The sequence below is a fragment of the Pinus tabuliformis genome, chromosome 9 (genome assembly GCF_031772625.1).
Source record: "Pinus tabuliformis cultivar Carrire ecotype Pingquan chromosome 9, CPIR1, whole genome shotgun sequence".
Lineage (NCBI taxonomy): Eukaryota > Viridiplantae > Streptophyta > Pinopsida > Pinales > Pinaceae > Pinus > Pinus tabuliformis.
This window is the reverse complement of record NC_142307.1, coordinates 1,397,960,999-1,398,105,177: the sequence shown is the minus strand read 5'-3', so window position 1 is coordinate 1,398,105,177 and position 144,179 is coordinate 1,397,960,999. Positions and strand designations below refer to the sequence as shown.

The following is a 144,179-nucleotide window of genomic DNA, read 5'->3' as shown; positions in this document are numbered from 1 at the left end:
AAGTATGTCGTATATAGATATCAACTCATCCTCTTGATCTCATCAAGATCAACTTGCTCTATTTCATTAGAAGAAAGATCCTTATCATAACCTTCCATGTCCAAACGTAACACAAAATCATTCACATCATATGTATGTGAAAACACCATAGTCATCATCTATGATCATAACATCATCATCAAGAACTGCATGATATTTCCACAAGAACCCTCAATATATTAACCATGTATCATCACTAGGGAACATCCCACATCTGATAAGCATCAACCATGATAATCAACATATGTGAGTATCAAACCTATCATCATAAAGTAAGAAGTCATCATCATTATGTGACTAAGTAAGCCATGTCTCTGAATATCCATGTCTTCAAATAGCTATGCCTGCAATAACACCATTTTCTTGGCCAACCAACAATATTTATCAATATGCAACTTAAGTAATCATCCATGTATCCAGCATATTGTATATTCATCAAAGAGATAGCAATATGTATCTGGAAAACCATGAGCTCATAGTCATTTGTCAATCTTTCTTGATACCATCAACAACAACAATCCTCAACCATGTGAGAGCCAAGAACTATAGGAATCCTGCATCATAACTGCACCATATGAACTTTATGCATCTTTGAAGGCGTGATGACAACAACATAAAAGAAATGAGTGGCTCATCATCAAATAATGAAGTTGTGTACTCAAGCTTTGTACTTCTCCTTGTCCTTATGAAGATCACCATGTAAGAAACATATATGTACTGTATGCATCATCAAAAATTCATCCACAATCATCCATAAATCTGATCTGAATAACAACTATGTAACCCCAAGTAATACAAGTATCATCTAAGACTTCATCATAGGCAACTCATAACCGCAACATAGCATGATGTATCATTTAAATACTTTAGTCACATAAGCATCATCACTATTGACAAGAATCATTAGGTACCAAAGACTTCTAAACATAATGCCAACAATGCATTATTATAAGTATAACATATTCTCCCCCTGAACCTGTGTCACCTGTTCACTGTCAGATCTGATCATTGCATATATCGGTAAGAAATATCAAGGCATCATCATCAATCAGATATACATCAAGTCATCAACAACTTATGAGGATCAAAAGCACTTCTAAATAACATCCACAGACTGTAGTCATCAATCATCAAGACAAAAAAGATAATTGATAATTGTCTAAACCATATCAGATCATTTTTCTGAGTCTGTCCCACTGCTTCTTCATCAAACCAACATATACGCGACTGTGCAGCTTCTAACTCGCGTATATACGTGACTTGTCTTCAAGATAACTGCGTATGAGAATTAGAACACTGAAATTTCATACTTTTAGTTCCTCCTGAGTCTGTTCTATCTGCATACTGAGCTATGCCACATATTTCTGGTTGTACTTCCTTCTTCTTCCATACCTTGGAGTGTGATGATGTTTGCTTCTTCCTGCATTCTTTTGCTATATGCCCAAACTCGTTACAAGCATAACATGTTATATGTTTCATATTCCCTCTATAGCAGTTAATGGCTTTGTGACCAAACATATTGCAAGAAAAAAAATATCCCTTGAAGTACCTGGAAGCTGATGATCTTTCTGTGTGACGGTTATTAGCTTGAACCATTCTACTTCTACATCTAGCTGCAACATGTCCAAAATTATGACATATAAAACATTCAACATTATTCATCAGAGGAAAGAACCGATTATCACTTCCATAGTTAGGAGTAAATTATTTTCTTTGAAGACTTTCTTTCCTTAGTTGTTGATGGGGTTGACCTCTTAGCTCCTTGTTGAGCATTTCAGATTTTGCATTAGAGTTCCTTGCTTCAGTTTGTGAGCTAGATTCACCTTTAACAGTTTCATGAAAACCAAGACCAGATTTGATGGTAGGAGACCTTTAACTACTAAGAATATCATCCAAAATCTTAGTACAATCTTGGAATCATAAAATTTTATCCTTTTCTTCTAATTTACCTTTTAGGATATTTACTTCAACCTAATATTTCTCTTCCTTTTCAAGATATTGCTTCTTCATGATTTCTTCAGCTTTTCTTCCTTCTTCCACTTCTTGTCTTAATTCTAGAACTTCATTTTCTTGTTCTTCAAATGCTTGGAGTAGTTCTTCATTCTGCTTATTTGAATTTTTGAGATCTTCTTTTAGAGAAACGACCACACCTTCAAGACCTTCATAGTAGTTGGTTCTTTCTATATGTTCCTTGGTTGTTGTGTCCTTTCCATTCACTTCATTTCTCAATGATGTCACTTCATCCTGCGGCCTTTGAGTTTGATCTTCCTTTTCCTCGTACTGTTTCCTTACTTTGTTTCCTTCCTCTAACTGAGCTTTTAACCTTGTAATCTCTTCTTTGTAGGTACACTCCCTTTTGTCCAATAGATCTTGTTGATCTCTAATTATGTCTGTGAGCTTTTTAAATTTTGCCTCTATTTGATTTCTTTCTCTTTCACCCATAAGAGAAAATTCAGTTGTTTCATTGTCACTTTCATTATCTTCAAATGAATAGAGAAATGTATCACTAGAGGACAACAAATTCGTACCTGATAGTTCTTTTGCTTGTTCATCTTCATTCTGAGGTGTATCTGAATCTGAAGAGTTGCTTCCACATAAAGGCCAATCGTCTCTCCCATTGTCACAATTCCTTTGAGATGTCTTCTTCTTTTGAGGTGCTTTCTTCTTTAGCTTCTTTCCCATTGTTACTACGGATCTCCTTTAAGCGATCAAGCTTTTGCCAAAGGACCTACTCTGATACCAATTGTTGGAAATAATACTGAGAGGGGGGTGAATCAGTGTTTACAAATCAATAACTTTTCATTTCCATAATTAGATTTATATACGCTACTTTAGATAAGGGAACTCGCGTGTGCACGCCACTGTTCTTAAGGCAACCAGTGTATATCCAGTGAACTTATGATTCAGTTAATTCATCATATGTTGATCTTTAATCAGTGCATCAATACTTTATTAAACATTAAACATTAACCATGTGTAGTAATAACATAATAAACCATCACACATAAGAAACACACATGAACACCAAAATTTAAGGTGGAAACCCAATGTGGGTGAAAACCACCTGCTGTTGTCGTCTCTGTCTTCTTTTAATAATAAGAAAATATGTTTACAATCTTGTACTAGTGAAAACTCATACCAGTACGCAGGCACCCACCTACAGAAGGCTACAACCTTCTCTCGTTCTCCAGCTTCTTCTGGAATGGAGCTACAACCCCCTAATTCATGTACTAGCTGATATATTTACTAGTACGTAGGCTCCGACCTACAGAAGGTTACTACCTTCACTCGTTCTCCCGCTGCTACTGGAAGGGAGCTCCAACCCCCTTATCAAATCACCAGCCACTACTAGCAGGGAGCTTCGACTTCCTCACTGAAGGCTCCAACCCTCAGTAACCTCCAAGGACCATGTTTCATAAATTTTCAGACTAGATGCCCCTAGTACACAACAATATTGCACATGAAGGCCTCGATTCATCAAATTTTCATACTGGACCCATTAGTAACATTGAAGCTCACAATCAATACAACCATCAAATACATCTGCATCAACCAATCATTGAAACCCAATCAATCTCTGATATAACTTAAACCCAATCATCAATCTCTCGTATAACTGAAACAATCAATCGTTGAAACCTCTGAACCTCTAACACAACTAAATCAAACAATCACTAAACCTCTGACACAACTGGATCAACCATTCATTCAAACTTAATCAAATTCAACCAATCAACTGGAACAGATAGATCACTGTAACCAGTACACAGATTTGAACCCAGAACACTGCATCAACAACTAGAACTAACTGTAACCTCAAAAGATGTGTGTCAGAGTGTATACGCTCCTTTAATTAGGCAAACCTGCGTCTATACGCTACTTCCTTTTACCCAAACTGCGTATACTTCTAAAGATACTGAATCACAAAACCTCTGAACCAAAAATTGTACCAATCAGTGACATTCTGAAAATCTATTGTCATATTACATAGTTCTAAATAGATAGCAATGAGGATCACCCTTCTTTCTCAAACAATTCTTCAATGAGACACAAACTCTTTATGCATTCAGTTTTACATACAGATCAAAGAATACTCCACTGATAGACAATAGTAAAACAGCAGCACTAATCTGATAGATCAGTCATCCTTGAACATCAAGCTTTTCTTTTGCATACGCTACTTGGAAGAGTCGAACCAGCGTGTATACGCACCTTTACCAAAGAGAACCAGCGTATAGATCTGCAAATACTTACTTATAACTTCATTGCAATTCCCAACTTCAGACATACCCAAATCATCACATATAAAGGATAAAACATGTGTTAGCAATCAGATCTAGCCCATCCATTATCATATCACATAATGATAAGTCATTATGATCCTGATCCATCATTAGATCTCATCCATCATCAAACGCTCAGGTGCATATTTAGTCTAAATCAAGCAAAGCATCAGAAACCCATAACATGCATATTTTCCTTTGATCTAACACTTCATAAGATATTCATTACTTGTGCACTTAGCCCTTTGATCTTCTCCTCCTTATATACTTAGATCCTTTGTCAATACCTCGGACCAAAACCACTTAGGACCAATACCTTGGACCAAATACCTAGGGTCAATACCTCGGACCAAATACCTTGGACCAAAACCTTGGTTTTCCAACATGTACGCGATTTTCCTCCTGTGGGAGTGCGTGTATACGTATACGCTCTTTTTGTTCTGTGGACCAGCGTGTATACACTGTTTTGACTAAGTGGACTTGCATATACTTCTTAAACTGCTTTACATCAACCTTTTCCTTTACCTTCTTTATTCTAATCAGTAGACCTTAGTTCCATCTTCCTGTTCTTCTGTACCAGTGCCCTGTTACCTCTGAATAGACCTGTTACACTGTAATTTTCCATATTACTTCTGAAATGATTCCTTTGAACTGCCCTGCATTTTGTCACATATGTAAACACAACTGTCATGCATTCTGTCACATCTGATATCTCTCCTGTAGATTCATCTAGTTACGTAGATTCATCTAGTTACCATATACAAGTGAGTTATTCTGCTACAAGTGGGTTGCCATCAAGTACAACACGTGCATCATAATGCAAACATAAATGAAGGAGAATTCATAAACTGGAAAGAAAATCAAAAAAAATACAGCCTCTCCTTTGATGGGGCATCTAAAAACAACCCTGGGAAAGCAGGAGCGGGAGGTATTATAACCAACCCAAGGGGAAAGTGATAGTCTCCTATGAATGGGGACTGGGAGAAACAACAAACAATAAAGCAGAAGCGTACAGCTTGTTATTGGGATCAAGGATAATTAAAAAGAGAGCCATCCAAGATCCAATAATAATGGGAGACTCAGCAATCATCATAGAGGCAATGGCCAGGAACAAAAACCCCACCAATTCAGCCATGAATAGAATATACAAATGGATAAGAGCCAATCTGGACAATGTAGGAAATGTTACTTTCAAGCACATTCTGAGAGAACACAATAAAATAGCAAACAATTATGCAAACAAGGCAACAGAAAGAAGTGAAGGAAACATCAGGGAAAACGAGGATATATATTATAATTCAATTCCTTAGAACAATCTACTCTCAATGAGGAAAAATACTCTCATTAAAAAAAAGAATGAAAACTACCAAAATATCAGCAAAAGGACATCAGCAAATCATTTGAGAGATATCTCAGCAGTAAATCTCATAAGGAAATCACGGGCTTCTCAATAAAAAATCTGGAGAGTATCGGCATATGATTCTAGTTCGAAGACCAAGGCAGATCATGATCTTATGCATAGGATCGGTGATGTGAACTGTCTTATCCTCGACAACCATCGCTGCAGATCTCCCTCATTAAAACGTGAGCACTCCCACATTCCTCTTCACTGTATCATTGCCAAAGGAAATACAAAAATCTCTCTGTTTCATTTTACACTCAGTTCTCTCGAAATCCCTTCTGCGCCCTCTCCTCACCTGATCCACTCTCTGAGTCCTTCATCCAGCACTCCCTACCCTTGTAGTCTTCACTTTGAGCCTCCCCTCAACAGCACATTCGCTCGACTCATCCCTCTGCGTGCAAAGGACATCAACAAGCGCCCATCCTCTACCCACCTCCATCGCACTCCCTCACTTAATCCTGACCTCTCCCCTCCATTTTCCGTCTGCATCAAGAAGCTCCCTGTTGTCTCTTGTTCCAAGTTGTCCCACCGCTTCTCTTGTTCCCCTTCTCGTGCATCCTCGAGTTTTTCTCACCTCAGCTACTCTCCTGAATCCCACCACAAATGCTATGTTACTATTTATAAGAAAGATTCAAAGGAAGAGCAACTCACTTCAAAACAAACAGTCCATCTAAATCCTGAAATCAATAGATCAGACCATTACAAAGCTAGCAGAGTGAACAATACAGGCAGAAGGAATCACAGGAACAACATCCGCAAGAGACACAGCAAGCACTTCAAAAGCACAGAGAAGGCGTTGACAAAGATGGACTTCAATCCAATTGAGAAAGCAGCAAGAAATGATGGTTGTGCCACATGTAAGGCTAACAAGTTTATGATCAGCAGGTTTCAAGAAGCACTTCAAGATCTCAAATCAGAAATGAAAATGGAATTCAGTTACCAAAAGAAGACTATGGAAAGCCAGAAAGCAGAGTTAATCGCACTAAAAAATAAATGTGTGCATTTGGAAGAAGCGGTGGCATACATCAAATCCTCCACTCTGAGCCAGGAGGGAGAAAATTCAGTACACCAAGGCAAGAAGCAGCACTCCTATCAGGAACATTCAGTAAATCAATATTGAACATCTTCAAACAATACAATAGACACCAAGCTTTATGTTTTGTAAATTTATCTTTCTATTAGGCCAATATGTAAGGCAATATGCCAGAATAGATATAGGAATCAGTAGAATTTTGGAATTCAAGCACAGAATCAGGGACTACGTTCCCATTTTCCCTCTACAGCTTGATACCAATCTCCATCGAATGTAACAGGAGATTACTCCTCTTCACTTTTTGGTAATACAATCAATACCCAATCTTGTCAAAAAAAAAATCAGCAACCAAATTAACCCAAGAAAGAGAAGAAAAATGAAGAACCTCACATTAAAATTTCCTTCAACTTCTTCTTGCCAAATTATCTTCAACTAAGCTTGGAGGTCACCTCCCACAATTCCATGTAAGCTTCGAAAAAGAAATCTTTCTTCATTTTATAGAGCTCCTCCTTGACCATTTTACAATGAAATAATATTAAGAAAATACTACAAGCCTCACTAGTATAAGAAAAACTTTAGATTCTTCTAGGAAGAGTGCTCCTCTAGAAGCTCCCAATGAAATATTATTTAGAAACCAGATTCCTCCATTGTATTTTCTTTTAAGAATTGTATTTATTTGACCTGCTTGAAGCCTTTGTTAGAATATCCTTAGAAACACCTAGAACTCTTTATAAAATATAAGTTAAAACTGATAAAATCCTTCTATTGGTGGAGCATTTCTCAAAATCTACAATGATTCATTCCTTGAAACATGTGTAGATGTTATTTGTCACCTTCCAAGTCAGAGCACTCCTCCTAGGAGCATCTTTGTAATAATGTAAGATATCCTTTTAGAACCTACCCCGTTTTTTTATTAAATGTGCCAAAGGTCCATACATGAATCATGCCTCCAAATATGTAATTTTTCCTCAAACTCCTCAACCATTTTATGGTAAAATATTATTGAGAAATTTATCACTAGTCTTAATAATATAAGAAAAAAATTGTAGGCTTCTAGGGAAGAGTGCTCCCTAGAAACTCCCAATAAGATATTATTTAGAAAAATAATTATTCCTTATTTCATTTTAAAGAAATTGTTTTAATGAATCTCCTTGAAGCACCTGTTAAAATATCAATATAAATATCTAGAGCTCTTCATAAAATATAACTTAAAATTCATAAAAATGCTCTCTTAGTGGAGCATTCCTCAAAATCTACAATGATTAAATCTTTGAAACATGCATAGATGTTATTTTTCACCTCCCAAGTCAATGCACTCCTAGTTTCTTTCTAATAACGCAAGTCAATGGACTCTTATCTTCCTTGTAATAATGCAAGATTACAAATGCAATGTGACATGAACTGTGAAATGTCTCAAATATTAGAAAATGATCTAGATCATTAAATAAGGAAACTCTACACAAGCTTGAGTTACATAACTAAGTTGAAAGGTGTATGCTTACAATAAAACATAATATGATAATAACTAGTGCATCTAGTATAATGAAATTCACCTCTTTGTATATAATTGTTCACTAAGAAATTCATTTCAACTTATAAATGTGGGATAAATCATTCTACAAGAAGTGAACTGAGCATAAACTATCACCAAAAATTTATAAAGTGACTTCATTTAAAATGTAACTCTTATATTCTAAAAACCCCTATTAAGGGCTTTAGTACTAAAAGAAAAACATACTAACTAGAGCTAAAACATGTTGACCAAAAACTAAAACATCAAGAACAAATATTCTTCAGAAGTTCCTTTCTATGGAAATAGTGCTTAGACTAGATAAAAATTCATCGAGATGTCTCCAAACCTTTGTAAAAAAGTAGCTTCCAAGTTGAATTTTGTAGTTCCTATTGAATTTTCCACAACATATGAGAATCTAGGTTTGGGTCTTACAATTTTTTACACAACCAACTCAAATGCCACAACATTACTACTTTGCACAGCGGAATCTACACATATCAATGAATCAACTAGTTCACATGAAAAAATTTAACATTTTTAAACCCTTCTTTGTTATATTAACAAACTATAATAAAACATTCTAAGGCTCTCATACCAGAGATCATGGCCCTTTATGATCACACTGATACAAGAACAAAACTAGGGCTTGGTGTCAGTCCCTTTGACAACCAATCTATGTTAAACAAGACAACACTTGACCTACTTGTTGAAGTGGTGCCTCGCAAGCCTTTTAGTCCACGTGTCTTGAACACATCTAACAGGTCCTCTTGCCTTCCCATCTGCAACTCCTCAACCTGCCTCTATCATTCAATGTTTCCCCTTTAGGACACTGAACTCGGCCCCAACAACTCTACCCTTTAGTTGGTCTTTAGTCCATCAAAGAACCCAACACTTGTGGACTTCAATCAGTTGTTCACAACTATGTTTGTGAACAACTCTTTGGTCTGCCCACTTTTGCCTTTCTCTGTTGTCGAGGGCTTGGAGGCTGCCCACTCTCACTGTAGAAGTCCATCTCTACACAGTGAACTAGGGTTAATACTAATCTCTCTTGGTTGCTTCGTTTGTCACTCCAAAGACCAACCCTGAGCTTCAACAATTATGCCACTCCTAGCAAACTTATGCTCCTTTATAAGTACAGCACTTAGGTCTTAATGTGACAACTGTTGCAGTCCTCCAATCTACTCTTAAGCTCCCACCAATACCACTTCTCCAACTCCTTTAGCAACAAACATATACCACTGCCCAAATACAATTTATTTTGATTGATTTAGGTCCACAAAATCACTACCACCTTTCCTGCAATTTGTCCTCCAAATTGCCTAGATCTAGGGCTTCAGATCTGCCCTCACCTAGGGCTTATTCATTTCCCTCATACTAGTATTTTGATTCTGAAACCATAGATCTAGGGCTTAACTTCAGATTTGTTGTTCAAAGCCATGAACAATCCTCGTCTTCCTTTAATATGCAACCCTTCTTCACTATCTTTTCTTCTCAGCATTCTGCCTCTTTTTTCTAGGGTCTCGGCCCTCTTCAATCATCACTGATCTAGGCCACATTTCTCAAAAATATGGATTGTTCATAAGGGTTTTGTCCTACATACGAAGCAGCCCTACTAGGGCTTATAAAAATTATTCTAAATACTTTAGGAACAGATCCATTATATTTCTCCTTGAATACGTCCTACTAGGGCCTCCAATCTACTTCTAATTTTAGCATCTAACTTATGAGGTTCATGACCCTATCTAGGGCACCCTGTAATCGCCTCAAACCACAAAGAAAACATCCCCCAAAGACCCTAATTCCCTGTGTTGTTCCTTTGGATGAATGTAGCCTAGTTCTGGAAGACCTACTATGCTACTCGACGTCCAAAATAGGGCTTTTGTCTACCTAAAATAACCCAGAAAATTCTTGACCCTTACTACATAGAGACTCCCCCTATCTCTGCTCAGAATCTGCCCTCATAAATTCATCCAAATCTCCTCCTTGAACCTGTAGCAAACCATGAGACACAAAGATAAAAACATTACCTTCTTCCTACTCATGTTCAACTCGACTACCTGAGGTATTTGGCCTCTCTAGCTCTATCTTTTCTTGAGAAAATACACTCGCAGCCTTTCCTTTAGTAGCCCTACTTGGCCCTCCAACTAGGGCACCTTTAGGACTACATCTGTAGTCTCCTTGATCAAGCGATCTCCCTCTCACTTGATGTCTTCTAGCCTAGCCTTAGGCCTCTTTAAATAGCATTCCATAAGCCTCTTAGGAACCCTCCAGAACTTAGGGATTTTGATCCTCTTAGACTTTGGAATTAATTTTTCTTTTAAAAAAAAAATATTTCTTCTTTAGAATTTTAGATCCCATCTGGGTCTAAACCCCTTCACTTGGATCTTTGCCCACAAACTCCTTTTGTGACCAAACTTCTCAAACCTCGATCTAGGCTTGTGGAGTACCTCCCAAGCTACACAATTCAACAATTTCCTTATTCTACATCCCCAAAGTCTCAAATTGTGATCTCTTAAGTTAAATTACCACACTACAATCCACACGCATGTACCATAAACTCTTGAACTATCTTAGCAACCATCCATACTAAACACTAGATCTCTTCATGTCTTCAAAGAGAGGTCTTAAAATTCATAACATACCCTTATATCATAATCTCATTATTTCATAGCAATCCACATGTATGTATTTAAACCATAACGAGGAATCATTCTTGAGATCCACAAACTCTTGAACTATCTTAGCAACCATCCATGCTAAGTTATATCTACCATAGATCTCTTCATGTCTTCAAAGTGTAGGCCTCTTAAAAATCATAACATAACCTTTCTTTAACAAGGTCATAACTACTATCAACATCTAATGGATCTTTAACATTGGCTACATTCATTACATGTAGTTTGTTTATCAATTTTCCCTTGAGAATATCATTAGTTCAAAATCCACAATTCATGTTGTGTGTGATCCATCATTTTATGATAATGAAACTTGCTCTCTTCTTTGTCTATAGCTTATCTACTACCATTGTACCTTAGGTATATTGCACTCTAAGGTTGAGTATCACCTTCTCTCACTTAGCAATCCTTCAATCTATCTTTATAAACAATGGTCCTTAGGTATTCACACACACAAACTTTATGGCTTTTGGAGTGTTGAAGACACAAGAGTAGAAACTTTTTTTTTTCAAAAGCCTAAACTCTTAGACTCTACCATACTCTAATATCATGTTACAAAATGGGTTAGATCACTAGATGAGGAAAGCCTAGATAGGGCTTACTCACATAATTATGCTCAAAAAAAGATACCACAATAACACAATATGATATTATCAATGAATAAAAAGTACATCTATTACAATGAAATTCACCTCCTTATATATGATCACTTACTCAAAAAGTCATTCCTAATGTGGGGACATCACTTTATACAAAGTGAACATGTTAATCAAGGTTGTCATTAATGTCAATATGGCATTGGCCGAGATGGCAGTATTCTTGAGATGCCTAGTTCCAGATGATCATGAGGTACATGTTGAACTAACTCTTGTATAATAAAGATGTCATCAATGAAGATGTCAAGCTATTAATATGTCAATCCACCAATGAAGAAATATTAAGAAGTCCTAGAACTATGATATTGCCAAGTGTCAATCATGTGCCTTGATTGATGATCTAGACCGTAAGTGTCAATGAAGTATCTAATATACAAGCCCTTGATGACATATGGAGGACTACACTTGATGATTTCATACACTTAATGAATGACCACAATTGATTATGGCAATTGACGAAGGTCGGAGACTATATATGATAATGATTGGAGACATGTCATGGAGGACTTGGAAATTTCCTAATGACAAATTAATAATTGTTGCACTATGACATATCACTGCACTAGTATATAATGATATTGTTGGATATGATGACATGGATGTCGTACATGATGACACTATGATCCTATGATTGATGACTATAATCCAATGATGAAACAATGGAGAAGTCATGCTGTCCCAAACATCTTATGCACAAAAATTAAGGACAATCACAAAGAAAAATATTTTTTACCACCTTAGAGGCATCCTTCCAAAATGATTCCTATACCATCTTATAGAATATATTTTTTCCTTTCCAATGAGCCCTTACTTGCCCCGAAACTCCCAGTAGTTGAAGAGAAAATCAATTTTTAAGTCGAGAAATATATATTTTATTGCAAGTCGACCTGCACTTACACATTCATGTCGGCCTCCCTCCAGAAAAATGTGTCCCTTCAGTTTTAAAACGAAATCACTATATATACATGATTCGGACTTCATTTATGTGCATCATTTTTTGTCAAGCAATTCAGAGATACATAAAAGAGGCTGAGGAATATAGAAGATCATGTTTTGGGCTATTTCTATTTTCGTTGATTGGGCATACTTCTGTGATTATCCCTTTCAAGCTCGGACTATGGAAATTGCATAACTATAACATATCTCAAAACAATGGACAGAATTGTCATTTGGAAACTCGGTATAACCTCATAATAGTTTTATTAAATACTTCAAACTTGTCTATAGTATCACGGACCTGTGTACATTGTGGAGGAAGGCATGTTTACTATAAATAGGCTTATTGCAAGTGTTGTAGTAGGTGTTTTGGAGTTGTTGTAGGGTGGTGCATCTATAGGAAGAGGGCCAAGATGCTATATCCAGTTGGGAAATGGTTGAAAGGCTTTGAAAAAAGGTTGTAGGGTCTTTTAAGAGAAATGAGTAGAAACAACATCATCTTTGAGCAAGGTTGCAATTGTGGAAGGACTGGTTTGGCATGTTTAAGAGGGTTGTAGCAGTGGGTTACTATCCCTAACCAGCAACATCAATTACAACAATAAAACAGGCCTACAAGCCTACCTTATGAGAAGATCTATTCAAATTTGGAGCAGAATTAATTGACCTCTTGTGAAGCAGATATGTTGACACTTTTGAGCAAATATTGATAGCACTCATTGAAAAAGACATTGGGAGCCGTGAAATATAACCAAATACATCTTGACAAAGTAAAGTGAGGGTTGGAGCCCAAGAGGTTGGAGCCTCGAAAAGACAAGGTTGGTGTCTTGGAGGATAGGGTTGGAGTCCTCAAGAAACTAGGTTGGAGCCTGAACCAGATATAGGGTTTGAGCCCTTGAGGTTGGTGCCTCAAAATTGACAAGGTTGGAGCCTTGGAAGTCCAAGTTAGTGCTTGGAAAAATACAAGTTGGAACCTGGGAGATTGAATATTTGAGTCTTCATCTAGGGTTGGAGCCCTATACTATTATTCTACTTGATTTATTGAGATTAATAAAATTATCTATTCTTATTGTTCATTTTGTGTTCTAATTATAAGTGATCTAACTAGTAAAAATAACAATTGAAAAGAAATACTAATTCACCCCCCCACCCTATCAGTGTTTCCAACAATTGGAATCAGAGCCAGTACCTTCACTCAAAGCCTAACAGTTTGAAGGTTGACCCTTAGAACACAAATGGAAAAGCCAAGGAAGAAAGCCTCCAATCCTTCTAAAGATGTCTCTTGCTCAACTGTGAAAATTGAAGACAATCAAATTGGGAAATTTCCATTGTTCAATGGAAACTTTGATATATGGAAGGTGAGAATGAGGAATTTCCTAATGGCTCAAGGCATTGAAGTATGGGAATCAATGATTATTAAAATCATGATGGAAGGAGAATCCAAGGAGTACAATGCAAGAGAGATGAAGGCAATCTTGAATGGGCTACCAGATACTATAAAGGCCAAATTGGAGAAATGTTCATCAGCAAAAGATATATGGGACAAACTTCATGACCTTCACTCAAAAGGAGCGATGACCATGACCACTAGTCAAGAAGATAATGGAAAGCAAGAAGAAAATCCAGAACCCATCAAGGAGGCTGAAAATAAGAGTGATGACATCAAGGTCGAAGAAGCCCTAGAAGATGAAGAAAATAAAGAAGACTTCGAAGAAGATCTCCTTGCAAAACTTATAGCTGCCATAGAAGAGATTAACATTTGAAAAAGGAAAATGAAGAGCTCAAGAAGAAAGCGCAAGATGGTGACCATGACAAGACAATGAAGGAAGTTGACCTTTTCAAACTTCAAGTACAAGAATGAGATGAGGAGCTCACCAAGCTTAAGGAGGAATTTCATCAAAACAATAGAAAGCATCATGAAGAAGTCATATCCATGACAAATCAATTGGATAAGGCAAAGAAAAAGAAAGAAACTTTGTCAAGCCACCTTGAACAAAGACTCGAGAGTTTAAACAAACTTGAAGCGGAGATTGGTCAATATAAAGAAGAAGTCTCCTACCTTAGATCTCAACTAGAAGAAGCAAGGAAACAAGCACAAGGAGATGAGAAGGTGATGGAAGCTTTGGCATTCATAGAAGGACAAGTTGATGAAGCAAAAAAGGAGAGAAACACCATGACATGCCAACTAGAAGAAAAGGATGATGACATCATCAAGTTAAGAGCAGAAATCACCTCACTTAAGGCACAATCATATGAAGCAACCAAGATGAAGGAAGAAATGGAGATAAGTTTATCAAAGAAGGATGAAGAATGCAAGAAAATGAAAGAAGAAATTGTCTCTCCTAAAAAGGAAGTTGACTTACTTGAAGAGTTCTCAAACCCTAGATGACATCTTAAGTCGTCAAATATCTCCTCTTGATAAATCAGGTATCGGCTATGCAAGTGAATCCTCAAGAAAGAATTATGCAAACCTTAATGCTTCAAACAACAAGGATATTGAGAATCTTGGAAGAAATCTTGATGCCCCCAGTTCCAGTAAAGGCAAGGAGAAGAGTCAAGATGACATTGGAAGAAATCATACTCCAAGAAGACTTGTAGCTAGTGTCAAGAATGCAAGAGGCAATGGATACCATCAAAGGATCCCAAGGCAAAACAATTTTGGAAATACATCAAGACAATCTCCATCCTCCAAGTACCACAGTGTAGTTTTTGGTTATTGTTATTCTTGTACAAACTTTGGGCACATGGCAAAAGATTGTAGGGCATACCACAAGGACAAATATAATCGTCCTCGTCAATCTTCTAGAAGCAACTTTGCAAGAAGTTCTAATGCTCCCTCATTCATGAACAAGATGGAATGCTTCAATTGTCATAGAATTTGACATATGGCTCGTGATTATAACTTGATTTGGGTCCCTAAACAAACTAGAACCATGACGACCAAGCCAGAGAAGAAAGTTACACAAGTATGGAGAAGGAAGAAAATTGGATTTGAAAGTCTTTTGGACACTCCAGCCAACAACACATGTTGTTGATTTGATGAATACATCCTTGGCAGATGTGATATCCCAAGTGTTTGATGATAAAAAGAGACCATGCATAAAGTTAAGGGGAGTTCTTGATCATTCTTGTCTAAAGAAGCTAGAAGTGTTTATGCAGGCAGGGGGAGTTGGTTCATCACATGAATAAATGCAAACACATCTATCATGGACCACATTGCCAGATAAAAGAGCAACATGCCTATGAAGAACTACTATTGATGAAGAAAAGAAGCAGCTTGATAAGGGGAGTACTTGGGCACCCCGTTTTCCATTGATGTCAAAGGGGGAGAGAATGTTGGAAGGGCAAGAATATTGCCATCAATGACAAAGGGAGAGATTGTTAATCAAGGTTGTCATTGATGTCAATATGGCATTGGTCGATATGGCAAGTATTCTTGAGATGTCTAGTTCCAGATGATGATGAGGTACATGTTGAACAAATTCTTGTTTGATATGCCATCAATGAAGATGTCAAGCTATTAATATGTCAAGCCACCAATGAAGAAATCTTAAGAAGTACTAGAAATGATATTGCCAAGTGTCAATCATGTGCCTTGATTGATGATCTAGACCGTAAGTGCCAATGAAGTATCTAATATACAAGCCCTTGATGACATATGGAGGACTACACTTGATGATGTCATACACTTAATGAATGACCACAATTGATGATGGCACTTGATGAAGGTCAGAGACTATATATGACAATGATTGGAGACATGTCATGAAGGACTTGGAAATCTCCTAATGACAAATTAATAATTGTTGCACTATGACATATCACTGCACTAGTATATAATGATATTGTTGGATATGATGACATGGATGTCCTACATGATGACACTATGATCCTATGATTGATGACTATAATCCAATGATGAAACAATGGAGAAGCCATTTTGTCCCAAACATCTTATGCACAAAAATTAAGGACAGTCACAAAGAGGCATCCTTCCAAAATTATTCCTATAGCATATTATAGAATATATTTTTTCATTTCCAATGAGCCCTTACTTGCCCCCAACCCAGTAATTAAAGAGAAAATGACTTTTTAAGTTGAAAAATATATATTTTATTGCAAGACAACCTGCACTTACACATTCATGTCGGCCTCCCTCCAGAAAGACATGTCCCTTCAGTTTTAAAATGAAATCACTATATATACATGATTCGGACTTCATTTATGTGCATCATTTTCGGTCAAGCAATTCAGAGATAAGGCAGAGAGATAGAAAGGAAGCCAAGGAATATAGGAGATCATGTTTTGGGCTATTTCTATTTTCGTTGATTGGGCATACTTCTGTGATTATCCCTTTCAAACTCGGACTGTGGAAATTGCAGAATTTTAACATATCTCATAACAGTGGATAGAACTGTCATTTGGAAGCTCGGTATAACCTCAGAACAATCCTATTAAATACTTAAGACATGTCTATAGTATCACGGACATGTGTACATTGTGGAGGAAGGCATGTTTACTACAAATAGGCTTATTTCAAGTGTTGTAGTAGGTAGGTGTTTTGGCGCTGTTGTAGGGTGGTGCAGTTGTAGGAATAAGGCCAAGCTACTAGAGCCAGTTGGGAAATGGTTGAAAGGCCTTGAAACAAGGTTGTAGGGTCTTCTAAGAGCAGTGAGTAGAAAAAACATCATCATGGAGCAAGGCTGCAAATGTGGAAGGACTGGTTGGGCGGGTTTAAGAGGGTTGTAGCGGTGGGTTACTAGCCCTAACCAGCAACATTAATTACAGCAATAAAACAGACGTACAAGCCTACCTTATGAGCAGATCTATTTAGATTTGGAGCAGACTTAATTGACCTCTTGTGAAGCAAATATGTTGACACTTTTGAGCATATTATTGAGGAGATTTTTAGAACGGCTTATTGAAGAATTGATGTACAGACTTGAGAGCATCCTTTGAGCATTGGACCAGTTATTAAACTTGTTGTAGTGCTCTTGAGGAAGCCTTTGAAGAATTGATTAAACGCCTTGTTGAGTCACATTGAAGATCTAAGATTGTGGACAGTTCTTGGGGCAGCTTGTGGAAAACCTTCTTGAAGCATAGCTTGAAGATTTGTAAAAGCAATTTGACTATTTGAGAATATTTTGAAGCAGTGAAGACACCTTGTAGTAGTTGATCTTGAAAGCATTCTTGGAGACATTGTTGACCTAGTGATGTATGACTGAAGTCATCATGAGGTAACCTTGGAGATCTAGTTTGAGTATGATGAAGAGCAGTGGTGACACCTTCAAGGAAATCAAGGTTGTCATTGATGATGTAACGTGGAAACCAAAGTGAAGACTAAGCAAAGATTGACAGGGCTCGTTGAAGAAGACATTGGGAGTCGTGAAATATAACCAAATACATCTTGATAAAGTAAAGCGAGGGTTGGAGCCCAAGAGGTTGGAACCTCGAAAAGATTGGTGCCTTGGAGGATAGGGTTGGAGCCCTAGAGGATCGGAATCCTCAAGAAACCAAGTCGGAGCCTGAACTAGATATAGGGTTGGAGCCATTGAGGTTGTTGTCTCAAAATTGACAAGGTTGGAGCCTTGGAAGTCCAAGTCAGTGCTTGGCAAATACAGGTTGGAGCTTGGGAGATTGAAGATTGGAGTCTTCATCTAGGGTTGGAGCCCTATACGACTATTGTACTTGATTTATTGAGATTAATAAAAGTATTTATTCTTATTATTCATTTTGTGTTCTAATTATAAGTGATCTAACTAGTAAAAATAACAATTGAAAAAAAATATTGATTCACTCCCCCTCCCCTCTCAGTGTTTCCAATAGAACAAACACATAAACTATAACATGACTTTATTATAAACGTAAACCTTGTACTCTAACAAAAAGGTACTCCTCAATGGAAGAAGAATATGGACATCATGTTCATGAGATTATAACCTTCTTAACCTCCTTTGGTGAAAATTCCCTTACATTTCACAAAAGGAAAATAAAGCTCCCCTGTAATAACTAATTCCAATGTACAAAAGTTGGAGACTTCAACCCCCAAAGTTCATTTTTTGTGCTTTTGACTTTCCTTCTACCATTATAACCACAATAGTTGTACTTGTTAAATTTTATCTATAAAAACCAGAATTCTTATTTTGTTAAAAGATAGTAGACTATATGGGTGGCTGAAATGTGATCTGCCTGAATTTCTTCAGTGAGGCATCTCATGGCTTTTGATTCCACCTGCTATGCCTTAATACCTAGGGAGAAAAGAAACTAAGTGTAATGAATTGAAAGTTTTGATTTCCGGTAGAATCAGATGTGCTCTAAGTTTCAAATTTTGCAGGGAAACTTGGGCACGTGTATTCCAAAGAACGCGGAAAGTGTTTTGGAAAATTCCCCCGAAGATAGTTTTATTAAAATAATTAATTATTTTTAATGGGTCCCTACATCTAAACTTAGGAAATTAAAATAATTAATGGGTATTAATCTAGCTATGGGTGTAACTTCTAGAAGAAAACGAGGATCAAGCAGAAATGATCTTAGTTATTGATTAGCTTCTAATCTGGGCCGTTGAATGTCAATGACGAGATTATTTAAGGAAGCTTGAGGGTCATTTGGAAGACACACAGAGAGTTGATTAGTCAGATGAAATCGCTGAAGCTAGAGGCAACGCAGTGATTTGTAGTGATCACGCAGAGAGGGACAGTGAGAGTTTTGGTTGGGGGATCTTCTCCGAAGCCAAGAATACTTAGCAAAGATGCAGAGAAACACATAGAGGAGGCAGTGCAGAGGCCAGAGAGAGTGATGCAGAGCCAGGAAGGGCTCACGCGAAGCAGCACAGAGCCTCCTACGTGAAAGTCTGAAGCTCGCTGGAGGGTTGGACATTCTGACCCAGAAGGGTTGGAATCAGCTCTAGAGGGAAAATCGATTCCCAACAGAGGTGACGCAATGCCTTAGACGCTGACACAGGCCCATGCAGGGGCAACACAAAAGTAGCCGGGGAACTCGTTGGTTCCACTGCCAGATCAGCCGGGACTTACAGTGTAGAGTGAGGTAATTTCACTAATTTTTTCGGTCGAGTGATATTGTCTGTACTGGATTGCCAGCAAGGCATCCAAACACTGTATTCAAAAATAACTCTGCTTAATAATAAAAACCCTCAAATCTGTTGCACCAGTGTTTCTGCATTTCGTTTTTCCAGGGACATTTGTCCAAAAATAATTATGTCATTTGTGTAGTATCTTTCTCTATTGTTCCATTTCTTATTTCGGCATATTATTTAAATGGTGTAGGCTTCAATGTATGTATTTCAATGTTTTGTCGTAGGAAACTGCAAATAACTTGTTCATGTAAATCTAACAAGTAGGAGAAATATCATCAATTGCTGCAGTAGGGATTCTAATTTAAGGAATCTTCACATGGAATCAAAACAGTGCAGGTGAAGCAAGAAAAACAGTGTCAAAGAACCTAGCGCTGAGCAAAAAGGAGATCAAAATAGTTGCAGTAAGCAGCAATTCGAATCCCTAGAGGGATTTGCGCATTCCAAGCCAGGAGCGTTGAAGATTCGAGGAAAGTCTTGCTCTTAGTGAGTCGACAGAGAGGAAGGGCTTCCAGATCGAAATCTTGTCGTGGCGGAGGGAGTAGTTTTGAGCCTGAGCGTGAGGAAGAGTTGGTGGGACGCAGTTTTTCGACAAGCAAATTGTTGGGCTGAAAGACGTCAAAAGAGAGAGGCGAAGCACAGTGAGGGAATTTTTCCTCAGTAGACTTCCCGCCAAGAACTCTATTTTTTTATTGGGTAAGCAGCAGCAATAAGAGCAGAGAGGAGCAGTTCAACATTTTCGTGGCAGAGATAACAACTAGTGGGCACAGGGATCAGGACAGGTTGGATGGAGCATCCAACTATGTCATTTGGAAGCAAGGATGCCATTCCTTCTAGATGAGCATTCTCTCAAGACCTATGTCAACAGCGTGGTGGTTGTGCCTGCAAATCCAGATCCGCTAAAGAAGTACCAAACAGAAATGATGAAGGCCAAGAGGATGATCCTTGATGGAGTAAAGGATCACGTGGTTTGTCACGTCACTAGCAAAGGGATTGTTAAGGAGATGTGTGATGCCTTGGCAACCCGATATCAAGGATCTTCCGAGCAGCAGAAACTAAGATCTACACAGATGCAAAGGGGGAGCGCATAGATATGTTTCTCACAAAGCTTCACGAGACCCGAGACGAGTTCGCAACTGTGGGGTCTACACCTCAACGGTCCGAGTTTGTTAGGCTGGCCCTCAATTTAGTCTCAGAGGAGTGGCAAGACTTTATCCAAAGTACCCTGGGCAGGGCGACTTTGCCAAATTGAGATGAGATGTGGGTAGCTCTTAAGGAAGAGGCGCTGAGGAGAGACTTGGTCAATCTGTTGCTTGTGGAAGCCTGCTTCTTCCCTTTGCCTTTCTTGCCTCCTGCTAACAGTGCTACATCCTCATCCTGCTCAACTGGCTTGGCTGCCCCAAGCTGACCTTTCCTGATCTCTATCTGAATGCAATCATCCCAAAACCTCTCCCATGTGAAAAGGGTCTCACGTGCACAAACCCCATCAGCAAAGTTCATCCACGAACAGGGAGGCCATTCACTGCAATCCGTACCAACTCAGTGGGTGGAATGACCTCTCCAACTGCTGCCAACTCATCTCTCACATTAGTAATCTTTGTGAGATATCCAACTGCACTATCATTACCCATCTTAATGGTCTTCAGCTTCTCCTTCAAGACCATTTTTCGGTTCTCATTGGTACTCTAGTAGAGATTGGACAATGTTGTCCACATCTCATGGGCATTTCTCTTTCCTCTCACATGAGGAATGCAATGGTCTTTGACTCCGTCTAGAATCAGTCTCTTACCCTTGTTGTTCTTTCTATTATAAGCAGCCAACTGAGTAGCATCAGTAGGCACAACAACAGGGTTCTGTGTGGTATGCACCATAATGTCCCAGACTTCTGCCTCCTCAAAGATACTCTGCATTCTCTCCTTCCAAACGTTGTAATTGGTATGCCCATCCAACCTATCCTCCACCCTCAATCCCAATGACATCTTGTTGTCCTAAAACTGAAAAATAGCATTGTTGTAGTAAGGATAAAACTGTTGTTTGTGAAAAATCAGCTCGCTGGAATTTTCTGAGTGAAAAATCAACAGGCTGTAATTTTCCTCCTTGTTGTCCCAAGCTACACTTCAGCACTCAAGCTCTGATACCATGTAGAAATTTCTCATTTCCCACCCCAGTTTTCAATTTCACCTTATTTCTCCAAAATAGTTAAATGCCCTTTCCCATATCCATACATTCAACAACAGGAAAATAAATTTTGCTGAAAACACAAATTCTGGAAATATAACAAAATGCTGGAAAATGCATAAATAAATATCAGCACATACAAACAGTGATTTAACACATTTAAACACAGTGATTTTTGGTCAAGGTGACCCTGAAAAAACCCCCTACAACTCTTGGGGAAAACCAGTGCGAAAACTCCTCCTTATTTCTGAAAAATGCTTTTACAGTAAGGGAAATATTCAGCAAAAATCAGCAAGCAAACTTTTACAACTTATCTCGTTTTCTGTGCCTCACAGCCAACTGAAAAAACTTGCAAACAGCAAAACAGAACAGCAATAAATGTTGTACGACCTCCTCGATTTTTGTGCCCAAATTTCAGCCTTAAATGCTGCTATACAGACTGCCTAAAAAAGTGTGCATGCTACCATAAATGTTGTTGTACAATTTTCCTCGATTTCTGTGCAGAGAACAGCAGTACAGTCGTACGGATTTCTACCTAGAAAAGCGTGCCAAGGTACAGCCACTTACTGTACGACCTCCCTTGAAAAATGTGCCAGCAAACTTCAAATTTTATGCTCCTCGATTTCTATGCTAACTTGTTGTACGGTCTCCTTGGAATCTGAACCAAAACTGTTGTACGGCCTTTCTAGAAAATCGTGCCCAAACCCTGCCTTTCACTGTGTGCTAACTCAGCTGTACGGACTTGCTGAAACACTGCTTTGGAATGTGTGACAAGTTGCTACTTCCTTCTCTTCACTGTCTAGAAATCTCCCTTGCTCTCTTGCTCTCCTTCTCTGAATCTTCTCATGAAAGAATGAATGATCTTTTCCTCATTTCCCTCCTTTAATCTAACCCTAAGTGACTTTTGGGGAATCCCTAAATCCAATGGCTAAAATAAATTGAGATCTAGGGCTGAGATTAAATGCTCATTTAAATCTCACTTTCTATTTTTTAATTCACCCCACTTTAATAAAGACCCACTTAGTCATTTATTTCCAAAGTCACTTTTCATTTCTAATTTTACATTGACTTTATTAAAGTCACTTTAAAATTAGACTTTAGTAACTTTATCACTTAAAGTTACTTTTAAATTAGATTTGACTTTATAAAAATTATAAAGTCACTTTAGGAAAAAAAATAAATTCTTTTGGACACTTTTCCCTAGGCCAAAGATCGAAGCCTTAGAAAACCACCTGTCCTTCGGTACCAAATTTCAACACAAAACCCCCTAGGAACCCAAAATCCTGAAGCTTGACAGCCGCAACCCAGCTTTCCGAAAAAATTTGGCAAAAATCATGGCGGAATTTCCACCATTTTCCCACTATTTTCCGGGCAAATTTGTGACATCGTTAGACTACTCTTATCTATTAATATCATGATTGATTTTGAGCATCAGTGTTTTATTTATTTTTAGTACAAATATATATTACTTATATGCATTGACTATTTTGTTAGGGGAATTTGTTTATATGGATCCATGCCGGTGTGTACGTACATGCCCGTTAACCAACCAGCAGATTCCATCAATCACTAGAGCCAAGCGTTATCAAAGGCCAACCAATGTTCACTAGGGCCCATGGTCTTCTGAATGAAATGCAAACGCACACCATGTAACATGGCATTTTGGCATATATTGATTGTGTAGACCATTGATATCATAAGGACGCTGCGCTTAACAAAACTGTTGTTGAAAATAGGATCATTGCAGTACAGACTAGTAAAGACACTAATAATTTCGCAGATTAAGTCAGAGATCTCTTCAAGTATCTAGGGCTGATAAAATGCATGTTTTATCATGTGAAACTGTTTGTTGGAAAACTACTTTGCATTTTTCGTGTATAAGCTCATCTAACAGCAGTCTCGAATTGTTTCCTTATTGACGATGAGCAGCCGTGACTTCTCAGAAATTTAAGCCCACTGTCTGAATTCCCTGATCTCTGGTGTTGACCATTTGGCTTCACTTGGCTCCCGTCTCTTATCAGTAATGCTAAGAGAACATGAATAGATATTTTCAACCTGTTAATCTAAGAAATCATCTACCACCATCATCAACCTCTAGCATCATGGTTATGAACAATGCGGTAGTGCTAGTCATTAACATCATTCACTGGCCACCGGCATATAGAGATATAAGAATATATTCTCCAAAGTACTTGTGAAGTACAATATTTATGCTCTAAACTTGAAATAGAGCAACCATTGAGAAGTTGCAGATAAAAAATGATTCTCCAACATCTTCAAAGTGTATATCTGAAATAGAAAATTTATTTACTAATCCTTCAAATGGGACACAAATTAGGTAACAGGGGTTCCAGCCTTCTTAACAGTGAAGTTCACAACATTCTTCTCTTATGACTTACATGTGGTCCAGACCCCTGTCAATGAAAGCATAAAGCATTCATCTGTTGTTGATACTTATGCAACTATTGCCATCTTATTTGTATGACCAAGCCACATGCCTTGATACCTCTCATTTCAAAGATGAATATGTAACTGTCAATTCATTAACGAATATATATAAAGAGAAGAGAAAATAAGTCTCCAACAACTTTGAGGAGACTATTTGGTATCTCATTCTTGCTGTGCCGTCATTGCCTACCCACGGGTATGAGACAACTTCACTATTTAATAATTCAACAAATTTCACTCTTCTAATAGCAATGACACGAAATATTGCATCTAAAGTCAGCTACCAAGATGATCAGGCAACGCATTAATATGTCTAAAAATAATTGAAGATAGTTGAACTACAAAGCTATACGATTAAAAGTTAAAACATAAAAACATATAAAAATGAAGAAAATAAGTTCAAGTTGAACTACACAGCTATACAATTAAGACAATGAGTTCAAAGTTCAGACACACATTCAATCACCAACTGTTGAAGCAAAAGCTCAAAAAAGTCTAATTTAGGTGCTTAGATTTAGGTGAAGCACTACAAGAAACAGCTAAAAAACCCCATTATATGTCTGTGTCTGTGTCCCCGAGAATCAACAAAGCAAAAAGGGAAACCAACAAGAAATGGGCTTCTGGAGATGGGAATGGCTGAGAATCAGGATCAAAGGTTGTTAGAAACTTGGAGTGGACATCTATAGGAAACAAGGAAACTAAAAAAGCACAGTATGATAGGAAATGGTGAAAAATCAAGAAATGGAAGCGTCTAATAATAAGACAACTGTCATTCAGTCAGATTAGCTAAACTTTAGGTATTTTAGTGATGGTAGTGTGGTGTTGAAATTGTAACTAGGTTCAGCCTTCATAATTCTCATTTGTACTTGTGTCAGAATGTATTTTATATAAAAACAAAAAGAAGAAAATTATTATTATTATTTTGTATTATCAAACATGTTCTTCATGCTTTATTTTTGTCAAAAGAAAAAGTCAAAAGGGCATGTTCTTCGTGACCCTATGAAAAGAAGTAAAATTTGAAATTTTGCAAGTCTGTCCAAGTTGCCAAGTCAGCCCTCCTGTTGGACAAGTCAGCCAGCCCATAAGATGTGTCTCTTCATATGGTCAAACCACCATAAATTGGCACCTTTCCTCCATCATTTGTGATAAAACTCGGCAATGATCTGTGCTGAGAAATTCAGATGTCTGAGGCAGAATACGAAGGTTCCTGACTAAGACAAATTCAGGTCTGTGGCATACAATCCTGAGGCACATATAACCGAGCTTCTGTGGTAAATCCTGAGGCATATATGTGAGCTACTTGTGGCAGTTTTCTGAGGCATTTTTTCTATAACAGTGTAAGTATTTCTGAGGCTTTTACCATCTGTAATACACAGATTCAAGGTTCTATGTGATGCAAAGTTTCTATTCTGTGATGATGCATTCCTGATGCAAGTTCTGTGATGGTTCCTGTGGACATATGATGTGAGTTTCTCTCTATGAGAATTGGACAGACATGTGGCATTTGGTGATCAAAATTATTGACAGAATTATGACAGAAAAGGAGGGCTGACTTGGCACTTGGAAATCTGGTAAGTTTGACTTGGATTTCTCGTGTTGATGAATGATCTATAAGGAAAGCATTGACGGGTTTTCCCCTTGCGGGTTTTGCCCTGGCCTCTGGCCTAATTTTTGGTGTCTCTTGTCTTTTATGTATAATGTATTGCATTTGTATAATTGCTTGATGACCTAATGCTCTTGAATTTCAACATGTAGGCCCTAGGGAACAGCTCAAAACTTCAACAAAAATTTCTCGTGTTCCAAGACTGCAGCAGTTTTCTCAGTTCTGTTCCTAATAGAAATGCCTTTGAGAAAAGTTTTCTCATCATTGGTGGCTTCTGGTAGATGAGACCCGTTCCTGGGCTGCTGGAACTGGTACCCAGGATTCAAATTTCATAGTGTTACATAGTCCTGAAAAAAATAAAATCATTCACCACATACAAGATCTAATCATGCGTGTAAGAGTGTAAGGATTTCGGAAGATCCCATTTTCAGAACCCCTCTAAAATCTAACCCAGAGTCACTTGCCCTCGGATTATGGTGTAAAGAAATCAACCTTTTAGTGCTGCCTGATATCTCTTCGTGGTTAGCATCTGACCCTTTTGGAAAAACTGGAACTGTCTTTAACTACCTTTAGAATTCTATCCCCTTTGGACCCTGCTTACACAAGCTCTGAGACATTAGTCACAATGATTTGGGGTTCTTGATCATGGAAGCACTGTTAAAGAAGGCTACCAATGTTTGCTTGGTACCAGGTAAGGATAAAAACCACCTCTTCCTGAAAATTGAATGGAGCAAGATCACGCTAAATTTCTACATCCCAAAAGTTGATACCTTCTGGACCTTCACTCAAGAGAAACTATTAACGGGGAAAACTTGGCGGAAAAAGGAATTGTAGGTACTGGTGTAATCACTTAGCTGCTACGGTCTTATCCTAATCAAATACTCGTATTAAGTTGTTAAGGACAAAGCTAATACTAGCAGCTTAGATCAAACATGATGTAAGTATGACTGTTTTATAAGCAAACCTCATGCATAGAATGGTATAGGTGATCATTGGGTCATAGAAGTCTCATTTTGATCTAATTCTATAAGAAGGAGATTGTTTTGGGTTTTCCCCAAATAGTGGGGTTTTGTCCTGGCATGGAGCCTACATTTGGTGTTTTGTCTCTGGTATCTACATTGCTAATAATCGCTGGAACATCGATGGGAAATCCAGAACCTTTGGGCTCTCTAGGGGCATGATTTTGTACCCAGAAGGGTAAGTGACCAAAAAATATGCATGGAACATTCAAACTGCAACTAACAATACATGAGGTTCCCCGGATCTAATCCCTGTGAACTTTAAGCCTCAGGGCATATCTGAAATATTAAATTACAGCAATATATCAATTCTCTTCAACTCAATTTTATCTGGCACCCCAATACCATATAATTATACATCAATTATCAATACTGCAATGCTACAGCCCCTAGAGCACGCTTTTCAAGACAGATAATGTTAGGATATTCCGACACATAGGAAGTAGTTAAGTTCAACTTGGTCTAGTATAGAGTTAGGTATAGAGTTAGGTAAAGTGTGTTTCTTTACCATTGTACATTTTGTAACTTACAATCCGACGGTCACGATATGTAGTGATCCGACGGTTCACTCTCTCCTCGGTATTACCGACACTTGATCCGTGGCTTGACACCCGATTGGTCCATGAGTTCTATTTAAAGCGCATGGAGGGTCATTGTTCGGGTAATCCGTGCATGAGAGAAGCTTATGTAAATTTTCATTCTTTGATTAATAAATTGCCTGTAGTAGCCACGTTGGCGCAGGCCGTGGACTGTTTCCCTCTTTGAGGGTTTTAACCACGTCAAAAATACTGGTGTATTGATCTGTGATCTGGTTGTGAGCGATGTCCTTTTGGTGTTCTTTCTGAGGAACTTACCCTGTAAATTCCTACATGGTATCAGAGCTATTTGAGGGCCGCGTCCGTTGGTGATCCAAATCTGAAGCCGGTAGAACTGCATCCGACTGCCGTTTCCTAGATCTGCTGCTTCTGACTGCTTTCGGGCCGAGAGGACTGCTCTGTTGTGTTCGGAGCATCTGTTCCAGTGAGGAACCCCTTTCGTTTCACGCGAAAAGGTTTCCGGTAGCCCTAGCTGCGTCATTTTTAAGATCTGGAGGTATACAGTCTTTATTTGCAGTTTACTGTTATTTTCTCTCTGCTTATTTCGGTTTCGGTTTATTTAGCTTTTTTTTAACCGGATCTATACCTTTCATTTCTGCGTATGCTCTTTGCCCTGCGACTCTGTGCGATCTGGGCAAATCAGAAACAGAAAGGAAGGATTTTTCTCATGCGTATGCTCTTTTCCCTGCACCTTAGTGTGATCTCGGAAAATCAGAAACATTGAGAAAAATATTTAGTTTTTCGACTAAAGCTAACTTTGAGCCGCAAGGTTCATTTTTGAAAATATCTAGTTTTTTGGCTAAAGCTAACTTCAAGCCATAAGGTTCGTTTTCTTTGCATGTCCGTGTTGGGTTTTGTGTTTTGTGTTTTGTAGGGAAAAAGAGCTTTCTCAAGGCAAGCACGCAAACCAAGCCCCCCCCCCCCCCCTCTCTCTCTCTCTCTCAAATTTTTTGTATAGATCAATTGGTTCAAAGCTATTTTAAGAGAGTAGATGTCTTGGGTTCAAGTCTCCATTTTGTGGGGGCGGATTTTTTCATTCCCGCACATTCGCGCACTTTGCCGGCAACTTCAACAATTTTTTTTTCAAAAAGCCATAACTTCTTCATCCGGAAGCCTTTTTCAGAGCCGTTTTTTTTAAAACAGCCTAATTTTTCGAGATCTATCCATTGGAACACTTACTTTCAGCATCTTCAGCTTCAGTTTTTTTTTTTTAAATGGAAAGTCCATGCCAAGTCATTCTTGACAGCACTAACTACTTCCAATGGATATCCTACATGGAAGATTTACTTAGAAGTAAAGGTCTCTACAGAATAGCCATAGGCCAAGAGAAGAAACCAAAAGATGAAGACAAGGCTGCAAAATGGGAAAATAGACAAGATCAAGCACGTGGTTTGATAGGGATGTCTATTTCTCCTGATCTTAGATTCCATATTGCAGAACTTGAAACTCCTCATGAAGCATTGGAACAAATCACTAAAGTTTTTGGGATTAAAAATGAAATTAGAGCCCATCAACTTGAAAATGAGTTGCTTACATTGGATCCTAATAATTTTTCTTGCATTGAAGATTTCTTGTCCAAATTCAAGACCCTTAGATATCTCTTGGAAGGTGTTAAGGTTAAGAAAGAAGATAGTAACCTTATTTATTCCATCCTTACTAAGTTGGGACCAGCCTACTCTGTATTTGTTTCCACCTTCCATTCTACAAGGGAAGCTTTCATTTGTCAAAGAAAAGACTACAAGGCCCCTTCCTTTGACTCTTTTTGTGATTCTTTAATAAGAGAACAAGAAAAACTCTTACACCTTGGTCTTCTTAATCTTGGAAACTCTTCCAAGAAAGCGTTAGCCGCCCAGCAGCAACCAAATTCAAAGAATCTTAAGAAGTCATATCCTAAAAAGAATGGTCCTAAACTAAACAAGGGTCCTAAGCAAACTCAGCCTCAAAATGAAAGATCATTTCAGCAAAATGATAAGACCAATAAAAACAAATGGAAGAAGATTGATAGACATTGTAACTTTTGTAATCGAGATGGCCACTTAGAATCAAAATGCTTTAAGAAGATGGAAGCCTTGGAAGCCGCAATGAAGAAACATAACATCCATGTGGAGCATTCTTCAACTTCAACTTCAACTTCATCTTCAGGAATGGCACTTTCTACATGTCGCTGTCAATCATCTCAGTCTGGTTATGCATTAAATGTATCTTCTTCTTCTCATTCTCATGAGTGGCTCATTGATTCTGGAGCCTCTTATCACATGGCCAAAAACCAAGCCATGTTTTCTTCTTTAAATGATTGTAACACCAAAAATATATATGTTGGTGATGATAGATCTCTTAATGTTGTAGGGACTGGAACTGTTCATCTAGACAATGGTCAGTTTAATGATGTATTATGTGTTCCAACCTTATCCTGCAACCTTCTATCTGTATATCAGATAACTCATTCAGGTGAAGGTAAAATTGTTGAATTTTCACCTCATGATGTTGTAATCAAGGATCTGAGAGATCCTAAACAGATTCTAGCTACTGGTATTGCTGATGATTCCACAAGGTTGTATAAGTTTCACAACTTTGGGTCATCAAATCTTCCCTCAGTATTTGTTGCTCATAATGATGAAGTGAGCAAACTTTGGCATGAGCGATTTGGTCACTTAAACTATCGCTCCCTTCAGCATCTATGTAAAGAAAATATGGTGACAGGTCTTCCTATGGTATCTTGCAGAGATGGTGTTTGTTCCGGATGTGTACTCGGAAAACATCATCGGGACAGTTTTGAAAAACGTGCCTCTTGGCACGCCTCAGCCCCTTTACAGCTTGTGCACAGTGATTTATGTGGTCCACTTCCTGTTGCTTCATTCTCTGGCTGCAAGTATTTCTTAACTTTCATTGATGATTTCTCCAGACGCACTTGGGTATACTTCTTAAAACTCAAGAGCGAAGTATTTAACACTTTTTTGGCCTTCAAAGCCTTTGTTGAAAAACAATCTGGACATCAAATTCTTAAGCTAAGAACTGATAATGGTGGAGAATATGTTAAAAACACATTCATCAACTTTTGCACCGAAAATGGAATTCAAACGCAACATACTGTTCCATACACTCCACAACAAAATGGTGTAGCTGAAAGGAAAAATCGCACCTTAAAGGAAATGGCTAATTGTATGCTGCAATCTAAAGGACTCAGTCTTAGTTTTTGGGCTGAAGCAATTAATTGTGCAAATTATATAATCAATCGCACTCCTACTAAGGTTCTAAAGAATATCACTCCAGAAGAAGCTTGGAGTTCCATTAAACCAGATGTAAGTCACTTTCGTGTTTTTGGAAGTGAAGCATGGGCCCATATTCCAGATGAAAAGCATAAAGCTTTAGAACCTAAGAGTGAGAAATGTACTTTTGTTGGATATTCTGAAGATGTAAAAGGTTATAGACTTATTCCATTTAAGTCCAAAAATGTTATCATTAGAAGAGATGTAAAATTTGATGAAAATAAATCGGCCTGCGAGCCTAGTCCGGCAGATGTGCCACCTCTTCCTATCTCTTCTACTTTTGAAAACATTTCTTCTTCAGATGATGAAAGTGAGGATGACAATCCTCCCCCACCTTCTCAGGATCCTCAACTTCCAAGATGGGTCCGTGCTACTCGGGATGCAGCAGGTGATCTTGCCGGTGATCCTACAGATCAGCGACGTACACGTTCTCAGTTTGAAAGAGCCTCTTCTTTACTGGCTCAAGCTCCAGTAAATCATGATCCTGACACTTTTGCAGAAGCTTCAGGCCATCCACATTGGGAAGCAGCTATGAATGAAGAATATCATTCATTGTTGGCAAATGATACATGGGATCTTGTTCCTCTACCAAAGGGACGCAAACTTGTTAGATGTAAATGGGTTTACAGAACCAAGTATGGACCAGATGGGAAAGTTGATAAACATAAAGCTCGTCTTGTTGCTAAGGGCTTTTCACAGGTTGAAGGCATTGACTACACTGAAACCTTCTCCCCTGTTGCCAAAATGAACTCTATCCGCCTTGTTCTTTCCCTTGCTGCCTCTTTAAAATGGGAAGTCCATCAGATGGATGTTAAATCTGCCTTCTTGCATGGGGACTTGCATGAAGAAATCTATATGGAACAACCCATTGGCTTCATCCAAACAGACTCCAGCCTTGTATGTCGACTTAAGAAATCTCTCTATGGTCTCAAGCAAGCTCCTCGGGCTTGGTATGCCAAAATGGATAGCTTTCTTTTAGAATCTGGCTTTTCTAAGTGTTATTCTGACAATACTGTCTACACCAAGAAAGTGGGCAACTCTCTTATCATCCTTGTTCTTTATGATGATGATCTTATTCTTACTAGTAGTGATCCCAACCTTATCAACCATGTGAAGTCCAGCCTTGAAAAGAAATTTGAAATGACAGACTTAGGACACTTACACTATTTTCTCGGTCTTCAAGTCTTGCAATCCAAGGAGGGTATTTCCCTTTCCCAGTCCAAGTATGCTTGTGATATTCTTCGTCATTTTCACATGGAAGACTGTAAGCCAGCCCCTTCTCCCTTTCAGTCTGGAGTCAAACTTTCAGCCTCTTGTACTTCTCCTGAAGTTGATGCTACCTTATACCGTCAACTTGTAGGAAAACTCTTGTACTTAACCCATACTCGTCCTGACCTTTCCTTTGTTGTTGGCCTTGTTGCTCGTTTTATGCAAAACCCCCGTGAAAGTCATTGGAAAGCAGCCAAAAGAATACTTCGTTATGTTCGAGGTACAGTACAGTTTGGGATTCATTACAGTGCCAAAGCAGCTCCTCTATTAGTTGGTTTCACTGATTCTGATTGGGCTGGTGACCCTGATGATCGGAAGTCTACTGCCGGTTATGTCTTCACTCTTGGTTCAGGACCTATTACATGGGCTTGTAAGAAACAGGCTGCCATTTCTCTTTCGTCAGCAGAAGCAGAGTATCGTGGTGTCGTGGAAGCTAGTAAGGAAGCCTTGTGGCTTCGTCAGATCCTATCAGAGTTTGGCTTTGAGCAGCAGCATCCAACCACACTTTGGTGTGATAATCAAAGTGCCATTCAGCTATGCAAAGATCCAGTCCAGCATCAGCGCAGCAAACACATTGAAGTACACATGCACTTCATCAGAAAGCTCATTTATGACCATGTTCTTGAAGTGCAATATTGTTCAACAGATGATCAGGTTGCAGACATCTTCACAAAGGCTCTCACAGAGGCGAAGTTCACTAAACTTCGATATATGCTTGGAGTTCAGGAAGTTGTCACTAAGGGGGGATAGGCTCTAGTGCCTCCTTCCTTCTCCTATTGTGTCATATTTGTAAATCCTTCAATCCTATCCCAAGTTGTTCTTAAGGGGGGATGTTAGGATATTCCGACACATAGGAAGTAGTTAAGTCAACTTGGTCTAGTATAGAGTTAGGTATAGAGTTAGGTAAAGTGTGTTTCTTTACCGTTGTACATTTTGTAACTTACAATCCGACGGTCACGATATGTAGTGATCTGACGGTTCACTCTCTCCTCGGTATTACCGACACTTGATCAGTGGCTTGACACCCGATTGGTCCATGAGTTCTATTTAAAGCGCATGGAGGGTCATTGTTCGGGTAATCCGTGCATGAGAGAAGCTTATGTAAATTTTCATTCTTTGATTAATAAATTGCCTATAGTAGCCACGTTGGCGCAGGCCGTGGACTGTTTCCCTCTTTGAGGGTTTTAACCACGTCAAAAATACTGGTGTATTGATCTGTGATCTGGTTGTGAGCGGTGTCCTTTTGGTGTTCTTTCTGAGGAACTTACCCTGTAAATTCCTACAGATAACAGATCTGATTTCTCTTATTAGAGCAGAATATAATGTTGAAAAAGTAACTAGATTCAGTCTTCATAATTGTCCTAGTCCTCATGATGAATTTGATGTAAAGTATATATAAGAAAGTTATTTATAAAGCATGAGTTTCATGCTGGTTTTATTCCTCATATAGGTCATGGCATCCAGTGCATGCCTCTAGGAATTGTCATGAAAATTCAATGTAATATTGTCATATTGTAAGTCAGACCTATAGTTACAAGCCCACTACAAGACAGTCCATAAAAAGCACTACAATTCGGCCTCAACACCAGCAAGCATGTCGACCCAGATCTCTATCATGTTGGCCTCATAATCATGTATTTTCAACTCACAGGAACAAGTATATATTGGATCATTTTGGAGATATACCGCAGAGCATATAAGTACAGTCAAGGCCGAACTCAAGAAGGACAGAAGAACAAAAAACATAGAAGAAATCTCTATCTAAAAGAAAGCTGCAGAAGACAACAGGTCCGAAGATTACAGGAGCAGTTAAGGCTACAGATCTGAAGATTGCAGAAACGCTACAGGTCCAAAAGTACAAGGTTGCAGGTCTGAAGGTGAAGTAAAGACTACAGGTCCAAAGGAACAGTTGATTTGCAAGGTCCGAGACTACAGGAGAGGTTGCAGAGAGATCACAGCGGTCTGAGACTACAGGAGAGGTTGGAGAGAGATCACAGCGGTCTGAGAGCTTCAGTAAGGTTACAGAGGAATCACAGTAGCAATCAATGCTTTACCTAAAGAGTGGGATGGTTTTGCAGGTAGCATCTGTGCAAGGAAAGATCCTCCATCATTTGAAAAACTATGGTCTCTGCTCAACAGAAGAATCCAGAATAAAGGCTAGAAGTAATGTTCATCCTGATAATGAAACTTCTCAAGCCTTTGCAGCTAAGTCAAGAAAGAATTTTGATAAGAAAAAGAACAAAAATAGAGACATGTCCAAAGTCCAGTGCTTTGGCTGTCATGAATACGGACATTACAAATCAGATTGCCCTAGGAACCCAAAGAACAATAAAAGAAATGAAAGGTCGGAAGCTTTAACAGCTATAGATGAAGAACCCTCTAAGAAACAGAAGGAAGAAGTCAAGGATCTCTTTTATTAAAATAATGATTGGTTTACAACATAAGGGTTTAGAAAACAGTCTAGCATGAAGACATGCTTAGAAGAATTATTTTGAAGAATAGAAGTGGCAGTATTGCACTGAAACTTTGTAGCAAACTTCCAGTAATCATGAAGGACTGAGGCATGCAGTCCTTGAGGTACGTATAATTGTTTTTATGCATATAGGTTGTTGGCATCTAGGTTTCTGTAAACCCTAGTTGGTATTTGAAAATCCTAGTCAAAAGAGAAACCCTAACCCTAATCTATTTGTTCCCTCAAAGAAACCCTAGCTTTTGGTCTCTAGGGTTTGTAGGAAGTCTAGGTAAGTATGGTAAACCCTTGTGAGCGTAGAATTGGATTTGAGATTGAAACCCTAGGGTTGATGCTTCAAAAGAAAATATCAAGACTTAGGGTTTGAATCCGAAAACCTTACGAGTTCTCCCTCTCTAAGATTCCATAGCAACCCTAGGTTGTCTAAAACTATCACCATGCTCTTGTACTTGCATATTTTGCTTTGTGGTACTTGTCAGTGAATGTTGCAAGTATATAATAAAGAAATAAAAATGATAAAGATATGTTGATCTTGTCCCATGAAGAGCATGATGAATGAAGAGAATGATAACTTGGTAATCAAGTTGGATCCATGGGAACTCTGATAAAGGTAAACTCATATAATGGACCATGAATGTTGATGAAACTATCAGGGTAAGGTAAGTCAGATGCTAATATCTAGTGTTGGTTATCTTGTTAACTTGCCACTTTTGCTATCTGGAAAGATGTTGTAGGTATAAATGATAAATGTTGAGGAAAAGCTCAACATCTAGTAATCAAGATGTGCTCATCTTGGGATTGAAAGGTAGCAGTGTGAAGGTAACCTAAAGGTCTAAAAGGGAAGTCACTTTGGAAAAGAAGCTATGTATCAGTTTGAAATAGAATGCCATCATTGATGTGTAGGATGGATGACTTGGAACCTGTCATGAGAAAAAGAAAGCAGGAAGCATGCTCTGTATAGTGAGATGCGAAGGAAAGAGGGAGCCATGCAAGAACTGATAGTTGGTGCTTTTATGAAAGATAAGGAAGAAGACTTGTGGCTTGAGAGGGAATAAAAGGAGTCTCCTTGAATAGGAGAAGGATCTATTCTATGATTACAAGGAGAATAGGGATGTCCTCCTTGATTGAGAGGGAGTATGGTTGGACACTCGTTCTCCCTGTGTCATGTACTAGACCAGGACTAACGGTCATAAATCTAGTGCATGCATCACAGATAGCAAGAATAATAACTTGTTCGGTTCTCCTTGTGTCAGGTACTTTGATGGATTAGGACTGATGTCTTAACTCAAGTATATAGACATGGATAAGAAGAATTTTGGATTGGATAAGCATCTTGGACAGACATTCTTAGAGTCATCTAATGTGATGGATTAGTATAGAGATCCTAAGTCACATGGACCTGGATAAGAATGGTCCGATGGTAGGATTACTCCGGGTATCCTAGGCGGACTATGTACCATGATGAGGTGGTATGGTGTCCTAACGAATGCTTCCCAGCATTAAGCTCCAATCTTGTGAGAGATAGAGTGTACCTATCAAGGCCTTGGGTAATATGACAATGTTGGTTATGATAAGTGATGCTTATCAATCTGGATCCCTTCTTATGAGAATATTTCAACTTGAGATAGACCTATTGAGTCATTATGAATGCCTCCCTACTTAAGAGGGAGTGTTGAAAAAGTAACTAGGTTCAGTCTTCATAATTGTCCTAGTCCTCATGATGAATTTGATGTAAAGTATATATAAGAAAGTTATTTATAAAGCATGAGTTTCATGCTTGTTTTATTGGTCATATAGGTCATGGCATCCATTGCATGCCTCATGGAATTGTCATGAAAAGTCAATGTAATATTGTCATATTGTAAGTCAGACATATAGCTACAAGTCAACACTACAAAACAATCCATAAAAAGCACTACAATTCCGCCTCAACACCAGTGATCATGTTGGGTCAGATCTCTATCATGTTGGCCTCATAATCATGTTTTTTCGACTCACAAGAACAAGTATACATTGGAGCATATTCGGATCATCTTGGAGATATACCGCAGAGCATATAAGTACAGTCAAGACCAAACTCAAGAAGGACAGAAGAACGAAAAACATAGAAGAAATCTCTCTCTAAAACAAAGTTGTAGAAGACAACACTTTCAAAGATTACAGGAGCAGTCAAGGGTACAGATCCGAAGATTGCAGGAAGGCTACAAGTCTGAAAGTACAAGGTTGCAGGTCCGAAGGTGAAGTAAAGGCTACAGGTCTGAAGGAACAGTTGAGTTGTAGGGTCCAAGACTACAGGAGAGGTTGCAGAGAGATGGAGAGGTTGCAGAGAGATCACAGGGGTCTGAGAACTTCAGTAAGGTTGTAAAGGAATTACAAGAAGTCTGAAGGCATAAGGAGGAGCCTTGCAGTAAGATTACAATTGAGGAAGGATTACTTTGTTGCAAGGAAGAGGAAGCTTCTTGTGTTGACTTGTAGCTAGTTGGTTGACTTGGTCATTGGGTCATAAAAGTCTCATTTTGATCTAATTCTATAAGAAGGAGATTGTTTTGGGTTTTCCCCAAGTACTGGGGTTTTGACCTGGCAGGGAGCCTACATTTGGTGTTTTGTCTCTAGTATCTACATTGTTAATAATCGCTTGATGAAAGAAAACTAAAAATAATTAATAAGAAGACAATATACTTCACAAGTAATTGTTAAGCTAAGGAAAATCAAACTTGACCTACAACTACTTTGATTTTCCAACATATAAAAGCAGTAATTCTTCTCCTTTATCTGCAAGATATGTGTTAAATCACTTGGACAATTCAGCTATATGTTGTGTCAAAAGAATGAACAAGGGTTCAATTCTACTCAATTATAAGATATCATAGGCTGAAAATCAAATTTACTAGTACACAAAATTTAAACAGCCAGAAACTTCATATATATAAGATAAGTACAAGTACATAACACAGTGTTATCACAAAACTGGTACAAGTCAAGCTCTCCAAACCCTAGTTAAGGAATCACTTAATACCAAAATTGGTCACTCCACCAAAGATCCTTAGTGTGATAGCATCAACACCATCAAGTCCCCCTTAACACTTACAACAAGCCTATATCACACAAGCTCTCCACACTAGCATCACAACAAGCTTAAGACTTATCAAGCTAATCTTGACTCTCTCCATGATCTTTCACTTGCCTTGCATCCCACAAGAATATGGCTCCAAAATCATGAAAGGTGATAGATCCACTCTCAATGTCTTCTACTAGGGTAGAAAAACTAGCATTATAACAAGAGCCATGGTAACCATCATCATCTCCAACATCATGTTCTTCTCTATGCATAACACAAACTCTAGCATCACAAGAGCAACCTCACAAAGAACATCCAAGACATCGCTCTCCCCTTGTCTTCTCCTAGGGTTTCCTCATGAACCCTAAATGCTCCTAGGGTCTCCTCATGAACCCTAACATATCTCTCCATAACTTCTCCAAGACAATTCAGAGATAAAGTACAATGATGATAACGATTACAAGAGCTCTCTCACCCCTTTATTTATACAATAGGCGAGGGACGCTAACAAAAATAAGGACTTATGTTCATACAAGCAACCAATAAGGCAACCCCAGATGGAGCATTCTACAGTACATGAATACAAGTGTCACACAAAGCTTTATCCAAGCCCCCAAGATGGTTTTTGGGGTCAACACCCCTCCTCCAAGATGGTATGCTCTCCAACATGTTTTTATCCCAGCACGCCTTCCACAATGGTTTGCTATACAAGTGTCCTCATGCAAGGTTCTCCTACTCTAGTTGTGTGCCACATGTCCCCTATGCCCAAGTCCCCTATGCCCAATGCTGCTCGACATATGCACCAAAGTGGTCACCAAGCTCTAATGTTCCTCCTCAATGTATGTGTTCCAGTCCATCACAAAAACCACCATGAAGTATGCTCAAGTCAAGTGTCTAACCTCCAAGGTGTATATCGCATGGTCCTGAGCTCCAAGGGCTAAGTGCCATCCTCCAAGCGCTGAACACTTATCCTCTGTCTTAGTAGATACCTCTCCTAATCGAGCAAATGGTAACAACCTCCTAAGTAAGAGTGCTACGCTAGCCTTCTGACCAATGTCAAGACACCCAAATCGAGCCATCCGAATGTCCATCAAGCATCACAAAGGGGCTAAGAGACATAGTGCCCTCTTAGCAAGGTGAAAACACTTTTGGAGTAACCCCAAAAGCTGGCACGAAGAAAACAATAGGTGATATGGAACAGGATCTTGTTTCTTATCTCAATAGACCAGAATCTGTGTTTAAACTTTAAATTGCAGAGGCAACATCTCCCTTCAAAGGCCTAGTGGCAAACACTTCAGATTCTGCCCCTGAAGACACTCCCTTGAAGGATGATTTGATGAAAGGCCATGGTAATGAGCAAGAAGTACAGATGGATGAGAAGATGGCCAACTTGGTCTCAGGCGATAAAGAATCATTCAACTAAAGATACAATCGTCTGTTTTAGGAACAATATGTCTGATATAGTATGTTGTATCTATGCATCTGTCTAGAGATCTATATCTCGTCAGTTATATAGGTCCATCTTAGCTCTCATGTGTACTGTTGACTACATTTGTGTCTTGGTCTATAGAACTCAAGTTACCTAATAATTTTTGAGTAAAGATGCCTGCTCTGAAGACAGGGCATTTTTTCTATAAGAGGACAAACAAGGTGAAAGTTGGGTGAAACCCATGAGATGTAATGCAGATTTGTCTGTAAATCCAAACAGCAAATTATATATGCCAATTACTCTAATATAATTGAAATTGTTCTTGTTTAAAAATTAGAAATGATATAAATAATATTGTTGTAGCAATAATAATAATAATAAAATCATGCCTTAAGAGGTAGGGAGGTACCAGAATAGATCTAGGGGAATTTGAATCACAAAGCACCATCAGCCTCTGGTGACCATGACAAAACACAATCAGAACACTTGAACTGTTGTAATAAAAAAACAGAGCTTCTCTCAAAACTTCAGACCTGAATTGTAAGTTAATAACTCAATTCTGACACTAAAGTACTGGTTCTTGTCATACACATTGGTGCATAAGTTATATTACAGTAATACTGTTCTTCATTACCAAAAACTTGAAAGCAAATCCTTGGGAGCACCTCAAGATACTGTTTCAATTAACAGAATAATAGCACACCTGTGCATTGATACAATTTCTATCTAATGTTTCTTCTGCAAAACCAATAAATATACACAGTGATCCCTTGCCTCAGTTACAAAACATATATCAGAATGTAGAATTCATAGAGTCAAACTAGTCATGTTAAAGGGAAGTTTGATTAATTTTCCTGAACCCAAATCCTTAGAGTTTTGTCATTTTCCAATGCACCAGAAGCAATTTTGTTCTCTGTCGGATGGCAAGAGACAGAAATCACAGTATCAGTATGACCTTCCAACTTTTGAACAATATTTCTAGCTTGAAGATCCCACAAATATACACAATTGTCCTCAGAGCCGCTGACAATGTATTTTCCATTGGTCACAGAAAATGTAGAGGATATACAATATTTGCTGTTAACATGACCAGTGTATGTTTTCAAAAACTTGCCCGTTCCAAAGTTCCAAAGCCTCTGGAGAAATGAAATACAACCGAGATGTAAATAACAGACCATATATTGAAAATATATACAATTAGAGACAACAGCAAATATTTTCAAAGATAATAATCTAATGCAACATATCTAATCAAAGAAAACGAATTAGGAACATGTCACTAATAGATGAAAAGAAAAACCATATATTCTGGAATTAAGTAGCCACTCTCTTTTATGTGAGCATATTAAAGAAATCAAATAAAATTACAGTGAAGTGATGAGAAATGACACAAGATGCTCTTAGTTATCAGAGTAAAATTCACTGTGTAAGTGGGTCTAACAGAGCATATTTTGTGATTGTACTCATAAGTAATGAATATCGCCTTTCCTAGTAATGAATCCTCTGTTTTCTACACTTCCAACCTTGCTTAAAATGCACCAGCATCCATTCATGAGAAACGTCAGCATGCAAGAATCTCATTTCAAATGACACAAAAACCGGTTAGCATACTAAAACTCATTCTCTATTGTTACATTCAAACCCCAGTATGCTGTAACCATAAATGCCAAAGAAACATCAATAGCATTAAACATGCACATGCTGTGAGAACAGCAAGTTGAAGACTCTTGGTGAGTTCACACAACTACTACGATAATTCTCTATTTCAACAGATTCTACATGCTCAACCTTATAAAGTAAGCTGTAAATTACAATTTACTCCGAATTGCCTATCATCATAAGAAGTTAGAAATCTAAAATAGATATGCATGAGGTGCCACCACAAAGTACAAAGCAGTGGAGACCTTATTCTCTGTTTATTTTTTCCTAGACAATTGCGGTCTAAAGAATATGTTGGGTTTCTTCATGTGAGGTACACACCAAGATAACTTATACGCTATATCGGGGTTATCATCATCCAATGAAGTGGTTGCAGAAAGAAATCCTCCTTTGCTGGACACGCCCACCTAATACTGAAGTAATCTGACTATCCACAATTATGTCTATCCATCTATGTTTCACACACAATACAATGTGAAAGTGTTTACAAAGAAATCCTCCTATCTAGGACATAGCCACCTAATACTAGAATATATTGACTATCCATACTCATGTCTATCCATCTTTTTTGCGTGCACAATCCCTTTGCTAACAGCGCACTTACAAATGACAAATACATAAATCCTTCATACAATCTAAATAAATGGCATGACATAATATAATATTGAGTACTACATCTGTTGCAATATACTTGCTGTGTTCTTTGAACAGATATACAATATATTAGAACAATGAGAATTCATGACCTCTTACTTCTATAGATCGAATACAAGATGTTGCCAATTGTTTGCCACAGATTCACTGTGTGCCTACTACCTTTATTTTCCCATATAACTAAGCACCCGATATTCTCCAGCGAGACTGTTCAACAAGAAGACTTGAAGCCATTACAACAATATGCTCGATATGAGCTTAACATTTCACTTGCAGGAATTAAACTTGGGTGGGGAGGATAACAATCGTTGCTCCCAACCACCCAAGATAAACCCACCTGACTATCCGTCTACTACCTCGATATACTCTTCTATATATAAAAAACGCAAAAAAAATGGATGTTCAAGCTTGCTTTCATGCATCCTTCATTTCTTCAAAATGTGTTTTCTTGCATACATTGTTTATTTTCACTGCCTTGCATCAGTGTGTGCTCATATCCATGTTTGATTTTACTACTGACTGTGAACATAGTAACTGTGAATGGTTATCACAACCCAGTATGATCAGATCGTGCAGGAGATTATTGCCTGCAAGTAGGTTCAGTTTAATGGCAATCAAGGACTAAAATAGGATTTCATCTCTAGTAAAAATGCCTCTATCAAAAACAGTGCCAATATGAGAAGACCCCAATATGACCAGATGGTGAGGAATTTAGACCAATATGTATTTTTAAAACCTAGAATACTATAAATAGGTGTAATATTTGAATCCTTAAAAAATACCCTTCCTTGCTATTGGACTAAGATTGAACCAACTGTTAGAATTCCTGCAAACCCAGCCAGCACATAAATCCTTGCACATTAACAATCTACTGATCAAAAACATGGTTCATTAATAGAAAACTTCAGCGGAAGCAAAATAGACCAATCTCAATCACGAAAAGATGACAACAGATTCTACCATTCACAATTCTTCATTAAAATCGTCAGAATTTACTCGGGCTTCTTTCCTGGAAAAAAGGCCCAACTGAGGAAATGTTGGAAAATCAAGAGACTTGAAGATTATAGATGATTTTCCTTAACTTGATAATTACCTGTGATATTATGAGGCCTTTTATTACTAATTATTTTTTATTTATTATTACAATGAAGATCACAACGAAGAAGAGAACACAAGATATAGGCTCCAAGCCAGGGCAAAACTCCTTCAAGGAGAAAAACCAGAAAGAAAGTTTCTCTTCTTATAGAATCTGTTCACAAACAAACTTCCAAGACCCAAAGACCAGAGCCCAGAACCCTCCCAAGCACCAAGTCAGCCCACCAGCAAGATCTTCTTCAAGGCAGCTTCAAAACTTCGATCCTCCAACTTCGCTTCTAGAATTTTGGCCCTGCAGCTTCACTTCAGAACTTTGGCCCTGCAATTTCGGCCTCCTGCAACTTTGCAACTTCACAGAAACCCTAGCAGCTTCACATGTGTGGATAGAAAGAGATGATCTCCAAGAGACTTCGACTTCTTCTTCTTTTCTTTGTCCTCTAGCTCTTCTTTTCTTCCTCGCTATTGCAGATCAAACTTGAGATGAGATGGTGCTACAAATGAGTCGAGCTCCTTCTATTTATAGCCTTCTTGAGGGGTCGAATAGCCCTCCTTTAGGCCGACTTTATCTTGACTGGGCCGACTTGGTCTTGGAGGAATAAATGGCTTTTCTTGACTCAAAATAAATATTTTTCTTTGTTACAATGAGTCCAAATGGGATTATAATACATGACATAAATTCTTCTTTGTTCTAAAAAGACTTAGAAAGACCTAGAAGCACAAAGAACATGCTTTTGACCTAAACTTGAGCATGAAACCCATGCTTTAAATGAAATAGATTTTATTTTCTTTCTTTTTCTTTCTTTATACAAAATATACAATGTCATGTTTACAAAAGGTCATTATGAAGACCAAACCTAGTTACAATTTCTAACACTCCCTCTTAACTAGGGAGGTATTCATAATCCCATCATGAAGTACAATGAATCTCAACCGTGAAGCATTCTCATAAGAAGAGACGGATTGATAAACCATCTGTCAAGCATCTAGACAAGCTCAACTTCATTCGAGAGCATTATGTTGGGAGGCTTTATGTGAGCTGCCACACTAACTCTAAGGCACATACCCCATTCGGATGTTCACCAGGTATATCTTTTTAGGACTATTCTTATCTTGGATTTCCAATCCTAAATCCTCAAAGAATATTGGTCCTCTTCAACCACTATTTATTGGATGCCCTACCTCATCCTCAAAGAGCATTGATATATAACTTCTTTCCTAAATTCCTTAATCTATAAGAAGTTTCAATCCCAGATGCTTATCCAATCCTCTGGACTCCATTCTTTCCTTAAGGCCTTCACTAAGATTTACGGTTGTTAGTCTTGGTCTAGTGCATAACACACAAAGTGAAGAACTATCCAACATCACTCCCTCTCAATTAGGGAAGAGATGTCTACCAAACCAAGCTTGTCTCTAAGGTACTCAAGCTTCTTGTTTGGTAAAGCTTTACTCAGAATATCTGCTACCTATTCATTTGTAGGTAAATAATGCAGCTCTACGACCCCATCTCGTACCAAGCTTTTGATGTAGTGGTACTTATTATTTATATGCTTCGTCCTACCATGAAACACCAGGTCTTCTGTCAATCTTATGCGGTTTTCATTATCACTATGTATTCATGTAGGGCTAAGCGGTCCTTCAAATAGATCTAATAATAACTTCCTGAGCCAAATAGCTTCCCTGCAGACTTCACTTGTAGCAACATACTCAGCTTCAGCACTACTCAAAGCAATTGTATCTTGCTTTCTGCTCATCCATGAGACCATGGAAGATCCTAAATTGAAGCATCCACTTGTTGTGCTTCTACCATCTGTCTCACTGCTACCCCAATCAGAATTTGTATATCCCATGAGCTGGATCTCATTACCATTATACCGAAGGCAATGATGTATGGTTCCATGCAAATATCTTAGGATGTGTTTGGCTGCTATCCAATGGTCATGCTTTGGTTCCATCTGAAATTGACTGAGGACATTTACTACAAAACAAATGTTAGGTCTAGTGTTTACCAGATACATCAAGGACCCAATCAACTATCTGTAGCAAGTAGGATCCACCGGACTAGAATCTGAACTCCTCAACTTCTTTAGATTGGTAATCATAGGATTCGTCATAGGCTTGTTGTCCATCATGCCAAATTTTTGTAGAATCTTGATCACATATTTACCTTAACCAAGATATATTTCACCTAGCTTCTGCCAAACTTCTAGTCCCAAGTAATAATGCATAATCCCAAGATCCTTCATATCAAACTCGGCTGCTAACTGCTTCTTGCATTCCTGAATTTGATGCTTTACACCTGTAACAAGTAGATCATCCACATACAATAGTATGATGACTGGTTCATCCTAGACTACTCTAATGTAGAGGTTCAGATCTACAGAACTCTTCGCAAAACCAAGTCTTAGTAGATATGCATCCATCCTTGCATACCAAACTCTAGGTGCTTGCTCTAAGCCATACAGAGCTTTCTTCAATTTGTAGACATGAGTCTCCCTTTTATTTATTTCAAATATTTGGGTTTGCTCAATGTAAACCTCTTCATCAATAGTCCCATTCAGAAAAGTTGTCTTAATATCCATTTGATGGATGTTCCATCCCATAGTAGCAGCGAAAGAGATAAGAGATTTGATTGTTGTATATCTAGTTGTAGGAGCAAAAGTTTCTTCGTAATCAATACCTTCTTTTTGTGAGAAGCCTCTTGCTACAAACTTTGCTTTGTATTTATCAATGCTCCCATCCGCAGCATGCTTTAATTTACATATCCATTTTGAATTGACTATTGATTTGTCACTTGGCCTAGGAACAATTTCCCAGACATCATTTTTTATAATTGACTAGTATTCTTCCTGCATCGCATTCCTCCATTCTTGATGTTTAATTGCATCTTCATAGGAGGAAGGTTCAGCTTCAATGAGCTTCGTCATATATGTTGCATATTTAGAATACCTTTTTGGGCTTTTACTTTCTCTAAAGGTCCCCTTAGTTGTGTGTCCTTCTGCTTCTTGTAGAGTAGTTCTCAACCAAGCAGGCCTCTTTCGTTTTTCAGGAACAATTACTTGCTGCACAAGCTTAGTAGGACCTTCAACATTTTCTTGAGTTGATGTCGGATCTTGACCAAAATTGTCCCTCAAGATATCCTCAAAGATGGGTATCTCTTCTTCACCAGAATCGACTGGAACATCTTTTGATTCCTTGTAAACTATACTTTCATCAAAGATGACATCCCTGCTTACTTCAATCTGACGATCTTCTTTAATATAGATTATGTATGCCTTTGATGAAGCACTATACCCAACAAAGATGTCCTTCATATTGGTAGGATACAACTTCTTCCTTTTGTCCTTTGGAATATGCATATAAACAAGACACCCAAATATTCGAAGATGATCCACACTCTCTAGTTTCTTGTAAATGCTTCTTCCGGAATCATGTCGTTGAGAATCTTGTGAGGATTTCGGTTCTGCAAGTATACAATTGTTACACAGGCTTCTCCCCACAGGAATTGAGGGAGATCTTGATCATGAAGCATGGCTCTAACACATTCTTCAATTGTTTTGTTTTTCCTTTCATCCACGCCATTTTGTTCAAGATTATAAGGAACAATTAGCTCCCTCTTAATCCCTGCTTCCTTGCAAAACGCTATTAGTTCTTTGGAGGTATATTCTCCACCATTGTCGAACCTCAGAGTCTTGATCTTTCTTTCAGTCAGATTCTCCACTTCATTCTTGAATTCTTGAAACTTCTCGAATACCTCATCTTTGTTCTTGAGGAGGTATAGCCAAGTTTTCCTTAAGAAATCATCAATGAAGGTTACATAATATTGATGTCCACCAAGAGATTTTACTGTCATAGGACCACATACACCAGAGTGTATGAGATCTAAAACTTCCTTAGATCTGGTATCACTTTTTGCAAATGGCTTCTTCACATTCTTGCCTAGAGCACAACCCTTAGAAATCCCTTCATGTTCTTCCTTCAATTCGGGGATGACAATGACCATTTGATTTAGATATGGCAAAATCTTGTAATGAAGGTGTCCATACCTTATATTCCATAGTTCAAAAGGGCTCACATTTAAGTGAACCAGGGCTTGAGAGAGAGGTGTGAAAAGTATATAATGTTCCCTCACGAATCCCAATTACCCTAGCATGATCAATACTAGAGTCCTTACCCCAAACCAAAACCTTTCCATCAACAAAAGCAATTCTATCACCCTCATCCTCTAGACAAGAAATAGACAGTTTTTCTTCAAACCTGGACTCAAGCTCCAATGAAGTAGATTTGATTCCTTTCACTAGATAGCTCTTCTTGTCTCCAAGTTCGATTGAATGAGAGGAGGTTCCTTTTGACAAACTTTGGAGTTGACTGCATTCACCTGTCATATGTCTAGAAGCACCATTGTCAATAACCCATACATTATCGTCCTTGAAAGTGTCGGATAAAGTGGAGAATAGACTTCCATCCATCACTTCTTTTGCTAGCTTGGAGATCATCTTTAGGATGCAACCCTTGATGGATGTAGCGAGATTCCCAAGAAACTTGAAGCCCTTCTTCATAACCCTTGCCATAGTGCCAACTCGGATATGATCATCAGTCTCCTTCTTGCACCTTAGCTTTGAAACCATGTTGGAAAATCAAGAGACTTGAAGATTATAAATGATTTTTCTTAACTTGATAATTACTTGTGATATTAGTTAGCCTTTTATTACTTATTATTCCTTGTTCATCAAGCAATTACCAAAACAATGAAGATTACAACGAGACAAAGTACACAAGATATAGGCTCCAAGCCAGGGGAAAACCCAAAAAGAAAGCTTCTCTTCTTATAGAATCTGTTCACAAAGAGACTTCCAAGATCCAAAGACCAAAACCAGGAATCCTCCCAAGCACCAAGCCAACCCACAAGCAAGATCTTCTTCAAGGCATCTTCAAAACTTCGCTTCTAGAATTTTGGCCCTGCAACTTCACTTCACTTTGACCCTGCAATTTCAGCATCTAAAACTTCGCAACTTCACAGAAACCCTGGCAGCTTCACACGTGTGGACAGAAAGAGATGAACTCCCAGAGACTTTGACTTCTTCTTTTCCTCATCCTCTAGCTCCTCTTTACTTCCTCGATATTGCAAATAAAACTTGAGATGAGATGGTGCTACAAATGAGTCGAGCTCCTTCTATTTATAGCCTTCTTAAAGGATCGAGTAGCCCTTCTTTAGGCCGACTTGGTCTTGGAGGAATAAATGTTTTTTCTTGACTCAAAATAAATATTTTTCTTTGTTACAATGAGTCCAAATGGGACTATATTACATGATATAAATTCTTCTTTGTCCTAGAAAGACCTAGAAGCACGAAGAACATGCTTTTGACCTAAACTTGGGCATGAAACCCATGCTTTAAATGAAATAGAATTTCTTTTCTTTCTTTTTCTTTCTTTTTCTTTCTTTATACAAAATATACAATGTCATGTTTACAGAAGGTCATTATGAAGACCGAACCTAGTTACAATTTCCAACAAGAAATACATACAACACTGAATTTGATCCAAATGATCAAGCCCACTCATTTGGATCTCCTTGTTTCTCTCGTCCTTGAACCCAACATACTCAATGAAATGCCTCACACAATCTTGTGTTGTTGTATGGTGTGCCTTCTCATTCTCCTTAACCTTGCTTTTATAAATTTACATTGAGCTAAATCCCTAACCCTAATCTCTAAAGTGATTGACGGCCAAGATTAGATCTCGCCTCACTTGAGATCAAGAGCTGAGATTAAAACATAATAAGTAATTAATTTACTTTTCCTAAGTTTACTTTAGCTCAATAAACCAACAAAATAGTTATGTGTTTATCCTAAGTCAAATTTAGGCCTAGTTACAAATGCAACTTACTCACAAGAGCAAGTGTCTAAGAAGACTTTGGGCGACATCTACATGCCTAGACACTTAAGTTTGTGCAGAAGTACCTACACAAGCTACAAACATCAACACTCCTTAGCAAGGGAGGTACTTCTACAACCTAGAATTGACTTCAATCCTACTTTCACTGCCATGGCTACTCCCTCTGAACTAGAAGTCTTCCTTGCCATCTAACCTGGAAACATCCTTGAAGCCCTCCTTTCCTTGGTCCAGTTCCTAGAAACCCCCTCCTGTTGAACATCCTCTAAGGTCATCTTGTACTAAGAAACCTTCTTAACAGATTTGGAGGAATCAATTGATTGCTCCCCCCCCCGAACCTAAAGGCTAACTCCCTTTGAGCTACTCAATCTTCAAAGCTACCTACTCCTTGCTCTCTGTCACTGCTCTGCTTCCTCCTTGTGGCCCCTATGCTAAGTCCTCGCAGCCACAAGAAAATTGTTGATTTATAGATCTGCAAAGATATGCCTTGTGGGTTTGTCTAGGTCCTTTCAGACATCCACTAAAAAATAAGATGTCAAACCCCCCATGAAAATTCTATTGTGGTTAATCTAGTAATTATTCACCTATATTTTATATTATTTGTCCCATAAAATTAATTTACTGCAAATACTGAATAAAAACACAGCTGCAAATTTCACCAATTAATAAATCACTGAGAAAACATTACACATAAAATGGACACCAATATTTTTGGACAAATTGTCACTAGAAAAACCACAAGGTGGGGAAAGCCAGTTCTACAGATGAGGGTTTTATTATTCTTCAGCAAATCTATAATTGAAAATTATTGCAATTGCTTGCCTTAAACGAGCAAAGCTCTAGCAAATTATTTCCTTCACTTATGCAAGCTAATCGATCTCCTGGAAGCTATTTGACCCCTCAAAATCAATTCAACCCTCATGTACAGCCCTGAATCGACCCACACATACGGCCCTGGAAGATAACTCGACCTCCATTGGGAAATCGATCTCTACTAGCAAACTCAACTTTTCTCTTGCAAATCGACTTCTATGGCAAATCCGTCCTTCCTCCAACAAATCAACCTCTCTATTGCAAATTGGCCTCTCTCTATCAATTCGCACCACCTAGAGAAATTTGGCCTCTACAGAATAATTTGATCTACCTCTGTCACTAAGAAACTGGAAATCACTGTGAAGAAATTCTCTCTAGCAAATCGATCTCAATTACTATTGAACCCTCTGTTGGTGTCAACCCACGCTATCACTGCACCCTTACTCACTCATATTGTGTCTCCAAGATGCCCACCGATTTCCTTTTATAATCCTTCATTGAGCAATCAACTGCCATGATTTAATCACAATCGATGGCTAAGATCATCCTGACCCCATCAAAGCACTTTTCTAGAAGTCACAAGAGAGAAATCAACTTGTCTCAATTAATATTGATTAATTAACCCATTTCCCTAAGTTAGAAAAATAATTAAAACTAGTTAATAAATCTAATTAAAACATTTTCACTTTATATAATAATCTAGGCTTTGAGATAATTGATCCATTTGTGTTCCTAGCCCTCATTGACACCTCCTAAGACTAGTATTATTAAAACTAGACCCGAAACTGGTGGAACCGAACGGTCTAACCAGTTTGGGGGTGAAATTGGTCTGGTTCAAGTTCTGCAACTAGAAATGGACAGTCCCTCTAAAACCGGATTCGCTCTTAGGGGGCCATGTGTCTGAATTCGTCGAATCTGATACGATTCAGCCTCATTCGTGTCCAAATTTCGTGACACGTCATGTCTGATTGGGACACGATCGAATCCAGATCGTGTCCCGATCGAACACATCGTGTCACGAAATTGGGACACGAATCTGGCAAACTGGGACCTGCACGACCATAAAAGGGCAGAAATGCCTCTCATTTGCATCATTTTCTGTCATTTCTTTTGCAATAGGTGAGCTGTGGGTTTGCTGTGAGGAGTTTGGAGCAAGGAGCCAAGGGTTTGGAGCGTTTTCAAGGAGATTCAAGCAACAAGTAAGTGCATTTCCTCTCTATTTTTTTGCATTTGTATTACAGCAGTTTGTATATGCATTTCTTTTACAAATTTGTGCATGTTTTGTTTATTTTTTTATAGTATTCATGGCTCAATCAAGGGCAGCAGGTAGGGGGCAAAGGAAGGGAAAGAATGTCTCCATTGGAGATATCCCTCCTCCCCCAATTTTATCAGAGTCTGCTGCAAGTATTCCCTCTATTGCAAGTAATGTTGAGGGAATACTTCCTCCTAAAGGTAACATTGAGAAATATCCCTTGTAGAAATATGTCACAAGAGAGGATGGGCCAAGCAACAAGGCGAACAGAGGAGGCAATGTGAATTGGAGATGCAACTTTTGCCACAGTATTTTCACAAGCACATATTACCGTGTGAAAGGCCATTTGTTGGCTTTACTAGGTTGTGGAGTTGGAGCTTGTACACAAGTTCCTTTACAAAAGAGGAAAGAAATGGAAAAAGAGTTCACTATTGGTATGGAAAATGTGGCTGCAAAATCAAAAAAAACCAAGAATGATGACCCCCTTCCATTTTTTAGGAAAGGCAGCAACAAATTCCCATTTGAGAGTTCTAGTGGGGGACAAGCAGCAAAAAGAAAGGCAATTTCACTTGGTCCAATGGACAAGATTTTTCAAAAGGAGAAACGGGAAGAGCTTGATCTCACCATTGCCTTTTTTTCTATCAAAACTTCATATCCTTTAATGTTGCACGCTCACCTCTATTTATTGAGATGTGTCGAGCTCTAACTCACAGGGCTCCATCATGGTATGTGCCTCCTGGTTCAGAGAAGCTTAGAACCACATTGTTGACGAAGGCAAAAAAAGAGGTGCAAAAAATGCTTGAGCCTATTAAAGCATCATGGCCAACATCTGGGGTTAGCATTATTTCTGATGGATGGACAGATCCAGCACGACACCCACTCATCAACTTCATGGTGTCTTCCTTGAATGGTCCAGTTTTCTTGAAAGCAGTGGATACACTTGGAGAATACAAGGATGCACAATATATGGGTGAGTTGTTTATTAAAGTTATTGAAGATGTAGGTGTTGATTCTTGTGTGCAAATCATTACAGATAATGCACCTGTTTGCAAGGCTGCTGGCATGGTTGTGGAAGCTAAATATCCACAAGTGTTTTGGACACCTTGCATTGTCCATTCATTGAACTTAGCACTGAAATCGATTGCTTCTGATGTGCTTTGGATTGGTAACATTATTGAGGATGCACGGCATATCCGTAACTTTGTACAAAACCATACAAATGCCCTCACTATCTACAAAGAGTATAGCAATCTATCATTGTTGAATATTTTGGATACACAGTTTGCCTCTTCATTCATCATGTTGAAGAGGTTGAGGGAGATCAAGACCACTCTTGGGGCCATGGTTATTTCAGAGTTTTGGTCTTTTTGGACAAAGACAGATCAAGTAGCCTCTAGAAGAGTGAAGGACACAATGCTAGATGATGCTTGGTGGGAGAGGGTAGATCTAATTATTCAGATCATGGACCCTATCATTTCTTTGCTTCGATTTGCAGATACAGACAAAACCATCCTAGGAGAGGTTTATGAGGGATGGGATTCCATGATTGAGTCTGTGAGGAGCATTACTCTACAGAGTAAATGCCCCGAGTATGAGACATCACTAGAGGCCTTCTATGGTACTATACAAGATATTCTTGTCAGCAGATGGGGCAAGAATTGCACACCTTTACACTACTTGGCTCACTCATTGAACCCAAAATACTACAGCCATGAGTGGTTGAATGGTGGACCTTCCGACAGATTCCCTCATCACATGGATGGTGAAGTCTCACAAGGCAGGAAAGATGCATTCACGCGGGTTTTTTAGATAGAGCATTGCTTGATGAGGTGGAGAATGCCTTTGTAGAGTTTTCCACTGGCATTGGTCGATTTGCAGGATATGATGTGATTAGAGACAGGGGGCTAAGAAGCCCTATTCTTGGTGGGCAAATCATGGGGCAACAAGCCCTCCTCTACAGCAGTTAGCCATGAGGCTCCTCTCTCAGGTGACTTCATCCTCTTGTTGCGAGAGGAATTGGAGCACATATGGGAATTTGTATAGTGTTAAGAAGAGCAGGCTTGAGCAGTCCAGGGCAAAGACAATGGTGTATGTGCACACCAACCTTCGTCTTATTTACAGGCAGAGGGAAGAGTGGTTGAAGGGAAAGACAAAGATGTGGGATGTCTTTCCTGATGATATGGGTCTGGACAGCAGTGTTGAGTTGGCATTGGCCAACATGGATCTCAATGATCCAGTGCTAGAGCCTGTTAGATTTGATGATGGTGATACTGTAGAGGGGTCATCCTCCACACCAGCAGATGCAGAGACGACTTTGGATAAAAGGGAGGAGGAGGATGAAGAGGAGAGCAGTGGTGACCATGATGATGAGGACAGTGATGCTAATTTTGATGATGACTATGAGGATTGATGACTCATGAGTCATGGGCTACCTACTACCTTGAGGCTTGTATACTTGTAGTTGTTTTGTATTTTCTATTTCTATTTGCCATCAACATTGCACTACCTATGTAACACATTTAGATTTTGATGACATAATGAGAAAACTACACTTGTCAGTGTCTTTATCTTACTATCTTTTCTTTCTCCTATTGGATTATTGATGAATTGAATATGTATTATGATTTATCATTTATGAATTTAGAATTTATGATTCATTGATTTATCATTTATGTGACATGTATTTGAATTTTGTATGTACTATGCATGCTATAATGTTACTAACTTACTTTGTAAACAGTGAAACTTACATCTAGATGAAGATCTATGTTTGAAATCAATGAATTTGTATCATTAATGAGAATTTATGTAAGAAATATCTAATTTTTAATATATATATAATAAAATAATATATAACGTATCCGAACATGTCCTATTCCGGGGGTCAATGTGTCTGAATCTAACACTCGAATCCCCATATCCGATGAAGCCCGAATCCACGTGTCAGGTTACTTAGGTCGGTTCAATTCTAAACTGGCCTATTTTGTCATGGAACCGGCCGATTTGGTACCAAACTAGCCATTTTTCACTGAACCATCTGGTTTCTTACAATTTGCCCAAAGACATTCAAATTGCAATTTTTTTAAGACAATTTTTTAGTGGGGTAGCCTAATATTAAAGCCTATGACCCTAGTATTGCTATGCAATTCATGGTAATGTTAAATTCTTAAAGTAGAAGTGACATTCTCCTTTATCTTTCATTTTCATCCTTTTACTTAAATTTTTAACATTACCATGAAATGGCTCTGGATGTTTGAGAGTGGTTCCGACCTCATTAGATTTCATATGGAGAAAGTAGAATTTTAGATCTCACTCAATAGACTTCACAATTTTTCAGGATGTCAAGATTGGTGGGATAGCAACGTTTCCATCGGATTTTGTCATGAATGAGAGTATGGAACTAGTATTTAATCAAGATTCAAGAGCATCAAGCCCTCTATGTACCTTGATGTTAGCGGTATTGGTTGTCGAACTCCTCTATCATGACCCTACTAAAAATGTACCCATCACTCAAACAAAATTTTGACTTGACATGCTACGTTTTTTTCTATATTTTTTTTAATGCTTAGAGGGTGATATTGATGATGAAGATCCCAATATAGGCAATGCTTTTGATGATGTGTACGTATTTGTTGTAGCATGATTTTTTTTTATGTTAGAGGCCATATAGAGCTTGTTTGTTGATGTATTTTTGGTTTAGAGATGGATTGCACTAGATGTTATTTTGGTTATGTGCACCCTTACATGCTATATAAATGAAAACCTTTGCTTATTTGTGTATAAATGGTTTGGATTCCTATGGATGCACATGAATATATATGTTTTTCTTTAAATTTAAATATTTTATGTGCTTTTGGTTGATTGGTTTTCCGGTCTGATTTTTTTGAGTGATTCTGGTTCGGTTCCAACTAGTTCCCAGTTCAGATGGTTTTCCGGTTCAACCACCGATTCAGTTATGATAATATTTCCCAAGACTAGAACACCTGTCTGAGCTACATAAACTAAACCCCCTGACAGGTACAGTCTCCATCTCTCCCTTTCAGGGTTGGTATTGTCCTTCGTGCCATGTTGTGCCATCCACTACCAACTCGTGCCTTACCATGACAAATCCCCTGCCTAGCAACTTTGGCTAGCCACTTTGTCCTGCAACTACATGATCATTCCCAACATGTCACTTTGCCCACAGCACAATCCTTTGCAACCTATCTACTGCAACCACGAACTTGGGTGGTTGTTTGAGCTTCATGACTCTGTAGCCTGGATCTTTGGTAGCTAATACCATGACCCCATGGCTATCCCCTATTGTCAGCGCACTTGCTTGAACACTTTTCCTATGCCCTAGTTCTCGAAATCCCACATACTTTTCCCAAGTGGCCCTAACAACCTAGCACTCCAAAAAGAACAACTACAAATTGTTATATGCGCTGACCTCGACAATTACTACGACCCGGCTGCTCAACCTGTTGCTCCCTATAGTATGTCCCTTTCTACAGCAATTGATTCGCAACTTCGCTGGGTGGCTAACCAGCCTGTCAGCCACCTACCCAACTTGTGACTCTCACCTCACTCATCTCACAGCCCAAACTAATGCCTAGCCCCACGCGTGACTTCCAGTGTTGGTCAGCCAATTGCACTATTCCTTGGCCTAGTGGTTGACTGGCCACAAGGTCTCTCAGTTAGGGGCTCAACCAACCACATTACCTTTTTTTATTTTTTAAACCCTTCAAAAATTGAGTTTGGTTGCCTTACTCTTCATCCAACTATACAACATGTAATCTCGGCCCCCTTTAAAAAATTCACCTCATACAATCACAGCCAAACCTAGCCCCAATGATCTCGAGATTGGTTTTCTCAGAGTTTATTGCTTTGGTACCATGGTCGAATTTCTACAAACCTAGCACTTGACCTAGCCCCAATGATCTCGATATTGGTTTTCTCAGAGTTTATTGCTTTGGTACCATGTTAGAATTTCTGCAAACCTAGCACCTGGCACTTAATTCCTAGCAGATTAACAATCTATTGATCAAATGCACAATTAGGTTCATAACACAAAAATTCAGCAGAAGCAAAATAGACCAATCTCAATCAAGAAAAGATGACGCAACAAATTCTATCTAGTCACAATTCTTCATTAAATTCTTCAGAATTCACTTGAACTCCCTTCCTAGGAAAATGGCCCAACAAAAGAAAAACATACAACATTGGATCTGATCCAGCAAATCAAGTCCTCTTTGGCTGATTTGGATCTCCTTGTTACTCCCTTCCTCAAACCCAAAACACTCACTAAGATGCCTCTCTCAATCTTGTGCTATTGCATGGTGTGTCTTCTCCTTCTCCTTAGTCTTGCTTTTATAACTTTACATTGAGCTAAATCCCTAACCCTAATCTTCAAAGTGATTGACGACCAAGATAACATCTTACCTCCCTTGAGATCAAGGGTTGTCATTAAAACATAATCACTGAAGTAATTAATTTATTTTTCCTATGTTTACTTTAGCTCAATAAGCCAACATAATAATTATGTGTTTTTCATAAGTCTAACTTAGGCTAAGTTACAAATGCAACTTGCTCCCACTAAAGCATGTGTCTAAGAAGACTTCGGACGACTTTTGCAAGCCTAGACACTAGGCTTGTGCAGCAGTACCTACCCGAGCTACAAACATCAAAACCTATAGCTAGGCATAGAGCCATGGAGTGGAGTAACAAAATCGTATAAGTTAAAAATGGAGAAACAGAGCAAATTGGAAATCACATGAAACAAAGAATTAAAGAAGTATGTAGATCAGTTGAGCAATGATGATGCGTGCCAATTAGTTAATTATAAGACCAAATCAGATAGGCATGTAGTAAATATGAGTGAGAACTGAAGAAAAAGGGCCTTCATTTTCCAAAAACACTTTAGCGTGGGTAGAATGGTAATTGATAATTATTACTTAGTCACTTTGCCCAATGTTATATTTGAACTAAGATTACTTAGAGGTCCAAAGCCATTCTAATATCCGCCTGTCATTGAGATAGATGACTGCCATGTATTGATAGTGACAACAATATTTCAAATGTGTATATTCTTTTAAAAATATAGAAACTAAAACAAATATAAAATGTTTTGAAACTCAAACTCAAACTCAGCCATGAATTGGACCAGTTGGAATTTAATGACAGTTTACTAAAACAGAAAAAATATATTTTAAAGATTCCAAACCATCAAAGACAAAATATATGAATTTTGCTCATGTATATATCATGTAAGGGCGGATATATCAGATTCGCACTGAGTGCAATACATACTGCAAAGAAGATACATAATCAAAAAGACTCTAAATGGCCTCTAGAGTCCAAAATGTTGAGAAATCCTTAGGGCAGCATTAGGTCTTTTATTATCTTTGATTTCTCTGTACATGACAATTATTTGTGATTATGTATTTGCTTCTTTATCAATATTTATGTTCTTATCATCAAACAATTGCCAAAAACCATGAAGATCACAAAGCAAAGAACACAAGATATAGGCACTCAGCCAGGGCAAACCCCCTTTTCTAGGGGAAATCCCAACCAAAATTATCTTCTTCCTTAAGAACCAATTCAAAATGAGACAACCAAGAACTCTAGACCAACTACAAGTTCTCTTCCATCCACCAAGTCATCCTTCCAACTATTCTTCCTCAATCAAAACAACGATGCCCAAGTCAAAAAACTTTATAGCATCCAAAATTAACAAAAGGCAAATCAAATCTCTGCTCCAATTCAGAGTCTCGACATTCCTTCTTGTCTGAAACTTTGACCTGTAATTTCATCCCTACAACTTGCTTGTGTACCTCAGATTTTTCGCACGTGTGGACTGTTATGAGGAGAATTTCGGTCCTCTTCGTCTTTGCTAGCATTTTCATTCACTTGCAATGGATAGCTCTTCCTTTCTATGCCCCTCTTTGCACTTCTTTCTTCAATAGAAATTTCAGATCAAATTCTTGCTTGGATGTATCACAAGGTCGAAAGCACTGTCTATATATATAGTCTCTTGTGTGAGGTCAAATCCCTTCAATGAGACCGACTTGATGGAAGGGTAGGCCAACTTGGTGGAGGAGAGATACATGACTATTTTACATAAAAATATTTTTTCTTTTTTTGATACAAAAAGCACAATAAGGGTCTAGAACATGATGACAAGTACAATGACTCATGACTCAACCCTAGAAGCACTCAATTGGTGCTTTGAGCTATCAAAATAATCAAATGGGCATGAAACCCATGCTTACAAAATAACTTTGCCTTTGATCTTTTACAATGATTTTTCATTTCTTTTCTTTACAAATACATAAGAATTACATCATGCCAATTATGAAGACCGATACTAGTTACATTTTCAACACTCCCTCTTAACTAGGGAGGTATTCATAATTGTTCAACCGGTACAAAGATGACCTCAAGTTGAAATGTTCCAAGAAGAGTACAACAACATATACAATGCTAGATACCATCTACGGTACCAACTCAACATATCAAAGATCCAAGTGTCAAGACACTAATTCAAGGATCCAAGTGTCATCACCAAGACACTAATTCAAGGATCCAAGTGTCATCTCCAAGACACTAATTCAAGGATCTAAGTGTCCTACCAAGACACTAATTCAAGGATCCAAGTGTCATCTAGGCTACCTGCCAAGACACTAATTCAAGGATCCAAGTGTCAGGACACTAACTCATCATCAGGGATCCAAGTGTCAATTACCAAGACACTAACTCATCAGGGGCCCCAGTGTCATCCAAGACACCTACTTATCACGGATCCCTTGGTGTCATCTAGGCCAATATATCAATTCCAATAGAGCTTTGTACATCATCCAAGCCAAGACACCAACACAACAAGGGATCTGGACATCATCAACCACCCTAGAAAGGGATTTCAATATCATCTAGATGTCCTCCCCAGTACCATCATACGAGCTCGCAGCCTAAGGTACTCATCTCTCCCTCAAATCAGAGATCTCTATCAATTCAAGCATGCTTATCAAATATTCAAACTTCTCAGGGAGAGATCAACACATCAACTACTTGTTCATCCAATAGAACATATTGTAGCTCCACGACCCCACCTTACCTTATCAATGACGAATTCATATAATGCGGAAGTGCCATCATTCAACTGAGATTTATGACTGTGATGCAGAGATAATCATGAGGCCATACATGAAGGTAAGATCATGTGCCACTGTCATGCGAAGATAAGCCCCTATGCCAAGCCATGCAAACACAGTCTTTGTGCTAACCAAGCGAAGATGCCAAAGAGAGAAATTTGCCTCAAAACAATACCATATGAGCCTCGGAAAATTCATCATCTAAAATTATATGACTAATCTGAACGAGGAAGGAGACCGCACAGAATTATCAACAAATCTTTTAGCGATTGATCTAACTCTTGCTTGGGCATGACCTCTGCTGGCTCTGATACCATGTTAAATTTTCGGCTTGACATGTTCTTTTCTTTAGCCCATTATTAATTCCATTATTGTATTTCAATTCGTATTAGCCATAAACTTATAACAGTAATTGATGAAAGAACATCTAATGAAAATGCAAAAGACAAGCCAAGACAAGAGAACACAGGGATTGGCTCAAGCCAGGGAAAAACCCCAAGATGGGGAAAACCCTTTGTCAATTCTTCTTTCATTAATATCAAATGATCAGCAGAGAGAGAGAGAGTACAATGAAGATTAAGATCTACTATCTTTTGTGCATCAATAAGACTGGTTAGGGTACATCAATAGCCCTAAACCAATATTCAAAACACGGTGAATATTCCTCCCACTGGTCTGCTCCCTTGTAGTCCACTTATGGATGACCATACACTGATCTAGGGTTTGAGACTCCTTCTCAATGCACCCTACAGCAACCCTTTACCAACAGCTAGATGAAGTAGTCCTAGAACTAAGGAAGAAGCCTTTGATCAACTACGTTGTACACTTTTGTGACTATGGCTTGAAGGGAGGAGCCTTCCAAGCCCTTACAAATCTTCAAACAAGTGATCCAACCTGCTGATAGATGATCCCTTCCTGCGGCCTGAAGAGAAACTTGGAGGATACAAATACAAGCATCGAAGACCTTACCTCTTCTCTGAATTGTGGCCTGAGATAGTAAGACATGCATAGCCCCAAACAGTCTTCAAACAGTCACTACAACCCTTAGACAATTGCGGCCTCTCTCCCACAGGAAAACAGAACCCAAACAGAGACTATCCTTACACAAACACGGCTCCTACTCTTGTATGTGCAAGCCTCAGACCTGCACTCTATTTCAGAAGAATTTTCGCTTCTTATGATGTCCGAAATGAGGTTGGAAGCACCTCTATATATACAATTCGATGGGCATCAAGAGACATGACCATTGGAATTGATGAGTCGACATAGAGGTGAGGCCGACCTTCATAATTTACATGTCAGAGAACATAAATTCAAAAACCCGCTTCTCCTTATCCAAATTTGACGATCTATAGGTTGATTTTGGTCCTCTTGAAAAGAGGAATTCAATGCCATAATTATCTTCTTCAAAAGACCTGTCTAGAGTGGAATTTGGCCCTAGTTGCCAATTTCAACAGTTAAGAAAGCCTAGGGCATAGAATTAGGGCTTCATTTAAAATTGTTTTCTCTTATTTCATTGACAATTCTTGTGATATAGATTAAATCATTATCATCTTGTTATTTTGTGATTATTATCATCAAGACAATGCCAATAAAGAAGATCAATGCAAACACAAAAGACACCAGGCAAAACCCCAAGAGGGGAAAACCCAGAAAATTCCTCTTCTTATAGAATCTATCCAATGAAGACTTCCAAGACCCAAACCAAGCCAAAGCCAAGCGATAGACTAGTCAATAACCCAATCCAAATCCCTACAAAAATATCTCTATGGAAACAGTAGTTCCTCCAAGGAACTCTCACGTGTGAGCCAAGACAACAAAAAAATACTTTCTTCTTCTTTCTAGAAATTTTCTCTTCTTCTCTCCATTATTTTGTTGTATCAGATATTCCAATTCTTTGTTGGATCAAAGAGATGTATTGCTCTGTGTCACTCCAAATGATGAGTGAATGCCTCTTTAAATAGCCTTCATGTGAGAGCAAATTAGCCTCTCTAGGCCAACTTGGTGTTCACTAGCTGATCCATCACTTGGGGGCTTCTTTACATTAAAATTAACAACAATAATTTTCCTTCTTGATACATGAGCCCTCCTAGGGCTTAGTACATCATGACCTTGACCCTTTGACTTGTCAACAAGACCCCTAGAGCACTCAATGGGTGCTTTGACGGTTTGACCTAGAACTACAAAAAATAATAATAATAATAATATTTTTCTTTTACAAATAATTTTTTTTCTTTTCCTTTTTGACAAGTACATCAATAATTACATTTCTTGTGACAAGTACATCATCAAGTCATGACCCAGTACATTAAATGAAGACTGAACCTAGTTACATTTTCAACACTCCCTCTTAACTAGGGAGGTATTCATTACGTACAACTGGTACAAGGACAATACTTCCATTGGAACATTCTCATAAGAAGATTCAGATTGGTAAGCCATCTTTAGCATCAACATTATGATCAATGTACCAACATTGTTATCGTAACAAGGCCTTGACTAATAGGCTCTATGTCCCTCTAGGACTATTCTTTTCTTGGATTCCTAATCCTCAAAGAATATTGGTCCTCTTCGACCACTCTTCTCTTGGATACCCTATTAGATCCTCAAAGAGTGTCGGCCACGAGACTACTACCTAGCTTGGACTCACAGTGCTCAAAGAGTATCGGTCTCAAATGCTTACCCAATCCTCCAGACGCCATTCTCTCCCCATGGCCTTCACTAAGACTTACGGTTGTTAGTCTTGGTCCAGTGCATGACACATGAAGTAGAGAACCATGTCCGCCACTCCCTCTTAACCAGGGAGGGGTTTCCAATATTAATCATCATCATCTACTTGATAGTATCTCTCAGAGCTCTATCATCATCATCATCATCACATTTGCGACCTTTCTTTGAACATCAAAGAGCCCTCCACGTGTAGCAGCATCATCATCAATACAGGGTCAACCAACACTTTCCACATCATTGGCTTGCAATGGCTGCATCATCACAAACCAGTCATCACAGAGCACGAAGATGGCTCCCTTTGAACATCAGGAAAGTGATCTAGGATACGATCGTCAAACCAATTGCAACCTGCTCTCACATTTGTCATCATGAGGTACAACAGCTCCTTCGGACAAAGTGCCAAGGCAGTGACTCAATGGAATCATGACTGTCACAAATTCTTCATATAGCAGGATTGTGCAGAGCTTATCAGAGTATCATGTCATCGTCAACATCATGGACTTTCATCATCGTCAAAGTTTTCAGCGGAATCATCAATATCATGCCTCGATCAGTCATCTAGTCCTACATATCAACTCATTATGCTGCAACTAAACCAGCAGGCTCCTCAGAGACCTGCTCCAAAACATATAGAATAGATATCAATGGTGATACCATCATGGTCATTCTTCCTAGAAGAAATCACCCCATGACATCACATATACATGATCATTATACAATATTATTCAACTTGCAACATAACATCAATGTCAGCTAGATGACTGCCAAGTACATATATCAGAACTACAATAAAATGTTCAAAGTATCATATGTCATGAGCCATGATGCAATGCATTCTACCAATGCAACTATATGCCCTACTCTAACAGAACAAAGTATCAATATGATGGAGCATCATCAGAAGAACAGATCCTTAGGATCTTCTTTGTCTTCTTCTTCTCGGGTTCTTTGACCTCTTTAGCTGCATGGGCTCCATCCTTCCGCTTATTAGGCTCTTTCACCAGCTTCGGACAATTTCTTCTGTAATGTCCCAACTCATTATATTCGAAGCACTTTGAAATGCCTTGCTTCTTCTTCGGATGTCAAGACCTTCCAAACTTTCCTTTGCTCAATTTGTTGCATATGCCTGAGATTTGCCTAGAGGATCAGTCTCCTCCTTGGCCTTCAAACAGGATTCTCCCATTATAAATTGAGACCATAGATCATCAAAACCGGAGGTCTCTTTCCTTGCATAAATGCCAGACACAAATGAGCTCCATTCTTGAGGTAAAGCATTGAGGATAATCGTCGTTATTTCTGCATTGGTGATCATCTCGCCAAGGGCCTACAACTGATCCCTTAATTGGGATATCTTGACTAGGTAAGTTGCAATATCTTCATCAAACAGAATTATGATCTTGTACAACCTGTTCCTCAAGGCTATATTATGTCCTGAAGTGCTGACACAATACAACTTATTTAGCTTGTCATATATTTCCTTGGCCTTGTTCAACTTTGCCACAAACAGAATGAGATGGTCCTTGATAGATTCAATTAGTATCCTCTGGGCTCTTATCTTGCTCTTGTAGAACTTGTTACATTCATCCATGTTCTTCTTGTCTGGTTCTGACACTTTTCCTTGAACAATGACATCATTCTCTATCAAGATGAGGTCTATCCCTATGTTACCAGATCCGAAAGCAGAGGGCCAAGATCCATGGATCCGGATCCGGATCCGGATACGAAGGAATACAAGTGAAATACGGCAGGTCGCGGATCATTTTTCTTGGGAAACAGATCCTCCTCACCAAAAACGCATCCTCGTTCATTTGCCAGAACCCACAAACTTTTTGGCCAAAAGCCAGAACCCGCAAACTTTTTGGCCAAAAGTCGGAACCCGCAAAAGTTAAAAACTTAAAGCGTGTACGGAGGAGTTTAGGGTTTTGCATTTTTGACTTTAGCTAAAGGTGTGGTCCCTCTTTGTCGGCAGTGCACCGAACATTCAACAGGTGAAGTTGGAACAGGCGGTGGCGTTCAGTGTTTGGTTCGGCGTTATTCACTTTTCAGGCATTGCCGCATTTGTCGTTCATTGTTCAAGCATTGCTGCATTCACTATTCATTGTTTAGGCGTTCAGGCTTCAGCATTTGTCGTTTGCTGGACCAAGTCACACCGCAAGCCTACAAGGTATTTGTTTCTGCCACCCAAAAATTCTGTCGATTTATTTTTATATACATAGCCCGAATCTGATAAATTTTTATACACATATACAAAGCCCGAATCTAACAAATTTTGATTTTTTTATATACATATATTATATATACAAAAGAGAAAGCATGGAAGTTAAAAAAATTGATCATTAGAAGCTAAATAGTAAAAGTTTTTTAAATGTTTTATAAGTTTAAGTTCAAAGAATAAAGTATGTATATTTTTATTTTAATAGAATTTATTAGTATGTATGTATATTTAATATTTATATATGTCTGTAAAATTTAATAGAATAAAATATATATATTTTTATCTTAATAGAATTAATAGAATGTATATACAGTAATTTAATTTGGTATCATATATTAATATGGGAAAGAATATATATGAATACAGAACATGGTATCTCTATGTCCTATTATCTTATTATTAGAAATATTAATAATAATTGCATTATTGCACCGAGAAGTGTTCTACCATTCAGGAAGATATTCATATTGTAGTGGTGTGTTAAAACTTAAATGAAGTGTATTTTAATTTTTATTATTTAATTGTGTATTGATAATTATTAATATATTATAATTTGAACTTTATATGCAGTACTGAGTAAGGTAACTTATAGACCATTATCATTATGGAACCTGAACCATCACAGCATGAGCAGAGTGAAGGGGAAATCATCAAAATAGACCCAAAATCTCCTCTATGGCAGTATGTGGAGATTATTGGAAAAAATCTCGGAGGTGGTTCATTTAAATGGAAGTGCAATGAATGCCAAGATATCAAAAATGGCTCATATACTAGAGTGAAGGCCCATCTCACTGGTCAAACTAACACAGGGGTGCAAGTATGCACCGGGCCAAAATATGCAAATGGCAAACCTAGCAAAGGTTTGAGTCCTAGAAAAATGAAATTCTATGCATCTTTGCAAAAAGTTGTTGATAGGAAGCTTGCTAAGGGAAAACACCCAATGCAAAGCTCTACAACTAGGCTTCCATTGCCATCTACCCCTGCTGCCACAACTAATAAAAGGCCCACTCTAGGCCCACTTGAAGCAGCTTTCAATAATCAAAGTAGAGACATAGTGCATGAACATGTAGCTCATTGTATCTATGCAAATGGGCTAGCATTCAATTTGGTGTGTTCCCCTGATTGACAACAAATGATTAAGGCAATTAATGAAGCGCCAAAAGGGTACAAAAGCCCTGGATATGAAACAATCCGCACTACTTTGTTGGCATCAGAGAGACAATCCGTGGATAGACAACTACAGGCAATCCGAGATACATGGGCAGAAACAGGAGTGCCCATATTTCTGATGGATGGAGAGACCAAAGAAACCGTCCATTAATTAATGTTGTTGCAGTATGCCTCCAAGGAGCAATGTTTTTGAAGGTTGTTGATTGCAGTGGAATAAAAAATATGCATCTTTCATATCCACAATTCTTATTGATGCAACAGAAAGTGTGGGGCCACATAATGTTGTCCAAGTCATTACGGACATCGCACAGTTTGTAAAGCTGCAGGTTTAATTGTGGAGGGTCGATATGATCACATCTTTTGGACTTCATGTGTAGTACATTCATTAAACCTTATGCTTGCCAAGATTGGTGAGATTGAATGGATTAATGAAATATATGTAGCAACAAAAGAAATTCAAATGTTCATAACCAATCATGCAATGTCCCAAGCCATATATCGAGGTTTTGCAAAGTTGGAGCTACTGAAGGTAAAAAAAATTAATCAATATTATTTCAAATTTCAAAACTTGTATTGGAAATTCTTTATTTTAATTACAAATTTGTATATGATTTCTCATTTGAGATTTGACTTTTTGAAACTTGTAGGTTGCTGAAACTCGTTTTTCCTCCCACACTCTTGTCATTGACCCTCTTTGGGAATCATGGAGGACTTCCACTTCTGATAGAGGGCAAAAAATCAAGTCCATGATTCTTGATGATGCATGGTGGGACAAGGTCCAATACCTTCTACGGTTCACTGAACCAATTTTGACTTTGATTAGGGCATTTGATACAGATACACCTTGCTTGGGAGAAGTTTATGAAAACATTGATAGTATGTTGAAGAGGATAAGGGAAATTATCAGGGCAAGTGAAAATGATCCTTATGAAACATTCTATTATTTAGTGAAGGACATAGCTACAGAAAGGTGGAACAAAATGACCACATCATTACACCTTCTGGCATATGCATTGCACCCTAAATACTATCATTCCAAAATTTTGTCTTTACCTAGTAGAACAGTGCCAAACAAGGATTTTGAAGTGGTACAAGGATACAAGACAGCTTTGAGGAAAATTTATAGAGATATGGGAGTTGCAATGGAAGTCTGCCAAGAATTTGGAGGGTTTGTACAGTCTACTGGTAGCTTTTCAGATCCAGTAGCTATGGACTATTGATGGCATCTTAATCCTATTACTTGGTGAGGCTTCCATGGTGGGGATAGCATTCATCTCTCTACTCTAGCCACCAAGTTGTTATCACAGGTTGCTAGTTCCTCGTCAATTGAGAGGAATTGGAGTACATATGGCTTCATCCATTCAGTGAAGCGAAACAGGCTGGGAGCGGCAAAGGCTAAGGATCTTGTTCATGTTCATTCCAACCTTCGTCTTCTATCACATGTTGAACCAGAGTATAAAAAAGGTCCGAGCAAGATGTGGGATGTGGAGCATGAGATCTCTGACTTGAACCTGACACTAAATGCCATGACTCACCTCAACCTACTTGAGGATATTGTTCCACCACCAGTCCAGCCTACTGATGCAACGTCCTACATTCCAGGACCCCCATCATCTATTCATGATGTAGAGTTGCAACATGCAAAAGATATAGATCCATTTGAGGATATGTAAATGTATTTACTATTATCATTATGATATTATGATCCTTTTTGTTACTTTGTATGAGGGATGATGCATCATTTCAGTGTTTCATTGTTCATATTTATAATATATCTAATGGTTTCAGTTCTAAAAATGTTTGATGGTTTCATGGAGTATTTGATTTTTGAACTCTAAAGAGTTTTTTAAAATTTTAAAAATATTATTATACTTTTTTTTTTGTACGTGACATATCCTTGCCATATCCGGATCCTAGATTTTCAAAAAACTAGCGGATCCGGATCTGCATCCGTATCCGAATCCTGGTAACATAGGTCTATCCTCTTCTTCTACCCTTGGTAGTTAGAGGCACCCTCAAGTTTATTGTTGTCCTTGCAAAACGCAGACATGTTGAACACTAGAGATCCCTAAGATAAAACTCCCTCTGGACAGATGTTTTTCTCACTATCAATAAATTGTTTCTCTTCTTCTAAATTCACTTTTGAATTGCACAGGAACCAACTATTTAGAATACGCTTGCTACAGGTATGTCACTTACATTTATTGCATATAAGATGACAGTCAATTATCTTGCACTACGTCTTTGTCACTCTGCCTTTTCATTTGAAAATCGGTCCCAAAGTTAGATTTAGAATGCACCGTGTGTATATGTACTACTATAGGTCGACCTCACTGTCACTTGATGAGTTTCGAACTGTAGACAAGTATATGTGCCCACTTGACCACTGTAAGTTTCATATATCAAATAAATTTGACTTTCTACACAGGTCAACGAGCAAGATGATGAAACTTGTGATGGGCCTAGAGAGCTCCTCTCGGGCTCGATCTAGGTCTTCCACCTCTACTCAAAGACTATGTCCAGAACTTGCTCTTCATCCACAGGTAGGTGACTTTACACTACTTAATTTGGATCTGCAACGTGCTTAGGATTTTTAATGAATTTCGCTTGGCAACAGTAATATGTCTCAATGAACAGAGACTCTCGGATCTCTACAGAGATTACTTATGCACAAATGATTTCACTCAGAACCGTGTTTCCAAATTTTCAGGTAAGGTAATGCTTCAAAACTTATGATTTTCGAACCAAATATATACACAGGAGTTTCGATACCCAACGATTTCGGATCTCTACACAGAATACTCCAGCGAATATGATGACACCTTGTTCAAAACCTTTGAGGCTTATACAGAAGACAAATTCGATCTACGATTTTGCACAGGAATGTACTCAGATTGTAGGTGTAAAACTTGTGCACAGAATTTTGATTCTGCTTCAAGAACTCGCACTATACACAGAATTTTTATGCCAACAAGTAGATTTCTAATCATGATGAAGTTTTGCTAATGTAGTATACATACCAGTGATGTGATTTTGTTGCAGACTTGTAGATGATCTTCGCTCTATTAGTCAGAGAGTGTGGTCTTACACAAACAGCTTGATCAACACTTCGATTTCAAGAATTATGCCTTCGCTTTACTTAGAATGCCCTTTGTACACCTTCGCTCTTAGGTAGGATAAGTCTGTGATCTTTATGCAGAGGTGAGGACTAGAAAACAAGCCCATAAATTTTTGCTTTGCTTGTAAAAGGATGTGATCTCACTGGGTTTGCGAAGTTTGACACTTCGCTTTTAGAAGAATTAAGCCTTTGTGCCTTCGCTCCAAAAAGATTTACCTCAGGGTATTCTTGCTTTTATGAAAATAGGCGAACTTGATTAGAGACCCAACGAATGTTTTGATTTCTCCACTTGAGTATGCGGCTTAGGGAGGGTTGTTGGATTAGCCCTTAAGGCTTTATGGAGCAGGGCTTGAAGACCCTCCAAAAACTCTTGCTTCTTCCCTGAATGATGTGATCTATACAAAGATCAGGACTTGAGTTTTTTTTTATGCCCAGAACTCTGTCACAAACTCGGTCTAGTAGATCCACCTTCTTGTGAAGTCAATTGATCTTCTCTTCTACCCACTGTTTAGAACACTAGCTCTGATCTTCTTTTCTACCCACTGTTTAGAACACTAGCTCTGATACCATGTTGAGAAAACCTTGGGCACAGAATTAGGGCTTCATTTAAAATTGTTTTCTCTTATTTCATTGACAATTCTTGTCTAGGTTTATAGCCTAGCTTTTTGCATCCTCAAGATGATGCTTGTCGGCTCCTCTAATCCCTTCGCTCTTTTAACCCAAATCTACGGCCCTAATCACAGAGATCTTGACATAGAGGGTTGCCCATTAAAAAAAATTAAGCTTGATGTTGCTTCTAGGTAGCTCGGCCTTCAAGACTAATGCAAACAGTTTCTTGAAACCTATGTTGCCAAGAAACGTGGGTTCGGGGATGGGTACGGGGACGGGGACATCATTTTTTGAAACAGGGTGCGTGGGTTTGTCAGGGGTATATTATAATTTATATAAATATTATATTTTATAAATTATAATATATGTGAATTTGTATATTTTTCAACTTTAAACAAGAAAACTAAAATACTTATGATTTAAACTTTAAATATTTAAACATGCACATCATTGAACATTCAACATTCACAATGAAATTTCAAAATTTTTAGTGTTATATCAAGTGCAAATTGGAGTTTACATATTAATAAGAATCATGATATATGTCCATTGTCATTCTACATTCAAAATTTGCCTTAAGGCATCTCCAAACAAAAACTAGGAAATTTTAAAATACTAAAATAAAAATAGCTAATAGTGAACAATGGCTTCCTCAAGCCATGTCATCAACATCACTCAGATCTTCAGTTAGCATGCTCTCCAGGTAGGAATCACTCTCATCTTGAGGCTCTTTCTCATCCATAGCAATTGGAGGTAGCTCAATAAGGCCATCTGGTTGTATCTCCTCGCCCACACACATAGCATCATCTGTGTATTGGTCCCATCTCTTGAAAGGACCCTCTCTATAACCAAGATCTTTTTGAGATATGAGACAAAGTGTGCTATGAATGTACACTAAGTTCTCTGCCTTCTTTGAGCCCAACCTATTTCTCTTTACTAAATGGATAAAGGCATGAGTACTCCAATTCCTCTCGAAAGATGCAAAACTAGCTACTTGGAATATTAGGGAAAGCCCATTAAATTAATTAAAAATTTAAAAATAAAAACTAAAATAAACTCCAAAGAACCCGATTTTGGGGTTCCAAGTACCCATCATCAGGGTTCTTCATACCTGTCAAGATAAAAGAACCCAAATTTTTTTAACAGAGAACTCGGTTCTTCATAGAAGAACCTGATTCTTATGGGTTCTTCTCAGAAGCACCCGTACCAGAATCCGATATCCCGGGTTCGAGAACCCCACCCCCAAGTTCCGGAACCCGTGCAACATAGCTTGAAACCCTTTTCCTTCACACAATAGTGATCTTCCAGCTGCCTTATGTTATTGTCCTTAGCTCTGATACCATGTTGAGAAATCCTTATGGCAGCATTAGGTCTTTTATTATCTTTGATTTCTCTTAACATGACAATTATTTGTGATTATGTATTTGCTTCTTTATCAATATTTATATTCTTATCATCAAACAATTGCCAAAAAACATTGAAGATCACAAAGCAAGGAACACAAGATATAGGCACTCAGCAAAGGCAAAACCCCTTTTCTAGGGGAAGACCCAACCAAAATTATCTTCTTCTTCCAGAACCAATTCAAAATGAGACAACCAAGATCTCTAGACCAACACCAAGTTCTCCTCCATCCACCAACTCAGCCTTCCAACTATTATTCCTCAATCAAAACAAAGATGCCCAGGTCAATAAGCTTTATACCATCGAAAATTAACATAAGACAAACCAAATCTCTGCTCCAATGTAGAGTCTCAGCCTTCCTTCTTGTCTGAAACTTCGGCCCGTACTTTTAGCCCTGCAACTTGCTTGTGAACCTCAGATTTTCCGCACATGTGCACTGTTATGAGAAGAAGTTCGGTCCTCTTATTCTTTGCTAGCCTTCTCATTCACTTGCAATGGATAGCTCTTCCTTTCTATGTCTCTTCGCACTTCTTTCTTCAAAAGAAATTTCAGATCAAATTCTTGCTTGGATGTATGACAAGGTCGAATGCACTATCTATATATATAGTCTCTTGTGTGAGGTCGACTTTATATAAGGGTAGGCCAACTTGGTGGAGGAGAGATACATGACTATTTTACATATAAATAACCAAAAAAAAAAAAAGCCCAATAAGGGTCTAGAACATGATGACAAGTACAATGACTTGTGACTCAACCCTAGAAGCACTCAATGGGTGCTTTGACCTATCAAAATAATCAAATGAGCATGAAACCCATGCTTATAAAATAATTTTTCCTTTGATCTTTAAAATGATTTTTCTTTTTTTTTCTTTACAAATACATAAGAATTACATCATGTCAATTATGAAGACTGATACTAGTTACATTTTCAACATAGAAGGCATGCTACAAGCTACTAATGAATGTTGTCAATCATCAAACTCATCACCACTACAAGAAATGCGATCCTCAACATGAGCTACAAGATCATGCTCTGGCTAGGATTTAGGTTTAAGTAGAATTTTGTTAAAGAATTTACTTCTTCAAAAATGCACCAAGTTAACTGAGGACCAACTCGATTGAGTAGGTATGGATTCAGTGGAGTTGGTTCAATACCAAACTAGTAGTCATGCATTGACTTAGCAAGTTCAACACGAAACCGGTCCTTGTTACCTCCCAAAAGTGGATAACCCCCCATAGGAGAAAACTCCCATATCTTAGACAGTCAACAAGTCAGTTGTCATACATATTTCTCAGTGATGATGATATGCCATGCTTCTCCACCATTTGCACAAGTCATACACCTCTCACCATCGGGCATTCCTCTTTAATGACGGTGGGCTACCGCTCAGCAAGAACTTTAACTATTTTGCAATCAATTGTTTTTACTTAATGTTTTGGGCATTCTAACATGGATAAATGGATCATTTGGATAACTAATCGATCTTGACTGTAAACTTGTTCTCTCACTTTACCAGAGGGACTAGTCTTTAATCCTAGTCCATTGGGACCTCCTCTAAGGCCTTAGGGTTATAGGAGGGGCACTACTTGGGAAACTTGGATTGAAGTAGCACGTCCATAACCATTCCATACCAACCACTTTTCACCTTTCCCTTGATTCAAATCCATCCTTCAGGTTAACTGTAATTGGTTCACTAAGATTTGGCACCCATACATCCCACATCTTTGAGTTTGGGTTGGAAAATATTGCCCTGGTTGATGATGCAGCTACAAGAAATATAAAAGCATAAGATGGCCACACAAAAAGAAAAAGAAAAGTCAAAATGCAAAAGATGGTCGAAACATAATTAGCACATAGTCAAAAGCCTTGCATGAGCTCTACTTCCCCTCATTAGTCATCGCCCGGTTCGTAAGCACTAGAAGCTCCACCATATCATAAGGAACACTTGCATGTCCCAACCCTGATGAGCAAGAAACCAACTCATCCTTAAAGGGTAAATAAATGTTATATCATAAGAAGAAAGCTTGGACACCTAAGCTACGCTCCATATCAAAGCATTATCAAAAAGAAGTAAAGGCGCACCAAATGTTAATTTTCCACGAAATTCTGCAACTGCTTAGATGAATAATCTGAAACTAAGGCAACTACAAACTGAAACCAAAAATTTATTTCACCAAGACATAAAATTTCTTAACACTTATAAGCAACGGAATAAACACAAGAGATAAAAACACAATCACACAATTTACACTATTTTTTCTTGGGAAACCCAAATGGAAAAACCCTCTTCTTTGTTGTAGTATTTTTATTGATAAAGTTTGAGCAATTTGATCTCTTACAAGGCAAATAGTGACCCTGAGAACACACTTGTCCTCACATTGTACTAGTTGGACACATCTTGCAACCACTCGACCCCCACTCCTACCTCCATACGACTTGCCTTGCTTTATTTCCTTGCGTTGATCTCCTCCTATTTCCTAGCGCAATCTGGCTCCTATTCTTTAGGACAAACTTCCTAAATCCTAGCATATAAATCCACAAGAAAGACTCTCTCTACACATTACGTATTGGCTCCTGCAAGATATGTTGCCACAACAAAGCTCTCTCACAAACTTACAAAGCCCTCATCTTGCACTTTTGGAGCCTTATTAGCCCTAAAAGGGCATTACATCAAGCTTAGAAAGGGTTTTTGGTTCACACACATGGGCAATTACTAGCTTATTTTGTTGTATTGAGCTATTGGATTGGCTTGTAACCCATGTACTTCATCTTTACTCAAAATTAATCTTGTTATTGGTCTTTTATATGAATTAATGGATGTGACTGACAACATATAAATAGAGGATCACTATTTCTCATTTATCATCGTCACTTGTGGATTTCGGTCTCCTTTAGAGAGCTCGACTTAACCTAGTTTGTAACTCACTACTTGAGGGATGTGATATTTTTGGAGTTATTGTTATTGGAGAATGATTTGCGTCTTGGAGATGTCTTATTGTTTGATCATTGCATGTTAAATTTATTTTCTTGAATGCCATAGAGGACCTCCTAGAGAGCTCTCCTCTACTTAATTTCTCCCCTCATAAAAAGATAGTTAGGGTTTATCAAGTGAAAACTATGGTTTTACCCCTTACTCCAAGAATAAGTTCAATTTCTCTTAAATTTAACCCTAAAGACTCCATCATCCAAGTAGGGAAAGGCATTGGGAATCCTTGTGGTGGTTCCTATTTATTTTTCTAAGCTCTTTAAGGTATGCCGCTAGGGATAGGGCCAAGGTTCAAAATTGATGTCATCGTTGCCCTTCAAGAGCTCTCTAGCCTTTTCATAGAAGGGCAGAAAATTATTTTCGATACAAATGAAAATTCAAAAAAGAAATTACTTGTCAAATTTGAAAAGAAAATTATTTTGGATTTTTTTTAATTGAAGGGTGAAGGGTAAAGAAACTTGTCATCATATGTTTTACTTACATTACTTTATTTATTTTTTGTTTATTATTGATTTTCCTATATACCACGACAATTAAAAAAAAAAAGTTAACAATTTTTCCCCATATCACAGTACAATAAAAGAAATGTCAACATTTTTATACAATAGAATCCTATTGTTATGGAGCTCACGCATGTACGTATCACTTATTTATTGAAGTCACATCTTAGTATAGGGCATTGAAGATAAAATTCTTTGGTTGCGGTGAATCCTCTTGGTTCACAAAAGAGAAAATATTCTGATTAGAATCCACTCTCCATTCTCTTCCTACTTGGATTTGTACATGATACCTACCAATCTTCCATGGGCTCTGTTACCCACCAAAAGTGGGCGACCCCATTGAATAATTTTTCCCCTAGTCATCTCTTACAGCCGACAGCGCCTGAAAGCCACCTGCATTAGCCATATGTTTCCTAAATCCTCACCCATTTGTCAAAAGCACATGTTAGAAGGTAGGCAATCCAATCAAAAAGTTATGTTATTAATTGTGCAATCGGGTGGTTATACTTGTTTTTCATTTGGGCATTTGGCATGGATTATGGGGTGACTTGGAAGAAGGAAGGGTTTTGACCGTGGTTTTGTTCCCTCACCTTAAATGGGGGGTTAATCTTCAATCCTAGTCCAGTGGGACCTCCCTTAATGGCCCATGGCTTTAGGAAGGGCACTGCTTGGGAACCCCTGATTGAGATAGCGTGGTCTGGTTTTCCCCATTTGATACTTATCACTTTCCTTCGTACATTACGGCCCTATAATCCACCTCCCATCTCCGAGTTCACTTGACCATGGCTTCATTAGGATTTAGCACACCCCCTCCCCTTTCCACATATATGGGTCAAGCCTGGAAACTTTGCCCCAAGAGGTTGATGCAGCGAAAAGAAAAGTAAAAAGCATATCATGGCCATAAGCAAGAAACAAAAGAAAGAGAAGATTATAAAATGCAAAAGATGGACGGGACATTAACTATTAGCACGTGGGCAAAAGCCAAGCATGAGCTCTACCCCTTATCATTATGGCCATCACCTGGTTCCTAGGGCCAATGTTGCCCTGCCACATCATAAAAGGAACCCTTGCATGTCCCAACCCCTGGTGAGCGATGAATTGCCCCACCTTTAAGGGGGTGATCCACTGTTACACATCATTCAAAGCATGCTCTCATTTCCTAGAGCTTCAAACAGTAATAACAAGAAAAATCAAGAAAAGGCAAAAGGCAATAAGAGGGGTGGAAAAACAAAGTTCAAGCATCCACGATTGCTCCCTCCTCACATATGTACACACAGAATGTGGATTTCCTCATCATTGCTACCCCTTTAACCATGGCATATGGCCCTAAGACCCCTTGTCCCCTTTGTTCCATCATTATTCACATAACACCTATTGATTGAGGGATGTACTAGGGACCGGTCTTTCCCCTCAAGGGTTGGGAACACCAAATCAGATCATCCATTAGCCACTCCTACCTAAGAAGATAGCACTATTACGTGATCAAAGCCCCCAAATTTGGAAGGGAAGCTCCGTATGAAGTGTCAATTTGCCCTTGACTAGCAAGCTTGGTCCACTTCGATGCATTAACAATTATTGTACCTAATGCAGAAGATGCAGCGTTGGACATTGTGTGTGATTGGTAGATGGTTTTCATCATGGGTTGGGCAACTTAACTGAGGCCCAAGTCCACTAGAGGAGCATTATGACACCCTACAGGTGAAGCGTTAAGAGCCATGGGACTCTTATCACTTGCAGAGCATCATTCAATTCTATGGGCACCTACAGCACCCCCGTCAATCTACACTTTTCCCCACATTATTCATGTGATGATGCACTTGGACTAGCATGGCCCAGTCAACTTAGCAATGTACACATGGTTTTGCAGCTATTCTGAGGCCCAAATGAGGTTTGTCTAACCCTTTGAGACAGGGGAGGGCTAGCACCATCCTCAGAGCCCTCAACGTTGGAGCGAAATTAGGTTATTATATCACCAGCAAGAGACCCATGAGAGCTAGTTTTGTGCCCCAAACCCACATTTGGAGGCCACAGGATTATTTGCACCAAAACAGAGGGGCCAATGCCTACATGATTTTAGAGGCCCTCTACATCACACATGGCACCATTTGGCATCAATGTCTTCCCTTTGGAGGCCTACTCATGTTTGAGGTTAGCATTTCGGCCGTCCAGTAGGAGATTTTATCATTTGTTGCATTGGTTACTAGATCGACTTGTCACTTAGAGGGGTTTTTAGCCCATCATTTTATGATTTTAAGGGACTTTAGGCATAAATCGGTTTAGTAGCTCATGTATATATATGAGATCACTCGTTTGTGATCAAATCATCATCAATCTTGTGAATTTCAGACCTCTTAGAGAATTCACACATGCTTCTTGTCGATGATTTTGGAGATACTTGAATGCATTTTGATATATGGAAGTTGATTTTGATCTTCTTTGGAGCTATTTATTGATCTAATGGAAGAATATATTGCATGTTATCTTGTAAGTGGAATCTTTTGTTGAATATCTTTTTCTTGAATGTCTAGTGCATGTAATTATTGATTCTAGGTTGAAGTTATGTACCCTAATTTGTTGAAGATCAAATTATTGAATAATATCTAGATGAGCATGCATTACTCATTGTGACATGTAATGAATGTTCCTAGTGGAGTATTTGTTATTCTACATCAAAATCCATTATTCCATTAAGTGGGTAATTGTTGAAATTTTGATAGCTAGGGAATCAAATTTCAACCTCCTTAGAAGGAATTTGGCTCTTAAACATCCTAGACTCCATATCTCCATAGGGCAAAGGCACTAGTCCTATCACTTGATGATCAATCTTAAATTTTCTCCATAATTTCTCTTCTCAAATTCGGTCTTTTCAAGGCTAGGGAGTGTAACATATCCCCCCCCCACCAATAATCCCCACTATGGTACAAAGAGTGCAATTACTATGTTTACCAGATTTCTAATAGTCTTTTTCAAATGCTTCAACACTTAAAATGGACAACATTGTTGCCTTCATCTCGTCGAGATCTTTCCAATGGTATAAATTTCATCTCGATCTGACCTCCGGATCAAAATATAGGAGCCTTCAAAGACTTGACCAATAGCCACTTGCCATGTCATCAAGACTAGCCACGTGGCTCCCATGTGGTCCCCACATGATGCCCGCATGGCCCTCCAAATCATAACAAAATCTATTGTCTACTCATTCATGGTCATCACCACATCCTCCCCTTTCCATGGTTTGCGAGACATTACAACCACTTGTATTATAATAGAAGGGTGGATCATGTAAGTGTTGCGTGGGCCCGTCTTTGCCACCTCACCCCGGGAATAAAAACCCGGGGATTTCCTTAACAATCCCCTATGGAAACAGTCTAGGAAGAACCTTTGGGTTACATGGAACCCCACTCAGCCATGTCGCCACGTCAATCCGTTGGGCGTGTTTTGAACCAATCGCATGAGGGTCGGCCTCCACCATGAACCCCTCCTTCAAAACATTGCATTTCCTTTCCACGCAGTCGCACACCTAGGCTCCACCACAGGCACATCACCTCAGAAGTAAAATCTCGGCGGGATTGCACCAAAATCCAGAAGGAATTGCCAGGGTAGGAGTGTCGAGGTGACAGCACAAGTTCTCTACGTCGGGATGACGTCACGAGTTCTAACTGTTAGGGTGACATGGCCTAGTCCACTAGACCTCCGACCCTTTTTCATTTGTGTCATTCATGTTGTAAAGAAGTTTTGGGGTTTTCGCTTCATCGCAAGGGGTCATGGACGAACGAACCCACAACTCCACGACGTCCAGAGGATAAAATCCTAAAAGTTACGAACAAGCCTCCACTCAAAACCTCTAGGGAAATTCTTTCGTAGACATCCAACAATGTTAATACTCCCACAACATCCGATGGCTCAGAGCTCTTTTGCCCACATGCCCTTGGTCATGGCACATGGTCGTATGGCTTGGCAGGGATCCCACTCTTTAACCCCTAGAAAATGAATTTCAACCCCCGCTCTCAACGCCCACACACATGATCATACAAGGTTCAAGGCCTAACTTCCTCCAAGGCTTAGGGTTTTCAACTCCAACGCGTTTAACAAATTCAAAGCTTGAGTATATATAAATAACAAAGCCTTTGCCCAGGGCCTCCAAAGCCATATCATATGTGAATATGTTTGTGGCTCTGTCGAGCTATCCCTTTTGAGCTTAAGATAGACTCGACCCAATCCTCATTCTTGTATGCAGAAGGTTACACAAGTGCGTAGGCGCATATATTGATATATGCCCTACACTATCCCTCTTGAACTTTTACTCTGCTTTGACCAATCATGCCTCCACTGCGGCATATATATATTAAAAAAGGTTAGCCATGAGGCCTTATTTTATAAATTGCAAGCTCAGGACGGATAGCTTGCAGTTTATAAAATAAGACCTGAAGGTCAACTTGTTTTAATATAAGCATTCCATTTCCTTTAACAAAGATTGTCTTTCTTTCCATACACAAGTATTTAGACAAATCTGCAGGCTTAGAATAAACACAAGAATAAACCCATTCCTTAGGAAAATATTTTGGGAATCAGCATCTCATTTCCACACAGGAAAGGGGGCATTCCATATTGTGATTTACAACCATTTATCAAGCATTAAACCCATAATACACTCTATACACAGTAAATACAAAACTTCGGGCAATTAGATTATAGAAGCATGACAAAAATTCATAAAAAGGACCATAAGCATTCAAGAATTTAATTCAATTAGTTCAGGCACCAGCATTACACAACAATGCAACATCATTCAAAGCCAAGGAATTTTTTAACTTCACAACTCTCAATTAAATACATGCAAATACAATAAAGCCAATGGTCCAACTAAAGGTGGGACTTAAATTTTCCACCCAACCATAGACCTACTATAGCCAGAATCTCTTACAGAAATTACCCCCGAGCCAGATCCATAATCTAATGGGAATTTTCTTTTCAGCAAATTTAGCAGGAAGCCATACTTAGTCCACAGAGGATAGGAAATACATATGACATTGGGTGGTTTATCAACTAGTCAAGCATAGCAAAATTCACAACAATAGGTGTTTTATTAGCTAGTCATGCACAACAAAATTCACAACAATGGGTGGTTTATCCGTTGTGTCGAGCACTCTAAGAGTGGTTTATGGTTAATTTTAGATAACAATGGTATGTTCTATGCTTTAGAGCAATTTACTTCAATTTTTCTTATTAGCCCAATATCAATTTCCAAATTAGCAATCACATTAACATTGATAGTAAATGCAGATAGAACATAAACAATAAGCAGAAGACAAGCCAAGACAAGAGGACACAATATTTGGCGAATGCTAGGGAAAAACCCCAATGTGGGGAAAACCCTTTGATCAAATCTTCTTATTATTCTTCAAAAGTTCAGCAAAGAGAGCGAGAGTACATACAAAATTTCCTTGCCCAATCACTGTAAAACAGTCCAGTCAACAGGATGCCCTAACCAAAAATTCAACGTTGGTCAAACCAGCAAAAAGTTTCCTCCAAATTAGCTCAGTCAAACCCAGTCAATTCGGCCTCCAAAGACAGTCAGAATCAACCCAAAACAGTCCTGAAAAAATTAGATCAAGCTCGGTCAACGCACAGTCAACTCTGCGGTCAAACCAAGTCAAACTGCTCCAGATTTTTTAGTTTTCGTGCCAAGAGATGCGGCCTCAAGAGGTCAAACTTTCTGCCTAAAAATCGCAATCAAAGGAGGTGTTTTGACCCTCAGTCAACGTTGGTCAACGCCCCTATAATTTGGCCAAAACAAATCTGAAATTTTCGGCCTGCAATTTCAGTCAACCCAAGTCAACGCCTAGAGAAGAAGATGCTCCTGTTTGCTGTACGAACCAATGAGAAGAAGAGAGAGAAAGATGTGTGTTGAGGTGTGTCCAAATGAGGAAAAGGCCTCTTCTATTTATACACAACGTTGAGGGTGAAGAGACACAATGGTTGGGCTTTATTAGCCTACATTTGGCTGGAGCCGACCTTAACAATTTGTCCATAAAAGAAATAAATTCATAATTCCATTTCTGATTGTCAAAACGAGATGATCTTTAGATCAATCCTGCACCTCTCAGAAAGATGAATCCAATAAAAATATCATCTCCATCATATGAGTTGTCCAAGGTGGAGTTTGGCCCTAGTTGCCAATTTTAACACTCCCTTTCAACTCTGGAGAAATCCACCTACCAAACCATCTGTCAATTTGTACCATCCTTGTCATCACTGCTCTGCTCTACTCTACTCTGATCTAATGAACCATGAAGAAGAAATGATCAAGAGTGTATCATACCACTCTCCACTGACTCGAAGTCAGTCTCCATTGATCCCAAATCAATATCCAACATCCTAGCATAGGGAGTACGATAGTACACAATGCGTCCATCAGTAGTACTATGGTCCCTATCCTCATTTCCCAACTCATTGGCCAGATGAGAGGTACTTCCCATGAGTCTCAGACTCATGGGTAGGATGTATCGGCAGGGGAAGTTGAACCACTCATCCTATGCATATATCAACCATCATGGGGTATCACAGAGGAAGGTGAATCACTCACCCTGTACACATCACACCAGTAGGGGAAGGTGAACCACTAACCCTATCAATATCCAACATCCTAGCATAGGGAGTACGATAGTACACAATGCGTCCATCAGTAGTACTATGGTCCCTATCCTCATTTCCCAACTCATTGGCCAGATGAGAGGTACTTCCCATGAGTCTCAGACTGCATGGGTAGGATGTATCGGCAGGGGAAGTTGAACCACTCATCCTATGCATATATCAACCATCATGGGGTATCACAGGGGAAGGTGAACCACTCACCCTGTACACATCACACCAGTAGGGGAAGGTGAACCACTAACCCTATGGTCACTCATAGCTCTACGTACCCCAAACCCCCCAAAGCTCCCATAGCTCAATATCCAACTCAAACCAGACCCTCTTAAGAGGGTCTTTCCTTCCACGACTCCAAGTCATTCACGAAAGGTTAAGAATTTGACCTTCCCCAGGGGCTTCGAAAGAATATCAGCCACCTATTCATCAGTCCCAATGTGATGGAGCCTTATTGCTCCTCGTTGTACTATACCCCAGATAAAGTGGTAACTGATATCAATATGATTGGAGCGGTCATGAAATACGAGATTCTCAGAAAGACAAATTCCACTTTGGTTGTCAGTAGATCACGATGGTATCCAGCACATGCCCAAACAACTCACTAAAGAGCTTCCTCAATCAAACAACTTCAAAGGAGGCCATACTAGCAGCAATATATTCGGCCTCGACAATGCTCAAAGCAACCGAGTTCTGCTTCCTACTTATCTAGGATATCGAAGCAAAACCTAGTGAGAAGCAACATCACAATGTGCTCTTATGATCCACCACACTGCCAACCCAGTGAGCATCAGAATAACCATGTAACCTCAAATTCCCAATGGTGTATCTTAGTCCATAAGGGATTGTGCCCCGGAGATATCTCAAGAGATTCTAGGCAGCAATCCAATGTATGTGATGAGGTTCGACCATACATTGACTCAATGTATTCACTGCAAAGCATATGTCTGCACGAGAGTTCACCAAAAACATCAGGGCCCCCACGAGTTGAGGTACTCAGAAAGATTTCCCAAATCAGACCCAGCAGCACTTCCGCATAACTTCTTGAAGTTAAGTTCCATCGGAGTAGTCACGGACTTACAATCCACCATCCCAAATCTTTCAAGTAGCTTCACAATATATTTTCCTTGGGAAAGGAAAACCTCACCTAGCTTTTGCCAGACCTCCAAGCCTAGGAAGTAGTGCATCAATCCTAGGTCCTTCATCTCGAATTCGGAAGCCAACTCCCTCTTGCATTGATAAATAAGAGGGTTTGCACTTGTCAGAAAGAGATCGTCCACATAAAGTACCAAGATGAGAGGTCTATCATTTTCAACCTTGAAATAAAGGTTCGAATCAGCTTCACTTCTTGTAAAACCCAGCTTCATCAGATAGTTGTCGATCCTCTCATACCAAGCCCGGGGAGCTTGCTTCAACCCATAGAGGGCTTTCTTCAACCTGCATACATGTGTCTTTCGATCTAGAACTTCGAACCCCTCGAGTTGTTCTACATAGACTTCCTCCTTAAGTGAACCATGCAAGAAGGCGGTCTTGACATCCATTTGATGTAAATTCCATCCTTGAGAGGCAGCAAGGGCAATGATCGAACGGATGGTGGTATATCGGGCAACTAGTGCAAATATCTCATCATAGTCCACACCTTCCTTTTGAGAGAAGCCTCGAGCAACAAACCTGGCCTTGAACTTTTCAACACTTCCATCAACTCCATGCTTGATCTTGTAGAGCCATTTCGAGGTGACAACAGATTTGTCCTTGGGTCTAGGGACCACATCCCAAACATCATTCTTCATAATCGACTCATACTCTTCATTCATAACATCCTTCCAAACTTGGTGCTTCACAGCTTCTTCGAATGTGCAAGGCTCAGTTTGAACAATGGTGCTCATGGCAACTAAGTACCCTTGGTACCTATTTCGCTTCTTACTTTCATGAAATGACCCCTTGGTGCAATATGTCTCTCGGCATCTTCAAGAGTGTCCCTAAGCCATGAGGGTCTTCTTTTTGAGGAGGAGGGCCCATGGGGAGGTGGATCCATGGGATCCATGGGTCCTTCAGCATCGGGCATCAACTCATCCTGCAATTCCCCCACTTTCCTGTATCTTCTTCTTTGTCCTTCCTTGGAATAGGAAAGGTTCCTAATCTTCCCAAGAGTAGCATCTTCATTGAAGGTGACATCATGATTTATTTCCAATTCCCTTTGACTAGGCACATAGATTCTATATGCCTTTGAAATTTCATTGTAACCTGTTGAAATTTGGTACCGGAGGACAGGTGGTTCCCTTAGGCTTTGATCTTTGGCATAGAGAAAAGTGTCCAAAAGAATTTAATTTTTCTCCTAAAGTAACTTTATAATTTTTATAAAGTTAAATCTAATTTAAAAGTGACTTTAAGTGATAAAGTTACTAAATCTAATTTTAAAGTGACTTTTATAAAGTCAATGAAAAATTAGAAAGGAAAAGTGACTTTGGAAATAAATGACTAAGTGGGTCTTTATTAAAGTGGGGTGAATTAAAAAATAAAAAGTGAGATTTAAATGAGCATTTAATCTCAGCCTTAGATCTCAATCTATTTCAGCCATTGGATTTATGGATCACCCAAAAGTCACTTGGGGTTAGATTCAAGGAGGAAAAGGTCATTCATTCTTTCATGAGCAGATTGGGAGAAGGAGAGCAAGAGAGATTTCTGAGCAGGGAGGAGAAGGAGACAACAGCTTGGCACACATTCCAAGGCAGCAGTTGAGCAGATTTGTACAGCTGATTCAGCACACAGTGAAGGGTAGATTTTGGCACGATTTTCGAGGAGTGGTTTGCACAAAAATCAAGGAGCAGTTCACTGGTTTTTTGCACGCAAAACGAGGGCCATACAGTGCATTTATTGCAGGTCGTACAGTGCATTTAATGATGTCTGTACAGCTGCATTTAATGCTGAAAGTGGGCACGAAAATCGAGGTCGTACAGAATTTATTGCTGTCTTGTTTGTTGTAATTTCTAGATTGCTGTGAGGCACGGGAAAAAAGATAAGTTGTAAATTTGCTTGCTGATTTTTTTGCTGAAAATTTCTCACTGTAAAAGGCAATTTTTAGAAATAAAGAAGAGCTCTTGAACTGTTTTTCCCCAAGAGTTGTAGGGGGTTTTTCCAGGGTCAAATTGACCAAAAATCTCAATGTTTAAAAGTGTTTTAATGGCTGTTTATTACTGCTGATTTTTATTTTTGCAATTTCCAGAATTTGTGTTTTCAGCAATATTTATTTTTTTTCAGCTTGTTAAATGTATGGTTATGGGAAAGCGCATTTAATTACATAGGAGAAATAAGGTGAAACTGAAAACCGGGGTGGGAAAACAGAAATTTCTACATGGTATCAAAGGTTGAGTGCTGAAGGGCAGTTTGGGACAGCAAAAGGAAAAATTACAACTGCTGATTTTTCACTCAGAAAATTCCAGCAAGCTGATTTTTTCATAAACAGCAGTTTTATCTTTACTACAGCAGTGCTATTTTTCAGTTTTAGGACAGCAGGATGTCATTGGGATTGAGGGTGGAGGATAGGCTGGATGGGCATATAAATTACAGCGTTTGGAAGGAGAAAATGCAGAGTATCTTTGAGGAGGCAGAAGTCTGGGATATCATGGTGCATACCACACAGAACCCTGTTGTTGTGCCTACTGATGCTACTCAGTGGACAGCTTATAATAAACAGAACAACAAGGGTAAGAGGTTGATTCTAGACGGAATCAAAGACCATTACATTCCTCATGTGAGAGGAAAGAGCAATGCCCATGAGATGTGGACAGCATTGTCCAATCTCTATCAGAGTACCAATGAGAACCGGAAGATGGTCCTGAAGGATAAGCTGAAGAACATTAAGATGGGTAATGATAGTGCGGTTGGATATCTCACAAAGATTACTAATGTGAGAGATGAGTTGGCAGCGATTGGAGACGCCATTCCACCCACTGAGTTGGTGCGGATTGCAATGAATGGCCTCCCCCGTTCATGGTTGAACTTTGCTAATGGGGTTTGTGCACGTGAGACCCTTCCCACATGGGAGAGGTTTTGGGATGATTGCATTCAGACAGAGATCAGGAAAGGTCAGCTTGGGGCAACCAAGCCAGTTGAGCAGGATGAGGATGTAGCACTGGTGGCAGGAGGCAAGAAAGGCAAAGGGAAGAAGCAGGCTTCCACAAGCAGTGGTGGGGGCAAAGGCAAAGGTAAAGGTAAACAGGGGAACACACAGAAGGACTATTCCAAGGTGAAGTGTTGGAATTGTCAAAAGATGGGACACTATGCAGTTGTGTGTCCGGAGAAGAAAAAGGGGAAGAACCAGGACGTGGCAACTTCAGCAGAGATTGAGGACTTTGCAGGTCGTTTTGACCGGGAGTTTGCGTTCACTACGTGTGAGTCCTCTAGTGCAGGATCACCTGCCACACAGGTTCAGAGGGAGCATGCTTTTCCCTCGATTAGCGGAGCATCTTTAGGTATCTGGTATGTGGACAGTGGGGCTTCACGTCACATGACAGGAGTCCGTGAGTACTTCTCAGAGCTTTCAGAGAGTGGCACTGATATAGAGGTAGTACTCGGTGATGACAGAGTTGTTAGAGCAGTCGGGGTGGGGACACTGACATTTCAGAGGGAGTCCAAACCTCCCTTGAAAGTGTCAGATGTTCTTTCTGTGCCAGAGATGAGGAAGAACTTCATATCTGTCTCAGCTTTGGAGGACAGAGGATATGAGGTACTGTTCAAGGGAGGACAGGTGTTGATGTATCCCAGGGGCACTCCAGCTGATTCAGCTAGAGTGATAGGTGTACGCCATGCAAAGGTGTACAAGTTTGCATTCCAGCCCCTTTTGGCATTGAGCAGTAGTACCGACAGCAGAGCTAGCAGTTCTGAGCTGTGTGAGATTTGGCACCGCAGGATGGGACATATGTATCATGGAGCCTTGAGGACATTACGGGAGATCACTACAGGTGTGCCAGATTTCAGTACTGATCACTTTGATACTTGCAGAGGTTGTGCGATGGGCAAGTTTGCCAAATCCCCTTTTCCCAGCAGTGACAGCAGAGCGACTGGGATACTTGATTTGATTCATTCCGATGTGAGCGGTCGGATGTCTCATGTTTCCTTGAGTGGATATGAGTACTATGTTTTATTCATTGATGATCACTCCAGGAGGACCTGGATTTATTTTTTGAAGACCAAGAGTGAGGTCTTCAAGCGGTTTCAGGAGTTCAGAGCTCTTGTGGAGACACAGACAGGTCGAAAGATCAAGTCCCTAAGGTCGGACAATGGAAGAGAGTACACCCTTGGAGAGTTTGTTGATTATTGTGCGGAGGCAGGCATTAGGAGGGAGTTCACTGTTCCTTACAACCCCCAGCAGAACGGGGTTGCAGAGAGGAAGAACAGATCCATCATAGGGGTTGCCAAAGCCATGTTACATGATCAGGGGTTGCCATTGTTCTTGTGGGCAGAGGCCTGCAACACAGCTGTTTACTCGCAGAACAGGAGTCTGCATCGTGCCTTGGGGCACATGACTTCGGAGGAGGCTTTCTCTGGGAAGAAGCCTGATATTGGTCATCTTCGTATCTTTGGATGCATTACATACTCCTACATACCCAAGGAGAAGAAGACCAAACTAGAGCCCACCGCAGAGAAGGGTATCTTTGTGGGCTACAGTGAGACCTCAAAGGCCTTTCGGATTTACATTCCTGCACAGAGGAGAGTTGTCGTCAGACAGGATGTGAAGTTCGAGGAGGACAGGGCCTTCAGGAGGTCACGGGAGTTAGAGTATCTGGATCAGCCAGACCCTCAGCAGCAGTTGAGTCAGTCGCAGGGATCTAGTGGGCAGGGATCAGGAAGATCCGAAGGTACATCTATGAGGATGTCAGGTCCGTCAGTGAGCAATGGCTCGCTGAGCCAGAGGGGTGGTGCTCCGGGCAGCATGCAGAGCAGTTCACTAGGGAGTCCACTGATGGACAGTTCACACGGTACTTCAGCTTCTACAGGTTCAGGTGCAGGCAGGAGGACAGTAGACAGACAGGCTACTGATGGTGATGAGGAGGAGGAGTTTCATTCTCCTATGGGAGAAGCATGCTCAGGGAAGAGAAAACCCAAGTGGCTTCAGGACACCTTGAGAGATGCCACATCTGTTGCTGAGCCGGAGAGGCCGGTCAGAGAGAGTAGACCACCTGAGAGGTTTTGTAGCTATATGGCGATGGTTACCAGCATCCCTGACTCTGAGCCTTCTAGCTATGAGGAGGCAGCTAGCCAGCAGGTCTGGAGAGAGGCCATGCAGGAGGAGTATTCTTCTATCATGAAGAATGATGTTTGGGAGGTGGTGTCGAGGCCTAAGGGCAAATCCGTGGTTACTTCCAGATGGCTTTACAAGGTAAAGCATGCTGCAGATGGCAGCATTGAGAAATTCAAAGCAAGGTTTGTGGCTAGAGGGTTCTCCCAGGTAGAGGGAGTTGATTATGAGGAGACCTTCGCTCTCGTGGCTCGATATACTTTGATTCGCTCCATTATATCGATAGCAGCACAGATGGGTTGGAAGATCCACCAGATGGATGTGAAGACCGCATTTCTCAATGGCTTCATACAGAAGGAGGTGTACATTGAGCAGCCACAGGGCTTTGAGGTGCATGGGAAGGAGTCCCATGTGTGCAGACTAAAGAAGGCCCTTTATGGCCTGAAGCAAGCTCCCAGAGCTTGGTACTCCAAGATAGATACATACTTGCAGGGGATGGGTTTCACAAAGAGTGAGGCAGATCCGAACCTTTACTTTATTGTGATTGGTGAGGAGCCTCTCATTCTGGTGTTGTATGTGGATGACTTGGTCATTACAGATGCAGAGAGACTCATAGAGCACTGCAAGAGAGATCTTGCGACAGAGTTTGAGATGAAGGACATCGGCTTGATGCATTACTTTTTGGGCTTGGAGGTGTGGCAGGAGGAGGGGCATTTCTTCCTGGGGCAGGGGAAGTATATTGTGGACATCCTTAGCAGATTCCACATGGAGGATTGTAGACCCATGTCGACACCGATGATCACCAACTGGAAGAAGCTTCATGCTTCGAATTCTGAGTTGGTGGATCCCACATTGTACAGGCAGCTGATTGGTTCCTTGATGTATTTGGTCAACACTAGACCAGATATCTGTTTTGCAGTCAACACGATGAGTCAGTTTATGTGTGAGCCTAGGAAGGTTCACTGGGTGGCTGCAAAACACATTTTGCGGTACTTGCAGGGGACAGTGGATTATGGTCTGGACTATAGGCAGGGAGATGGAGTGAGATTGGCAGGATACACTGATTCTGATTGGGTAGGTTGTGCTTCTGATAGGAAGAGCACTTCAGGGTGCTGTTTTGGGTTAGGTTCAGCAGTAGTGTCATGGTTCAGCCGGAAGCAGCAGTCAGTAGCACTGAGTTCAGCGGAAGCAGAGTATATGGCAGCCAGAGTAGCACTGAGTTCAGCGGAAGCAGAGTATATGGCAGCCAGTCTAGCTAGTTGTGAGGCTATCTGGCTTCGCAAGATGTTGTTTGGCTTATTTGGTCAGCCATTGAGACCTTCAGTGATTTACTGTGATAATCAGAGTTGCATTAAACTCACGGAGAATCCAGTATTTCATGACAAGTCAAAGCATATCGGGATCAGATATCATTTCATCAGAGACTATGTTCAGAAGGGAGTTGTGAAGCTTGAGTATATTTCCACTGATGAGCAGGTTACAGATATTCTTACCAAAGCCTTACCACGGGGCAAGCATGTCTACTTCAGAGACAAGATGGGTGTGGTGAGGAACACCTTCCTCGGTAAGAGGGAGTGTTGAAATTTGGTACCGGAGGACAGGTGGTTCCCTTAGGCTTTGATCTTTGGCCTAGGGAAAAGTGTCCAAAAGAATTTAATTTTTCTCCTAAAGTAACTTTATAATTTTTATAAAGTTAAATCTAATTTAAAAGTGACTTTAAGTGATAAAGTTACTAAATCTAATTTTAAAGTGACTTTTATAAAGTCAATGAAAAATTAGAAAGGAAAAGTGACTTTGGAAATAAATGACTAAGTGAGTCTTTATTAAAGTGGGGTGAATTAAAAAATAAAAAGTGAGATTTAAATGAGCATTTAATCTCAGCCTTAGATCTCAATCTATTTCAGCCATTGGATTTAGGGATCACCCAAAAGTCACTTGGGGTTAGATTAAAGGAGGAAAAGGTCATTCATTCTTTCATGAGCAGATTGGGAAAAGGAGAGCAAGAGAGCAAGAGATATTTCTGAGCAGGGAGGAGAAGGAGACAGCAGCTTGGCACACATTCGAAGGTAGTAGTTGAGCAGATTTGTACAGCTGATTCAGCAAACAGTGAAAGGCAGATTTTGGCACGATTTTCGAGGAGTGGTTTGCACAAAAATCGAGGAGCAGTTTGCTGGTTTTTCTGCACACAAAACGAGGGTCGTACAGTGCATTTATTGCAGACCGTACAGCACATTTAATGATGTCCGTACAGCTGCATTTAATGCTGAAAGTGGGCACGAAAATCGAGGAGGTCGTACAGCATTTATTGTTGTCTTGTTTGCTGTAATTTCCATATTGCTGTGAGGCACGGGAAAAGAGATAAGTTGTAAATTTGCTTGCTGATTTTTTTGCTGAAAATTTCTCACTATAAAAAGGCAATTTTCAGAAATAAAGAAGAGCTCTCGAACTGTTTTTCCCCAAGAGTTGTAGGGGGTTTTTCCAGGGTCAAATTGACCAAAAATCTCAGTGTTTAAATGTGTTTTAATCGCTGTTTATTACTGCTGATTTTTATTTCTGCAATTTCCAGCATTCTGTAAAATTTCCAGAATTTGTGTTTTCAGCAATATTTATTTTTTTCAGCTTGTTAAATGTATGGTTATGGGAAAGGGCATTTAACTACATGGGAGAAATAAGGTGAAACTGAAAACCGGGGTGGGAAAACAGAAATTTCTACATAACCCACAAATGTTCCTTTCTTCCCAGATGATTCCAATTTGCTTCTCTTTTCTTTCAACACATGAAAATACACAAGGCTACCAAAAATTCTAACATGAGAAACATCAAGTTTCTTACCGGTGAAAACTTCTTCGGGAGTTTTGGAGTCCAATGCTTGATGAGGGCATCTATTTTGAACATACACGGTAGTGTTGGCAGCTTCTCCCCATAGGAACTTCGGAAGGCCTTGATCATGAAGCATGGCACAAGTGGCTTCTATAATAGAACGATTCTTTCTTTCAGCAACCCCATTTTGCTCAGGAATATATGCGGTAGTAGTCTCCCTCTTAATGATAGCTTCCCTACAATAGTAATTGAACTCATTTGATTCATATTCGGTTCCATTATCGGTCCTCAATATTTTGATCTTCTTCCTTGTTTGATTTTCAACCAAGGCTTTGAAAGCGCAGAATCGTGTGAACACTTCACCCTTCTTCTTCAAGAAATAAATCCAAGTTTTGCGAGAGAAGTCATCCACAAAGATAGCATAATATAAATATCCTCCCAAAGATGTCATAGGTAACATACCAGATAGATCAGAATGAACCAATTGCAAAATATCAGTAGCCTTGCTATCACTTGAGGGAAATGGTCCCCTTGTATGTTTTCCTTCAGCACATCCCTGACAAACACCTTCATGTTCTACTTTAAATTCGAGGATACTTGTCACCATCTTCCTTGCATCAAGTAGGGCTTTATAATGAAGATGAGCAAACCTTCAGTGCCATAATTCGGATTGAAGAGATGTGTCGCAAGACATAGTTCGCAATGGACTTCCTCCAACTTGATATACGTCGTCAACCCTGAATCCAAGAGTAAATGCTCCTTTGAAATTTCTTTTACAAACAAGTACATTTCCATCAATAAATGCCACCTTGAATTCTTTGTCCTCCATCGTCGAGATAGATACCAGGTTCTTCTTTAGATCGGGTACATATTGCACTTCTTGTAGATAAATGGTGTTATCTGAATTTAATTAAAGAGTAACATTCCCAACTCCTTTCACGGGATAGGTGGCATTGTCTCCAAGAATGATTTTCAAATTTGTATCATTTTCTATTAGATTTGAGAGAGCTTCCTTATATCCAGTAAAGTGCCTTGAGGCACCACTATCAATCAACCAATTTCCCAAGGTATCCAGAGGAGAGGCAGTAGAGAGGGCAGATATTAGATAAAATTCTTTGCTTGTTATGTACAACATTAGATTCATCATACCTGGAATTTCTTGATCTTTTGGGAGGTCGACCATTTCCATGTTGAGTAGCGAGAGCATTCCTTTTTCCTTGTTGTTGAACCTGCGATTCCTTTGATTGTTGTTGCCCCTTCAATTGTTGTAGTTGTTGTTGTCATCATCCCGAGGTGTACCCTATTTATCAAGACACTCCCTAGCATAGTGGCCAAACCTGTTACAAATGAAGCATCTACCCTTTCTTCCATATTTGAATCCCGGTCTTCCTTGACATTGCTTCTTTGAACCTGCATTGTTCTTCTTTTTAGCATGAGCGGAGAATGCAATAGGATCATTCATATTTGAAGGCATGTCTCTCTCTATCATCCTTGTTTCTTCTTGAGTACATCTAGTCAACAATTCATCAAAACTTGGAATTCGGTCATTGTTGAGGATAGTAGTGTTGAACACATCCCATTCACGAGGGAGACCTCCAAGGGCAATGAGAGTGAGCTCCTTGTCAACAATAACTTCTCCAATTGATAGAAGATCATTTTTTATTTCGGTGATCCTCATGAAGTAGGATTGGATATCTTCTCCTCTTCCCTTCTTTATGTCCTTCAACTTGTTCTTGAGAAAGAGGACTTGGTTTGCATTGCTAGCTTTAAACATGCTAACCAACTTGTCATACATCTCCTTAGATGTGCCCAAATCGGAGATGTAAGCAACTAAATGCTTATGAATAGAATCCCTGATGATCTTCTTAGCTTTGACTTCACCTTTCTTGTACTTTGTCTTAGCGGCAGTCAGTGCATTTGAAGGAGGTTCAGCAATATTTCCCTGCACATAGTCCATAGCATCATGCTTTTCCAAAGTCAAATCAAGAGACATCTTCCATGCATGATAACCAGACTTATCAATGAACTTGTCATCAGATTTCAAGTAAGATGAAGAGGCCATTGAATCTTGTCCTTGACCAACAAATCTCAATGATTGTTTTTCTCACTCTTGCTTGGGCTTTGTCTTCACCTCAACTTTGATTCCATGTTAATTTTAAATAACAACGGTATGTTCTATACTTTAGAGCAATTTACTTCAATTTTTCTTATTAGCCCAATATCAATTTCCAGATTAGCAATCACATTAACATTGATAGTAAATGTAGATAGAACATAAACAATAAGTAGAAGACAAGCCAAGACAAGAGGACACAATATTTGGCAGATGCCAGGGAAAAACCCCAATGTGGGGAAAACCCTTTGATCAAATCTTCTTATTATTCTTCAAAAGTTCAACAAAGAAAGAGAGAGTACATCATACAAAATTTCCTTCCCCAAGCACTGTAAAACAGTCCAATCAAATAGCAATGAACAGGATACCCTAACCAAAAAATCAACGCTAGTCAAACCAATAGAAAGTCTCATCCAAATTAGCTCAGTCAAACCCAATCAACTCGGCCTCCAAAGACGGTCTGAATCAGCCCAAAATAGTCCTGAAAAAAAATCAGTCAACGCACAGTCAACTCTACGGTCAAAGGGCCTGTGGTCAATGGAGGTCAAACTACTCCAAATTTCTCGATTTTCGTGCCAAGAGATGTGGCCTCAAGAGATCAGATTTTCTGCCTAAAAATCGTAGTCAAAGGAGGTGTTTTGACCCTCAGTCAACATTGGTCAACTCCCCTATAATTTGCCCAAAACAAATTTCAAATTTTTGGCCTGCAATTTCAGTCAACCCAAGTCAATGCCTAGATAAGAAGATGCTCTTGTTTGTTGTATGAACCAATGGGAAGAAGAGAGAAAAATATGTGTTGAGGTGGTGTCCAAATGAGGAAAAGGCCTCTTCTATTTCTACACAATGTTGAGGGTGAAGGTACGGTTGGGCTTTATGAGCCTACATTTGACTGGAGCCGACCTTAACAATTTGTCCATAGAAGAAATAAATTCATAATTCCAATTCTACTTATCAGAATGAGATGATCTTTAGATCAAACCTGCATCTCTCAAAAAGAGGAATCCAATAAAAATATCATCTCCATCATATGAGCTATCCAAGGTGGAGTTTGGCCCTAGTTGCCAATTTTAACATTTATCAACCCACAGCAAGCACCCTGGGTGTTTTATCAGCTCTCTCTTAATGCACCCTTTTGCATGTGGTTTCTCAACCCTAGCTAGCACCCTAAGTGGTTTCTCAACCAGTCCTTAGCAAGCACTCATTCCCATTTCCTCTTAATCCTCCTACACTCTAGTCACAATTTCCTCTTTCAAGGAATCCCATTCCCTCAACTCATAGTTCTTTCTAGCTTTCCTCATGAGCTTCACCAAGAAGAGGTCCAACCCCCACATTTTTGTGCATTTTCCTTTTTATTATTTCTTCAAAGTGTCTCTTCATGTTCCTCTTGGACTCTTCCTCTTCTTTTTCTTATTATTTGCACCATAAAATTAATTAAAGGTGCCAGTTAACCCCACTTGGGTTTATCTTTCCTCTTCCCTCTTAGATCATGGATTTGTGGTCCCACTCTTCAGGCCATTACATAAAAATATACTCATTTATAATTCAAAGTATTTTCACATTACCAAAAATCAAGGGAATATGTACCAAGGGTGTCACAAGGAGAAAAATTAGGGCATATAGCGAAATTTTAGGAAGGAGGCTTTTGGTGACTTGAGATCCTAAACATCAAAAGATAGGTCTATGCTACCTAACCTATCAATTTCGTGGGCATCCACTCAAATTTCATCCATAAAATCTCCTCCCCTAGGTGCAGCCCTAAGAGGGAAACCCTAGTTTCGTCCCTCAACTTGAGGATTTTCTTGAGGGTTTCATAAGCCTTGGAATAGTTGCTTATCATTGCAAGAAACCCTTTCTCTTTGGTCTTAACATTGTGAACACTTGTTTTCACCGAAAATCTCAAAACCCTAGGTCTCGAACCTTGTTTTCTAGAGCTTTTCTTTGAAAGCGTTTTGCTTCTTGGAAGCCTTGAATCATTATTGAGCCTCTCTTTCAAATGAGCTCTAGCGTGATCACTTTATACCTCAACCTTAGAATACCTTTCATAGGTGATCCTATTATATCGAGACTCCTCCCATCAGTGAAAATTTGTAAATAGCGGGGGACCTTGGCTGTGGTGACAGTGGACCATTGCCCCATTGTTAGCACTTAGTCCAATTTTTTGTCTTGTAGGGTTTCCCTCTCCAAGGCCTGCTAGATTTTGTGGTAACAGGCTCCATGTGCGGATCTTCTTTCTACCTACACCATTTGCATGTATTTACTCCCTACTTTGCTTACTTGCATTTACTCTTTGCTCCACTTACTTGGATTTATCAATAGTACATGCATGGTTTCTTTATGCCTACTTAACATGAATACACGACATTGGGTAGAATGGATCAAAATTGATCTAATGCAAATCTGATTCCCTATTTTCAGAAATTCAACATTGTTATTTTTGTGTTCTTTGGCAAACTCATGTTCTACATCATAATGCACATGTGCACAAATCACTAGGACTAGGCAAAAGATTTTAAAATGTTATATTTTTTTTATGGAAAATTGTGTTGTTGGAGGTTGTAAATACTAAATAGTAGTTTTTTTTTATATTTTTAATTGGACATTGTAGTGATATACATAAAGATAATACTATATTTTGAATGTCTTTAAAAAAACTCTTACAATTGTTTAATTGATTGGACCAATTACCCTGTAAGAAAGAAGTGTTTCATTGTATCTGAGGAATGACATAGAATAAATGAAAGAGTAATTTGTCCTATTGAATTCCCTCAATATAATTCTTGTATAGACTATAAATAAATGGTCAAATTGAGTTCCCTCCATATGAATCCTAAATAAACTTCAAATTCCCTAGATATGGTTCCTATATAGATTGTAATATTGTTGAACTAGTGCCATGTGTGAATTTGTTCAAATGTACCTGGAGTTTTGGCCTCAACATAAGACTCTTTGTTTGTCTACACCACTTGACACGATAGGAGGTGTTGCACATAGTGTTGTCATTAATGACAACAAGATGTCATTAATGACGTGGTCCTTGGCACGAAGTTTAACGCATTGATGTCAAGATGTTGATGTCATTGATGTCATTATAAGACAGCAAGAGTAGCACCTATGATGACTAAAGAAGCAACAAGACTCTCTATGAAGCAATATGATAGTTGGGTTCTCTTACGGGTTCTCATCAAGAGTAGTTAAAGGTGCTTGAATTTATTTAAGTTTTTGATGCAATTATGATGTCCTAAATAGCATGGTTGTGTAGGTCTCGTTGATACCTTTCCAACGGTATATCCTACTCAGCAAAACTCCTCTCGAATGAGAAGTCATGGCCAATTGAAGTTTCAATGTTAAATTGAGGGAACAAACTTTAGGGCAAAAACTCAAATATTTAATCTATTAACCAGTGGGCATGTTTAGGGCGGATCCACCATTCACAAAACAAATCAACAATCTCAAGCACATAAACATGCGCACGATTTAATGTCATTAAATGGCATGCATCTTTCGAGTTGATCAATGGCACTTCTAACAATCCAACAAATGAGTGATGGTTAAGATGCATGAAGTTTAATCAACCCTATCGGACCAATTAGATGACAACACATGGCAGCATCTCACTGATGATGATGATGTGGACCTATTGATGAAGAACACCTGGCACTCACACAATTACCATGACACATCAGCCGATGACATCATCATGAGTGATGTGGCACCACCTGAGGTCACCACGGCAGGCGAATTGGTTAAATATGATTGATGAAAGGACCAAAAGTGGGTGACACATGGCGCCCATCACGAGTTCCCACATGGTGTAATGACATCATGTTGACATCATCTTGCAAAAGACCAGGGACCCAGTCATACGGAAAGGTCACATGGTCCTTGGCACGAAGTTTAACGCATAAATGTTCGAGATATATGAAACAATCATATGGTGAGTTTGAACATCGACATATGGTCGGCCAACTTGGCCCAAGGACCACACGAAATATATATGTATATATATATATAGACACCAACAAACAATCAATCAAAAAAGACAACTCGCAACACACTTTGGAGTCTAGAGTGAATATAGTTTAATGGCATTTGGTTGATCATGGTTTCAAATCAAACGAGCAACGTTCTTTTGTGTTCTGGCTTCTCACAGTGGTGGCTCATAGGCACAACAGTGGCCCATAGGCATAACAATGGTTCATAGGCGCAACAATGGTTCATATGCACAACATATATATGTTATGTTTGCATTGGTAGCTTCATGAACAGTTGTGAGTCCATATGAGTCTTGCTCAAAGATAAGCCACGAAGGATGAGTCGTGGTGATCACGAGTTCAATTGACGGTGTCCAATTGTGTCGAGAAGTGGCCATGCGCCACCCCCTACCTTGAACATAACTATAGTATAGTCTAAGATCATGCTCTAGCAAGGACCATCGTGCAACTCGATTGGTGAGGACTTTGTGTTGTGACTACAGACCCAGGTTTGCGCCCCGATGGTTGTTAAGCCAACAATTTTTATTATTGGATTCAATTTGTAGAACAAATAACAAACTATCAGTGGTCGGCGTTGGGATCCGGCAACGTGTTGAAGTGCACCCAAAAAAGGGTTTTATATAGAGCAATTAACTTAATATAAAGTTTTATATGGTTACTTTGAGTTTTCGGGGTCAATATTGCTCCAAATTGGATTTCGAAAGAAGGTGGGCAATTAGGTATCATAGATGAATATAACCAAATGGGTATGATGCTCTTTTGACACCTATTTGATGGCTAGAATCTCGTGTTTGTTTTAAGGGTCTATGAGCATGTGCCAGTTGTTTTGGATACATGATGTAAACAGATTCCGAGAAAGGGTTTGAATGACCGGATTGAAGAACTGGTTGAAGCAAAGTATGGATAGCAATATGACAGCGAGCAACAGTGATTGGTATGACATATGTGATACCGATTGCAGTATGATAGTTGCAAATTATGTGACAATGCAATGATTGCGGATTGTGTGGCAGCACAGTGCAATGGCTGCAGGTTTTGCAGTGACAGAGCTTGGAGGTTGTGATTGCAGGATCGTGATGTTGAAGGAAATGTAACTAGGCTCGGTCTTCATAAATGTAATTTTGATCTTTGTATTTATTCAAGAAAAGACAAATTATTTTATATGATTTGTCACTGAGTTTCTTTCTCATTGAAAATAGGTCAAGCACATTTGAAAGTGCTTCTAGAAAGTCAAAGTCAAAATGTAATTACGATGAGACCCTTTGAGGGCATGTTACATCATATATGTCAACATACAAGGTCATGGGAACACCTTCAAGCATAGTCAAATCCTCTCCTAGCATCAATGAAGCCTCCAAGCAGCAAAATAATGAATAAAAGATGAATTACAGCGAAACTATCAAGTCAGCCTAATGGACAGTCAAGTCAGCTTGAAGAGGAGGGACAGACCTCTATTTATAGAGGTTGTCCACTCCTCAAAAGCACAATGCATTCTCTCTGAAATTAGCAAGGGTATAAGGCAGGAGAAAGAGTACTAAGAAGGACAAAGAAAGCCAAAGTAAAGGGTTTACAAGGGCAGCAAGCAAGGAGGAAGAACAACGAAGATAAGGAGACGTTTTCTAGGGTTTCTACAACCACACGTGCAAAGATAAAGGAGGCTTCTTGCGGTCCTTACAGCAGTAAATCACGGTGACAAGTATCTTATTTTGGGCTAAGAAACAAGGAATATAAGGCCTCCCCAACCAGCGAAGAAGAAAGAAAAGACAGCGAGGAGAAGGAGACTATTTTAGGGTTTCTGTCCACATGTGCAGCAAGTAAACCTTTGCAGATTTGACAACAAATGAAGGCAGCACATTGAGTAGCATCATTCGGAGGTATAACTAGGTCTATAAGGTCTCTAAGGAAAGCGAAGAAGGTTCTCCCTATAGCGAAGTAAAGAAGCAATAATGTTCTAGGGTTTCTCCAAAGAAGAAAAGAAATTTGACTTAGACAAACAACAGAAGAAGGACGAAGTACTAAGGAGCAAAGTGCCAGAAGGAAGAGGTCCATGTGCCGGAAGTTATAGTGCAGAAAGAGGAAGGATTTGACTTGTGCTTGGAGGATATCCTAGTCAAGGGTCTAGGGTTTGGCAGTTGTTCAAATAAGAAGCTTCAATAAGAGAAAACTTACCAAGGGTTTTCCTCTCAAGAGTGGAGAGGTTTTGTCCCTGGCAGAGAGCCAAACTTTGTGTTCTTGTTATTTTTTTTTGGTAGCAGTTTGATGAAGTACACACATATGCACTAATAAGAAGAAGAAGAAGCATAAGCTAACAAGAAAAGTAAAAAGACTCCACAAATTGTTATCAAGTAACGAAGAATCACACTACACTATTTTGCCCTAGATTCTTCAACATGGTATCAGAGCTAAGGTGACACATCAAGGAAAGGGCAACTCAAGAACACTCATCAAAGAGAAGCATCTACAAGATTGAAGCATCAAGCCTAGAAGTCTCAATTACTTCAAGATCAAGAAGGGTCTACAATCCATCATTCATCAAGGAGGTCTACAAAGCTAGAAGAAGAGCCTTATATAAAGGCACCCACAAAGAAGATCAGATTGAAGCAAGACCTACATCAAGCTACAAGTCTTCAAACAAACCTCATCACCAAACAAGTCCACTTGAAGAAGGTAACTTGAAGAACATCAAGATCCAGGGAAGACAAGCCATCAAGCCTTCAAGGAGAAAGCAAATCCATTACATCTCAAAATCTATCAAGCACATGTCCCCTTTTGAATATACATCAATGTCTTTTTGCAAGGAAAGCAAAAAATTGGTAAGTACCAATAACTTCCTTGCATGGAAGAAGAGGACTGATCTACTACTCAAAGAGAATGAACTCCTAGAGCATGTCAAAGGTAATATCACTATCCCTGCTAAGGAACAAACTCAAGCCTTAGCCAAGTAAAATAAGGATGAGACAAGAGCTCAAAGGATTCTGATAGAATCAATCCAAGCCTCTCTCATTCCTTATGTCTCCAAGTTTGAAACATCAAAAGAAATTTATGATAAACTAGTAGAGCTATTCTCGATATCCACAACCAGAGAAGTAATATCTCTAAGGAATGAATTATACAAGATGAAGATAACAAAGGAAGGAATAGCTCCCTACTTCATGAAAATCTCTGAAATGAGAGATCAACTTCAAGAGCTTGGGGAAGTCATGTCTGACAGAGAAATGACAACTGTAGTACTCAATGCTCTACCTGAGGAGTGGGGAAACTTCACATCTAACATATATGCCAAGAAGGAAGCAACCACTCTCAGTGAAATGTGGTCTCTATGCAGAATAGAAGAAACCAGACTTAAGGCAAAAGAAGATGTGGGATCAAAGGAGCAAGCATTTGCTACCATGGCCAAAAGAAAGGGTAAATTTCGCAAGTTTGGTCCACGAAGATCAAACAACAAAGACGTGTCCAAGATCCAATGTTTTGGATGCCAAGAATATCGACATTACAAAAGGAATTGCCCTAAGCTTAAGAAGGACAACAACAACAAAAGAGAGAGGGAAGAAGCTCACTTAACTCAAGAGATGAAAGAAGGAGGAAAGAAGCAAAAGAAGGAAGATTCTCCGGATCTCTACTATGACTAGGTCAAACTCTTTACTTCTAGACTTCTTTCAAAGTTTTGAGTAGAATAGGAGCATGTAGGAATAAATTAAAATTGCATGGCTAGAAACATCCTCTAGAATCTAGCAGCATGATGTACATATAATTCTAGATACTCATGTAGATGTAGCATTTATGATAAGAATAAAAATGCATAAGTAGAAATATCTTCTAGAATATAGGAGCATGGCAGATATAGCTCAAGATATTCAAGAAGCATTCCTTGGATAGGACCTCATACATGATGAAAGAAAAATTGATCATGATAAGAATCTTAGAAGACCTACATCATCAAAAGAAAGGAAACATTTGCAAGGTAAGGATCTTTAAGATCCTATGTTGGAATCTTCAAAAGAAGGTTCATGAAACAAAGCAGATGTCTCATTGGGAATCCCATTCACGGGTTTCAAGAAAATAATGATATGCAGGCAAGCTAAGATGAAGCAAGAAGGGCCACACCAAAGGATGATCAAAGGAGAATCAAAATGAGGTATGTATGCATCAAAGTTTAAGTCATGTTATCATTTGTATATTATTGAGTCATGGATATAGTTCTATAACATGATCAAGCATGAAAGAATCTCTTTCACCAAGAACATGCTCGAAAGCATGTACCACAATGCAATGAAGGTCAACAAAAGAATATGCTCACATAAGGAGCATAAGATCGTTGACTAAGAAGCAAGAAGAAATGTTGACAAGTCCAGAAAGCAAGCAATGAAGGAATTCTCTCACAAGAAGCATTAGATGGTTGACATATCTATCTGAGAAGAAGCAAATGAAGAAAGAGATCAAGCATGTGAAGAACACCATGATCACCAAGAATCATTATCTGACAAAATGTCTTGAAAGATATCTCTCGAAAGAAGGCAAGACAACCCTGATAAAGGAAGAAAGGACCCTTGACACCTATGAAGGCCTTGGAGATATAAAGGTGCAAATAATTGATTCTACTCTACAGAGATGTCGTGATGAAGAAGCCATCCAACAAAAGAAAAGGCAATGTTGAAGCAATATCAAGATGAAGTCATGATGGGCTACTAGGTCAAAACATGTAATCAAGCAAGTACAATGAAGCATCCATGAGAAGAGTATTCTGAAGCATGGACAAGATGACAAAGGAGTAGCCAAGATGACAAGAAAAACCTGATAGTCACTTTCCACGAAGCAATGACATGACAAACCAAGAAGGAAAGTGATTGATGGATGGTGCCCTACCTAGAAGAAGTTCGAACAAAGACTTCATGACATCAAGAAAGGAAGGAGATCAAGCAGCTAAAGAACCCACGAAGAAGAAGTTGTTGATGAAGGAAAGAGTCCCCAGTTAAGAGGGAGCTCTGACAGGTCCCTGATCAAGAGGGAGTTTTGGATCACCCCTGATTACAAAGGAGTGACAATTGTGTTTTCCATTTCATGGGTCATGCACTAGACCAGGACTAACAACTGTAAGTCTAGATGAAGGCCATGAATGGAAATGTAGACACAAGTTAGACACAACATTCTTGTCTTCACTCAGGAAGAAAGAATGGGAGGATTAGGTAATCATCTGGCATCCGGTACTCTTTGACAATGTGTAGGGCATCCAAGACGAAAGTAGGCAAGAGGACTGATATTCTTTGAGGGCTGGGAACCCAAGATAAGAATAGTCCTAGAAGGTCATGCTTGGTGAACACCCGGCTGGGTATGTACCTTGAGAGACAATGATGAAGGTGCCTATAAATCATTGGTCTTGCCAGCATTGTAGCTCATGGTCTCATAAAGAGATGGAGTTGTTAGTCAAGGCCTTGCACTATGACAATGCTGATGGATATGATGCTATAACAAATGGATTGCAAATCCGGTTTCTCTTATGTGAATTCTTCAAGATTGAAAATTGCCAAACACCTTGTAATGTTGTATGAATACCTCCCTAGTTAAGAGGGAGTGTTGAAGGAAATGTAACTAGGCTAGGTCTTCATAAATGTAATTTTGATATTTGTATTTATTCAAGAAAAGAGAAATTATTTTATATGATTTGTCAATGAGTTTCTTGCTCATTGAAAATAGGTCAAGCACATTTTAAAGTGCTTCTAGAAAGTCAAAGTCAAAATGTAATTATAATGAGACCCTTTGAGGGCATGTTACATCATATATGTCAACATACAAGGTCATGGGAACACCTCCAAGCATAGTCAAATCCTCTCCTAGCATCAACGAAGCCTCCAAGCAGCAAAATAATGAATAAAAGATGAATTACAACGAAATTGTCAAGTCAGCCTAATGAACAGTCAAATGTGCTTGAAGAGGAGGGGTAGACCTCTATTTATAGAGGTTGTCCACTCCTCAAAAGCACAACGCATTCTCTCTAAAATTAGCGAGGGTATAAGGCAGGAGAAAGAGTACTAAGAAGGACGAAGAAAGCCAAAGTAAAGGGTTTACAAGGGCAGCAAGCAAGGAGGAAGAACAACGAAGATAAGGAGACGTTTTCTAGGGTTTCTACAGCCACACGTGCGAAGATAAAGGAGGCTTCCTGTGATCATTACAACAGTAAATCACAATGACAAGTATCTTGATTTTGGGCTAAGAAACAAGGACTATAAGGCCTCCCCAACCAGCGAAGAAGAAGGAAAAGACAACGAGGAGAAGGAGATTGTTTTAGGGTTTCTGTCCACACGTGCAACAAGTAAACCTTTGTAGATTTGACAGTAGATGAAGGCAGCACATTGAGAGGCATCATTCAGAGGTATAACTAGGTCTACAAGGTCTCTAAGGAAAGCGAAGAAGGTTCTCCCTATAGCGAAGTAAAGAAGCCCTAATGTTCTAGGGTTTCTCCAAAGAAGAAAAGAAATCTGACTTAGACAAACAACAGAAGAAGGACAAAGTACTAAGGAGCAAAGTGCCAGAAGGAAGAGGTCCATGTGCCGGAAGTTATAGTGCAGAAAGAGGAAGGATTTGACTTGTGCTTGGAGGATATCCTAGTCAAGGGTCTAGGGTTTGGCAGTTGTTCAAATAAGAAGCTTCAATAAGAGAAAACTTACCAAGGGTTTTCCTCTCAAGAGTGGAGAGGTTTTGTCCCTGGCAGAGAGCCAAACTTTGTGTTCTTGTTATTTTGTTTTGGTAGCAGTTTGATGAAGTACACACATATGCATTAATAAGAAGAAGAAGAAGCATAAGCTAACAAGAAAAATAAAAAGACTCCACAAATTGTTATCAAGTAACGAAGAATCACACTACACTACATTGCCTTAGATTATTTAACACGTGACAGTCTTTTTGATAGTAAATTCAATGATATATGATGATGGTGGATCCAGTTTGAAAATGAGATGAATTAGAAGTCCACAAGGAAGTTGATGAAGGAGATGGGTGTCTCCACTGAGGTTGTAGCCTCAATCAGGTTGGAGCCTAGAGCATGTTGGAGCCTACTCATTCTTAAGGTTGGGGCCTCAATCAATTTGGAGCCTAGAGTAGGTTGGAGTTTGCTCATCATCGCAGTTGGAGCCTCAATCAAGTTGTAGCCTACAATGAGTAGTTGCTTGCATCCTTCGAGGTTGGTGCCTCAATCAGGTTATAGCCTACTGCAAGTGGCGACTTGCATTTCTTGGGGTAGTTGCCTCCAACAAGTTGTAGCCTGCAAATCTATGTAAATGAATTGAAGATAAAGAAGAAGAAGATTGGTGATTTTCTCCTATATGGATTTCCACCTAAAATGCTTGTGTTTCTTTGATGTGATGGCCTCTTGATTTATTGTTGATATGATGCATTGTTATATTTATTGATATACTACAAGTGGTTAAGATTAATTGTTACATTGTTAATTGATGAAAAGTTGTAAATTGGTAAAATAATTGACACACCGATTCACCCCCCCTTCCTAGTGTACTCTTGGGTCTAACAAGTGGAATTAAAGCAATTGCCTTCTAGAACAGTTAATTGTTGGAAGGTAGATCAAGGAAGCTATGGCCAATAAAGGAAAGAGCAAAAAGAAGCTATCTCAGAAAAACGGAGGGCTACAGTCATGTGAGCAATATATGTGATCCCCAAAGAAACTCCTTTTACACACACATAGACGCTAAAGAATCAGATATTGCTTTTTGTTTCAATTATGGTAAAGGTCACTATACTTCTTTATGTCCATATTGTTGAGAAATCCTTATCTTGTAGATTAAGGTTGATTTCTCTTAACATGATAATTGCTTGTGAATTTTGTTGGTTGCTTATTTCTTTTATTATGTTCTCTTCATTAAACAATTACCAAAAACATAAAACATGAAGATCACAAGAGACAAAGAACGCAAAGATGTAGGCTCCACGCCAAGGCAAAACCCCACAAGGGGGAAACCCAACCAACTTATCTTCTTATAGAATCATATCAAAGTGAGAAATCCAAGACCCAAGCCCAAGACAAAGACTACCACACAGACCCAAGTCAACGCTCCTTCAAAGCTTCTCTACCAAGTCAAAGTCAACAAAGTCAACTTTGGTCAAACCCCTGAAATCTAGTCATCTCCTGAAATTTTGGCTCTTGCTTTTTCAGTCCCTGAAATTTCGGGCCTGTAACACCTCTAAAAAATTTGCAAAACTAGGGCAGAAAATTCTTCTTCTTGTCTCTCCTTTGACCTCCTTCTTTCTCCTTTGATTTCGCTGGTTTTTCCTTCTCGTCTTGATGTACATGATGAATGAATGAATAGTCTTCAAAGTGGTCAGGTTGCCCTCTATATATACACATCTACGAGGTCGAATAGGTGGCTCTTCGTTCCCGGGGGACTTGTTCCCAAGGAGGGATGACTTGGTCTTGTGGTGACACTTTTGACTCTTTTGACTCAAAAATAAATATTTTTCTTTTTCCTACAACAAGTCCAAATGGGACTTTGACTTATGACAAATATCTTTTGACTCAATAAACCCTAGAAACATGAAGAACATGCTTTGACTAGAAAATAATAACAATAATAAATTATTTTTCTTCTTTTTTGCTTTTTACATGAGATACATATTGATACAAGTACAATGATAATTATGAAGACCGAACCTAGTTAGATTTCTCAACACATATCCTACCATAGATGATGAAGATGGCATTCCTCAACCAATGGAACAAGGAGTGAAAAGTGAAATTGAAACGGAAGCAGCTTATGAAGGAGAGCTCAAGTGTGCCCTAAAGCAACTAGAAGGTGCAAAAAGGAAGGTTACTCAATTAGAAGAGCAGCTCCGAGAAACAAATGAATTCCAAAAGAAGCAGGATCATGATATTGTTCCTTTGACAGCTCAATCGGATGAAGCAAGAACATTAGATGAAGTATGGTAAAGGAAGCTGAAAGAAAAGGAAGTTCATTATGAAACCCTAGAGAGGAGAATCTCTCCTTAAGAGATAAGCTAAGAGTCATGAATGAAAGAAAAGGGCAACAAGAACTTTCAGAAATCAAGGACCATGAGATAGCATCCTTAAAACACAATTGGAAGAATCTGAAAGAATTAAAGATGCCTTGGTGAATCAGTTGGAAGAAAAGAAGCAAGATTCCGAAGAGAAGAATTTTACAAGCTTGTCAATGCAACGGAAGAAATTGATCGCTTAAAGGTTGAGGTAGAAGAGGCAAGAAAAAGAGAAGAAATTATGACAAGTCATCTTAAAGAAAAATCTAAGGACCTAAATAAACTTGAAGTGGAGATTGAAGGGGAAATCATCTTCTTGAAATCCCAATTTGAAGAAGTGTTTCATTGAGGGCTAACATTGACAAACTCAACAAAAGCTTGAAAGGCTCGCAGGTATTGGATATTATTCTTCGCTGTCAAAATTCTCCAAGTGACAAAACAAGTCTTGATTATGTAGTTAAGTTTTTTTGCAAAGAAGGCTCAAGCCCCAAGGCTGAATTTGAAGACAAAGATGAGAAGGAGGCTAGATTGGAATTGCCACTACTCCAGGTTGTTGTGCCGATCAAAAAGAAGACAGCCATCATCCAAGGCAGAATATCTTCAGAAGATCATCAAGGGAATCTTTCTCATCCATGTATCAAAGTACATTTGTCGGGTATTGCTTTTTATGTACAAATTTTGGGCATAAGGCCATGGATTGCAAAATGTATGAAAAAAATGGTTATCAATCGTCTAGAAACAAGTTTGCAGGCAGATTGGATACAATGGATTTAATGGCACAAGGTATACATCAACAGCTCCTCCCTTAAAAAATTATGCAAGATGTTTTAGATGCCACAATCTTGGTCACATTGCATGAGAATGCAACATAAAGTTCCGTAAGCAAACTAGGAATAGAGAGGACCCTACTAGGCCAGGAGAAAGTCATACTATGGTTCAGAAAAGAAAACAAGTTGAGCTAGAAATTATTCCTACCTTGAGCATTCAAGGCTCAGATATGAGTTGTTGATCATGTTATGTATCCTAAGGCAAAACCTATGATTGCTCTATCTGAGGTTCTACCTAATAGAAGAGTCCCTTGTTCGAAGATTGTTATGACAGGTATGCTTTGGTTGCAGCAATAACGTAGGCAAGGTGATAATCGCCAGGAAAACAGTTATTATAAAAGGCATCGAGATGTTGACATAAAATATAAGCACATTTGAAATCTCATATAGCTTATAGGAGAGTATGACAGCAATCACGATCAAATCAGGAGAGAGAATACTTCATCAATCAAGAAGGAAGTTTGACAGAGGAAAACTATGATGTAGATATTGATACACATACTGACAGTCATTAAGCAGATAGCTTTGAGGAGAGAAAGAGAGAAGGAAGCATTTTTGCAGTCAGACAGGGGGAGACTTCATCACATCAACATATCCACAAGAAACATCAAGTCCACAGGATAATTCAGGGGCAACTAAAGAATGCATACATGACAGGTACTTATCGATGAAGGAAGCAAGGTCTCAAGGGGAGACTTTGAAGAAACTTTAACAATTATGAGCAACAATGGAAGCATGGTCTCAGGGGGAGACTCTGTCAAAATAATAGCACAGTAGAAAGCATGATTCAGTCATGTCCAAAGGATCATCCAGAAACAGGTTATGGACAGATACTTCTGCAATAATATCAGCATGGCAGTTTCAACAAATTGGAGAGATTGCAAAAATTGATGCAGACACTAACATTGACCAAGGAAGGCAATTAGGCAGAGAGATTGAGAGAATGACATTGACCAAGGAAGGCATTTGCGCAAGGGGAGTTTGTGATTGAATGACATCAATGACCATCAATTTTTTATGGTGTTGCCATCAATGATAAAGGGGGAGATTGTTGCACATAATGTTGCCATTGATGACAACAAAATGTCACTGGTGTCAAAGGGGATGTATGAGACAGCAACAGTACCACCTATGATGACTAAAGAAGCAGCAGTACTCTCTATGAAGCAATATGACAGTTGGGTTCTCTTACAAGTTCTCATCAAGAGTAGTTAAAGGTGCTTGAAGTTATTTGAGTTTTTGATGTTGTTATGATGTTCTAAAGATCCTACAAATAGCATGGTTATGTAGGTCTCGTCGACACCTTTCCAACAGTACATCCTTCTCAGAAAAACTCCTCCCGGGTGAGAAGTTATGGCCAATTGAAGTTTTAGTATTAAATTGAGGGAACAAACTTTAGGGCAAAAAACCAAATATTTAATCTGTTAACTAGTGGCCATGTTCAGGGCAAATCCACCATTGACAAAACAAATCAAAGGTCCTGAGCAAGCAAACATGCACACTATTTAACATCATTAAATGGCATGCATCTTTCGAGTTGATCAATGGCACTTCTAACAGTCCAATAAATGGATGATGGTTAAGATGCAAGAAGTTTAATCAACCCTACCAGACCAACCAAATGACGACATGTGGCAGCATCTCATTAATAAGGACATGGACCTCTTGATGAACGACACATGGCACTCACACACATCAACATGATACATCAATTGATGATGTCATCATGAGTGATGTGGCGACACTAGAGGCTGCCACATGGAAGGCAATTTTGGGCAAATCTGATTGGTGAAAGGACCAAAAGTGGGCGACACGTGGCAGCCCATGAGTAATGACATCATGCTAACGTCATCACGCATAACACCAGGGACCCCTAAGGACCCGGTCATATGGAATGGTCATGTGGTCCCTGGCAAAAAGTTTAAGGCACAAAGGTCCGGGACATATGTTACAGTCGTCTGGTGAGTTTGGACGTCGGCCCACGATCGACCAACCTAGCCCCATGACCACACGAACTATATATATACCAACAAACGATCGATCAAAAAACACAACTTGCAACACACACTGCGGTGAATACAATTTAATGGAATTTGGTTGATCGTGATTTCAAATCAACCTAGCAATGTTCTTTTGTGTTCTAGCTTCTCGCAGTGGTGACTCATAGGTGCAACAGTGGCTCATAGGCGCAACAGTGGCTCATTGACGCAACAGTGGCTCATAAGCGCAACATATATATGTTCTATTTCAAGTGGTAGCTTCATGGATAGTGGTGAGTTTGTACATATGAGTCTTGCTCAGAGATAGGCCACAGAGGATGAGCCGTGGTAATAATGGGTTTAATCAACGGTGTTGAATTGCATCCACAAGTGGCCATGCGTCGCCCCCAACTCGAAGCTTAACTATAATATAGTCTGATATCATGGTCTAGCAATGACCATCGTGCAGCTTGATTGGCGAGGAGTTTGTGTAGTGACCACTGAGACCCGGGTTCGAGCCCCCACGACAGTCAAGGCAGCAAAGTATTTTTTTGTTATTTGGTTCATTTTGTAGAACAGATAACAAACTGTCAATGGTCGATGTTGGAATCCGTCAAGGGGCACCGACAAAAGGGTTTTATGTATAGCATTTAACTTAATATAAAGTTTTATATGGTTATTTTGAGTTTTTGGGGTCAATATTGGTCCAAATTGGATTTTCAAAGAAGTTGGGCAATCAGGGATCAGAGATGAATATAACCAAATGGGTATGATGTTCTTTTGACACCTATTTGATGGCCAAAATCTCTTGTGTTTGTTTTGAGTGTCTATGAGCATGTGGCAATTGTTTTGGGTACATGACGTAAATAAGTTCCAAGAAGGTGTTTGAATGACCAAATTGAACTGGTTGAAGCAGAGTATGGACAACAGTATGACAACCAGCAGCAGTGATTAGTATGACATTTGTGATAATGATTGTAGCATGATAGTTACAGATTGTGTGACAGTGTAGTGATCGCAGGTTGTCAGGCAGCAAAGTGTAATGGTTGCAGGCTTTGCAGTGACAGATCTTGGAAGTTGTGATTACAGGATTGTGATAGCATTTTTGATCGCAGATCCAGTGGTATATGATGATGGTGGATCCAATTTGAAATGAGATGAAATAGAGGTCCACAAGGAAGTTGAAGGAGGTGGATGACTCCACTAAGGTTGGAGCCTCAATCAAGTTGGACCCTAGAGCAAGTTGGAGCCTATTCATTTTTGAGGTTGGAGCGTAAAGCATGTTGGAGCTCGCTCATCATCGCAGTTGGAGCCTCAATTAGGTTGTAGCCTACAATTAGCAACTGATTACATCCTTTGAGGTTGGTGCCTTAATCAGGTTGTAGCCTACCACAAGTGGTAGCTTGCTTTTCTTAGGGGTAGTTGCCTCCAACAAGTTGTAGCCTGCAAATCTATGTAAATGAATTAAAGATAAAGAAAAAGAAGATTGGTGGTTTTCTCCCGTATGGGTTTCCACCTAAAAAGCTTGTGTCTCTTTAATGTGATGGCCTCTTGATTTATTGTTGATATGATGCATTGTTATGTTTATTGGTATCCTACAATTGGTTAAGATTAATTGTTACACTGCTAATTGATGAAAAGTTGTAAATTGGTGTCAACCCCCCCTCTAAGTGTGCTCTTGGGTCTAAGAGGAAGTGTTATCTATAAGGTATGTACAAAATTTTAGATTATTTTTTATTTTCGTATGAGAAAAGTAACTTATTTTAACTTGTAAATATTTAAAAACTAAAATGAAGTTAATCCTTCAATTTTAAATGTAACCCTTCTCTTCAAATTTGTTCCCTTGATAAGGTATAGAGCCAAGTTCAATTAGGGCATACTTTAGGCGGAGCTTGAGGCTCTCATAGCTTGGATCCACCTCAAAAGATCCTTTGCACTCAAAATATATCATTTCTCATGGTTGGATTTGCCCTAATATGGCTGATGTCACCTTCCTTGAGCAACTTTTGCCCTAAAAAAACCTAATTTTGTCTAAGGCTTCAACTTGGGGTTTAAATTAAAGGTTTTATGTTTCCTTGTGTTGATTTCATCATTTGCAAACATTTTCTTTGTGCTTGTATGCCTAGACACTACTTTGTTGATCTACATCTTGAAACCATAGGTCTCAAGTGCCTCTATAAGGATTTTTATATGGTACGCTACTCCCACACATAGAGAATTATGCTTTTGTCCATTAAAAAAGTACCTTGCATCATAGCCTTTGATTCATATCACCTTGAGCCAATTAACTTAGAATATCCTTTAGGTGAACACTGGGAAGCCTCCCACGTGGTGACATTCCATTAAAGAGCAAGACGAGGATTGTTGAGGTGACAATGGCAATCCACTTCATTGTTGCATTAGGGTCTAGCCCTTGCCTTGCAAGACCTCTCACAAGGCCTGCTAGATTTTGAGGCAACATTTTTGGCGTTATTGTCGGGGAGGAGTTGAGTCAACCTCCTCATAGTCAGGTGTCTAATATCCATTTCCTTGATTGAGATTATCCCATAGACAAGGATAAATATACTCATCTAGTGACTCTATTGGAAGAAAAAACCCCTATTTTTTCATTTGAGCTTCAAAGTTTCAATGCTTGTAGGGTGAAGCAAGCATCTCTTGGGGCATTTTGAATTCGGCCTAGCAACTCCATAGTTAATTTTCATGCAAAATAAAAGACAATGGCTCCTTGGGATTTGCATGAAATGTACCCTGCTCTAGATGTTAAGGATATTCCTGGATATCCTAATTGTTATGGTACAAATTGTATAATAGATGTTCCAAAATTTTATGGTGATCCTTCTTCAGATGTGGATCATGTAAAATTTATCGAGTAGGCTTCAAAGGTCAATATGGTTCATGAGGATGCTATCATGAGGTTATTCATTAATTCTGTTAGGATTGATTATTGAAAATGTAGCAAGTAAAGGTCTTTTGACTTGACCTTAGCCAGTGAAGACCTCAATTTGTCTTTTTATCAGTATAAGTGCGAGCTCATGAGATAGACTGCAATTAGGATGAGTTTATTTCCAATTCATTGGAATGGTCATCAAGATAGCATGTGTAGAGTTGGAGCTTCAGTTAAGTGGAGTCTTCATCAGTTTGACCATAGAACGAGGTGGCAATTACAAGTTCAATTAGAGTGAGTTAGTCTTTAGCCTTGATTGAAGGAAGAACGAGTTAAGACTCCAAGTGTTGATTGGAGAGAGAAAGAGTATCACTCTCAGTTAACTCGCTAATCAAAACTCAAGTTTCTAAATTGAGCTAGGCCACTTGCATGCTCGAATTGGGTCTATAAAGAGGAGGACGAAGGCACAAGAATTCACAAGTGTGTTCACGAGTTTGTGAGATCTTCTTTGATTGTGGAGAGCACAAAATTGAGAGCTTGTGTCCTAAGAAATAGGAGATCACAAGTGCGCAAGGATTTAGGAGATTGTGTGTGCACAGATTTGAGGAAGCTTGTGTCCTAAGAAATAGGAGACCACAAGTGCGCAAGAGAATAGGAGGATTTGTGCTACAAAATAGGAGCCAGGCTTGCGCTAGGAAATAGGAGGATTTGTGCAAGGATTTAGGAGGCTTCTAGTGCGCAAAGATCAAGGAGCAGGGATAAGGAATTGCAAGGGCAAGTCAAGGTATTCAGTAGGGGAACAGTTGCAAGCTAGAGGGTCGAGATCAAGCAGTGCAGGCCAAGATCAATTGTATCAGTTGAGATTAGTGAGAAGCAAAACGCTTTCTCAGAGACAAATTGCTTTATAATAGATCCAATTGCTCAAGAACAATCAATAAAATACCACAACAAAGAAAGCAGATTTTCCCTTTTGGGTTTCCTAGGTAAACAAGTGTGTCAATTTGAGCGATATGTTTTTACCTTAGGTGTTTTATTATACTGCTTATAAATTGTTAAGATGTAGGAATTTACAGGGTAAGTTCCTCAGAAAGAACACCAAAAGGACACCGCTCACAACCAGATCACAGATCAATACACCAGTATTTTTGACGTGGTTAAAACCCTCAAAGAGGGAAACAGTCCACGGCCTGAGCCAACGCGGCCACTTCAGGCAATTTATTAATCAAAGAATGAAAATTTACATAAGTTTCTCTCATGCACGGATTACCCCACAAATGACCCTCCATGCGCTTTAAATAGAATTCATGGACCAATCGGGTGTCAAGCCACGGATCAAGTGTCGGTAATACCGAGGAGAGAATGAACCGTCGGATCACTACATATCGTGACCGTCGGATTGTAAGTTACAAAATGTACAACGGTAAAGAAACACACTTTACCTAACTCTATACCTAACTCTACACTAGACCAAGTTGTACTTAACTATTTCCTATGTGTCGGAATATCCTAACATCCCCCCTTAAGAACAACTTGGGATAGGATTGAAGGATTTACAAATATGACACAATAGGAGAAGGAAGGAGGCACTAGAGCCTATCCCCCCTTAGTGACAACTTCCTGAACTCCAACCATAAATCGAAGTTTAGTGAACTTCGCCTCTGTGAGAGCCTTTGTGAAGATGTCTGCAACTTGATCATCTATTGAATAATATTGCACTTCAAGAACATGGTCGTGAATGAGCTTTCTGATGAAGTGCATGTGCAGTTCAATGTGTTTGCTGCGCTGATGTTGGACTGGATCTTTGCATAGCTGAATGGCACTTTGATTATCACACCAAAGTGTAGTTGGATGCTGCTGCTCAAAGCCAAATTCTGACAGGATCTGACGAAGCCACAAGGCTTCCTTACTAGCTTCTACGGCACCACGATACTCTGCTTCTGCTGATGAAAGAGAAATGGCAGCTTGTTTCTTACAAGCCCATGTAATAGGTCCTGAACCAAGAGTGAACACATAACCGGCAGTAGACTTCCGATCATCAGGGTCACCAGCCCAATCGGAATCAGTGAAACCAACCAATAGAGGAGATGCTTTGGCACTGTAATGAATGCCAAACTGAACTGTACCTCGAACATAACGAAGTATTCTTTTAGCTGCTTTCCAATGACTTTCACGAGGGTTTTGCATGAACCGAGCAACAAGGCACAAGGCCAACAGCAAAGGAAAGGTCAGGACGAGTATGGGTTAGATACAAAAGTTTTCCTACAAGTTGACGGTATAAGGTAGCATCAACTTCAGGAGAAGTACAAGTGACTGAGAGTTTGACTCCAGACTGAAAGGGAGAAGGGGTTGGCTTACAGTCTTCCATGTGAAAATGACGTAGAATATCACAAGCATACTTGGACTGGGAAAGGGAAATACCCTCCTTGGATTGCAAGACTTGAAGACCGAGAAAATAGTGTAAGTGTCCTAAGTCTGTCATTTCAAATTTCCTTTTGAGGCTAGACTTCACATGGTTTATAAGGTTGGGATCACTACCAGTAAGGATAAGATCATCAACATAAAGAACAAGGATGATAAGAGAGTTGCCCACTTTCTTGGTGTAGACAGTATTGTCAGAATGACACCTAGAAAAGCCAGATTCTAAAAGAAAGCTATCCATTTTGGCATACCAAGCCCGAGGAGCTTGCTTGAGACCATAAAGGGATTTCTTAAGTCGACAAACAAGGCTGGAGTCTGTTTGTATGAAGCCAATGGGTTGTTCCATATAGATTTCTTCATGCAAGTCCCCATGCAAGAAGGCAGATTTAACATCCATCTGATGGACTTCCCATTTGAAAGAGGCAGCAAGGGAAAGAACAAGGCGGATAGAGTTCATTTTGGCAACAGGGGAGAAGGTTTCAGTGTAGTCAATGCCTTCAACCTGTGAAAAGCCCTTAGCAACAAGACGAGCTTTATGTTTATCAACTTTCCCATCTGGTCCATACTTGGTTCTGTAAACCCATTTGCATCTAACAAGTTTTCGTCCCTTTGGTAAAGGAACAAGATCCCATGTATCATTTGCCAATAATGAATGATATTCTTCATTCATAGCTGCTTCCCAATCTGGATGGCCTGAAGCTTCTGCAAAGGTGTCAGGATCATAATTTACTGGAGCTTGAGCCAGTAAAGAAGAGGCTCTCTCGAACTGAGAACGTGTGCGTCGCTGATCTGTAGGATCACCGGCAAGATCACCTGCTGCATCTCGAGTAGCACGAACCCATTTTGGAAGCTCAAGAGCTGAAGGAGGATCCTGAGATGGTGGGGGAGGATTGTCATCCTCACTTTCATCATCTGAAGAAGAAATGTTTTCAAAGGTAGAAGAGATAGGGAGAGGTGGCACATCCGCCGGACTAGGCTCGCAGGCCGATATATTTTCATCAAATTTTACATCTCTTCTAATGATAACATTTTTGGACTTAAATGGAATAAGTCTATAGCCTTTTACATCTTCAGAATATCCAACAAAAGTACATTTTTCACTCTTAGGTTCTAAAGCTTTATGCTTTTCATCTGGAATATGGACCCACGCTTCACTTCCAAAAACACGAAAGTGACTTACATCTGGTTTGATTGAGCTCCATGCTTCTTCTGGAGTGATATTCTTTAAAGCCTTAGTAGGAGTGCGATTTATTATGTAATTTGCACAGTTAATTGCTTCTACCCAAAAACTAAGACCAAGTCCTTTAGATTGCAGCATACAATTAGCCATTTCCTTTAAGGTGCGATTCTTCCTTTCAGCTACACCATTTTGTTGTGGAGTATATGGAACAGTATGTTGCATTTGAATTCCATTCTCAGTGCAATAGTTGATGAATGTGTTTTTAACATATTCTCCGCCATTATCAGATCTTAACTTAAGAATTTGATGTCCAGATTGTTTTTCAACAAAGGCCTTGAAGGCCAAAAAAGTGTTAAATACTTCACTCTTGAGTTTTAAGAAGTATACCCAAGTGCGTCTGGAGAAATCATCAATGAAAGTTAAGAAATACTTGCAACCAGAGAATGACACAACTGGAAGTGGACCACATAAATCACTATGCACAAGCTGTAAAGGGGTTGAGGCGTGCCAAGAGGCACGTTTTTCAAAACTGTCCCGATGATGTTTTCCGAGTACACATCCGGAACAAACACCATCTCTGCAAGATACCATAGGAAGACCTGTCACCATATTTTCTTTACATAGATGCTGAAGGGAGCGATAGTTTAAGTGACCAAATCGCTCATGCCAAAGTTTGCTCACTTCATCGTTATGAGCAACAAATACTGAGGGAATATTTGATGACCCAAAGTTGTGAAACTTATACAACCTTGTAGAATCATCAGCAATGCCAGTAGCCAAAATCTGTTTAGGATCTTTTAAGTCCTTGATTACAACATCATGAGGTGAAAATTCAACGATTTTACCTTCACCTGAATGAGTTATCTGATATATAGATAGAAGGTTGCAGGATAAGGTTGGAACACATAATACATCATTAAACTGACCATTGTCTAGATGAACAGTTCCAGTCCCTACAACATTAAGAGATCTATCATCACCAACATATATATTTTTGGTGTTACAATCATTTAAAGAAGAAAACATGGCTTTGTTTTTGGCCATGTGATAAGAAGCTCCAGAATCAATGAGCCACTCATGAGAATGAGAAGAAGAAGATACATTTAATGCATAGCCAGACCGAGATGCTTGACAACCACATGCAGAAAGTGCCATTCCTGAAGATGAAGTTGAAGTTGAAGATTGCCCCAAATGGATGTTATGCTTCTTCATTGCTGCGTCCAAGGCTTCCATTTTTTTAAAGCATTTTGATTCTAAGTGGCCATCTCGATTACAAAAATTGCAATGTCTATCAGTCTTCTTCTCTTTGTTTTTATTTATCTTATCATTTTGTTGAAATGATTTTTCATTTTGGGGCTGAAATTGCTTAGGACCCTTGTTTGGTTTAGGACCATTCTTTTTAGGATATGACTTCTTAGGATTCTTTGAATTTGGTTGCTGCTGGGCGGCTAACGCTTTCTTGGAAGAGTTTCCAAGATTAAGAAGACCAAGGTGTAAGAGTTTTTCTTGTTCTCCTATTAAAGAATCACAAAAAGAGTCAAAGGAAGGGGGCTTGTAGTCTTTTCCTTGAGAAATGAAAGCTTCTCTTGTAGAATGGAAGGTGGAAACAAATACAGAGTAGGCTGGTCCCAACTTAGTAAGGATGGAATAAATAAGGTTACTATCTTCTTTCTTAACCTTAACACCTTCCAAAAGATATCTAAGGGTCTTGAACTTAGACAAGAAATCTTCAATGCAAGAAAAATTATTAGGGTCCAATGTAAGCAACTCATTTTCAAGTTGATGGGCTCTAATTTCATTTTTAATCCCAAAAACTTTATTGATTTGTTCCATTGCTTCATGAGGAGTTTCAAGTTCTGCAATATGGAATCTAAGATCTGGAGAAATAAACATCCCTATCAAACCACGTGCTTGATCTTGTCTATTTTCCCATTTAGCAGCCTTGTCTTCATCTTTCGGTTTCTTTTCTTGGCCTGTGGCTATTCAGTAGAGACCTTTACTTCTAAGTAAATCCTCCATGTAGGACAACCATTGGAAGTAGTTGGTGTTGTCAAGGGTAACTTGGTATTGACTTTCCATTTCAATAGAAACTGAAGCTGAAGATGCTGAAAGTAAGTGTTCCAATGGATAGATCTCGAAAAATTAGGCTGGTTTAGAAAAAACAGCGCTGAAAAAGGCTTCCAGATGAAGAAGTTATGGCTTTTTGAAAAAAAGTTGTTGAAGTTGCCGACGAAGTGAGCGAATGTGCGAAAATGAAAAAGTCCGCCCCCACAAAATGGAGACTTGAACCCAAGACCTCTACTCTCTTAAAATAGCTTTGAACCAATTGATCTATACAAAAAATTTGAGAGAGAGAGAGAGAGAGAGAGCGGGGGGGGGCCTTGGGTTGCGTGCTTGCTTTGAGAAAACTCTTTTTCCCTACAAAACAAAAAACACAAAACCCAACACGGATATGCAAAGAAAACGAACCTTATGGCTCGAAGTTAGCTTTACCCAAAAAACTAAATATTTTCAAAAATTGAACCTTGCGGCTCAAAGTTAGCTTTAGCCGAAAAACTAAATATTTTTCTCAATGTTTCTGATTTTCCGAGATCACACTAAGGTGCAGGGAAAAGAGCATACGCATGAGAAAAAACCTTCCTTTCTGTTTCTGATTTGCCCAGATCGCACAGAGTCGCAGGGCAAAGAGCATACGCAGAAATGAAAGGTATAGATCCGGTTTAAAAAAAGCTAAATAAACCGAAACCGAAATAAGCAGAGAGAAAATAACAGTAAACTGCAAATAAACACTGTATACCTCCAGATCTTAAAAATGACGCAGCTAGGGCTACCGGAAACCTTTTCGCGTGAAACGAAAGGAGTTCCTCACTGGAACAGATGCTCCGAACACAACAGAGCAGTCCTCTCGGCCCGAAAGCAGTCAGAAATAGCAGATCTAGGAAACGGCAATCGAATGCAGTTCTACCGGCTTCAGATTTGGATCACCAACGGACGCGGCCCTCAAATAGCTCTGATACCATGTAGGAATTTACAGGGTAAGTTCCTCAGAAAGAACACCAAAAGGAAACCGCTCACAACCAGATCACAGATCAATACACCAGTGTTTTTGACGTGGTTAAAACCCTCAAAGAGGGAAACAGTCCACGGCCTGAGCCAACGCGGCCACTTCAGGCAATTTATTAATCAAAGAATGAAAATTTACATAAGTTTCTCTCATGCACGGATTACCCCACAAATGACCCTCCATGCGCTTTAAATAGAATTCATGGACCAATCGGGTGTCAAGCCACGGATCAAGTGTCGGTAATACCGAGGAGAGAATGAACCGTCGGATCACTACATATCGTGACCGTCGGATTGTAAGTTACAAAATGTACAACGGTAAAGAAACACACTTTACCTAACTCTATACCTAACTCTACACTAGACCAAGTTGTACTTAACTATTTCCTATGTGTCGGAATATCCTAACATAAGAAACTATGTATATTGGTGAAAGTAAATTTGGTTCCAGTTTCAGTTGCCTAGTTTTCAGTTATTCATCTAATCAGTTACAAGATTCCATGGAAAATTTAACATTGATCAAAGAGAGTGGGTTAAATATTCTTGTAAACCTAAAAGCATCCCTTACATTAAGATGTTCATTAAAAAACTTCTTGGGTATTGGGGGCTAATGTTTCGGACTTGTGGAGATACCCCTCAAGATTTAGTCTTAGTCCCCAAGGAGGGATGCCTCTTTGATTCTTCTGTAGGCATTAGGAAGAAGCTGAAGAAGAATATCATGGTCTAAGTAGAAATTCTACCTATAATGAAGAGGATCGTGTTAACAATGAGCCTTGCATGCCATGTGATGATTAGGATGTGATATAATTGTTGATTTGTTTGAGCCATTTCACTTCCGCTTGGTATCATTCCTCAGTCATATTCAGATTCCATGATTTATGAACACGATGACCCAACTTCGGTCGTCCCATTTGAATCTAATTTTAATGACAAGCAGCTTGTTTGTTGAGCCTTTGCCCCTCAGTCATCTTCCTCCTCATGCAACTCGTAGAATGTCTAACCGGCATCAATGAGAGACGCATGTTGAAGATAACTATTGAGCAGGTGTTCTTAATATTGATTATCGATTGCTCCATATTCAAGCTGCAAGAGAGGATCTGATGGTGTAAGCTGAAATTTTCTTTTCCCTTTTCATCCTTGACTCCTCTTCATGATCCATGGTTGTTTTGTTGTCCCACCACCCACCCTTGTTCTTCTAATCTGATAGTTAAGTATTATGAGATAGAGATTGCTCAATGTAATATTTCCTTGATCTATCTCATGAATAAGCATAGGGGTCAGAAGTGTGACATTGACTTAATAATATGTTGGCTTCATTGGTTATATGATCATACTTAGTCAACATATATGCACTTGTATTTAGGTAGATGCATTGTATTTATGTGTTGAATTATTGTGTGTGAATCCTACTTATTCATTTCTCATGTTGATGTGTTGCATTCTAGAATAGATTAGCTAACTTTTTCTTTTTAGTATGATTTTATATATATCGTATAAAAGCAAAGGTGACAATCAACAACCTGTACACATGTTAGCAAACAAGTTGATTCGAGTGTGTGGGTAACATGTCTGCCTCTACCCAGCCATTGCTGGAATTCTCATGAACTCCACATTCGAGCATATGGATCATGTGCTCTACCGTGACTTCATGTCCCTGAGATGGAGCTAGATATTGCTCACCAAAAGTGGATAAACCCATAGGAGAAAACTTTTCTCCTATCTTGGACAGTCAACCAATCAGCAGCCCTACATATTGCTTATTGATGATGATATGCCATGCTCCACCATTTGCACGAGTCATACACCTCTCACCATCTGGCATTCCTCTTAACTAATGGTGGGCTACCACTCAGCAAATACTTTTAACTATTTTGCCATTAAGTGCTTCTAATTAATGTTTTGGGCATTCTAACATGGATAAAGGGGTGATCTAGATGATTGACCAATCTTGACTATAAACTTGTTCTCTCACCTTATAAGTGGAGTTAATATTTAACCCTAGTCCAATGGGACCTCCTCTAGGGCCTTAGGGTTATAGGAGGGGCACTAATTGGGAAACTTGGATTGAAGTAGTGTGTCCATAACCATTCCATACTTACCACTTTTCATCTTTCCCTTGGTTCACAACCATCCTTCAAGTTAATTGTCATAGTCCACTGGGATTTGGCACCCATACATCCACATCTTTGAGTTAGGATTGGAAAACTTTGCCCCGAAGGTTGATGCAGCTACAAGAAAGATAAAAGTATATGATTGAAAACACCCAAAAAAAAAGTCAAAATGCAAAAGATGGCCAGGACATAATTATTGCGTTAGAAAAATACTAGCAAGAGCCCTACTCGGTTCTTGACCACTAGATGCTCCATCACATCATAAGTAACCTTTGCATGTCCCAACCCTGATGAGCAAGAAACCCACTCATCCTTGACGAGTAAATAAATGTTATATCATAAAAAGCGAGCTTGGACGCCTGAGCTACACTCCATATAAAAGCATTATAAAAAAGAAGTAAAAGGCGCACCAGAGGGGTGGAAAAAAGCAGACCAAGAAAAAGGGTAACTCATGCTTCTATGATTGCTCCCTCCATACATCTATACACTCAGGATGTGGACCTACATCGATTGGTCCCTTAGCAATGGCACTTAGCCATGAAGTCCTTCCTCTTCGTTGCCACTATTGTCACCAACACCTATGGATTAAACGATTGACGTTGAAAATGCCACCTCTCACTAGGGGCTAGAAGCACCTAATAGGGTTGATTACCCAACCACCTCTAACAAGGTAGGGAACACTTTTACGGGACTTGGTCTGGCTAGATATTTGAAGGTGATTCCGATTTGAAGTTTTACTATGCCATTAACATTTAAGTATCGTACACTATGATGCATATATGATCATTGTCTCTAATGAATGGTTCTTTCACTTGAGTTTGAGATAGTTTTTCCAAGTGGTTCTTCACATAATAAGCAAAGGCCTTGAGGGCACACTCATTCCATGCCTACTCCACATGATGCCAAGGTCGTACTACACTTCCAGAGAGTAGTGAGTGACCTTGCAGATGCAGTGTTGCCCTTACACAGTAGAGCATTGGGCACTTTGATGATCCTAACAGTTGATTGGCACCTCTAAGCACCCCCAGATGACGAAATGTTGAGCTCACTTGCTTAGTGTTAGAGATTCTTGATGATGTACCCAACGGACCCAACATGCCCCCATGTTGGCCTTGACATTGTTTGATGGGCATGCCTTGATCCAAAGTCCAACTGATGATATTGATTTTTGTAGTTGCTAAATGTATTCTTCTAGTTTTGTGTCTTAGCATGGAGAAGACTTCAATTTGCCTCTTTGGGTGCTTGCATGCAAGGAGTAAATGATTTTTTATTTCTTTCCTAAGTTTAACTTAGAAAAAGTTCAATAATTAGTTATTGAGAATTATTAGGCCTAAGTCTAATAATAAGTAAGGTTTAACTTAGAAAAAGTTCAATAATTAATTATTGACAATTATTAGGCCTAAGTGACTTAGACGATATAATCTCAACCATTGATCTCAAGTGATCTTTATATTTAATCCTAGCCCTTGATCACTTAGGAAATCAGAGTTAGGGATTTGGCCTAACAAAATCATTAAATAAGCCTAACGATGAGGTGAAAGACACATTAATATTGTTGAGCACGTAAGCAAGAGATTTTCTCAAGAGAGAGGCTTGACTTGACTGAGGAGGAAGAGGAGAAATTTGCTAAGGAGATTTCAGGATAAATTTGGAGGAGCAAAGTTGAAGAGAGAGAGGGTTAAGTACAACAAGAGAAGGAAGGCGAGTTCGCTACGAGGAGGCCAAGCCCACACATGCAGCAACAACAGACCGAGCCCACACGTGCAACAACATGGGTGCCATACAACAGGCCAAAAATTCTTGCAAGTCGATTTCTTCTAGCTAACAGTGAATTTATGAGGTCGATTTCAGGAGGAAGCCAAGTTACAAGTTTCCTTGTAGCAGTAAAATTTCTGTGAAAAAAATTCTAACCAATATTTTCCAGATTTTTTATAAAAGTGATGAAGAACTGTTTGGGTGAAGTTTTTGTTGTTGCGTATTGATGCATGTCTAGTTTCAGGCAATTATTCCCCACTGCAAATTATTTTTTGAGTTAATATACCAGCGTATTTATTTTATTAACAATTTCAAACCTTATTTGAGATAAGTATTTTTTGGGTTTTGTTTAAATTGTTGAAATAAAAGAGATTAGACGTGGTATAAAGTGTTGGAAATAATACCAAGGAGAGGTGTTACTATGCATTTATCCATTTTAGCCTAGTAGACACATTAATGACTTTTGTCTTTGTGACATTTATGAGTTATATTAATGTCATGGGTGGAAAAGGTACTTAAAAGTGTTGTACCATGTACTTTTCTAATATTAAAGTCACTTGTACTTTATAAAGTGACTTTATGTGTGAAGTACATAGTGTACTTTTCTAATATTAAAGTGAGTTGAAAAATCACTTCATGAGAAAAATAGAAAAAGGTACACAACTTGAAAAATGTACTAGGAGGCTTTTAAGTAATGGGGCCAATGTGTGACGGGGTCAATTGGAAGAGTTAATCTCAACCAAACATCTTGAGATTTGGAGATTAAATCTCATCCATTGGATCCTAAGTTTAAGGATTCAATCTTTTCTAAGACACAAAGGAGAAAAGGGAGGCTCATTCTTCACTTCACACTTGAGAGAACATGAGGAGAAGAGGAGAGGAGAAACTTCAAGGAGAGGAGAGTTTGCTAAGGAGAATTTGCAGCTGAGATTGGAGGCTCGAATTCCAAGGAGAAGGAGGCAGCCATTGCAGCATGAAAATCAAGGAGGTTTGGCAGCTACAACAGGCACAAAATTTGAGGCATAGAGAGGCACAAATTTAGAGGACAATGCTGCACAAATTTTGAAGAAACGGGAGCTCAAAGTTCAAGAAATTTTGGGCACAAAATTCAAGGAGATTTGCCTGTTGTCATGCCCGAAATTCGAGGCACAAATTTCAGGACAGCAGGCTAACGACAGCTCAAAATTCAAGGAGGGTTTTGGCTGCTATTTGGCACGGTTTTTGAGGCAGAAAAGTCACCTTCATGCACAGAAATCGAGGCTGGGTTTAGCACAGATTTTGAGGCTGAGTTTGGGCACAAATTCCAAGGAGCTGAGCTGTAGAAGAATGCAGAAATTCTGGGCACCAAATTTGCTGAAAATCTGAATTGTTCAGTGGGCACAAATTTCCAGAATTTGTAATAAATGCTACAGCAGAAAAAGGGAGATAAGTACAGTGAATTTTTGTACTTGTTTTGTAATTTCCTAAGCAATAAAATCCTCCTTTGAAGACCGGTTTTCCCCAAGAGGCTGTGGGGTTTTTTCGGGGTCACCTTGACCAAAAACTAGTGTCTCACATGCTTGAATGCTTGCCTAAATTTTGTATTAATTTCAGCTGATAGGAAAAGTGAAAAATAGTAGAAGTACTCTTTGAATGTTTACAATTAATGCATTCTGAAATTTATATCAGCATGATAAAACATGTGGGTTGGGCCAAATAAACACATGCAAACTTGTAAACTGGGGTAAGGGTGCAGATCATTAATTTTCTACATGAAGAATATAACAATCATCCCTAGGATGATTAGAGAGGGCTTGTACCACCTCATGGAGCCCCAACGCTAGAGAAAGATTGCACCACGCTATCTTGATGGCACCGATGAAGATGACACAAGGCACCCATAGCTGGCTTTTGGATACATGGAGATGTTTTAAGGCTTGATTTGAGGACTCTTCCTCAATTTATGGTTGATCATGATGGTTGGAGATGCATCTAGCCCTCATCTTGCACTTTTGGAGCCTTATTAGCCCTAAAAGGGCATGACGTCATGCTTGGGGAGGGTTTTTGGCTCACACTTGTGGGCAATTAGTGGCTTATTTTGTTGTTTTGAGCTATTGGGTTGGATTGTACGTTGTAACCAATTTACTTCATGTTTACTCAAAATTAAACTTGTTATAGGGCTTTTAGATGAATTAATGGATGTGATTGACCTCATATAAATAGAGGATCACTCCATTCTCATTTCTCATCATCACTTGTGGATTTCAGCCTCCTTTAGAGAGCTCGACTTAGCCTAGTTGTAACTCACTACTTGTAGAGATGTGATCTTTTTGGAGCTATTGCTATTGGAGAATGATTTGTGTCTTGGAGATTGCTTTTTGGGATTGAAAAAAGGTTATTTCTTGGAAAATATGTAAGTATAATTGCAGATTTTTAAAGATCTTTCATGTGATGAATGTATGCTAGGGTTTTTCTTGTTCCATGTCTAAATGAATATCTTTATTGGAAAATCTTGTTTGATCATTGCATGTTAAATTTATATTCTTTGAATGCCATAGAAGACCTCCTGGAGAGCTTTCCTCTACTTAATTTCTCCCTTTATAAAAATATAGCTAGGGTTTATCAAGTGAAAACTAGGGTTTTCCCCTTTACTCCAAGCATAAGTTCAATTTTGCCTTAATTTAGCCCTAAAGACTCCATCACCAAGTAGGGAAAGGCATTGAGGTTTTCCCCCTTACTCCAAGTCAATTTCTCTTACATTTAGCCCTAAAGACTCCATCACCCAAGTAGGGAAAGGCACTGGGAATCCTTGTATTGGTCAAAAAAATAAAAATTTACCTGTTCTTTCCTATTTTATTTTCTAAGCTCTTTAAGGCAAGTCGCTAGGGCTAGGGCATAAGGTCAAGTTCAATTAAGGCATGCTTCAGGTGGACGTTGAGGATCTCATAGCTTGAATTCACCTTAAATGATCCTTTGTACTCAAAAACTATCATTTCTCAAGGTTGGATTTGCCCTAATAGGGCTGATGTCACCTCCCTAAAGCAAACTTTCCCTACAAAAACCCTAATTTTGGCTAAGGCTTCAACTTGGGGATTAAATTGAAGGTTTTCCATCTCCTTTTGTTGATTACATCATTTGCAAACCTTTCTTTGTGCTTGTATGCCCAAACACTCCTTTGTAAATCTACATCTTGAAACCTTGGGTGTTAAGTGCCTTTGTAAGGCTTTGTATATGGTGCATTGCTCCCACACATAGAGAATTGTGCCTTTGTCCATTAAAGAAGTACCTTGCTTAGCCTTTGATTCATATCACCTTGAACCCAATTAACTTAGAATATCCTTTGGGTGAAAACTGGCGAGCCTCTAGAATGGTGAAATCCCATTAAAGAGCAGGAGGAGGAATCTGATAGGAATGACACTATGTTACCACCAATAACAATCATAATAGTGATAGCATATCAATAATGTCCAATGGATCATTCACGTGTTTACCTTGTTCAATAATTGGCACCGGACATTCTTTAACCAATATACATAACTGGCAACGCTTCATAACAGAAAAATGTCTCCACATTTTTGTCAGACTGGGATGAGTAGCTGGTTTCAGTCTGACTTGGCCGAGTCAAACTGGGTCAGCCACCAAATTTGGCCAAAATAACGAGCAAAACCAGCTGCATCTTTACTTACGATATTTGACATATGGTGTCGTGTATTTATAATATTTGACATATGGTATCGTGTTTCTGTCATAAACTTTCGTAGCACAACGGGATTCTCTGTTAATAAGAATTGATAAACTATTTTACTGTAAGTACTCGGAATGTGCAGGCATGTGAGAAGCAGACCCTGACTTTATAAAAATATAATCAAAATTTAGAAAGAATTCAATGGTTAATATGTCAATTGTTGAATTGAGACTTCTGTGATCCACAACAGTTATAAGAAGAGCTTCGGCATAAATCACATATAGACGCGTTTCGAACCAGCAAGTGTGGCTCATCGTCATCGTCAGGACAAGTAACACACGATGAGCCACACTTGCTGGTTCGAAACACAAAGGTCTTTCTATATGTGATTTAAGCCGAAGCTCTTCTTATAACGGTTAATATGTCCTTCATTAGCTGCTCTGAACATTACAAGAACGGCATTCAAATTAATTTTGTCAGTTGGCTGCTGGAGGCTTCCGTGCAAAAGAATCCTCTTGTAAAACTTTATCTGGAAGACTGGTTTCGTGGTATAAATTTCAGCAGGTTTGTTTGCTTGCAAACCCTTATAACTCCTAGACATGATTCTAACGAAAATTCGTCCAATGTTATTGATTGCGGGAAAACAACGTACCAATTAATCAAAACTTACTAAATTTCATATAAAACTTGCGCGTTTAATTTAAACCTTAATTTTTCTTCAGGGCTCGGGGTTTAGGGGTTTAAACGTACCAATGTATTGTCCAGGGTTCCAGCCAGAATAAACTTGCCGTTGGGCGAAAAATTGACGAATGAAACTGGGGGATTCTCGTCATCGATGAGCGTCTTCAAGCAATGGCCAGTGGCAGAATCCCAAATCCTGCAGAGACCGTCATAACTGCTCGAAACTATCAACGATCCATCCCGGTTGAAATGAACGGCCGTCACAGGGTCCGAATGGGCAGGCAAAACCTTCAAGCATTTCCCTGTCTTCACATCCCAAATCCTCACAGTTTCGTCAAAAGAGCCGGAAACTATGAGATTCGATTGCGGATTAAAATTTACACAGAAGACATAATTGGTGTGGCCCTTCAATGTTTTTATGCAATCGCCTGTGTGAACGTCCCAAATGCGCAGGGTTTTGTCGTCGGAGGCAGAGCAAACGTAATGGGAATCCGACGACCATGCCATATCGGAGACGCCCTCCGTGTGGCCTTGGAGCTCTTTCTTCACACTTCCATCGCTTGCAGACCATATTCGCACGGTTTTGTCTGCGGAGGCGCTCCCCAAAAATTTACCATCTGCGGAAAATTTTACGCTTGATATTGCACGCTTGTGTCCTGTTAAAATCTGTTTGAGCTTGTAGGGTTTGAAGCTGCTCGAACCCTTTGCTTCGGAGGCCATTTACCCTATCAAATTTCAATTTTCCAGAGTTTCAGTCCTGCACTACCTTAGTTTTTAGATTCATAAAGAAAATGGCTCGAGTTTTGGATTTAAAGGTGTCAGCTTACCTTGTCGCATCAGATCCTTTTATGCCTTTATATATATATATGTACGTAAGTTTTGCCACTTATAATGTTAAGGGTTGTCCATGTAATATATGTAATATTTATTAATATAATGTAAAAAATTCCTAATGTGATAAAATGGTTAAACTAGCATTTGCACAAGATGTTGCAAAGGAAACGCCGTAAGGCATAAATTCGAGAAGCATTGTGACATATAAAGAATCATTGAAGATGATAATTAGTAGGTGAAGGGTAAAGAGCTAGTACCCAATGCCCATTGCATTAAATAGGTCTTGTTTCTTTTGGAAACTTTTTGGCTGACATCTGACCAAAAAAAAACTTCCCATTTTTAGCAGGCTATGGAATGACTTCAACTAGAAGGAGACAATACTGGATACTATTGCAGGTATTGAGGAGGAGTAGAATGTTGTCCTCGTTAGTAAGATGAATAAGGGAAACAAGAAAAGAGGAACTAAGAAAGGTTAAAAAGGGTTATATACAGTCCTCCATTGTGGGCTTTTCCCGTAATCTTTTTGCTTCTCAATGTGTATAGTAAGTCTTCAACACTCTATCTCTGCTTCCAATGGCTTCAATCTGCATATTCTTAAAAGGAGTTTCTGCTATTGTTTAATCTAACATCCTCTTTTTGGTTGGATTTATTTCTGTGAGCATGGTGGTATTCATTCTTTTGGCTCTCTTTAGTTCTCTTAGTTGTAAGTGCACAAAAATCTTGGACTATTATGACACTGAAATATTGATAATGGGAGTTAATAATCATGACAATTTTTTTGGTTGAATTCTTTGGGTTTTATGTCATTTTATCTCCAAAATACACAGATAATTTTGTTGGTTGGAACAAAGCTACAAGTTATAATAACAGAGTTCAAGGTAGGCATGTTGTAGTTAAAGGAAACCCCAACTGTGCAGCCAACAAATAAACTTTTTTGGTTCAATCGCCCTCTACTTATCCTTCCAACCAAAGCTACAAGTTATAATAACAGAATTCAAGGTAGGCATGTTGTAGTTAAAGGAAACCCCAACTGTGCAGCCAACAAATAAACTTTTTTGGTTCAATCGCCCTCTACTTATCCTTTTTTTTAATCCATTTCACTCTTTTCCAGGTATCAAAATGATTTGCATCCTAAATTTCAATTAACAAATTGTATTTCTCTACTCCATTTTAAATAAATCTAAATTTAAAATGAATACTAACCTATTAAATACCTAAAAATTATTGGAAAAAACATATAAAAAGAAAATTGATCATTGATAAATGAATACTAACATATTAAATACCTAAAAATTATTAGACAGAAAAACATTAAAAAAAATTCTAATCATTGAAACATCATCAATTAATTTAAGTTTATATATTATTGAGTAGTTTTCCACTTGAAGCTTCCTTATATGTCTCAGAAGTACAAGCACATACATGCCTCGTTTTTGTTGTTGGCCTTGCAATCTTTTTGTTATAGCGTCCAAAAAGGCTTTCTTTCTTTTCCTGATTGTTTACCATTTGTGTTTGTCAACTCAGTATTCCTGTAAGGTATGTTGGGAAGTTCTGAACTCTTCATGCCAAAACAAATTAACGGCAAAAAATTCAACCAAAAACACATTATTTATATGTAAGCTCTCGATCAGCAATGATCGCAGAAGCAGAAACAGGACATAGGAGGGGTCATATACTTGAATTAACATGAGCTTGATCCAAAATTGATCCCTTGCTGATAATTCTGATCAAACTGGAACTCGAAACCATATTAACTATTGACATGTTCCCTCAGACGACAAAGACCAGATCAGGGCCTCCGACAAGAGATCCATGTCATTATTTTTCTGGTTTTGGACAGAGTGATAGAGATTTCAGCGAGATTTTGAAGATTCCGAGGACAACAATTCAAGAACAGAGGTGGAAAAATAGTGCATTTGATCTTTGTTGTACACAGGTGTAGCAAATGTAAGGGAGATGCATAACTCTGGCGCATCTGGTCCTTCAATCATATACTTGCATGGACAGAAGCAAGGACTGATTGAATGCATACTTTCCAGTGGCCCTAAGCCTCCAGCCACATTCAGATATTTTGCATCCTTCCAAATTGATTCTGCTAGCTCTCCGAAGTATATTGTAAACAACCCAGATCTCTTAGAAGAGCTTGAAGCTAGATTAGGATGCTTGAGCAACTGCATTCACATTCATTCACGAGTATGATTTAATCCAAAATATTGACTAGCATAAATCCCCTAGAAGGATATATCATCCTTCACTTGGGTTCCCTGAAGTATTCATGTTGTGTAGTTTCCCAGGACAGTTTCTGGTAGTGGAGGCTCAAAGTGAGGTCTACAGTCCAGAGTTCTGTTTCTTCTTCAGGGCCATGGACAATTGTTGTGATCAGAGTTGGGAAATTAATAGTACATACCATTTAATAACAAAGCAGAAATTGCACATCAGTTTAATGAATTATATTCTCTATACGCACCTTGACATGGAAATTAGTGGTACATACCATTTAATAGCAAAGCAGAAATTGCACATCAGTTTATATGAAGAAATTGCACATCAGTTTAATGAATTATATTCTCTATATGCACCTTGTAGGCCGTGATATATGTACAAAGTGACCTCTACTGTCTGTATGCACGCATTGCACCCTGTGCCATAATCTTTTGTAGAGACTTGTAAGCTACAAAGTGGGCTGGTGAAAGGATGGCCTTGCCTGCTAGGAAAGATATAATGGAGCGAGCTCCTTGTGGAAAGCCACCTTTTACATTGGGAGAATTGAAGAAAGCCATTCCACCTCACTGCTTCAACAGATCACTGCTCACATCATTCTCATATCTAGGATACGATCTTCTTATTGTTGCACTTCTGCTGTATTCCACAACCACCTATTATTTCACAGGGCCTGGATTGCTTGGATGGGCACTCTGGTTTGGTTACTGGGCAGTTCAGGGGTGCGTTCTGTTTGGTATATGGGTTATAGCACATGAATGTGGACATTTAGTGAGTACTCTTTTGTGGATGATACAACGGGACTTATACTACATTCATGGCTTCTTGTACCATATTTCTCGTGGAAGTACAGTCATCGAAGGCATCATAGCAACACTGGGAGTTTAGAACGAGATGAAGCTTTGGTTCCCCGGACAAAGAATGATATGATAAAGTTGACTTACAGTTTGGTATCTAACCCACCAGGAAGGTTATTGATGATAGCAATTTACCTCACCGTGGGGTAACCGTTGTATCTCACATTTAATTCTTCGGGAAGGAAGTATCCGCGATTTGGCTGCCACTTTGATCCATATTCCCCAATTTATAGCAAACGAGAGAGATTGCATATAATGGTTAGTGACATTGCTTAGTCGAAGTGGCTTATACTCTGTACCTCTTGGCCTCTGTTTATGGATTTTCTTGGGTCATAAAAGTATACGACATTCCACTCTTGATTGTGAATGCATTCCTGGTGTTGATCACGTGCCTGCAACACATGCATCCATCTCTTCCCCACTATGACGGATCAGAGTGGGAATGGATGAGACGTGCACTATCAACAGTTGACAAGGATTACAGAATGTTGAATCATGTATTCCATCATATAACCGACACCCATGTGACTCATCATCTGTTCTCCACAATTACTCATTACCATGCTGGGGAGGCCACTAGGGCTATTAAACCAATTCTGGGAAACTATTACTGCTACGACACTACGCCTGTTTGTAATGCCTTATGGCGGGAGTTTAGAGAATGTGTGTATGTAGAGCCTGACTACCCTGGAAAAAGTGGGATCTTGTGGTGCAAATGCAAGTCCACTTAACGGTAATCGCTGGATATTTAGATGGACTCCTTTTGATCCACCAGTTCCTTCCTTGCCTCATATGAATAATGTGCGGCATCTGATTAGGACGTGTTTGTAAAATGTTTGTTCAATAATCTGCAAAATACAATTTTTCTTTTTTGCTTTCTTTCTATTGATATAAAAAGTAGTACATTATCATGGTTACATCACAATATTGATCAAGAAATTCAACGAAGAAGATCAAAACGCTTTAACCAGTCTGCTATCTATCTATCTCTTGTATAGTATAACATCAAAGAGAGTAGAAAGAGAGTAAACTATCAGTGTTGTCACCTACAGTTGGCTATAAAAAATCGCTAAAAAAATGCCTTGTTCCAGAGACTGTATCTTAAATCCTCCGCCCACCAAAACCCACCAAAAAGAATCATGCAAAAGATCAAAAAGCATTAATCAGTCTGCTATCTATTTATCTATCTCTTGTATAATATAACATCAGTAAACTGTTGTCACCTACAGTTTGCTATAAAAAATTCGCTCAAAAAAATGCCTTGTTCCAGAGAATATCTTAAATCCTCCACCAAAAAGAAACATGCATAAACCAGATAAGGCAATAATAAAAAAATGAAGTAAAATATGAAACCTATCCATAGTTTATGGAATTGGAGTCGCAGTAAAGAAATTCCTCCCCTGTTACTTCATGATCCTTCTCTTTGATAAGAGATCCTCGGAATTGGATTCCTGTTCCACCAGAAATTGTTAAAATCAGTTAGTAACCCGTCTTTGTATAAGACTATGACATCTGCCCAAAGAAACAGAAAACTGTTTGTGTCGGTGTGTTTAAGACCTGGACAATCCAATCGTCTAACGATGGATCAAAAAGGAAAGAGCGATGATAGGTGTGCACCGAGGGGAGTTTGTTTAAGAGAGAAACGCCTTATGGTGTAATTAGCAATTACTTTTAACTTTTTCTAAAATGAATGTTGATTGATGTTGACTAAACAACATCAAAGAATAACCCTAAAAATGAATGATTTTAGATGGAAACTCAATATATATGTTTGAAAATCAATTTTCCAATCAAAATAACATGATAACATGTTGTCTAGCTATATAAATAACACTAAAAAATAAAACAAATCACTAATATTACATAAAATAAGAAATAGAACAAATCACTAACATCCCTGAAAGTATATCATGTTATCTTATTTTTAAATATATTAAAAAAAAATTAACATTTAAAAAAAATCTAGATAAAGATCTATATCCATCTTATCTTTATATAAAAATATTCATATAATTTTCTCATAAGAGTATAAGAGTATTCGTATTTAGTAATTTAATTTTTCAAAATAATTTTCACAAATTTTCTGTTCGTATACTTTGCAACTTCAGAAACCATTGCTAATTTACTTATTTTCAATCGGCCTCGACCTGAACACGTTTAGACATGCAAATATCGGCATTCTGCAGGAAGGAATCGACTATTTACGCGAAGGAATCGACAATTTACTCACAATTAAAGATAATAATCCATGTTAACAAAACTAAATTGATATTAGCAACTTAATGTAATTATACATTTAGGAAACATTAAACCAAAAATGAATTTTTATTACATTTTTAATGATAGAGTTTACAAGAAGATTAGAGGCTATGATGTCTGATTAAATCTACTTTTTCACAACAACCCAATGTCATCACAGTGGCACCATCTCCAACGGTAAATTCAGATCCAACATTCTATCTCCCTCCATACTCGCATCCGACGAGAATCGCTCTTCCTCACGCTCTTTCCCCTTTAAGTCCCGCTCGCCGGCCTTGGAGTCGACGTCGCAGGTTCTATTCCCACGGGGTAAAAAATCTTCCCACTCGAATGAAGGGCACCACAGCACCTGAAACGGAACGGCTTTGGCATCCTCGGCCTTCCCCGCCTCGATGCATTTTGCAGCGGGCTCTTGCCTATTATCCCCGCAGTGCCTCTTGGTGGCCTCCATAGGTACTCTTTTTCAAGTAATTAAATACTGTCCAATAATCTAAAATAAATATCCAACAACAAATATATTTTGTATAAATAAAACAAAATAGTCGAAAACAACCATCACAAAAGCAAAAAAGCAAGGAATTTAGAGAGTAAGCGGCTGGGTTGATGATGAAGAACGCTAAATTTGTGAAAACTTGTCTTGGAATTTATATTTAAAAAAGTCAGTCCAGCCAAATTAAAAGTTGAAAAAGCACAAAATTCTAGCGAAATGGAATTTAGAGGGTAAGCTGTTGGGTTGATGCCGAAGAAGGCTAAATTTGTGAAATCTTGTCCTGGAATTTATAATAAAAAAGTCAGTCCAACAAAATTAAAAGTTGAAAAAGCACAAAATTCTATTCATCCACAGCTGATTTTTCTTCAAACCAAATAACGCAACCCCATTAAGCGGTCCGACAGGAAAGAATAGTGGTGCAGATTTTCTCGGCTTCTTCATTCAGGGTTTCTTTGCGCAGTCTGGATTTCTTAACATTCGCATCGTATTAAGATAGCATAGCATCATTAGACAAGAGCTCTGAAATCTACGGGCCTCGAAGTCAAGTAGTCAATTACTGAACCAGAGAGATGGATTTCCTATCCGTACTGCCTGACTACACAATCAGAGGGACCTGGAGAGCATCAGGATCGTGGGAGAGGACATCCACCTCGGGGAAGATTATAAATTTCCCTCCAACATCGAGACAGCCTACAGATACAAACAAAGTAGTCTCGAATGCCTTCTTTTCTTTCTGAAAAATTGCCCATCTCAAGCACACTGAGTACATGCAACAAGCCCGAGCGCATAAGTTCCACCTGCCAGAGTAACTATCCAGAGCAGTTGCAACGGACACGCTTGACTCACCAGCAGTAACTATCCAGAGCGGTATGACTCAGGTATGACTCACCAAGCAGAGTAGTTTCTACAGTTGGGAAAGCTAGCAACCGTCATGCAATTCAAATCGACGGAGGATCTTAACTCAATCGTCTAACAAAATATTTAATGATACATATTATGACACGGAGGCGGGTAGGATAGTTGATTTCTGAGGGAACGCCTTACGGCGTAATTATAAAATTATGTTTATAATTTAGATATGGTTAATATGTTTATAAACTATTAATTATGATTTGTTGTTACTACAAGTTAGGTTAACAATATCTTGATTTTAATGTATTTATGCCTAGAGGTGTTTTTATTATGAGGTGTTTTATGGGGACATTATAGAATATTTGGGGTACTTAACGGTTTTCATAACATGTGTCTATTTTTTTGTCCCTCAACAATTGTCTTAATAGGTGTTCTCTTTATGCCCAATTGTGTCAAAGCTTAGGGTTTTTAGGGTTTATGCTTCTAGAAAGGACCGTTCACACTCATATCTCTTATCTTCGTTTTGTTCACCATTTAGCTATGCTACAAGGAACCCCTTTAACTTTCCCTTTTGTTTTCCTTGTAACTTCCCTTTACATTTTCCGCAGACATTTTCCTTATGTGATTGTTATGAATCCCTTTTTTGCAATTCTTCACCATTCATTTCTTTGTATTGCTCGTGGAGTTCAAAGGATCTCACGGGCGTTTCACATGTAGGGTTTGTATTGACTTCTACTAATGTTTCCCATTGTGTGCAAGCCTCTTCAGGGTTTTCTTAGGGGTTTCGAACCCTGGTCTGGCTCAGCCTTTACGGTTTTGGTGCAGTTTGCCTCAACCTTTACGACTCCGGTGCAGAAATCGCTAGGCATTATCCTCTTTTCTCTTAGCCAAGGAGTTGGTTCCTTCTTCCCTCAATTCCCTAGGTAACATCTCCTACTCACATTTCCTCTACCAATTGCTTCCAGGGTTTTAATTTGTTTGCTCTGGATTAGGTGTGAGAGTAACTCTTTTTGTTGTTTACCATATCAATTAGGTTAGCTGAGACGTGCCCTGGTTTAGATTGAAGTTGTTAGCTTCCAAACCCAACAAACATTGTTAGCTTCCAAACCCAATAGATATTGTATCTATGGTGTGCAGGTTCACGTTCCCTTATTTCTACCTGGAATGAAATACACTGCGGAAGTCATTTTGTTCATACATACTTAGAAAATAAAAAGACAGAGAACAATGAAGAGCAAGCCTACCTTGATCTGGGGATACGATGTCAACTATGTAGGTCTTCCATGTTGTATCTGGGTACCCACCAGGATCCCCATGAGAGTCTCCATAGCCTCCACCCAAGCCGTTTTCTAAGGTGCAGTTGTCATACCATAACCTACATTGTATCCATGAGGGGCACCAGAATTGCAACCACCATCGCCATAAGGATATGTCGTCGCAAGTCTAATATCTGTAGCATACCTACATGAAAGTTGATGGCTTCCATCACTCTTCCTTCCTTGCATAGAATGTCCAACCTCGTTTGAATCTCTACTTTCAGTCAACTCTCTAATGAAAAGCATTTCAAACTTTCAAGACCTCTAATAGAAACTTAAAGACCATAAATTGCCTCCATTGTTGGCTTTGTTGAGACATTTCTACATGTTTTTTTTCTCAAAGACTCTTTTTGTTGTGGATACACCTACTTTGGAAGCACCCTCCAGGCGGTTGTCAATGCAAGTCGGTGCTCCTAAAACTTGCATTTCACGGATAGATAAAGCACTAACAACACTGACAAAGGAGAAGCATCATTAATATATTTAGGGAGGAAATCAATGTCTGTTGAGAGGGCCAGTGTCTAATTCAAGAGCTCGTCGTCCTTCTAGTTTCTGATTCCAGAGCTCATTGTCCATCACAAGGACTAGCTTCGTGTGCCAGGTGGGATAGGGTTTATACTCCATAATTTCTACTGGAACACGGTTGAAGTGTTGTCTTAACAATAAACATTTTCTTAAACATTGTAAGACAAAATTGTGGGCACTTGTGTCATTACTTAACAAGTGGTTTCATTGTAACATAGAGTTGTGGGCACCTGTGTCATTTCTTAACAAGTGATTTTATTGTACGTGTAGCCTTCGACGCATATAACCTTTTCTTTTATTATACCCGTTGACATACGAGTAATATTTTAATGTTTATTGTATTTTTTTATTTATATAAGTTTCTTTATTGTTTTTATAATTTTATTTTTGAACGAACCAAAGTTGGAGTTACATATTGCAAAGTAGGTTGATAGGCTTTTAATGTATTAAATATCTTGGTATTTGAATTATAACTCCTAGTGGGTTCACTTCTACTCCTCAATATCAAAATCGTTGGTATCATGAAGCTTCAGTGGTTATGGTGACATTCAGTTCTTTGAGTTGACACCTACAAAACCTTAAACCATATCTTTCCTTGCAGGTGGACAAGACGATGTAGCTACCATGTGCACTCCCTCTACTCTATTTTCAAATTTCATAGCAACCTTCTTCTGTGTGTTGTTGTGTCTATTCAAATGAAACCAATCTGAAATCAGAAAATCCATGCCTGAAATCTACAATGAGGCTTCTCCTCTTCTTCATATTGAGTGTGAGTTTAATCACCATTTCTAGTGTCACCACCCTGCACGTAATGCAATCCAATTTTGTGAGGTCCTCAATTCTTTCCATATTTTGTTTCTCATTCAATTCTAATCCCTAATTCATCATAGATCTTGCAGAGAAAATATTTCAATTACCTGAGACCTGTTATTTAAGTTTACCAATACCCAAATGAAGATTATCAAAAGGGAAATGAGGTAATTGTGTTAGCTCATGACAAGAATTATCAATTTTCTATGTTTGGCATCTTGCCATTTTGTTGAACTATAAATTTTCCTAACCAAACTATTCAACCACAAAAATGATACCTTAGAATTTCATAACTTCTAACTAAGTTGTGTTTTTAATTTGAATTACAATTATGATATTTGATTAAGTTAGCATTTTAAATTTACTTTCAATTTTGATCTTAAGGAAGTCCTATAGCCAAGGTAGGTCTCATTGAAAATATACATTCATTTATTTTAATGGTGTGTGTTCAGAACCAGAATGGGATTATGGATGTGGAAGTGATATTGGTCTGAGTGAATGAGTCGAACTATCGCAAGAATTGTCTTTGTGCAACACTGGAGTTGGACAATCGCCGATCAGAATCTTCTCCTTTAATATTGCTAAGAGCGAACAGATGGGTAATATGAAAATAATGCATCATTCAGTCCCAACTACAATTCTAAATGATGGGAAATTTATCAAGGTTAGTATAAAATTGTTGACCAGCCTCACATGAAAGGGAAGATTTTGGGAAGTGTTGTGGTAGACCTAGTTGATTGCGAGATTCTCAAAAGTTCTATTAGCACAAGTGTTCCCCTCAGCTTTAAGAGAGGCCCAAGAAATGTAGTGCAACCATGTTTGTTCTTCAACATTTGTCCATATGATAGAAACAGTGTGTCTGATGGCCTTGACAGTGAGGGGGCATAAGCCTATATGAGTCCTCGCTCTTCAAGGGATCCCCTTTCAAATAAGACTTCTTTGGATAAGGATGCCAAAGATTCCTTAGTTGTTGCATTATTGAGTGAGGAAGATGCAGAGGAGGCAGAATTTGCATCCTTCACCAACGATGGGTCCTTTTCTCAATCTTTGTTACTTGTTTCTACATCTACGACTGAGACAAAAGTAAATCCATCCAATACAAAACTAGAGCATACTTTGGGATTTCAACAAGTGGAGGATGAGGTATTGACTTTGCATACCTTGTTTTAGAATATCATAATTTTTATTTCTGGATGGAGGGGTGTTTGCATTTGTGACGCATTTATTGCATGTATAATCTAAGTGGTACAACTATTTAACTGCTTCTTTGAAATTTTATTAATTAAAATTATTTAAATGCTCAATCTATCGTGTTGATATACATATTCATACACTAAAATTGTGCCTACCCATCTAACCACTCTCTTGAAGATGATAGAAATGAGCTCTATATACTTGCATGCTAATGGTCTTATGTGCTTGCACGACCCATGCACACACACATATTAATGCATGCATGCATGTATATAGATATAATAGTGATTGATACCAAGGTCATATCTTATCGATTTCATTCCTCATATTTCACCATTGTGTTAGTTACTGATTTGCAATTGTAGGTTGGGAGTCATATATTCTGTGTGGACATAGTTATTGTGGGTAAATCACAATACACAGTGGATTGAAACTACACAATCTAATAAGGTTCTATGCAGTGGTTAATGATTATGATATGTCAATCTCGGATATATCTAATTCTAACTTTCTCGTGCATATTGATGTGCTTTTATTTTTTGAATTGTGGACATGTAGTCCTTCATAAGAAAATGCAATCCTGCATGGTGCAGGGTTTGAACTCTGTTTTTTGAAGAAATTGGCCTTTATATTACTAGAAAGGGGAAGCCAATAACTTCCTTTTAGCTACCTAGCCATCATTTGGACTTTGGACCATAAATGGGTTTAATGGGAAGACTTGAATTCATATTGTCTCTTTGTGCATTCTGTGGTGAAGCCAATTTAGGCATTTTTAGTAGTTTGAAATAAATTCTCTAAGGTGTGCTTCACTATTGTTCAATAGGGTTGGAATCATTCCTCTTCGCGGTTTCATTGGAGTCGTATATCCCATTTCAAAGGGATTTCATTCAGGCGATATTGTAATGTCTATTGTAAATTTTTAATTATATAAAGTTTCTTTATTTTTTTATATTTTTATTTTTTAGAAATTAAAAATATATTTTTAAATTTATAAAATCTAATAATTTATTTTTTATTAATTAAGGTTATTATGATTTATTATTTAAGGTTATTTATTATTTATTATTTTAAAGTTAAATATTTTAATTTCGTAGCAAGGTTGAGCTTCCCTTTCTGCTCATATATGATGTCCTATGGGACTATGCAATATTGTTTCTATGTTGAGCTTCCCTTTTTGTATTATTCTTTTTGTTTTTCTAAATATGGTTGTTATGCATCATACTGCTTGTGGAAAATCATTGTGGCCAATTGAGACTCACAACAGGAATGCAGGCTAAGATCACAATGGCTTGCTCTTTTTTGCTAACATTCTATTAAATCAAGAGCTTCTTTACCTTAATTTTTCAATTTTGATTTGAAACACAAATAAACATTTTGAATACAATTTGCTTACAATACTTTGTGCATTTGTATTGTTAAGCTCTACTAGGGTAAGGTGCAACTTCAAGGCCTATATATTTTGTTAGTGTCTCAAAATGAAATGACCATCAAGGTCTCCTTGAGGGCTTTCCGTTGCATTCTTTTTTCTTCCCTTTTTCCCTTCATTTTATTGAAGGTAAATCTTGGCATGTTGTCAAGATATAAAATACTAAATAATACGCTTATTTTTCCAACTGGAAATGTTGTGGTTTCTAAAGCCTTTTTTCTCCAACTTTCCTACCCTAAAACATGCAAAATTGACAACAACATTGACATGTTATCTTTTGGTTGTGTTGATATGTGATAACAAAACACATATTACTCTGTTTTATTCTAATGTGTTGATTTTTGTTATAACTATGTTGCCTGTTATTTTTGCAGATGGTGTAGGAATCAATTTACAACAAAGTGTAGGTTTGCCCCATTTTACTTTCTTCTCTAATCTCATATTTCGGCTCTAATTTGTTGTGGTTTGCATGATTTCCATTCATCCTCTCACACTGACATTTTTAAATGAGGGAAATGAAGATGGAAACAATAATTGGGAAGTGAAAAAATTGGCAGCTACTTAGTTGCAAGTTTACTTCAATATTTTTCTATCTATTCATGATTGTTACTTATACATCAAGATAGATGTATATCCTTATCCTTTGAGTGTTTTCATAAACGTCAATTCCTTAATTTTACTACCCTTTGCAAGTAATGTTTTTCTCAAGCATGGCTCTGAGATATGTATCATTCCTCGAGATTGAGTAGGAGGCATATAGGATTTTATGCTAACTATTATGGATGCTTCATAAGCCTCTTTTTGGATGCTTTTCCATAATTGATGCAAAAATTGTATGTGAGGTCAAAGGTGCTCTTCCCTTATCTGTTTGCTTTTATACAAGTTTAATGTCCATTAAATTCCTCTCTCAAACTGGTCATTTGAAAAGTAAATTACAACAATTTGACAGCTAAGTGGAAATATCAAAGAACATGGTTTGCATGCCAATTTAGCCAATATAATCAATTGATTCCTTCAGATGAAAGCTATTTTGAATTTAAATTCCAATGGCAGGCTGAAACAATGAAATATGTTTAATAATATTGCCACTTATCAGTTTGTAGAAAGATGGTAAGTAATGTCATTTGAATCTCTAATTGTCCAAATTATAAGGTGTGTTGGTGCATTTTTGTGGAAGATATTTTATTACATGTCAATATGGTTCTTTTGTAGGATTTGAGTTTGGAGTCAATATTTCATTTATTTCAAAGTACTTCCTAGTTTGCAAGAACAACAACAAGCTTTTACTTTTAATGAGCATTTGTTGTTAGGATGGTATGCATTCCATTATTGTTGATACTTATTGTAAGGTTTGGGATTGTTTTGTTATGCCACATACGCAAATTGACATGCATTGTGCAGACGGTCTCTCTACTATAAATATGCACCTAGGATTTAATACTCACATTATTGAGAGAAAAAGAAAGAGGATTAACTGGACCCAAAAAATCCATTTTGAATTACATATGACACAAATACTGGGGGCCTGAAGGATCATGGCCACTCCTTTCATAGGGAGACAAAAGAATCTGACTATTATTACCACTAAGGATTTACCACAACCTCCATGTTGTAAAATAAATATGGCATTATATTTAAAAGGACTACATCCCATTCAAAATGCCTTTCCAGTAGGATCCATGTTCTCACTATCAGAAACTAAGATCATAAGCCCGTGATCAAAGAGTTTAACCCATGGGTTGTATTTCAATAAACTTTAGAAACCAAAAAATAATTGTCTTAACAAAATGACTCTTCATAATTTGACAGTTCCAGGATGTTACATAGCTTTTTTATACTGGAACGGAGGGAACAATGCTTGACTTTCCTTGTTGGTGTTTTGTTTTGAGGTCAGCTGCTATGGTTCCTCCTTGAGAGGGACCTGTTTGTCTGCTAATAACTTTCTCATGTCTACATAAAAATAGTTCCAGGATGTTACATATCTTTTTGATACTGAAATAGAGGGAACAATGTCTGACTTGCCTTGTTGGTGTTTTGTTCTGAGGTTGTCTGCCATGGTTCCTCCTTGATGGGGACTTGTTTGTTTGCTAAAAGCTTTCTCATGTCTGTGTACATATGGACTTGGGATTGGAATACCAAAACCTTGATCATTTCATTCTCTTTCCAGTTGCTTGCTCAGTTCCCTTTGAATCATTTTGGCCTCTGCCAACATCGTAGGAACTTATTCTATGTCATCGGCCATTTGCTTAAGAACCTCCCTCGAGCCTGCCAAAAATATGCCACGAGGACAAAAATATTTCTTCTAAATGGACAGATTAATGTGTTAAGTATACCATGTGTCATCTCCTTCTCACAACGTCAAAATTGGGGTTTTGCCTAGCGAACTGCAATGGTAAATTCCTACCATGCATAAAGTACTCCTACCTATAACTGGCACTAACAATCGAGGTTTGCTTGTGGAGCATATGATGATGTATGCGTGAATAACCGGAGGAAAGGACCACCCCCATAAGAAATAGAATATGTTCTTTCTAATCACCCTTTCTCAACTTCCAAGATTTTCACTTTTATTGTTATTTATCTATTCTCACTAAGTTCCATGGACGATCGTTGGAACTAGATCTTTATCTGCTCTGTCGACAATACCAACAACTAGGCCTTGACTATTGACAGTACATGTTTTGTGGTTGTTACCTTTGCACATCTATTAATCAAACAAGCATGCATTGTATTACTAATTTTCCCTCGAGCCAAAGGAAATAAGAGGCAATTATCAAGATCAAATATAAAAGCTACCTTCCATCATGCATCTTAGAATTCAATCCACTTTATAACTTCCTGGCCCCTAATAGACCTCCATTGAAATTCTCCTATGCTTAGCACGATGGTCATCAATTTGCGAGAGTTTGAATTTCTAATGCTTTGCAACTATTGGGGATGGATGCATGGTGATTGGTTCCAGTGATGGGCAGATTCATCTTTATGGGAAAACATCTATGAGGGTTGAAAAAACAATATTTCCAAGCCTTGGATCACGTATCACACACATTTATATTACTTATGATGGGAAGTGGATCCCTGGGACTACTGATACTTATCTTATTCTTATCAATATTGTGTTCACGGACAAACATGGAAAAACAAAGACAAGATTTTATGGGTGGATGGGTCACAAGATTCTAGCTCTGAGATTGATCAAGCTTACTCCAGTGGATGCACATCTGGATGGAATCCCAAATATCCTCGTTTATTTGGCAAAGATTCTCATCTTGTTGCTACATGGCTCATTACCGTTCTTTCAAGAAAAATGCATTCCCTGAATTGTTCCATTAATTTTTAATAGGCCTTGATTCCCTCAAGAGCAAATTTCAAACATGGCCTTACAAATACACAAAATTTTGGCCATATACTAGGAAAACTTTGAAATTTCTTCAATATCACCACTATAACCAAATAACAGGTCATTAAAAGTTCTCAATTGTCTATGAAGAGATAAAGTACACAAGAAGTGAATTCAAATTCACAACATGTAGCAATTGAAACTTACAAGACCGTTGGCATGCGATACAACATTTATTATCTCTTCAAGTGTACAGATTTTTGACAACTATTTCTATTCATCACTGTAGGTTATTGTGTGGAAGGTAGGAACACCATATCGTTACCACTTTTGGTAAGTTTTCTATCATCTGAAATTTTTAGCAAGTAAAAAACAATGATCACGCGTGTTACACAGACCAAAAGGGACTCAAAATCTGTTATTGCTACTAGATTGTTCCAAAAGATGATTCCATTGTGGATAACAAATTTATGGATGACAAATTTGCTATTACAAGTTCTCTAGAAGCTCCACTTGTGGTTGCAACACCAAAAAAAGTGAGCTCTTTCATCACAACATCGTAATAATAACATTCATTTCACACAAATCGTGGCATTAAGCAATTAACTCAAGTGATGAACTCTAAACAATTGTACTGGCTTATGCATATAACATTCCACACCTTATTGGAGTTGAGTAAAACTAGATTCTTTATAGATTTCTAATCTTTTGTTGTATAGTTGTTTGGGAATTTGGTGTTTTTGAAGCAATGCTTGCTATAATATGTGTTCATCTTTTTATAGCTAAGTTTGGGCATTTGGTGTTTTTGAAGCAATGCTTATTGTAATCTGTTGAAAGTGATGAACAAGAACTATGCTTGTTGTATGTCTATGTAAAATTATGAATTGATTTTGACACCATATATGCACCCTAACTTAATTCTTATTTTGTTCAAGTGGATGACCAATATTGATATTTTGTATGGCTAATGATAGTTTTTAATGGAGAAATCCGAGGAAATGGAGAGGCTTTTGGATGGTATGCATGCTTTTGTCATTTAAATTCAAAAGAGAGATGCATTTGATGGCCATATGGCAGGTTGAGTAGCATGTTATTGCTACCTATAAAAGCGCGAGAATTTCTAGTCCAAAGCACCATCCCTAAAAAATTGTAAGATAGATTAAAAGTATATGACCCTGAGAGTTCTAGTTTATAGATGACTAGTAAGCATGGACTTACATTTGAGACTTGAGCCTGATCAGCTCAAAAGGAAAATGTATGCTGCTTTATTGCGCTACAATACTGTGAAATTGAATAATCAAAGCTAATAACTGATATATAATTAGACTTAAATTACAAAAAAAAAATCCTCAAGGAAACAATATATAATATCACTGACTCGCTCTACATGTTTTAACTATTCAGTTTAAGTATTGCATTAAATATCTATCAGGCCAATCCTTAATTCCAAAACAATTTACAATCCAAAGCACCACCCCTAAAAAATATATAAGCTAGATTAAAAGTATATGACCTCAATAGTTTTGGTTTATAGGTGCTTAATAAGCATGGAGTTACATTTGAGCCCCGGGCTTGACTAATTCAAAATGAAAGTTTATTCTTCCCAGTTGTGCATGATCTGATCGTGATAACGGGGTATCCCCTGAATAGGTTATAGCAATATGAAGAATCGCTTACTAAGGGCTTGACCCACTAAGTATGCCAAATTAAACCTGCAAATTTACTTGGTACAATATTTCAAAAGGCAACTTCAAACCTTCAAGAGGACTTATGAATGACAACTATTTAATAAGGGAAAATGAAGAACCAGATACCATGATGGGCATGTCTTCAAGTTCTTTGAAGTGAGCAAAATTTTGCTACAACACCTTCCACGTTCACATCCTTGTTTCTTGAAGTGCTACCTCTCTGTCACTCTACATTCACCTACACTTCTATTGGCGTGCCCTTGCACCTTTTGGTGCAAATGCTAGTTTAATGATTTTTAAATTTTGATAAATAATTAAAAAAGATGTAATTGCAATTTTATAATTATTGAAAAAATTGTCAAATAATTAGTTAAGGGTGGAGCATTAATATTTCCATGATGCCACAAACAGAAACTAGTGAGAGGTTGGGGGATTACCTTGTTTGTGCATAAAAATAAATCTTTCACAAAAATCCATATTACCAAATTGCTAAAAATTTAGATTTGAAAATTTTCCCTCTACCCACTTCCCAAAAATCAGTTATTGAAAGATAGTTAGATAGTTGGGCAACCAACCACCCACACTTACAAGTGTATGGGAAGTGGTTGGGACAACTAAAAACTATCAAGAAATGGTACAACTAGTACCCACCTCATTTTTCTTAGTTGACCCATGGATTCCTCTACAACAAGCAAGAGAAATCATGAGTTTATTGGGCAGATTGCACATGGGTGTTGAGGTGACAATTATTCAGAGTGGGAAGAGTGTGTAGAAGATGCATGGGGGTGTTGAAAGAAACTTTAAATGAGTTATGGAGTGCCCGCAAATAGGAGAAGTGAAAAATCGTGAGTGGGTTTGCTACGAAAATTTCATTGGAAGGTATAAACTCATTTTGGCTTGCAAAATTTATGAAAAGCATTACCAAGGATAAGTTAAACCCATTGTTGAACATATAGGCCTATTAAAACTTGAATGTAAGTGTTGAAATTGGTCAAAGAAACCTGAACCAATGAGAACAAAGAGGACTGCAATTTTTTTATGTTGGCTAAGCAGAGAATCATGCGCTGAGACGCGGACGGGGGGTTGCTAAGCGACAACATATACAATGAACAAACTCCCTTGTACCTTTGTAACTAGCTAAGAAGGCATCTATACAACTTTTGGAGGTTCTAGGATTGGTGGGTAAAGGGTTTTTTATTGTTTCTATGTCTGTGAAAGAGAGTGGCCTTCATACTCAACCATTTCCCTGAGAAATCGAGTTTCCCTGGTGGCATTATGGCTTAGTGAGGGGGTGGTCAGATCTAGATAAATATAAGCATAATTGAGCATATGTTGGGGTGGAATGGAAACAACTGGATACATATAAGTCCTTTCATTTGCTTTAAATGATGTTTATCAAGCGTAATTTACTTTTTTTACTTGTTTAATGGATACATTTGTTGAGAAAATTTATGGAGTTATGACTGTAATATCACAACTAAATATATTACGTTATGGAAAAATGCTTCTAACCACATCAATGGAAACTTGGACACCTTGTCTAATGATAAGCTTCATAACTGGAATATTGAGTTCTTATAAGAGTACTTAGCAAGCGTAAGTCTTCAAAACGCATCTGAAGCTAATCCTTAAAATGTTCACCTATGTTCCTATGGTTTTTAGTATGGGGGTCAACTTAGATTTTTAGGCATAATAGAAATATTAAATTACTCTTTATGCTCACCCAAGGACTATCGATAATCTCCATAGGAACCTAATGTTGTAGTTAGGTATCATTTTGGGTTGAAGAGTTACAACATTGTGTCAATGTGCTA

General features: G+C 38.7%; 1 protein-coding gene and 1 pseudogene across 1 annotated transcript; one reads left to right on the top strand and one right to left on the bottom strand.

Moving 5' to 3' along the window:
- Positions 1–39,474: 39,474 nt before the first annotated feature.
- LOC149153768 (uncharacterized) lies at positions 39,475–125,385 on the bottom strand. The gene is made up of 2 exons (XM_089440681.1): positions 124,624–125,385; positions 39,475–40,096 (listed from the first exon to the last, which is right to left on the bottom strand). The coding sequence occupies exons 1-2, from the start codon at positions 125,272–125,274 to the stop codon at positions 39,806–39,808; spliced, it is 942 nt and encodes a 313-aa protein (XP_089296807.1). The 5' UTR covers positions 125,275–125,385; the 3' UTR covers positions 39,475–39,805.
- Positions 125,386–128,076: 2,691 nt separating this feature from the next.
- LOC149153767 (delta(12)-acyl-lipid-desaturase-like) lies at positions 128,077–129,196 on the top strand (annotated as a pseudogene).
- The last annotated feature ends 14,983 nt before the right edge of the window (positions 129,197–144,179 follow it).

Excerpts from the sequence above, each read along its gene's own strand:
- LOC149153768 (XM_089440681.1), bottom strand. The coding sequence starts at position 125,274 with ATGGCCTCCGAAGCAAAGGGTTCGAGCAGCTTCAAACCCTACAAGCTC. Across the intron at positions 40,097-124,623 it reads GAACCCTGGACAATACATTG|AGGCTTTGGAACTTTGGAAC; the intron begins GTACGTTTAAAC and ends TCATTTCTCCAG.